The following is a 144,179-nucleotide window of genomic DNA, read 5'->3' as shown; positions in this document are numbered from 1 at the left end:
AAGCCCACACAGAGCAGTATCTACTCTTAAAAGTGAGGTTGAGATGAACATTTCACTTTGCGTTTATGAACTGAGATCGCTAATGGAGCAGCCTGAATGTTAGATTAGCATCATCCGAAAGGGATGGTTCAGGGAGGTGTGCAGCTTTGAAGAAAGAGGGGCAAGAAGCAAAGACCAGTGAGGACAGGAATCATTGAATAAGGAAGACAGTGACAAATTGATCTTTGAATAAACACATAAACAAAGGGTTTCCAGTGTACCAGTTCCTCTCAGGTTGACAGTTAAATGTCTACCTATTAGTAGAAAAATATCCACTTGACAGTAAAGGGACCAGTAATGTTTGAGAAAATGAGAAGCTATTAAAAAGGAATAATTGTATCAGACAGGCAGTGAGAGGTTCAGAGAACCTCATCAACAGAAGGAAACTAAGCTACTTGCTCTAGAAAACCCATTCTAAATGTAGTTTTGTATCTGGGGCAAGGGGGGAATTGAGAACAAATTCTCCAGCAATTGAATTTGCGGTAATGGAGTGTATGCACATTGGCCCGCCAGGACAAAGTACTCAACAAATAGGAAAGTAGGAAAAAAAAAAAGAACTTTGTCTTTCAGAAGTGTATTTTTGAACTTCAGATAGCAGGAGCTGAGAGATTTCTTGATGAAAATGCCTCAAGTCCTACTGTTGCATTAGCCTTTACGGTTGGAAGCTGAAGGATTCACTAAAAGCACCCCGAGATCAAAGGAGAAGGTGCATGCCCTCAGCCCTGATGGAGTGCAGAAACACGAGAAGCAGAGGCAAGGCTTCCGTGAATGCCAAGTGCGTGCTCCCCTGGGTAGAAGGGAGGACAGCTGTTCAGTTGCTCCCTGATGGGGTTAATCTTGACAAGTTTTTTTGCAGTTGTTTCATCTTTGTGATACTGCAGGATAAAAATAGTAATGTCTGTTAGGGCTTTATGGTTTTTTAAATGCTTCAAGTTACATGACTTTTAATAACCTATGGTCACAAGCATCCTGTGAGTTAATGCATTTTTATTGCCTGAGATGATCAGAGGCAAGGTGCAGTCCCTTCCAGTCTGTCCCCTGCCATGAGCCTTCCAAGTGGTCCTGACCCTCTTTTCCCTGCCAGCCCCTCTTAAGGCCTGACTTGGTCTCCAGCCCTTTGCACTGGCTCCCATTTTCTGATCTGCCTGCTTTTGAACTTTTTAAAATGTTCATGGGTGCACTCCAAGCCCTGAAAGCTCATGAGTGTATCTCCAAGCCCCGCAAACGTTGAAGTCACTCATTCAGTAGCTGTTCATCACCAGCCCTTCACCCAAGCCCCACCCCCACCCATTTAATTCTCTCCCTAACCTATCAAGTAAGTCAGTGGGAAATGAGCCCTCAGTTCAGTCGCTCAGTCATGTCTGACTCTGCGACTCCATGGACTGCAGCACGCCAGGCTTCCCTGTCCATCACCAACTCCCAGAGCTTGCTCAGACTCATGTCCATCAAATCGGCGATGCCATTGGAGATGACATCTCATCCTCTATCATCCCCTTCTCCTCCTGCCTTCCATCTTTCCCAGCATCAGGGTCTTTTCCAATGGGTCAGTTCCTCATGTCAGGTGGCTAAAGTGTTGGAGTTTCAGCTTCAACATCAGTCCTTCCAATAACTATTCAGGGTTGATTTCCTTTAGGATGGACTGGTTTGATCTCCTTGCAGTCCAAGGGACTATCAAGAGTCTTCTCCAACACCACAGCACAGAAATGAACCCTAGTACATCCCTAATTGCTCAGTATTCCAGCTGGGTCCATTTGTAGGCAATGAAATTGAAGCTGAGAGAAGTTACTCTGGCCAAGATCATACACTTCACAAATGCCTGAGATACAACCCAAATTCAAGCTACCACTAGTCATCAATAGATCATACACTAAATGTCCATATTTTATTCTACCATCCCAAATCACTCAATAGCAAATTCTATTTAAATGTAAATTAATTGTTCTTTAAGGATTTCAATACTGGAGCTGCCTCATACTTGTTGAATTTTCAGGCTTAGAGGCAGTACCTCGGGCAGGTTGCTTTGACCTGGTGTAAGTAACACAGTGACCCAGATAGAATGATGTACTAAAACTATAGCTATAGTTAGGGGTGTGTGTGTGCTCACATATGTGCATATACATATAATTTGGAGAGAAGTTAGAAGGGATGATTAGTGATAAAGTTAAGAAACTGATCAAGGATCTTGTTATGAAGGGTAATATTTCATATTAAATTTTGCCTTGAAGGAATTTAGATTTTGCCTTGAGGATTTGAATGAGTCTCACAATGATCTTAAGCAAGAGAGTAATAGAATGACATTTATATTGTTCATATTACATTTTACGGCCTCACCCTTCTGTGTACCACATATATACTCCCAGTAGAGACTTATTGATGTGAATAAAAAGAGATCAGAGTCCTAAGGGGCTTCTCATATCATAGGCAAAGCCAAAGGATCATCTTTCATCAAACAAATTAATTCCAGCATCTATGTTTATTTCTTCTTGATAATTTATAAATTTCATATATGACAAATATTAAATTAGATGCAGAAAAATATTTTAAATCAGATACCAGTTACAGAATTATTGAACTATTTTCCATCTCATTTTAGAATATAATTGAAAAAACATTCTGTGTTGTACACCATTTAATTTCTATTATTACTAATACCCTTTTGGAGATGTCTTTGGCTGACCTAGTATTGTTTCCCAAAAGCAGAAAGATAAATAACAAGTTGATTGTTCATAAAGTGACATTGCTTTTGTCTGGAAATATATCCCATTGCTGTTGGAGGTTTTAAAAAAATTTAAAAGTCCTGAATTGCCTGAATTGCTGTTTTCTCACATGAATATATAATAAATCATCCTCAAAGCTTGACTGTATAAACAAATAGTTTCTGCTCTAAAAAGGGCTTGCTCTGAGGCCCAGAGAATCAAAACAATTTCAGGGAAACTAAAATAATATTGTCAGCCTTTATAAATTATCCCTTGGTTTATAATAATAAAATAGCAATGCTTAGACCCAAATAGTGGCATTCACTGTGGTCTATACTTCTACCTACAAATATCAGGGGTGTTCCATAAGGAAAATAATCAGCATCCCAGGCAATCAATCCCTGAGAAGTACAAGATGAGTGACTCCTGCTAGCTAGCCAGGTCTGCAAGCATGGACACTTGGCCCTGGCACAGAGGGGCTGCAGAACACTACATTAATGATGAATAAAGCAGGAAACAATCACTGGATATTTCAAGAGCTGTAACTTCATAAGAAACTTAAAGCAGAATTCAATCAGTGTACTCGAAGCTGAACCAGAGATCTAAGTTAGAATAATGCCAGGGGATGGAGGATTTAGAGAGCTTAACCCTGAAGAGTCTTGGCCCTCTTTTGCTGCAGTTCCCATGTTACTACATAGTTTGAATATTATCCTGATGAAGATCTGACATCTTATGCATGTCCCAGGCAGGATGTTAATGGGACATCCCTTAAAACTGATCTTTTTTTTTTTTTTTTTAAAAGAAATCAGGGTTCAACATTTACTTATAAGAATAGCTCAGAATAAAAAAAAAAGAATAACTCAGGTGTATAAAGGAAGGAAAGGGGAGGAGGGCTCCATTGGCAGCCCCAATTCTGTACTCCACTTGGCAAAACAGAAGGCTGGAATTAGCTTGCTTGATCCTCCTTAGAAAGCAGTTTAGGTAACCATCTGTTGATACATATCCCTTGAGGGTTTACTCCTTCTCACTAAGTGGCTTATCAACATATTCATTCCAGACACAACAGACCCACTCCCCATGTTTGCCCCCGCCAGGAGTTCTGGTAAATAAACATTTCTCCCTCTTATTACAGTCCATGTAGCATTTTAACACTCAAGTCAACTACCTGGTTGACCTGGCTTTGATGATATTTGGATGTCATCCATCTGAAGAGCAACCACACACAGTCAATGCAGTTTATACATGCTTTGTAGCACATGTATAGTTTATCAAGCTTATTCAAATACACTTCTTCATGTATACACCCGTCTGAGCAAAAGAGAAAGAGTAAATGGCAAGCCCAGAGTCAAACAGATCATAAATGGCAGTGCAAGTACCTCAAATTCATTTCCTCTGACTCTAAATTTGGTACTCTGTCCATAATCATGCTTCTATCATTGGGCCTTAGGGTACTTCTCTGTGCCTAGTAATCATTGCAAAAGAAAAAAAAAATTAGCCCTTGACTTAGATTATTATGGTAGAAGTGAAGGAGGACTTCCAATCTAGGTCAATAGGTATGGTATCATTGGTGATATCACAGAATGTTTATGATGGTATAAAATAGATTTTCCAATATTGTCATCATGACTCTGAGAAGCAAAGATATTGAGAGATAAAATTAATAATCCTTGAAACAAACTGTATAATTTGGAGGCTCCATTAACTCCCATGTGTCTCAACAATAGTGGAAATTTTATAACTGTTTACTGATGTGAATAAACTGAATGTTTCACCACATATATTGTGACCAATTTGATAGGATGAGCTAAAGAAAACTTTATTTGTAGCTAACAATAGCATAATTTCCATGTCTTTTAAAATTCCCATTTGTTTATGTCAGGTTTTCTCTTTTAAAAAATAGACAATTTCAACTAGAGTAAAATTTGTGCAGGTTAACAAAGTCTGAATTATAGATGTATTTTTTACATGTAAGTAAGTTTTATCACTTTTATATAATTGTAGTATCCAGAACCAGGATAACATAAAGTTCATAGTTAACATATTAAAGTAAAAACCAAGGACAGCTTCCCTTTGCTTTTATTCAGTTCTAAATCAAAACGTGTTCACTGGGCACTTGTTCAATAAAGAGCCCTGGATATGAATCCCTTCTCTCAAGGTACTTAAGGTGTGGATTCATTGTGCAAATACAGAAGTTTCTATGGTAGCAGGCTTGAACTGTTCATGACAGCTCTCCCAAGTTCTCATTAAAATATCCATGAAAATACAAAAAAAAGTTAAAAGTAAACATTGGCAACATCACTGTAAACCCTAGATAAGAGAAGACCATGTGCAAAATACAGGTGGAATTTCAACTAATTGCATCGGCAACAAGGACCCAGCTCAGCCAAAAATAAATAAATAAGTCTTTTTAAAAAGTAATTTTCTCTTTTCCACCCTTAGACATAACATAAAACTCAAAGGAAGCGGGTAATAAGGGCACTATCTCCCTTACCATAGCTGTGATGTACTACACAGGAGACAGTTATAACTTACTAAAATTTCTGAGAAAAAGTTACTAAATATATTCAAGGTCTATTGGCTTCATGGAAGAAATCTAGAAGATAGATCATATCTGTAAATGTCAGACAAAGTTATCAGAGCACAGATCTTCAAAGTAATTGGCACGCCTAACCAGTGAACTCTGATTTGGAGTGATGAGAATAGGAACACTGTCTTGTGAAAGTGAAAAGTGTGAGTCACTTAGTCATGTCCAACTCTTTGAGACACCATGGACTGCAGCCCGCCAAGCTCCTCTGTCCATGGGATTCTCCCGGCAAGAGTACTGGAGTGGGCAGTCATCCCTTCTGCAGGGGATCTTCCTGACTCAGGGATGGAAGCTGGGACTCCTGCATTGTAGGCAGTTTCTTTACCATCTGAGCCACCTTTTATGACTTATTTTGCTGCACTGTCTCAAGCAACAAAGAAATCAAAGTTAAGTAAGAAATCACAGAGAGGCCCTATCTGTTGGTAAAGCAGGGGATGAGAGCCTTTGTGCATGGTAAGCCATCCTGATAGATTAATTCTAGTGAGTTAGGAGAAATAAAGGCAAAAAGAAGCCACACATGCACACTTTTGTGTGTATTTCTACAAGCTTGAAATATAGAATTGGTCTTTAAACCAGAAGAAGCTTCAAACCGAGTATCAGGTCCAGGAATTACATGAATAGTAATAAAGTCAAGCATCATTATATAGATTTACAAAGAAACAGAGGAAAGGAATATGGAAGAACTTACAGGTAAAACTGACTCATTCAAAAAATTTTTGATGGAACAGATCATAATTGTGTATATTCTGTAAAATTAAAAACCAGAATCTTTATCATCTCTTAATTGTCCTTAAAGAATTTCTCTAAAATAAATGAGGAGATGTGAGAAGGCAAGAGAAGGAACTAATATCTGAGCTTTCACTAGGCAAGAAGTAACAAAACACATTTTAAAGAAGTATTTAAAGCCCTAACAGAAATAAAGGACACACTAGAAACAAAATATTACAAATTGCTGAAAACACAGTAAAAAGGACAATGATGGGCTTCAGGAAAAGGAGTAAAATGAAATAAAAAACCAAGTGAGATGAAAACTACCAGACTATCTTTACGGAAAACAGACAAGGGAAATCCTACGTAAGTACAATCTGTTATCTCCTCTGTGCCACTCTAACATCATAAAAGAGATCTGAAATAATAAGACAGAAATTATTTAAAGATATTTATAACCCTGTCCCTTCCAGAACTGCATCTTTAGTCTATAAGGGCATATCGTATCATGGGAAAAGTATTTACACATCTGTCACCACTAAGAAATATATTCTCATAAAATTATCAGCTTTAAAGATAAGAAAATAAGACATTGGCCACTGAAAGCTAGTTATCTGTTATGGGAAAATATAAGATTTATTTCAGATGTTTCCAAGCCAACTTTAAAATCTAAGTGCTATAAAATCCTCAAGGGAAGAAATTGTGATCCAAACTAGGGCACAGTTGCACTCATCTCACATGCTAGTAAGGTCATGCTGGAAATTCTCCAAGTCAGGCTTCAACAGTGCATGAACTGAGAACTTCCAGAAGTTCAAACTGGATTTAGAAAAGGCAGAGGAGCCAGAGATCAAATTGCCAGCATCCATTGAATCATAGATAAAGCAAGAAAATTCCAGAAAAACATCTACTTCTGTTTCATTGACTTTGCTAAAGCCTTTGACTGTGTGGATCACAACAAACTGTGGTAAATTCTTCCAGAAATGGGAATACCAGACCACCTTACCTGCCTCCTGAGAAACCTTTATGCAGGTCAAGAGGCAACAGTTAAAACCAGATATGGAAGAACGGACTGGTTCCAAACTGGAAAAGGAGTACGTCAAGGCTGTGTATTTTCACCCTGGTTATTTAGCTTATATGCAAAGTACATCATGTGAAATGCTGGCTGGATGAATCACAAGCTGGAATCAAGAGTGCCAGTAGAAGTATCAATAATCTCAGATACGCAGATGACACCACCCTTATGGCAGAAACTTAAGAGGAAGTAAAGAGCCTCTTGATGAAAGTGAAAGAGAAGAGTGAAAAAGTTGGCTTAAAACTCAACATTCAGAAAACTGAGATCATGGCATCCAACCCCATCATTTTATGGCAAATAGGTGGGGAAACAATGAAAACAGTGTGAGACTTTATTTTCTTGGGCTCCAAAATCACTGCAGGTGGTGACTGTAGTCACAAATTTAAAAGATGCTTGCTCCTTGGAAGAATAACTATGAGAAACATAGCACATTAAAAAGCACAGACATTACTTTGCCAACAAAATTCTGTATAGTCAAAGCTATGGTTTCTCGAGTATTCATATATGAATATGAGAGTTGGACTGTAAAGAAGGCTGAATGCCAAAGAATTAATGCTTTCAAACTGTGGAGAAGACTCTTGAGAGTCCCTTGGACTGCAAGGAGATCAAACCAGTCCATCCTAGAGGAAATCAGTCCTGCATATTCACTAGAAGGACTGATGCTGAAGCTGAAGCTACAGTACTTTGGCCACCTGATGGGAAGAGCTGACTCCTTAGAAAAAGACCCTGATACTGGGAAAGATTAAAGGCAAGAGGAGAAGGGAGTGACAGAGGATGAGATGGTTGGATGGCATCACTGACTCAATGAACAAGGGTTTGAGCAAGCTCCAGGCAAAAGACAGGGAACCTGGCATGCTGCAGTCCATGGGATCACAAAGAGTTGGACATGACTGAGAAGCTGAACAAGAACAATCTGTCATTAAACTATAAGGGTAATGGATAAGTAGTTTTAAACATGCCAAGTTTTAAGATATCTTGAAGACACTTGAAACCACTAAGAAAATTTAAGCCAATCAGGGTATAAATGCATACCTTACAGAAAAAGATCTAGCTGTAAGTATTTGATTTCATTTAGCTTCAACCTGAAACTAATGCAAATGTGGAGATAGTGATTATAGAGTAGAATGTAGAGTTTAAGCCCAGACAGTGTAGAGATGAAGAATCTAGTAGGTGAATTAGAAAAATAATTGCAAAAAACAATAACCCCAAGTAAATGAATTAATAAGTTAGAATTTATTAATAAGTTAGAAATTAGAATTAATAAGTTAGAAATTAGAAACTGGCTGAATAAATCTAAGAGCTGATTCTTTGATAGTAGTGAAAGAGCAGTAATAAAATAGGTAAATTGATAGACAATTAAATTTTTAGAATTGGAGATAGCAAAAATTTACAAAATAATTATAATAACTTCAAGGAATTTTTTTGTAATCAACTTTAAGGGACTATATTTTAAGATTTGGATAAAATGGATAATTTTCTAGGAAATCATAATGCCCAGGCTTGACCTAAAATAGAAAAAACCTGAACAGATTGATTACCAAAGAGAAAACAGGGAAAGAGAGAAGTTGAAGAGCTAACCTTAAAAAAAGAAAATGTACCAGCTCCTAGATGGTTTCACAAGGTAGTTCCACTAAAGCTAAAAGAAAAGGATAATTTCAAATGCTGTTTAAAATGTTCACTAAGATAGAATAAAAAAGAAGCCAACTAAATTTTTTTCACAAAGTATGATAATGATACCTAAACCCCAGGCAGCAAAATGAAAATTAAAAAAAAAAAAAAATGTTGTTTACAAAGGAGAAGAACCAAGTGAACCTTAAACAGCTTGACACTGAACACCAGACAATCACAAAACAGTGAAAAACTTGTGACCCAAGAATTTGAGTCAGAAAATGTGGTCACTTAGGTGTGAAGGAAAGAGAAAACACTCTTTTAACATGCAGTGGCTCAGGAAAAACACCACCTATCTAAAGTGCTTGTGAAATCTGTCAATATCTCAAATATTTTAACTAATGAAGGTAAATGAAGTAAAGAATCAAAGAGTGGAGGAAATAATGGTATAAGAAGACTGTCATTAACACTGAAACCAGTTATAAGGTTTAGCTTCTATATATGAGATATATATGTGTTCACTTAAGTATATATCTATCTATGCATAGAGATGATAGGTGTTATGTTTAGAAAATTTAATGCCAAATATAAATGTGTGTGTGTGTGTGTGTGTACATAAAGTTTGATGCCAAATGGTCATCTGTGGATCTACTTAATAAAATGGCAATAAATGAAAATTTTAAATAAAGAAACACTTTCTACCACCTATAAAAGAAAAACAACTGGATTGAATTAAACCAAAGGGCTTCCCTCACATTCTCCAGGACAGACCATATCTTGGGTCACAAATCAAACCTCAGTAAATTTAAAAAAATTGAAATCATATCAAGCATCTCCTCCGACCACAATGCTATGAGACTAGATATCAATTACAAGAAAAAAAAAAAAAAAAAAAAAACTGTAAGAAACACAAACACATGGAGATTAAACAACATGTTTCTAAATAACCAACAGGTTACTGAAGAAATCAAAAGGGAAATCAAAAAATTTCTAGAAACAAACGGCAATGAGAATACGACAACTCAAACCCATGCGAGCAGCAAAAGCAGTCCTAAGAGGGAAGTGTATAGCAATACAATCCTACCACAGGAAACAAGAAAAACACCAAATAGACAATCCGACTCTACACCTGAAGCAATTGGAGAAAAAAAAGAAAAAACCCCAAAATTAGTAGAAGGAAAGAAATCATAAAGATCTGAGCAGGAGTAAATGAAAAAGAAATGAAGGAAACAATAGTAAAGATTAATAAAACTAAAAGCTGGTTCTTTGAGAAGATAAACAAAATTAACTAACCCTTAGCCAGACTCATCAAGAAAGAAGGAGAGAATAATCAAATCAACAAAATTAGAAATGAAAAAGGAGAGGTTACAACAGACAATGCAGAAATACAAAGGATTATGAGACTAGTATGAACAACAATATGGCAATATCCTGGAAAGAAATGGACAGATTCTTAGAAAAGTTCAATCTTTCAAGACTGAACCAGAAAGAAATAGAAATTATGAACAACCCAATTACAAGCACTGAAATTGGAGCTGTGATCAAAAATCTCCCAAAAGACAAAAGCCCAGGACCAGATGTCTTCACAGGAGAATTCTATCAAACATTTAGAGAAGAACTAATGCCTATCCTTCTAAAACTATTTCAAAAAATCACAGAAGAAGGAACACTTCCAAAACCAGACAAATTCAACATACAAAAAAAGAAAACTACAGGCCAATATCACTGATGAACATAGATGCAAAAATCCTCAGCAAAATTTTAGCAAACAGAATTCAGCAACACATCAAAAAGCACATACACCATGATCAAGTTGGCTTTATTCCAAGGAGGTGAGGATCCTTCAATATACAGAAATTAACTGATGTGATACACCATGTTAACAAATTGAAAGATAAAAACCATATGATCATCTCAATAGATGCAGAAAAAGCCTTTGACAAAACTCAACACCCATTTATGATTAAAACTCTTCAAACAATGGGCATAGAAGGAACCTATCTCAACATAGTAAAGGCCATATATGGTAAGTCTACAGCAAACACTGTTCTCAATGGTGAAAAACTGAAAGCATCCACCCTAAGATCAGAAATAAGGCAAAGGTATCCACTTTCACCACTATTATTCATCATAGCTCTGGAAATCCTCACTACAGCAATCAGAGAAGAAAAAGAAGTAAAAGGAATCCAGATCAGAAAAGAAGAAGTAAAGCTCTCACTGTTTGCAGATGACATGATACTGTACATAGAAAACCCTAAAGATAGTATCAGAAAATTACTAGAGCTAATCAGTGAACTTACCAAAGTTGCAGGATACAAAGTCAGTACACAGAAATCACTTGCATTTCTATATACTAACAATGAAAAATCAGAAAGAGCAATTAAGGAGTCAATCACATTCACCATTGCAACAAAAATAATTAGATATCTAGGAATAAACTTACCTAATGATATGAAAGAACTGTACACAGAAAATTATAAGATACTAATGAAAAAAATCAAAGATGACATAAACAGATGGAGAGATATTCCATGTTCCTGGGTAGGAAGAATCAATATTGTGAAAATGACTATACTACTAAATGCAGTCTACAGATTCAATGCAATCCCTATCAAATTACCAATGGCATTTTTCACAGAACTAGAACAAAAAATTTCACAATTCATATGGAAACACAAAAGACCCTGAATAGCCAAAGCAGTCTTGAGAAAGAAGAATGGAGCTGGAGGAATCAACCTTCCTGACTTCAGGTTATACTACAAAGCCTCAGTCATCAAGACAGTATGGTACTGGCACAAAAACAGAAATATAGACCAATGGAACAAGATAGAAAGCCCAGAAATAAACCCATGCAGCTGTGAATACCTTGTTTTTGACAAAGGAGGCAAGAATATACAATGGGGCAAAGACAGCCTCTTCAATAAATGGTGCTGGGGAAACTGGACAGCTACATGTAAAAGAATGAAATTAGAACACTTCCTAACATCATACACAAAGATAGACTCAAATAGATTAAAGACCTAAATGTAAGACCAGAAACTATAAAACTCTCAGAGGAAAACGTAGGCAGGACACTTGATGACATAAATCAAAGCAAGATCCTCTATGACCCACCTCCTAGAGCAATGGAAATAAAAACAAAAGTAAACAAGTGGAACCTGATTAAACTTAAAAGCTTTTGCACAGCAAAGGAAACTCTAAGCAAGGTGAAAAGACAACCCTCAGAATGGGCGAAAATAATAGCAAATGAAACAATTGACAAAGGATTAATTTCCAAAATATATAAGCAGCTCATACAACTCAATACCAGAAAAACAAACCAATCAAAAAGTGAGGAAAAGACCTAAAAAGACATTTCTTCAAAGAAGACATATAGATGGCTAACAAACACGTGAAAGGATGCTCAACATTGATCATTATCAGAGAAATGCAAATCAAAACTACAATGAGATATCACCTCACACCGGTCAGAATGGCCCTCATCAAAAAGTCTACAAACAATAAATGCTGGAAAGAGTGTGGAGAAAAGGGAAGGCCCTTGCACTGTTGGTGGGAATGTAAATTGTTACAGCCAATATGGAAGACGGTATGGAGATTCCTTTAAAAACTAGGAATAAAACCACCATATGACCCAGCAATCCCACTCCTAGGCATATACCCTGAGGAAACCAAAACTGAAAGAGACACATGTATCCCATTGTTCATTGTAGCACTGTTTACAATAGCTAGAACATGGAAGCAACCTAGATGTCCATCAACAGATGAATGGATAAAGAAGTTGCGGTACATATACACAATGGAATATTACTCAGTCATAAAAATGAATGCATTTGAGTCAGTTCTAATGAGGTGGATGAACCTAAAACCTATTATACAGAGTGAAGTGAGTAAGAAAGAGAAAGATAAATACCGTATTCTAACGCATATATACAGAATCTAGAAAAATGGTACTGAAGAATCCATTTACAGGGCAACAATGGAGAAACAGACATAGAGAATAGACTTGTAGACATAGGGGGAGGGGAGGAGAGGGTGAGCTGTATGGAAAGAGTAACATGGAAACTTACATTACCATGTGTAAGACAGATAGCCAGCAGGAAATTCTGTATGTCTCAGGAAACTCAAACAGGGGCTCTGTGTCAACCTAGAGTGGTGGGATGGGGAGGGAAATGGGAGGGAGATTCAAAAGGGAGGGGATATATGTACACCTATGGCTGATTCATGTTGAGGTTTGACAGAAAACAGCAAAATTCTGTAAAGCAATTATCCTTCAATAAAAAAATTAATTCACACACACACACACACACACACACACACACACACACACACACACAAAAAAAAGGCTTCCCTCATAGCTCAGTTGGTAAAGCACCTGCCTGCAATGCAGGAGACCCAGGTTCAATTCCAGGGTTGGGACGATCTGCTGGACAAGGACTAAGGTACCCATTCCAGTATTCTTGGGCTTCCCTTATGGCTCAGCTGGTAAGGAATCCACCTGTAATGCAGGAGACCTGGGTTCAATCCCTGGGTTGGGAAGATCCCCTGGAGAAGGGAAAGGCTACCCACTCCAGTATTCTGGCCTGGAGAATTCCATGGATTGTATAGTCCATGGGGTCACAAAGAGTCAGACACGACTGAGCGACTTTCACTCAGTTTTAAGCATTTGGGTTTCCGTATGTCAATTGCAACTTCCTAATCCAAATCTCTCCATACAATGTCAAAAAAGGATGCAGATCCACATAGAGAGTAAATAAAACCACCCACTACTCATTGTTTTAGCCAAACTAGAAGATTGAGTATAGTGCATCAAATTACATGTATTTATAGGGAGTTCAGTTCAGTTGCTCAGTTGTGTCCAATTCTGCGGCCCCATGAATCGCAGCATGTCGGGCCTCCCTGTCCATCACCAACTCCCGGAGTCCACCCAAACCCATATCCATTGAGTCGGTGATGCCATCCAGCCATCTCATCCTCTGTCGTCCCCTTCTCCTACTGTCCCCAATCCCTCCCAGCATCAGGGTCTTTTCAAATGAGTCACTCTTCACATCAGGTGGCCAAAGTATTGGAGTTTCAGCCTCAGCATCAGTCCTTCCAATGAACACCTAGGGCTGATCTCCTTTCAGATGGACTGGTTGGATCTCCTTGCAGTCCAAGGGACTCTCAAGAGTCTTCTCCAACACCACAGTTCAAAAGCATCAATTCTTTGGCACTCAGCTTTCTTCACAGTCCAACTCTCACATCCGTACATGACCACTGGAAAAACCATAGCCTTGACTAGACGGACCTTTGTTGGCAATAACCCCCAATACTCTAAAGTTAGCTCTAGAATCATGCCATAATAGAGAGTAAAGTAAAAAATATATAAATGAGAAACCACCATGACAGAACACAGATAAAATCACCCTCATGAAAGAAGTCCCCATGCTGAATGTGAAAACAGAACAGATCTAAGGCTAGATGGATCAGAGCACATGCTCCTGGAAGAGCAAAAGGAAATGACTTAAACAGTGAAGACTAAAATCTAGCAATCTGGGTAAGATATAATTTCTGGAGAAGAAGAGGTAACTTGGACAGGAGAGACCTTTCTTGGAGGCTTGGGGATAAAAGGAATGAAGGATACTGCAATACAAATTAAGACACAGAAACAAGAGAATCCCCAAATCAGAAAATGGATCAGCCCATCCTCTATCCCCAAAATGTGCCACTAATTTAAAACATTTTGAATCATTCCTTGGTGGATCAGCTGGTAGAGACTGCCTGCAATATGGGAGACCTGGGTTCGATTCCTGGGTTGGAAAGATCCTCTGGAGAAGGAAACAGCTACACACACCAGTATTCTCACCTGGAGAATTCCATGGACTGTGTCATAGGACCACAAAGTGCCTGACATGACTGAGTGACTTTCACTTTCACTTTACACCAACAAAAGAAGGTCCTGTTGAAGCAGGAAACCTAGTAAACCTCCCAAACACTTTACCCCTTCACATTAGGGCTGATTAGAAAAAATTAACACATTGAACAAAAATGTCTGATAGTATCCTATGAGACTGCTAAAAGGAAAAATGATAAGAAAAACTGATTAAAAACTTCCCCAAAAAGCTAACTACAAAGTGGAGGTATGTTTAACAGTTCCTGCCTTGAATTAAATATCCTTAAATAAGTTAGTAAGTTTCTTACAGAGAGGATTTTTTTGTTTTGTTTTTTGCTGCACCGTATGGTTTGTGGGGTCTTAGTTCTCTGACCAGGGACTGAATCCCAGGCCTGGCAATGAGAGCACAGAGTCCTAGCCACTGGACGGCCAGGGAATTCCTTTCTGTTTTGCGTGTGAGTGTGTGTCAGAAAAAATTTTAACCAGAAAAGCAACATTAATTGAACAAATAAAGTAAGATATGAGAACAATAAATAAAACCTAGGAGAGAAATGGGAGGGGGGCAGAGAAGAAGGAGAAATATCATCTTACATGGGAAGAATAATTTCAAAGTCCTCAAGAAAAAAAATGAATTTCCCTGAAAACTTAAGAATTGAGAAAATAAGTGGAGAATTTCAAGAAAACAAAAAAGATGATAAAAATATCGTAGAGAAAAATAACATAGAAGATACGTAAGAATATGAGACATATGTACATTGGGACTTCTGAAAAAGAAAAACAGAACAATGGACAAAAGAACTAATATTTAAACTATAATCCAAGAAAATTTTCTGTAACTGTTAGAAAACTTGGATCTATGATTCAAAGAGCCCTGTGTACGTGGTGGAAACAACCCAGAATGGTCAACTCTACAACACAGTCTATTAAACCTCTGAGAGTTAAATATATAGAGGCAGCCTTCTGCATACCCATGCAACAAGGCCAAGTCACTTACAAAGGAAATAAGATCATAAAGTGAGAAGACAGGGGAAGAACAATTTTAAGAGACTCAAATAAAAAGAAAACGTGAGCCAAGGGTTTTTATATATAAGCAAGCCATCTTTTACATATCAGTCTATATAAATGTAGTTTGATGTAGACAGAAACTCAGTAAATATTAATAACCTCTTCCTAACATTTTTTTAGATACAATTAAAGGAGTGATTAGAGGAAAATATCTACCTCTACACACTATGATTCTTAGATAAATAAATTAAAAGCTGAAAATAAATGAATAAAATCCCCAACTTAGAATGGGGAGAAGCAGAAAGAAAGATATAGAAGTAGAAATCAATGAAACAGATAGCTGAAAAATGGTAAAATTAATAAGTAAATAAAAATGCTAGTTCTTTGGAAAAAAATAGCAACATAAACAAACCACTAGTTAATCTAACTCAAAAAAAGGGGGTGCAGCATAGTTGCATAAAATAAGAAATGACACAGGGGAAATAACTTGAAACCGTAAATTTTCAGTCACGATAGAACCTGCTGCCTTGAGAATGGGAGCCTCATAGGAGGCAGGGGGTTGACAGAGAAAATCAACCCTGAATATTCATTGGAAGGAATGATGCTGAAGCTGAAGCTCCAATACTTTGGTCAGCCTAATGCAAAGAACCAACTCATTGGAAAAGACCCTCATGCTGGGAAAGATTGAGGGCAGGAGGGGAAGTGGGTGACAGAGGATGAGATGGTTGGATGGCATCACCAACATGATGAACATGAATTTGGGCAAGGTCTGGGAGACAGTGAAGCACAGGGAAGCCTGGCGTGCTGCAGTCCATGGGGCTGCAAAGAGTCGGACATGACTGAGTGACCAGAAAACAACAACAAATTATTACTCCCATTGTACAATGAGAAAAATGAGGTTTTGGGAATTTGGGGAACTTGCTCAAGATCAATGCCCAAGCCATTAAGTAGTGAAGTTGGGGTTCAAACCCAGGCCTCCTGATGTGGAAACCCATGTATAGCGAGGCTGCTGGTGCCGGGCTCTGGCCCTTTTTACCAGGCTGGCACAGCCACTGGCAGCTGCTTTGACAGTGGAGTGCTAACAGCTCACAGCTGCCCTCTTCTCCTGAGAATTGCCTTTGGCCTCCAGCAGCCATTTCATCAAGAATACCTGGAAGATGCCACTCCCACCCACGGAAGACTCTAGGAAATAACCGGTTGATTAAAAGCACACGGTGTTGACCGTTCCCAGAACAAAGTGCTGTCCCCAGGGAGGACGACTCTGTGGTGTCCTTCCTGCTCCAGAGCTCCCCATGGGCTCAGGCTGAGGCCAGTCTCTGGCTGAACCTATGTCTTCATTTAGCTTCTTCCCCGCCCCCATCCTATTTTATTCACTGCCAAGTTTCTCCTGGGAAAGGAGCAGGGACCCCATAAGAGACTGACCCAGACTTGCCGGGAGTGTCCAGCGGAGGTGTGGGTGGGTGATGCCTGCTGCAGGGTCGGGGGCAGTGAGTGTAGCAGTACATGCATGGGATCAAGACTGAATGTCGACATCCTAGGAATCAGCAAATTAAAATGGACTGGAATGGGTGAATTTAACTCAGATGACCATTATATCTACTACTGTGGGAAGGAATTCCTTAGAAGAAATGGAGTAGCCATCATGGTCAACAAAAAAGCCCAAAATGCAGTACTTGGATGCAATCTCAAAAATGACAGAATAACTTCTGTTTGTTTCCAAGGCAAACCATTCAATATCATGGTAATCCAAGCATATGCCCCAACCAGTAATGCTGAAGAAGCTGAAGTTGAATGGTTCTATGAAGACCTACAAGACCTTTTAGAACTAACACCCAAAAAAGATGTCCTTTTCATTATAAGGGACTGGAATGCAAAAGTAGGGAGTCAAGAAACACCTGGAGTAACAGGCAAATCTGGCCTTGGAGTACAGAATGAAGCAGGGCAAAGGCTAATAGAGTTTTGCCAAGAGAACGCACTGGTCATAGCAAACACGCTCTTCCAACAACACAGGAGAAGACTCTACACAAGGACATCATCAGATGGTCAATATTGAAATCCGGTTGATTATAATCTTTGAAGCCAAAGATGGAGAAGCTCTATACAGTCAGAGAGAAAAAAAAAAGACCAGGAGCTAACTGTGGCTCAGATCATGAACTCCTTATTGACAAATTCAGACTTAAGTTGAAGAAAGTAGGAAAAACCGCTAAACCATTCAGGTATGACCTAAATCAAATCCCTTACAATTATACCGTGGAAGTGAGAAATAGATTCAAGGGATTAGATGTGATAGAGTGCCTGATGAACTATGGATGGACGTTCGTGACATTGTACAGGAGACAGGGATCAAGATGATCCCCAAGAAAAAGAAATGCAAGAAAGCAAAATGGCAGTCTGAGGAGGCCTTACAAATAGCTATGAAAAGACGAGAAGTGAAAAGCAAAGGAGAAAAGGAAAGATATACCCATTTGAATGCAGAGGTCCAAAGAATAACAAGAAGAGATGAGAAAGCCTTCCTCAATGATCAGTGCAAAGAAACAGAGGAAAACAATAGAATGGGAAAGACTAGAGATCTCTTCAAGAAACTTAGATATACCAAGGGAAAATTTCATGCAAAGATGGGCTCGATAAAGGACAAAAATGTTATGGACATAATAGAAGCAGAAGATATTAAGAAGAGGTATCAAGAATACACAGAAGAACTATAAAAAAAGATCTTCATGACCCAGATAATCATGATGGTGTGATCACTCACACTCACCTAGAGCCAGACATCCTGGAATGCAAAGTCAAGTGGGCCTTAGGAAGCATCACTACGAACAAAGCTAGTGGAGGTGATGGAATTCCAGCTGAGCTATTTCAAATCCTGAAAGATGATGCTGTGAAAGTGCTGCACTCAGTATGCCAGCAAATATGGAAAACTCAGCAGTGGCCACAGGTCTGGAAAAGGTCAGTTTTCATTCCAAGCCCAAAGAAAGGCAATGCCAAAGAATGCTCAAACTACCGCACAATTGCACTCATCTCACACGCTAGTAAAGTAATGCTCAAAATTCTGCAAACCAGGCTTCAACAGTACATGAACCATGAACTTTCAGATGTTCAAGCTAGTTTTAGAAAAGGCAGAGGATCCAGAAATCAAATTGGCAACATCTGTTGGATTATCGAAAAAGCAAGAGAGTTCCAAAAAATATCTACTTCTGCTTTATTGACTAAGCCAAATCATTTGACTGGACCACAACAAAATGTGGAAAAATTTTAAAGATATGGGAACCAGACCACCTGACCTCCCTCCTGAGAAATCTGTATGCAGGTCAGGAAGCAACAGTTAGAACTGGACATGAAACAGCAAACTGGTTCCAAATAGGAAAAGGAGTACATCAAGGTTGTATATTGTCACCCTGCTTATTTAACTTATATGCAGAGTACATCATGAAAAACACTGGGCTGGAAGAAGCATAAGCTGGAATCAAGATTTCTGGGAGAAATATCAATAACCTCAGATATACAGATGACACCACCCTTATGGCAGAAAGTGAAGAACTAAAGAGCCTCTTGATAAAAGTGAAAGAGGAGAGTGAAAGAAAGTGAAAGAAAGAGGAATGTTGGCTTAAAGCTCAACATTCAGAAAACTAAGACCATGGCATCCAGTCCCATCATTTCATGGCAAATAGATGGGGAAACAGTGGAAACAGTAGCTGACTTTATTTTTCTGGGCTCCAAAATCACTGCAGATGGTGATTGCAGCCATGAAATTAAAAGACGCTTACTTATGACCAACCTAGACAGCATATTAAAAAGCAGAGACATTACTTTGTCAACAAAGGTCCATCCAGTCAAGGCTATTGTTTTTCCAGTAGTCATATATGGATGTGAGAGTTGGACTATAAAGAAAGCTGAATGCTGAAGAATTGATGCTTTTGAACTGTGGTGTTGGAGAAGACTCTTGAGAGTCCCTTGGACTGCACGGAGATCCACCCAGTCCATCCTGAAGGAGATCAGTCCTGGGTGTTCATTGGAAGGACGGATGCTGAAGCTGAAGCTCCAATCCTTTGGCCACCTGATGCGAAGAGCTGATTCATTTGAAAAGACGCTGATCCTGGGAGGGATTGAGGGCAGGAGGAGAAGGGGACGACAGAGGATGAGATGGTTGGATGGCATCACCGACTCGATGGACATGAGTTTGAGTAAACTCCAGGAGTTGGTGATGGACTGGGAGGCCTGGTGTGATGCAGCCCAGGGAATCACAAAGAGTCAGACCTGACTGAGCAGCTGAACTGAAGTGAGACTGTTTATATATTTATATGCAAACATATTTGAAAAATTAAATGAACAGGTTGTGACAGAAATATAATTTGCCAAAATTGACCTCAGTAAAATACAAGACTTAATAAGATACTTTTTCAACAGCAAAATCAGTGAGGTATGAGAAAACTGCCGCAGGAGAAGTACCAAGTCCAGACTTTCTCGAGGGTGTTCTAATATCCTTCTCCCGAGCACAGAAAATGCAAGGAAACTTCCAATTGTTTTGAAGAGAGCAAGTATAACACTGATGTCTAAATCACATAAAATATAAAAAGAAAGCTTAAGTAGTCTCATTTTTAAATATGGATGTCAAAATTCCAAGTAAAACATCAGTGAATAGAGTCCAATGGTATATTAATTAAAATATACTCTTTAATAGCCAAAGAGAAATAAATGATTATTTCTGTAGACACTAAAAAGTTCTTGACAAAATGTAGCATCCATTCCTGATTTTAAAATATACACTCAATAAGTATTGATTCTCCTTTAACACTAAATATATATAACTCACCTTTTAAGCCATAATTGTCTTAATAGGAAAACTTTACAGATAGTCCCAGTAGGGTCAGGAATAAGTTAAAGTTGCCCACGTATCTTTGCTATGTTTAGGAACATATTATATGATTTAGCCAATACAGTTAGGCGAAAGGAAATAATTCTACACATGAAAACTGGCAAAAGAAGAAGTAAAAACTATATCCTTTTAGAGAGACTATGTTTATAAAACTCAAAGGAATCAGTAATAAAACTGACACAAAGATAATGTAGGAAAATATGAAATTAATATATGCAAATAGATAGCCTTCATATGTATAAATAATAACCAACTAAAAATATCATATAATGAAAGCGAAAACCCATTTATATTAATATTTAAAAAATAAAATGCTTAAGAGTAAGCTTTAAGAGAAGTAAGCATACTGGCTCCAGTTCTGGCATGATGGCATAAGTCTGCTACAGTCTCCATTTCCAACTGATTACAATTAGAAACCCTGGGAAAAAATACAAAAATGAAACCACCTAAGGCTCTTATATTAAACAAAAGCAAGAAAATTGTGGGGGGAAATCAAAACAAAGTAGGTACCACATGAATGAGTTGCTCAACTTGCTTTTTTTTTTTTTTTTAAATTTTTTTAATAATCTTCCAACTGTTTTCCATTGTGGTTTTAACAACTTAAATATTCCCACCAACAGTGAGTAAGGGATAAAATTTTTCCACATCCTCACCAGCACATCTTTTTTTTTTTTTTTGCTTTTGAGTTTTAGGAGTCCCTTATATATCTTGGACTTCCCACTTGATGCTATTGGTAAAGAACCCGCCTGCAAATGCAGGAGAAAGAGACACGGATTAGATGTTAACCCTTTATTAGATATATGATTTGAAAATACTTTCTCCCATTTTGTAGGTCACCTTTTAACTTTACTGATTGTTTTTTTTTTTTTTTTAATTTTATTTTATTAGTTGGAGGCCAATTACTTCACAACATTTCAGTGGGTTTTGTCATACATTGACATGAATCAGCCATAGAGTGCACTCAGCACAGAGCCCCCTGGAAGGCACTGAAATGCCAGTAGAAACCCTATCTTTCTGGTTAGAGGAACCAGCAAGACGAGACCAGGGATCAGAAGCACAAGAAGGGAGGAGTCCCAGAGTAGGAAGGGATCCCTGATTATGCACATAAATCTGCAGAGCTGGGCTCACTCCTGAGTTACACATACACGGGGCAGACCCGGAGCAGCATAGCAGGCAGAGGCTTAGAGAACTCGGAGGAGACGTGAACCACAGCCAGGGAGAAGTGAAACAGTGCTTGGGGTCTGAGCCTCTGCGGGTCTTGCTCTTGCTCGGTCACGTAGTCCTGTCCGACCCTCGGCGACCCCGTGGGCGGCAGCACGCCAGGCCTCCCTGTCCTTCCCCAGCTCCCGAAGTGCATCTTAAAACCAATCATTAACGCTCAGGTCTTGGTGTCTACAAAGAATTTCTTCTGTGTTTTCTTTAAATTTTTGGCTGTGATTTCATGGATATGACACCAAAAACCATAGGCCACAAAAGCATAATTAAGCAAGTAGGGCTGTATCAAATTTAAAACCTTTTGCATAGCTAAGAAAACTGTCAAGAGAGTGAAAAGGAAACCTACGGAAAGGGAGAAAATATGTGCAAATCATGTATCTGATAATGAGTTAGTCTCCAAAATGTATAAGGAACTCCTCCATCTTGATAGCAGAAAACCTAATAACCTGATTTTAAAGTGAGGTTAAGACTAAAATACATAGTTTCCCGAGGAGACATACAAATGATGAACCGGCATATGAAAAAAAAAAATTCAGTGTCACTAATCATCAGGAAATTGCAAATCAAAAGCACAATGAGATGTCACCTCATTCTCGCTAGAATAGCTATCATCAAAAATACAAGAGGTAACAAGTATCGGCAAGTCTGTGATGAGAATCCTGTGCGCCAATGGTGGAAATGTGGAATGGTGCAGCTGCTATGGAAAGCAGTACAGCGGTTCCTCCAAAGATTAAAGTCAGAAATACCATGCGATCTAGCAATCCTGCTCCGGGATTCATCCACAGGAACTGAAATCAGGATCTCAAAGAGATGTTAGCGGCCCCATGTTCACCATTAGTCAGTCAGTCAGTTCAGTCGTTCAGTCGTGTCCGACTCTCTGTGACCCCATGGACCGCAGCACGCCAGGCCTCCCTGTCCATCACCAACTCCCGGAGCTTGCTCAAACTCATGTCCATCGAGTCAGCGATGCCATCCAGCCATCTCATCCTCTGTCGTCCCCTTCTCCTCCCGCCTTCAATATTTTCCAGCATCAGGGTCGTTCACTGTAGCACTATTCATAATGCTGCAGCCCTATTCCATATGCTGGAAGCAACCTAAGTTTCCATGGGCAAATAAATAGATAAAATGAGGGTTTACATATACAATGGCATCTTATTCAGTCTTTAAAAAAAAGGAACTTCTGCAATATGTGACAACATGAAATAATCTCGAGGATGTGGGGCCAAGTGAAAACCAGTCACAGAAAGACGAATACTGCATGGCTCCGTTTACTAGAAGTATCTAAAATGGTCAGATTCATAGAATTGAAGAGTAGGATGGTGATTGCCCAAGGCGGGGAGGAGAGGGCAAGAGGGAAGCTACTAATCTACAGGCTTGACATTTCAATTAAACGGATGAATATGTTCTAGGTCTGTCGTATAACATTGTACTTCCAGTTAACTACCATACTGTACAGTTATCATCTCTTAAGAGTGCAAGGCGTGCTCAGTAGATCTCGTGTTAGATTTTTCTTTCCACAATAAAAATAAAGCTCAGAGCACTATTCAATATAAAAAGAGTTTTTTTTCAGAGTTGAAAAATACTTTTTAAAACCACCCAGTTGTTTGACTTTCAGTATTAACCACTGCTCCCCTCTCCCAGTGACATTAGCAGGATTACATTAGGTAGATGTAAAAATTATTCCCACTACATCATCTTACGTCAGGGTGGGATAGAGAGAACGTTTGGCAGAAACTAGGCTGTTTATTGTTCAGAAGCTTTTTCCCCTTCAGATTCCGACCTTGCGCACTTTTACGTTAAGAAGAGGGACAGTGAGATGCTTCTACTCACATTGCTGTCACGTCTGCCGTCAGTGTCAGAAGGGAGGCTGTGGCTGGTACAGTAGCATCGCACCTCCAGCTTAGATCAGGTGGAAGAGAACGAGAGAATATCATGGTATGTAACCACCCTATAAGAGAAAACTGAAGTTAGCTCATCTTTCTCTCCCTGTGGTCCTGCTATAGTAGTCTTAACTTATCTGGGATTTACTTTGAGCTTCCTGTTAAAAACATTATATACTGTTTAGAGACTTCTCTATCTTCACCCAGGCTATGATTTCAATGCAGAAAAATCAAGCTATGGGTTTCTTGAAGGGAACCATGTTTTATTAATTTTTTTCTCTCCAGTCACTTAAGGATGATTAACACATGCCACTGCTGCTCTTTAGCGGCTAAGTCGTGTCTGACTCTGTGACCCCAGGGACTATAGCCCACCAGGCTCCTCTGTCCATAGGATTTCCCAGGCAAGAATACAGGGTTGAGTTGCTATTTCTTCCTCTAAGGGATATTCCCAATTACCATACAGAAGACCCCATAAATTCTTAAATTTGGATAAATAAATAAGAAAAAATATTATGAAAAATTATGCAGAGAAATCCTTGATTTTTACTTTTCACTAAGAAGAAATGTATGCCTAAAATCTAAATTAATAGTATTTATTCAGAGAAAGCTGAATTTGAGATGGAGTAAATTAAGGATAGATGAGGAATAAAGGGATTAGTAACTTTCATTTGCAGGAGGTGACATCACTCTGGAGAAGGTTAGTTTTTTCTGTTCTCTATTCTTTACTTTCAGTGACTATTATCAACAAGTTATCCTGCCGAGTCCCCGATGATACAGTCAGTTACAGCCTTGAGCTCTACTAAATAAAGGAGCAATTATAAATTTCACAGTGAAGGCCTCTCTGACACACCATTCTTTCGTGGGGAGGTAGATGAAAGAGGAAGGTGGAGGAAATATCTTTTTTTTTTTCTGATTGTGTCCTTTTTCCTCCTGCCCATTGTGTGTTTTACTGCCATCCATCAGAGTTGTGTCAAGAATAGACTTTACCTAAAATAGTTGGAGAGCACCATAGTCTGTCACTTACCCCGTCATCGAGTCAATTTGAAACCCACTGTCTTCTAGGTCAAAAGGAATTGCTGATATTTTTAGAGAACATGATGGATTACAGTGAGGATTCTTAAACAAAAGACTAAAATAAAATATCAACATTATTTTCATTTCTGAATTCAATGGAAGAAGAATGGGGAGAGTGTAGATGACATGTCTCACTCTGCCTTATTTGCCATTTATTTTGGAAGGGAGGAGGGTAATGGGGTAAATTCCAAGCCATCATTTAAAAATGTGGCCACAGGCACTTGCTATTGATGTGTCATTGCGTCACGCTACGTGATAAAATTTAAATGCACTTTTTTCCCTACATCTGATTTAAGGTTATCTGTATAGAACTCCTCCAGGGATGCTCCCCTCTTTGTGCCTTCATTTTTCAAGGAGTGTGAAGCTGACACAAAACTTCTATGAAATTTGGCCTTGAAGTCATAGAGGAAAGAAAATTAGTGCTTTGTGGACTCCGCACCCTCTGGTATAGGGCATCGCTCTGAAACGAATGTTCTTCCTAGCTGACTCCTTAACTAACCAGGACCACTGGTACCTCAGTCTTGTGTTGCATTCAAGATATAACTTTTAATTCATCACTTCAAGTACACTTAGTTAGTTTCTAAGGTTTTAGTTCCCTAGTACAAAGGTTCAGAAATTGGTGTCTATGGAACACTGGAAGGATCAATAAAAGGACAGAAGAGAATAGCAAGAACTTGTCAAATCTGCCTTCCACTCAAAGTTAAAGTTAGAAAGTGAAAGTTAAGTTGCTCAGTCGTGTCCGACTCTTTGCGACCCCGTGGACTGTAGCCCACCAGGCTCCTCTGTCCATGGGATTCTCCAGGCAAGAGTACTGGAGTGGGTTGCCATTTCCTTCTCCAGGGGATCTTCCCAACCCAGGGATTGAACCCAGGTCTCCTGCATTGCAGGCAGATGCTTTAACCTCTCAGCCACCAGCAAAGCCCACTCAAAATTCATTCACAAAACTTCTGCCTTTATTTGTTTATATCCCAGGTGGCGCTAGTGGTAAAGAACCTACCCACCAACGCAGGAGACATGAGATGTGAGTTCCATCCCTGGGTTGGGAAGATCCCCTATAGGAGGAAATGGCAACCTATTCCAGTATTCTTGCCTGGAGAATCCCGTGGAAAAAAGAGCCCGGTGGGCTACAGTCCTTGGGGGTTGCAGAGTTAGACACAACCGAAGCGACCTAGCATGCACACACACACATGTTAAGATTAATCTACATACTGTACGGATTAAGGACTACTTGTTTAAAAAGTTGGAAAACCATCCCAATTTAGAATAACAGAAGAAAAGCAGAATTATAAAACTTTAGCGCTAAAAGGGATTTAAGTGACAGTATAATCCACTTTTCTGATTATATGAATGAGAAAATTAAGCTGGGGAGAAATGAATAGACATGTCTTAGGGCTCATGATTATTTGCAGACATAGATCTGTTGATGTGTTATCCAGTATTTCATTTTTTTGCTCTATTATGTCATAGATACTTAAATGAAAAGTAAGGAAGTGTCCTCGTGATAGCTAACTAAACTCCATGATGTTGTTAACTACTCTGAAGATACAATGGAGTATTAAAACAAATTAGTCTCCATTCATTCTTCCTACCATCCTTTCTCCCATCCATCCATTTATTAATCTCTAGCCAAGCAAATGTAGGTTAACACTAGAATCCTGTTCCTGATTATATTTTAATAGGACAAGTAATATAGTAAATCCATCTAGTCCCCAAACACTTAAAGAGCTAAACACTAGAAGCAAGTCTTTAAGGATTTGTAGGTGGGCACATATTCCAGATCCTACATTTAGGAGAATCCTGAATCAGATTATGAACATACATATAACACAGGGCTTCTGATCACAGGTTGTTCCTGGGGACTTCCCAAAACAATTTACATTAAAAAGAGGAACTTCCTCCCTAGATTTTACTGTGAAAATCTGGACACCAGTACGTCAGGTTGAACTGCATACTGATGCCACTTTTTGTCATAACTACTCCGTGTGTCTTCAAGCCACTCATTCCCTCTCCTGGTCATGAGCTACCCTCTAGAGACCATAAAACAAGGGGATTACAGTGATGTTAGAAACCTGTGGTTTTCACCAGCTCTTGCTGCTCTCTGCTATGATCATATCACCAGCTCTCACACCAGGCCCCCAGCCCTCAAGTGGTAGCCCACATATGCTTCCAATAATTCTTTTAGTGACCAAAAGGCACATATCCTTTTTTTTGGTCTTCTGTTCCAGACTCACTCAGGGACATGAGTGAGTTTTCCAGGGCCTCTAGGGGATGCGGATCCGTGTGAAAGTGCTGTGCACCAGCTGGCAGAGCCCGCAGTGGTTCTCTCTCTTACAGGGCGCTCTCGGTCCTGGGTGTCAGCGTCAGCTCCACGGGCCCTGGTGCTGCCCCTGGGCGTGACCGCTGCCTTTCCCTGGCCCCCCTTCTTTCAGGGTGTGGCCAGGCGCTGCTGCCACGGCAATCTACTGTCATCCCAGCACTCCCCAGCCACTGTGGCTCCCGTCTCCTGCGTGGAGATGCTTTAGTCCAAAGGTACATGGAGCTCTGTGGAAAACCATAAAGATTTCTTCTCTCCACCTTGTCTTCTTCTCATTGAGAAGAGATCAAAAAGAGGCTGTTTCGGTCCTAAACTCTACTGAGTTTTTCTTGAAATGGGTTTGATGATGTGAAATTAACATGTAGCTATTCACAACTTTTTCCCTTTTTTTTCCTGCCTACTTTGCTTTTTTGCCTCCCTCCTCTCTGAAGAGCTAAAGGACAAAATCTAAACGGATTGTTTGAGAAAAGCAAAGAACCACATCCCCAGGCTGGGGAGGGGGAGTGTTTGGGAGAGGGATGTGCATGTTGTAAATGCTCTGTGCGGAGGAGAGAGGTGGCTGAGAGACCAGGATGGAGAAGACTGTGGATGGGAGTGAAGGTGGAAGTGCTCAGTTCTGTCCGCCTTTCGCGACCCCATGGACCGCCCATGGGACTCTCCAGGCCAGAACACTGGAGGGGGTAGCCTTTCCCTTCTCCAGGTGTCTTCCCAACCCAGGGGTGGAACCCAGGTCCCCTGCATTGGAGGCAGATTCTTTACCAGCTGAACCACAAGGGAAGCCCATGTGGATGGGGGAATTCTTCTTTTACCCTTTCTCTGAAAATTTATTTAATTGAAGGATAATTGCTTTATAGAACTTTATTGTTTTCTGTCAAACCTCAACGTGAATCAGCCATAGGTGTACATATATCCCCTCCCTCTGGGATCTCCCTTCCATCTCTGGATGGCAGAATTCTGTTAGGATGTAAGGACGAGAGGCTTCCAGGTATCTAAGGATGCTCAAGAATGTGGAAAAGGCAGGAGGTTTTCACTAGAATAGCTATGGACTGAGTTTCTTTGTTTACCTAATGCTTGAAAGACAAAAAAGTAAAACCTTAAATTTCAACCTAGACTTGTGAAGTTTTGTATACACTGTGTAGTTATACCCATATTTATGTCCTGCCCACCACCATATCCTCACTCTACTCCTCTCCCTTCTGTAGACTAGAGCATGAGTTCATAAAGACTAGGTCAGGAGACAAATGTGAAAGAAAGACACCAAGATATATCCAAGGTTCTGGCTGCCTCTTGAGGTTGAGTCTTCACTACACAGCCAAGCTTGACTGTCTCTCTTCTCCCCTGAGATGAATGCTCACCAAGAGTACTCTTACTCTCATACACTTCTGGTAGATCCACTCCTGAGTTGGCCAGAGTTGTCTTTCTAGCCTTGCCTGAGTCACAGCCCAAAAGGAATAGAGTTCAGGCTCAACTGGGAGCGCCACTAAAAAGCAGGATTGTGTCTTGGACCCTGGTAGGGAGCTCTTGCTCAAGTGCTTGAGTTCTCTGGGTGCCAGTGTAAGCAGACACTTTCATTGTTTCCTCATTCCTACATTCCAGTTTTATAAGTCTCCAAATTAATTCAGAGCAGCTGAAGATGAATCTGCTTCAGAAGACTGCACACTTCTCAAAGTATCCCAGTTGATTTAAGGGCTGATTTATTGTAGACTTCTGGGCTCACCAGCTTTTAACTCCACTTTGCTTCCCAGATCAGCATCTGTGTTTGTTTAACAGCCACTGGTTGACTGACTCTGAGAATCACGGATGCCCCATGACGGCTCAGGAGCCACATGGCTCATCTTCTGAAGTCACACTGTGGGTATTTCTGTCACTCATCAGACTAGGATTTGTCACGTGGAAACTGCAGTCAAGGATTGAGCCTAGCGGCTCCCTGGGAAAATCAATCTCAGGATTCACAATGCCATGAAGTGTTCTCCAAGCTGGTCAACATCCTTTCCTCCTAAAGCCAAAGCAGAGATGATGTCATTTCCTGATAGCAAGGGGGTTATTTTAATTCATGTTTTCAGTGCCTTTCCATCATGGACATGATAGCGGTCCCCAGGCTTTTTGGTACCAGGAACTAACTTCATGGAAGACAATTTTCCCACAAACCAGGGGTGGGGTGATGACGGTTTGGGGATCATTCAAGCGCATTGCATTTATTGTGTACTTTATTTCTATTGTGATTACACCCATTCCACCTCAGTTCATCGAGCATTCGATCCCGGGGTTGGGAACCTCTAAATCAGGCCCAAGATTAAGTACAGAGGTCATGGGAGGACACGCATAGTCTGCGTTCTCAGCTCAGTGGTGACACTGCCTGCTAAGGGGGCAGATGGGCGCCCGCCCCCACAAGGCGGAGTGTGATGCCAGGTCGAGAGAGGCACCCGAGGTGGGTGGGCAGCCAGCTGTGACTGTGGAGGAAGCAGTGGCCCCCGGTGGAGCAGGACAAGGTGAGCACACTTAGCTGTCATCTCTCACGGCGCCTCATATTTGCCGGGAAGAGAACACTTGCCTTAGAAGCCCCCACACTTGTCCTTCATGCGAGTCCCTTCCATCTCCCACCAACACCCCTCCCCTGAAGCACTGTGGTGGGTGCGTATGAAACAGTGGAGGCACTTTTGCAATCCAAGATGCCCAAGTCCCACCACAGACTGACTGAAAGTTGTCCATGCAAGGAGGCTGGGATCTCTGTTACTTAAGCTGTCTGACCAGAGCACCCCAGAACCCCCCAGAGTGCCGCAGCAGTGCGGCCGGCCACCCTGGCCCAAGTCTTCCCTGTGGTCTCTGCAAATCACTGCTCTGAAGGGTCTTCCCAGAATCCCATCAGAAGGGCTGGGTGAGCATTCCCTGAAGTGCATCACATGACAAAACCTGCTCTTAAAGATGTGGCTGTGGGTCAAACCTGAAGATGAGATGGCTGGGGGAAGGAAGCTCTGTGCTAAACTTGGAAGTCCGCCAAGTCTATGTTGATCCCATTCATCATGTCCAGACTCTCAATTGCCAACAAGTAGAGCTGTCTAAGACACAGTCAGTCAGTCAGACCACTGCGGGTCATGGCATGAGTGTATGAGGCCAGATCTAGGTGAACTTCAAGGTTAGCTCTCAGCCCCTCCATAGTTCCTGCAGCTATTTATTTGTTGGCTGGATCAAGGGCTTCTTTTTCTGTTGTGATTTAAGAGCATTCCAGGTTAGGCCATTTGCTTGGAGCAATGACTGAAAACTTGCAAGCATCCCTGGACCTTCAGGCTTTAGAGACACCCTGTCCATATGCATTTCTTATGTCCCTGGGATTCACTAGGTTCAGCGTGGTAGCAGGGGAGACTCTGGACTTGGGAGAGGAGCCCCGGTTTCAAATCTTGACTATGCTACCATGTCCCCGTGTGTCTCACTTAACCCCTCTGTGTCAATTTCCTTGTCTATAAAATGAGGGAATTGGATTAGAAGATTGCCAAGGTCACACGCCTTTTCACTGGGATAGTGTATGATTGATAGTACACTGGAAATTGTTAGAAAGTCATTTATATAGATTTTTGTCTCTGCCAATGCTAGAGATACCAAGAGAATATTTCATGCAAAGATAGTCACAACAAAGGACAGAAATGGTGTGGACCTAAAAGAAGCAGAAGATATTAAGAAGAGGTAGCAGGAATACAGAGAAGAACTATACAAAAAGATCTTCATAAAAAAAAGATCTTCATGACCCAGATAACCACGATGGTGTGATCACTAGACTAGAGCCAGATATCCTGGAATGTGAAGTCAAGGGGGCCTTAGGAAGCATCACTATGGACAAAGCTAGTGGAGGTGATGGAATTCCAGTTGAGCTATTTCAAATCCTGAAAGATGATGGTGTGAAAGTGCTGCACTGAATATGTCAGCAAATTTGGAAAACTCCACAGTAGCCCCAACACTAGAAAAGTTCAGTTTTCATTCCAAGCCCAAAGAAAGGCAATGCCAAAGAATGCTCAAACTACCCCACTGTTACAGTCATCTCACATGCTAACAAAGTAATGCTCAAAATTCTCCAAGCCAGGCTTCAATGGTACATGGACCATGAACTTCCAGATGTTCAAGCTGGATTTAGAAAAGGCAGAGGAACCAGAGATCAAATTGCCAACATCTGTTGGATCATCAAAAAAGCAAGAGAGTTCCAGAAAAACATCTGCTTTATTGACTGTGCCAAAGCCTTTGACTGTGTTCAGTTCAATCACTCAGTCATGTCCGGCTCTTTGTGACCATGAATTGCAGCACTCCAGGCCTCCCTGTCCATCACCAACTCCCAGAGCCCACCCAAATCCATGTCCATCGAGTCGGTGATGCCCTCCAGCCATCTCATCCTCTGTCGTCCCCTTCTCCTCCTGCCCTCAGTCTTTCCCAGCATCAGGGTCTTTTCCAGTGAGTCAGCTCTTCGCATCAGGTGGCCAAAGTTTTGGAGTTTCAGCTTCAGCATCAGTCCTTCCAGTGAACACCCAGGACTGATCTCCTTCAGGATGGACTGGTTGGATCTCCTTGCAGTCCAAGGGACTCAAAAGAGTCTTCTCCAACACCACAGTTCAAAAGCATCAATTCTTCTGTGCTCAGCTTTCTTTATAGTTCAACTCTCACATCCAAACATGGCTACTGGAAAAACCATAGCCTTGACTAGATGGACCTTTGTTAGCAAAGTAATGCCTCTGCTTTCTAATATGCTGTCTAGGTTGGTCATAACTTTCCTTCCAAGGAATAAGCGTGTTTTAATTTCATGGGTTCAGTCACCATCTGCAGTGATTTTGGAGCCCTGATCTGCCTCCTGAGAAATCTGTGTGCAGGTCAGGAAGCAACAGTTAGAACTGGACATGGAACAACAGACTGGTTCCAAATAGGAAAAGGAGTATGTCAAGGCTGTATATTGTCACCCTGCTTATTTAACTTATATGCAGAGTACATCATGAGAAACGCTGGGCTGGAAGAAGCACAAGCTGGAATCAAGATTGCCGGGAGAAATATTGATAACCTCAGATATACAGATGATACTACCCTTATGGCAGAAAGCAAAGAACTAAAAAGCCTCTTGATGGAACTGAAAGAGGAGAGTGAAAAAGTTGGCTTAAAGCTCAACATTCAGAAAATTAAGATCATGGCATCCGGTCCCATCACTTCATGGCAAAAAGATGGAGAAACAATGGAAACAGTGACAGGCTTTATTTTCTTGGGCTCTGAAATCACTACAGGATGACTGCAGCCATGAAATTAAAAGCCACTTGCTCCTTGGAAGAAAAGCTATTACCAAGCTAGACAGCATATTAAGAAGCAGAGACATTACTTTGCCAACCAAGATCCATCTAGTCAAGGCTATGGTTTTTCCAGTGGTCATCTGTGGATGTGAGAGTTAGACTATAAAGAAAGCTGAGCACAGAAGAATTGATGCTTTTGAACTGTAGTGTTGGAGAAGACTCTTTTGAGTCCCTTGGACTGCAAGGAGATCCAACCAGTCCATCCTAAAGGAAATCAGTCTTGAATATTCATTGGAAGGACTGATGCGGAAGCTGAAACTCCAATACTTTGGCCACCTAATGGGAAGAACTGACTCATCTGAAAAGACCCTACAGCTGGGCAAGATAGAAGGCAGGAGGAGTAGGGGACAACAGAGGATGAAAAGGTTAGATGGCATCACTGACTCGATGGGCATGAGTTTGAGCAAGCTCTGGGAGTTGGTGATGGACAGGGAAGCGTGGTGTGCTGTGGTTCATGGGGTCGCAAAGAGTCTGACACAACTAAGTGACTAAACTGACTGAATGATATATGTATTTAGAAGTGTGACTTATAGAAAAAATTTTCAAAGTTATATTTTGTTAATTAAAATGTAAAAGAAGATAATAGCCTAATATTTTTTTATGTCTGTCACACATCACATATCATTTGGAGTGTTTCTTCTTTCTTGATTTCAATCTAATGTCTCCTAAAGTCCAGGAAAATTCTTGTTCCAGTCAGAAAACCCTGGAAAATTCTCATTTCGGACAAGAAAGCAGACTCAGAAGTGAAAGAGCTTGTCTAAGTTTATAGCGCTCGTAAATGACAGAACTAGGGTTCAGGTTCAGGCTCTGTGATTCTAAATCCAGTGCTGCTGATAGCTCAAATTCTGCTATAACCCTGCAAATAAGAGCACGCCTTCCCGTCAGCTAGCTGGCTGGTCCGCCTCAGTGGGCAGCGGCCGTGGGTAGCACCGCGTGAGTCGGGCGCTGTGTGCCCTCCCTTCAGCTCTCCTTCAGAGCACATCACGGGAAATGGACGAGCTTTGGTTAGCAACTCAGTCTGACAACAACCAAATGAATGCCTCTGTCTCCTTTCTGCTCTCGCTAACTCCTCTTTCTTTAAGAGGAAAAATAAAAACAATAAAGCATAGCTAAGTGTTATGGCAAAAATCCATGCTGTGGTTTTAGTCAAGAAAATGTCAGCAAAAAATCCCAAGTTTAAAATCCCAAGGAAAACATAGCCAAGCCCATGGTAGTGGCAGAGGAAGAAATTATGCCACAAATACTAATGAAAAGGTTTAAGTGTTTGCCAGGACTCTGCATTGTGGTCACATAGGGCATCATGACTTATTATTTTCTGCCTTTCTGTGTGATTAAAATACCAATTTTGAGGCTGTAAGAATTTTAACCATAATTCTCTCCCATTTTAGTAGACATTCTTTTAAAAATGCAACATCATTATAAAGACCTGAAATAGTAAAGGGGAATACATAAAGGTGTTATTGTTTCAACTAACATTCAACTGGATGGATATGAGTTTGAGCAAGCTCCGGGAATTGGTGACGGACAGGGAAGCCTGGCATGCTGCAGTCCACAGGGTCGCGGAGAGTTGGACACAGCTGAGCGACTGAACTGAACTGAACATTCGCAAAAGATGAGGAAGCAGCTTGAAATGACTCTGAGGTCACGCAGTAGGGCCTTTAGGTGGACAAACCTCCATTCACACTTGGCACCTGGCAAACCTTAAATATTTAAACAACATGCCTGTGAGCAGCTGGCTGGGCAGATGCACCATTCATTGCCCCGAGGTCGGGCGTTTTCCTGTGGTAGGTGTGGAAGAGGCACCAGAAGTGCTTTCTAGGCTTGACTGTCTCCTTGGCCTCCAGCATCCTGTCAGTTACCTAATGTCCAATTTCCCCTCATCTCCCACCATTACCACCGTCATTTCCATGTCCTCTCACAAAGCGTTTTTGTTTTTTTATTAATATTCACAGTTAGATTGGTCAACTCCAGAAGTGAATTGTCCTTGCCAGTTTTGCTGTCAGATAAACACACCTTTCTTTCTGTCTGTCTATAGTCATGTCTGACTCTCTGTGACCCCGTGGACTGTAGCCCGCCAGGCTCCTCTGTCCATGGGATTCTCCAGGCAGTAATACTGGATAAGGTTGCCATTCTCTTCTCCAGGGGTTCTTCCCGACCCAGGGATCAAACCTGGGTCTCCTGCATTGCAGGAAGAATCTTTACGGTCTGACCCAGTCCATCCATTTATCAATAGATTGTACACAGAGTTCTTTTGGTCTAGCACTGTGAAACTTTCCAGGTATTTTACTTCCTATTTTACTTCTCAACAGATTTCTCTGTTGGGTTTCAATATAGACTCAGGCTTGACCACTAGATGAACTAGACACAGCTCTCATGGGCTTGCAAGAGTAATTGCTTTAATGAGGGGTCTGATGCGCTTCTGTTGGTCTCCCAGGAAGCATGGCAGAAGGGACTGGGTTTATAATTGACTCTAATCCTCTCTAATCTTCCACCTTAACCTCCCTAAGAATTAAGTAATTGATTTTTGGTCTCTTGAAAGAAAACAAAGACCTCCTGGGATGAAACTTGGCAGCTGCTCAAAAACAAAGAGGCGATCCAGGGCTGGCACCATTTGTATTTGGATGTGGAGAACTTTCTGGACCTAATCAGGTGGTTTCACTGCCACGTTCCCTTAGAGTCCCAGCGTTTGGCTCCTAATCGAGCACCAGCGTGATCCTGGGTCAGAGCTCAGACAGAACTTCATAACCATGTCTTTAGCCTCAGTGCCAGACACCACTGAGACAAACGTGGCAGAGACAGTGGAGGCCAAGGTTGTTCTTTAGCATCCGCTGCCTCTAAGAGTCACCGCTCCCTCCCTGGCCCCCACGTCCAGGGCCTGTGGTTCCGATCTGCTCCCCTCAGGCTGCAGGCCCCACGCCTTTTCTCCTCCGCCCCTCAGGAAGGCCAGAGCTCTGTCTTTTCCTTCTCACAAAGTCTTTTCTCTGTGTAGGCATCAGCTGCTACAACAGTGCACTGTGGAGATAAGGAGAAGCAAATTTTAAATTGGACATTATTCACACAGTTCTTATTCTTTTAAAATCTACTAGTGAAAATGGGACCACAGTTATAAACCATTGTAAGTGGAGAATGACCCATACGCTTTGAGAGAAAGTTTACCTTCTACTCTCTGACCTCTCTTCCCTCCCGCCCTCCTCTTCTCCCCATTCCGCAGCCACCTTTAGAGTTTCCTTGCTCCTTGTGGAGCCCAGAGTCAGCCAATGTCATCACCTTCTCTCCTTCCTCTGTGCCCCGACCTCTCGACCTCCTGGTTTGACCACCTTGCAGAGCTGCAGGCTCCTGTCATGCCGACACCGAGGACTGTGGATTCCCGTCCAAGGTCACCCTGTCATTTTCTGCCACATCCTCACCTCTGCTCACTTTCCTTATGTCTTGGCATCATCCTCCCCAGCCCGCAATCCAAACTCCTTTCTTCCCCTTTCTCCCGGCTTCTCCCTCACTGATTTTCACCAAATGATCCAGCTTCTCCTCTGTTTTTATATCATGTTGAGGGCTCAGATCTGAATGTCTTCAACTTTCTTACTCTCCACATTCCAATTTTACTGTAATATTTTTTATTCTCCCTCCCAAAGCAGAAGCAATTCCCACCCCCAACCCCTTTTTTCTTTGCAGTCTGATCACTCCATCTGTGCTCTGGATTGCAGCCCTCTTCATCTTTTCCCAGACATTTTTCTGTAAATTTTTTACTCTTTCTTGAATTATTAGTGTCTTCTTCATCATCTGCTTCCCCTCAGCGTAGAATGAATGCTATATTACCCTAAATCCTATCCTAAACATACTTAACTGTTTCACCTTCCTGCTACCAAACTCTTTTTTTTTCCCTGGGGGCAAAAAAAAATCCTCTATTCAGTCTGCCTCTCAAATTCAAGTTCGGCCTCTGTGCACACTCTCCTGCCGGTGCCTATTTAAGCTTTCTAGGGAGAAACAGAGGAGGGAGGAAGTATAGCGAGAGGAGGAAAGCAGAAAGGAAGCAGAACTTCAGGAAGACTAATATGGCACGGAAGGTTGCATGGCCTTTGGAGAAGAAGGCCAAGGGTCAGCCACACAGGCATGTGGCATAGGGGACGGGAGCAGAAGAGCTCCACTACGGACTTGCCCACAGAGGCTGGAATGCATTTCACAGGGGCCCCACCCTCTGAGCAAGGGGAGTCAGGGTAGGAAGGAACCCATGTTCCAGTCCAGCCAAGCGAACCCTTAACCCAGTCAGCTGATGGGCAAGTGTCTGGGTCCGAGCAGCTGAGTCCTCACGCAGCAAGTCTGGGCTGACCTTGACCTTCTGCCAGACACTAGTGGGTGGAGGAATCAGTCAGCTGCTGATGCTCAGTCCTGGATGGAGCTGCTGAATGATGAAGGCATCTCCTACCTAGGTGATGCGCCCCCCTCAACCTCCCACCCACAAATCCACCGCCGTCTCTATCCCCAGGAACATCAGTTTAAAAAAAGCGTTTATTCATTTCTAGGCTTCCGTGGTGGCTCAAACAGTAAAGAATCTGCCTGCAATGCAGGAGACTCTGTGTCAGGAAGATGCCCTGGAGAAGGCAGCAGCTACCCACTCTAACAGTCTTGCCTGGCAAATCCTACGGGCAGGGAGACCGGTGGGCTCCGGGGTCCAACAGAGTCGGGGTCACAAAGGTCGGGGTGACTTTTGTGCTACGGGGTCACAAAGAGTCGGACACAACTGAGTAACTAACACCCGTTTTTACTAATTTCCAGGTTGTGTTCTAAGTTTGTTTAGCCTTAGTGTCTGTGTCAGATGATGTCTTTTTTATTTAAATTAATGAAAAAACTTTTTGGTCTTCAACCTAACCAGCAAACTTAAAGACCTGTCATCAAGCGTACATGTACAAGAAGAAAAGCCAGACCAAGACTTGACTATAATCTAAAGGGAAGAGAGTGTTTTACTGTTTTGTCACACTGAGGCCTTGATCCAGACAGAGCTAGTTCATGTCAGAAAATATTAAAGGACCAGCTCTGCAGCATGTGGATTTGGGGGCACAAGGCGCATTTGATGCGGTAAAGAGAGGCCTAGCTCATGATGGGTGTAAGGGAGGTGTCAGAGGCATGTGTACCCAATAGCGACCGAAGAGGAAATGAGAGGAGAAACCAGTGCAGAAGGAACCCTTGGAAAAAAAAAAAAAGAAAGAACCCTTGATCCTTTCTCAGACAAAAGGGAAAAAAAAAGCTCCCTGCTTAAATAGGCAATACTGCACTGAGTAAGAATATTCATCTTTATGTTCCCGCTCTCTTCTATGGTGTCATTTTTCTAGGCGAGGATCATTCCTGTCTGGTTTCCACGAAGCCCCCAAAGTCACTGACACTAAAACTAGCTCGCTTAGGGAAGCCCACTGGCAGCAGAGCCCCGGGAAATTGTGTCATCCGTTTAAGACGTCTCACATCCCAGACACACTGTTATCCCGGGCCGGCACTGGCTCCCTTGAAAGCAATAAGCAGACAATATAGGAAGCTGTCAGAAAATCCAATATCTAAACCTGATATGAGACGGTGGCCCCAATCTAATAAGAATAGATTCATTTTGCTTTATTCCTATTTTGTCACCTGCTTTGTGCAGAAAGTGAAACATGATAAATCAGATCATTATGGTCACCTCTGAGTACATATTGACTCATCATTCCCTAAACTTTTATGCTAAATATTTACAACCATGTGAATTCATGGAGACTGAGTTTCTTAATGCTCCCCTCCTTTCCGTGACAGTATTACAACTGTCCTCTGCTAAGGAAACTAAAAGACTCCCTCAGGTTAGCTTAAACAACTTGATTGTTGGATGATCTGCGGCTAATTTAAATTCACAAATGAAGTGAATAGAAATGTAGATACTCATCTGGTCTAGAGTAAGTCGCCTTCAACCAACACCACTCCAGGAGGCAACTTTATTCGCTAAGTTGCCTATGATTTCCGTGAATCCATACTTTTTATTAAAACTATAATGTGATTTGAGAAAAATTGCTAAGGAGATAAGGAGACCTCAAACTCTTCCAATTTATTATTTTTTTAAGTAGATAGATTTATTAATTCAATTTAAATATCTTTTATGGTGGCTGTATGCCCTAACCAGTACAATCTGTATATTGGGTGACTGTTTACTTTAGCCTTTAATTAAGACCTAGCAAAATCTTCCTATTAATCCAGTCACTACATCGAGCTGTGACTGATCTACTGTAGCACTGATTTTTTAAGGATCACAGGAAAAGCCTCCTTTGGGCATGGGGCTGTGGGGAGGGGTATTAAGGGATTACAGGCTGCATCTGCCAGAAGAAGATATTCATCCATACCAGTTTATTGTAATTTTTGTGATTTATATAACCTATCATCTGTATATTTCATGGAAATCTTTTATTTTATAACTTAATGGCAAGCCATGCAGATTACTCGACTGGCTCTCTAAAAGTCATTTAGTGATGACCATTAAACTCGTCTTGAATCAATGAACTAGAAAGCAACTTTCATCTGTTTAATTTTTAGCAGTTTACTGTTTTACTAAAGAGGAAAAGTTAAATGACCTGTCTGTCCTACCACACTGATTTGGAGAGAGTTATATCCAAAAACTGTCTTCCTTCTCTTGACTTCTCTCCTTTGGGTCTTATTTTTATTAATAATATTCTGTAGGTAAAATAGGGGCCAGGCTTTGTACCTTTCATGTATGTGGTCTCACTGAATTCTCACAGCGACCCTGGAGTTTGAGTACTGTCATTTTCTTTATTTTGTATGTAAAAAAACTGAGGCTCAAAGAAGTTCAGTGACTTCACAAGGGCATTTGACTAATAGCTAGTGAATCCTAGATGTTAAACTGCAGTTTGTTTCAAACCAAACCCTCGGTTGCTAACCATACCCTGTACTTAACCTTGCTTAGAAAGATGGCATTGCAAGGCTCTCACGGGCTTGCCTCCCTTCCCCAAGGCCTCTCACATGACTGTCTAAATTCCCATGGTCAGAGTCAAATCCTTGGATCACCTTTTGCTCCATACGTCACTGTCTGTTAGGGATTCAGAACTTGCTGGGAACTTGAGTTAACAATGATGGCACCAACCCAAGCATCAGTCACCTGTCTCCAGGTCTTTTGAATCTACAGTTGATACAAGGAGAGAAAAATAAATACAAATGGTTTTCAGCGAGGAAAGAATTAGGCAATAAGTGCAAACTAACATTTTGGCAAAACGCTATTGCTATCATTAGAAAAACAAAATGTAACAGGCACTGTGCACTTTGTGTTAGTGATAGCTAATCTTGCAGTGGTTTTGCTTTGGCTCAGGTGTTTTACATGTCATCACACTTTACACCCGCCCTGCTTCACAGACATGGCAGCTCAGAGAGGCTAAGCATCTTGTTTCAGGTCACAGATGGGAAATGGCAGAGCCAAGAGCTGAAGCAGATCTAACTATAGAGCCCACATTCAACACTCATTATTCCAAATTGATGACGGTGTTTATCTTTATATCTATATGCAGGTTTTGGTGTGATAATTCTTATGATTAGAAACATGAGGTAGGGTGTTAAATACACAAAGTTGGAAAGAATGAAAAAAATTTAATAGATATAATGCCTTTCAAACATTAGAAGGCTAAACGGATGATTAGCAGTACTGAGTTTGAGTAAGAGGAATTATCGTAAAGATTAAAGAATATGGACATGATTTTTTTTTTAATTTAGCACATCTTTAGTGGTTTGAATGGTATCCCCCCCACCTGGCAAAATACACGCAAGTCTTCATCCCCAGTACCTATAAACACGACCTAATTGGAAAAGGGTCTTTGCAGATGTCATTAAGTTAAAGATCTTGGGATGAGATCATCCTGGATTAACAGGGTGGGCCCTAGATTCAGTGACTAATCCCTTACTAGAAACAGAAGAGGATAGCACACTGCCGTGATGCTGAAGACCCCTGAGGCCCAGGAGCCAAGGAACTGATTGTCCCCCAGAGCTGGTGGTGGTGGGGAGGCCCTGCCGACACATGGTTTGGACTTCCTGTCTCCAGAGCTGCTGCGGAATAAACTTCTGTTGTTTGAGGCCACCACGTTGCTGGTAATTTGTGATAGCAGCCCCAGAAAACTAATACAACACGGTATACCTTTAATCTCTACATAAGAAATTATATTTTTAAAACCCTAGTCTCCAAAACCTCTACCCAGTGAATTTAGCGACCATGACGACACATAAGGACCCAGGGCTGCATGACTTCAGACGGTGGTGTAGAGTGTCTTGGTAGATGCCCATGAAAGAGGAGTCTTAGTCCACAGTTTGTGACTGGTCCTGCCTCCCACCTTAAAACCAGTCAAATTCTAGTTATTTTGCCCATTCTCAAGCATTCACTTCCACCATGACCTCCTATTAGATCATGGGAGTATTGTCCTGCCCCCATTCAGGCTTCATTTCCATGTTATAAGGGTAAAGAATCCATTGGGAAAATCCAAAGGTTTTCCCAAACAAGAATTTCGTATTGATGCCGATGCTCACTCTCAAGCTCTCCGGGGAACTTGATCCTACCCAGAATGTTAGACCTAATGGGAAAAGAAGCCTTTTAAATGGTAACACTTGGTGTCCCCAAGGCATGCTCTTGAGGTACATGGAGGTGACAGGAGTGATGGCTCTGAAGGCTGCTGATTCCTCACTTGCCCTTAAAAACAAGAACTAAGCGATATTCTATCATGGTTAGAGCCTCAAAAGCCTGTCTCAGTCACTCTGTACACAGAGCACAATGACGCTCTCCTGATTTCCACTGTTTTCTTCCGTGAAATCTGGGATCCTCTTGAAGGCACCGTCAGTGCGGTGGGGCTCCTCCCTGTGAGAGGACACGCCTCATCACTCAAGACTCCGGTAAGTGGCGCTTGTTAGGCCCTTCTCAAGGGAGGAAAAACATCCTTTCCTGACTTCCCTCCATCACGCTGTGGGTGGTTCTGAGGTGCCTCCTTGCCGGTAGGCTGGGCGCTCCCCAGAAAGCCCTGTCCTCGACCAGATGGACCAGTAAAGAAAGCCTGCGGCTTTTCCCGCTACAATACCTGAGCGTGCCCTGGATGTTGTCTGTTTGACCCCTGGATCCATCACACTCATCGGCCTGGGAACCTGAGCCACGTGGGTATGTAAATGAGCTCCCTTGACCTCCGGTCCGGCCAGTGGGTACAGATAAATATCTCTTCTTCACTCTCCTCCTTCCCTCTATCTGATGAAATAGAAATTAGCTATTTGTGAAAACTACCTGACAAAATGCACGCAGTTGCTCAGTCGTGTCTGACTCTGTGTGACTCAGGCACTGCAGCCCGCCAGGCCCCTCTGCCCGTGGGATTCTCCAGGCAGGAATTCCGGGGTGGGTTGCCATTCCCTTCTCCAGGGGGTCTTCCCGACTCCTGCGCTGCAGGCAGATTCTTCACTGGCTAGGCCACCAGCGCAGCCTCACTTGACAGGACAGAGTGAGGGAAGGAGTCAGGCTGGCACGTCTGTCCCGGGGCCCTGCCCGAGGGCGAGCCCCGCTTCCCCGCCGAGGACACCCTCCTGCCCGGAGCCCCTCTGCCTGCAGACGCCCGCTGGTGGCGCCCGCTCGCCTTCAGCCCTGAGAGAGAAGGCTGCTTCTCAGCGCTGCTGTTCTGAGAACTCGGCCACCCCGTCTCCCCGTACCCTGGCACACCTCTAGTAAGCTCTAGGCTAGGCCCCGCTCAGTTACCGCGTGGGGTAAGCTATCACTCGTGTTTTCTGCGGGGAGCGGCCGGCTGGCCAGCCCGGGGCGGCGCGCGCCCAGCGAGCTGTGGCCTCAGTGAGCCGCCGAGCCGCCGGTGGCAGCAGAAGTCACTCACCGCTCTCCTGCCGCTTCTGAATACCACGTGCCTCTACGCCAGAGACCCAGATTTCACCACAGCGACCTCCTCACGGTACAGCTGCAGGCCACTTAACTCTGACGTCGGAGGAGCCACGGGCACGGCCTAGGCCAAGCTGCGGGGAGATGGGCGGGACAGGGACGCCGGTGCCGCAGCCCGCGGGGTGTGAGGTCGGGCGGACTTGGTGACTGAGCAGCAGCGGAGTTGGAGAAAGGCTTCTGTCGGAGGCAGAGGTAAGCTTCTGACCCTTATTTTAATCGTATATGCTGCTGCTGAATTCCATGACGCGCGTGACAAGGATTTATGGGTTTTCTATAGTTGATCTGAGCTTTTGGCAAGTCAGCCATGAAGTGTTTTTACATTTATATTCACTTCATCAAGGCACATAGTCAGCTGTTTCATGAACTGCTAATTTCTTAGTCTAACAGACTTCACGGGGAACTTAAAGGTCATAACTGGTGGCAGCGCTGGCGGGGTCCTCACAGCAGTCACCGCTCTCCTCGGTGATGCTGAAGGCACACGAGGGAGGAGACAGGTTCCGTGTCTTTGCTCTGTAGGTCGCCCCTCGCGCCGGACGGAGCTGGAGCCCGATGTCTGGTGAGATGCTCATCAGACTGACGGCTCCATCTTAGTTTAGGACCCCTTTACTGGCTTATTTCAGCTTTGTGCGCATGGTGAGATGAGTATGCGATACTGTCCTCATCGATGGGAAATGGCGTTTGTTAGTCGAGAGTTTCAGCTCCCCACAAGCATTCATAGTTTCCATGGGGCTGCAGAAAGAGCAGCGAGCGGGAGACAGACTTGGTCTCCAAAAGCACAGCCTGAGGATGATACTCCCCGGAACAGGAACTGGGGACTGAAAACTGTTGTAAAGAAGGACAGGGCGGTTCACGGGCGTGTGATTAAACAAGTGACATGGTGGACAAATGTCTGTGGCCCTCTCGGTGCCTTCTGAAGAGCCAGGCAGGACATTCTCACGTGAGGATCACCCACATGAGCGTCAGGACAGGAGGGCTTTATGCAGCAGCTCCTGCGCCCCCGCCGTGTCCCCCCGCCCCTGCCGTGGGCGCTGACTCCTTTACTTTCAACATGTGCATGTGTCAGAGGGGACGAGGCCGTGTCTCTTCGCCAGAGATGCCCACGTCGGAAGGGAAGAGGTGTTCAGCTGGGGAAGGGTGCCTCCAGGCTGCAGGCGGTGGCTGCCGATCGCCTGCACAAGAGCTGGAGGTCACAGGTGGAGAGAAGGGCTGCCCGACAAGGCAGAGCCCGGCACCCGGGGGACGCACAGAGCTCGCCCATACTCTGCATCAGTACTGCAGTGTGCCACACCAACGGAAAGTCAGAAACTTAGCTTCCAGCGAGGAGCGTGACGGAGCAGATACGGCTCTCAGAGTGGCCGGGACCCACGGTGGGACGAGGCGGGGGGCCGAGTCACAGAGGTCAGGAGGGGCCTCCAGGGAAAGGAGGACATAGCAACATCTGTGATATGATTCATCCTTCCTTCTGTGGAGAAAGGAAAGTAGCCCAAGGTAAAGCCAAACTCTTGAGTTCAATATTTACAGTATAAATAACTCTTGTGACTTCGGGTTCATCATTTCCCTTCCCTGGACACCAGAGTCCTCGTTTTTAAAATAAAGGAGCGGATTCTTCTGAGGTTTCTTGGTTCTATAACGGTGCTTAGAGTGTGAAATTGATACAAATAACTTCTAATTCCAAGTAGACTCTATCTTTCTCAGAAGCAATGACCCATGATTCTCTTTTAGGGGGAAAGAAGCTTTTGTAACATTCTCAAAAGTGACAAAACATGACTTTGTTTTAGGGGGAAAAAAAAGCCTTGAGGATTTTCAGCTTGCTTCAGAGGACTCTCCACACACAGCGTTTTCTTTGTGGTTTTGTTTCCACCAGCATCTCACGCTCCCAGAGATATGCCTTCCCAGGCAGGTGCTGGGTTCCCCACTCAGCTCTAATTGTGGGCACTGGGGATAAACAGGAGACTGAAAAGAGATAAAGAATTGCTCAGAGTTGTAAATAAGAGACCTATGATGCCTTCTCTGAGCAAAACCAGATGGAAAAAAGATACATGACTAAAGAACAATGAAAATAGGATAAAACTGATGCTGAATTATAAACACCAGGGTGAGGTTAATTCAATAACTTTCATTAAAATATAGCATGCCTGGTTTCACCCAAAGAAAGAGTCAGAATTCCTCCAGGAAACTAACTTGAAAAGCAAGCAAGCAAATGCACAAACAGAAACTTTTCAACAAGTATACATGTATGTGTTTACATATCCTGAGTATGACTATATAAATATACAGGTACATATACAAATATAAATCACTCACTGCTGTTTCCTCTGTAACATACAGGTTCAGGTTAATAGAGAAAAATGTCATCAGTTCAGTTCAGTTCAGTTCAGTTGCTCAGTTGTGTCTGACTCCTTGTGACCCCATGAACCACAGCATGCCAGGTCTCCCTGTCCATCACCAACTCCCAGAGTTTAGCCAAACCCATGTCCATCGAGTTGGTGATGCCATCCAGCCATCTCATCCTCTCTTGTCCCCTTCTCCTCCTGCCCCCAATCCCTCCCAACATCAGGGTCTTTTCCAATGAGTCAACTCTTCACATGAGGTGGCCAAAGTATTGGAGTTTCAGCTTCAGCATCAGTCCTTCCAATGAACACCCAGGACTGATCTCCTTTAGGAAGGACTGGTTGGATCTTCTTGCAGTCCAAGGGACTCTCAAGAATCTTCTCCAACACCACAGTTCAAAAGCATCAATTTTTCAGTGCTCAGCTTTCTTTATAGTCCAACTCTCACATCTGTACATGACTACTGGAAAAACCATAGCCTTGACTACACGGATATTTGTTGGCAAAGTAATGTCTCTGATTTTAATATGCTGTCTAGGTTGGTGATAACTTTCCTTCCAAGGAGTAAGCGTCTTTTAATTTCATGGCTGCAATCACCATCTGTAGTGATTTTGGAGCCCAAAAAATTAAAGTCTGACACTGTTTTCACTGTTTCCCCATCTATTTGCCATGAAGTGATGGGACCAGATGTCATGATCTTAGCTTTCTGAATGTTGAGCTTTAAGCCAACTTTTTCACTTTCCTCTTTCACTTTCATCAAGAGGCTCTTTAGTTCTTCTTCACTTTCTGCCATAAGGGTGGTGTCATCTGCATATCTGAGGTTACTGATATTTCTCCCGGCAATCTTGATTCCAGCTTGTGCTTCATCCAGCCCAGCGTTTCTCATGATGTACTCTGCATATAAGTTAAATAATCAGGGTAACAATATACAGCCTTGACGTACTCCTTTTCCTATTTGGAACCAGTCTATTGTTCTGTGTCCAGTTCTAACTGGTGCTTCCTGACCTGCATATTGGTTTCTCAGAGGCAGGTCAGGTGATCTGGTATTCCCATCTCTTTCAGAATTTTCCAGTTTATTGTGATTCACACAGTCAAAGGCTTTGGCATAGTCAAAAAAGCAGAAATGGATGTTTTTCTGGAACCCTCTTGCTTTTTTGATGATCCAGTGGATTTTGGCAATTTGATCTTTGGTTCCTCTGCCTTTTCTAAAACCAGCTTGAACATCTGGAAGTTCACGGTTCACGTATTGCTGAAGCCTGGCTTGGAGAATTTTGAGCATTACTTTACTAGCGTGTGAGATGAGTGCAACTGTGCCGTAGTTTGAGCATTCTTTGGCATTGCCTTGCATTGGGATTGGAATGAAAACAAACCTTTTCCAGTCCTGTGGCCACTGCTGAGTTTTCCAAATTTGTTGGCATATTGAGTGCAGTACTTTCACAGCATCATCTTTCAGGATTTGAAATAGCTCCATTGGAATTCCATCACCTCCACTGGCTTTGTTAGTAGTGATGCTTCCTAAGGCCCAGTTGACTTCACATTCCAGGATATCTGGCTCTAGGTGAGTGATCACACCATCATGATTATCTGGGTCATGAAGATCTTTTTTGTACAGTTCTTCTGTGTATTCTTGCCACCTCTTCTTAATATCTTCTGCTTCTGTTACGTCCATGCCATTTCTGTCCTTTATCGAGCCCATCTTTGCATGAAATGTTCCCTTGGTATCTCTAATTTTCTTGAAGAGATCTGTAGTCTTTCCCATTCTGTTGTTTTCCTCTATTTCTTTGCATTTGTCACCGAGGAAGGCTTTCTTATCTATCCTTGCTATTCTTTGGGAAAATGCCATAGGAATTTTTTTAAAAAACCTATGTTTTCTAGATTGTTGCTTCATTGTCAAGATATTGAAGGCAATTTGCATATTAACTTGAAGAATGGTTGTTTTCAACTGCTGAGAACACAAAACTGAGTTTTTTAATAGTGTTGAGATAAGGCCCGGTGGCACCAACGGTAAAGAACCCGCCTGCCAATGCCCCAGACCTAGGAGATGCAGGTGCGACCCCTGGTCGGGAAGAGCCCCTGGAGGAGTAAATGCCAGGAATTCTCCAGGACTCTTGCCTGGAGAATCCCATGGACAGAGGGGGCTGGCGGGCTACAGTCCATAGGGTCACAAAGACTCAGACACAACTGAAGCAGCTCAGTATAGCAAGTAGTATAGAATTCTTTATAAAAAATCTTTGACCTTGGGCAAGACAATTTTATCTTTTGTGCCTCAATTTTTTTATCTGTAAGATGAAGTGTTCTATCTATAGTAGATAATCATACAACTGCTTCTAGCTCCAACATTCTCTAGATCTTGGCAGAAAATATTCACGTTTGTGTGCAAACACATTTGTGCCTCTGTTTTTGACCCTTCCACAAAAGACAAATGTTTGAAAAGTTAAACTATTCTGGAGGTGGGGAGTATGTTTTTATTCACAACTATCCTCTATGTTCTTTAGTTCCACTCTGAGGTCTGAGGTTTAGAACATATCCCTGGTCTTTATAAGAACCTAAGTCACCAAATAAAATGAAATAATGTTCATTTCAAGGTTTTTATTGATCCAGAATGAGAAGCAATACCTTTTTAAAAGATGTTCAGCAATGAGGACTTTCTCTCTGACCATTTCCTCTCCTCCTTACAATCCTTCCTCCTCCAGGAAAAAAAAATTGGTTTAGCTCTCAGTTACCATAGAAATCTATTAATCACATCTCGCATTTCCTGATAGCATTATTTAATTAACATTGCATTAGGTTCACTACAAGAAAGAGAAAAGGAAGGAAGAAAGAAGAAAAAAAAACTGACATGGTCTCTCTTTCTCTCTTTACCTTTCTCACTTATTCTCAAACTTAGAGCTTCATTTAAAGCAAATTATTGGGAAAAAAGAAAAGGGGAATACTGACAAAGGTCAGACCCAGTGCTTGGCCGACTTTCCCTAGCCTGTTGTTTTCACAGAGTGTAGGAGCACAGTATCTCTACGTGAATCTGTAATTTGTAAAAAGGTAATGTGGCTGAGAGTATGTTTGTAGCAGTCTACAAGAGCTGACTCATTGAATAAGACCCTGATGCTGGAAAGACTGAAGGCAGGAGGAGAAGGGGACGACAGAGGATGAGATGGTCGGATGGCATCACCAGCTCAATGGACATGAGTTTGAGCAAGCTCCAAGAGATGGTGCAGGACGGGGAAGCCTAGTGTGCTGCGGTCCACGGGGTTGCAGAGTCGGACGTGACTGAGCAACTGAAGAACAAGATGATCAGGGTGTGTGACTTTGTTCCATGCTTTTATTTTTTAAGCTCTAAGATCAATTGAACACGTCTCAATTTTTCAAGGTGTTTTTAAATTTCTCCATTGAATGTGAAGAGATATTTGAAATAAATTTCATTTCCTTGAAACCAGATAGAAATGTAGAATTTAAAATATTTCTTCTAATTCTGTTTATCCCAACTCAACCCTAGAAATGTTAATGGTTTTTCAAGTGTATTTCTGCAAAAGTCGAATTTATTGAGTTATTGAATCATTAGCTTCCCAGGGCTTTGGAAAAATCAGGAACCATCTCTCTCTCTCTCTCCCTCTCTTTATTTCAACTTGCCACTAAAAAGAAATATCCAAAGATTGCTTACTATAATTATTCAACTGAATTTTGTAATTCTGTTTCTCAAAATGAAAAATGTTTTAAAATTTACTTAAAAACAGTTTTCTGGACTTCTGTAGAAAACATATTATGAAACTATTTTAAAAGGAATAAGTTTATTTTTTTTGTGTAATATATATATATATATATATGTCTGCAATATAGTATGATGCCAAAAAAGCACAGGTTAGAGGACATGTGATAAAGTGCATAGAGAGCATCCATTTTCTCCATATATACACATTTATGTGAATGTCTAGAACAATATAAGACAAAATATAAGCACTTCAGCTGTCTTTGGGTGCTTAGAATGCCAATGATTTTTATTTATTTATTTTTATCCTTTTAACGTGTTTTCTTGTAAGGAGCAGTTGTCATTAGAAAAATGGATTACATTAAAACCAGTCCTCAATAGATGGACTGGGCATGATGGAAATGATGGTGATGAAAAAGATTGTTGTGTGAAAAGTCTCATGAAATTCTTTCTCTTCAATTAGATGATAATTCTCAAGATTAAAAAAATTTGAGTGAAAACCAGAAGGAGGACTTCACCCTCCTGGAGGCAGGGCCACTGCCTGTACCTAACTGGCTCACTTCCAGCTGGAAGCCCCGTGATCCCTTGGTGATCACTCCTGGGGAAGGCAAGGGAGTAGGACCCATTCTTCCAGCAGGAATCCAGCTGTAGGTGGCTTTTCTTTCCTTGTATCCGGGTGCCAGAGGAGATTTGATTCCATGTGCAGTTGGATACCAAGCCTCACCCCCTCTTTCTTTGTAATGCCCACACCCCTGTCACACTGTACTCAGGCAACTGCGAGGAAAGCGCTCGTCCTCAGGTGCCTAAGGGAGCGCAAAATCCCCAAGAGATCTCCTGCCTCTTTTATTCCCTTCTTTTTTTCAGTCTACACATGTCTACCTACTAATTCACCTAATTTATCCTACGAAAATGTTACTTTTAAGTACAATACTATTTTGTTGAAACCCCAGTAACTCTCTCTGACATGAAGAAACAAATCTATAACCTAGAATTCAAAGCTCTCCAGAACTTAAACTCATGCTAGCATGACTTTGCCTCAACACCCCCAGGAAAGCCTTTGCTTCATGATAACAGCTAACTCACTGAATTGACCTTGAAATTCAATACTTCCAAGTGTTGGCTTTTCCTGTTTTCTCTCTCTGGAATGGCTTACCTCACGGCTTCCCCCAGATTCACGTCTACATTATAAAGCCAGGTTAAGATCCACACTTGACATGGCCCTAGCCCACTGACCTCTAAGAGATCGCCCCCTTTCCTGAAGACCTGTGCCGCCCACTCATTCCCTTCTGTGCTTCACGTTAGTTGACTTCTTTGGTGCATGCGGGAGTTTTCTCCCCAGCAAAATGATTCGTTGTCTTAAGGACACGGGCTGTGTTTTATCATCTGTATTTTAAAATCACCTAGAACTATGCCTCTTCAGTAATCCCTTAAGAGTTGGCACTAAATATGTGGGGTTTTGTGGGGTTTTTTTTTTTATGAACTGAAGCATTAACTAGAATGTTTTCTAAGCATTTTGGTAGAGAAACATGCACAACAGTAGAATACTCCACATTCCTGCTTTTTTTTTATGTAAGTAGTTAAAGGATGAAACCTAAGACTAATCAGTCATATTTTGAGTTAACCTCAGTGAAAACCACAAGAGTAAGATTACCTTTTGCTCAGCTTCCTATTTTTGAAAATGTCCTTATCTCGTTGAGGGTTAGTGTTTCAATGAAGCATTTAAAAAGTTTGTCCAAAACACACAATTATGGCTTGCCTCTAGCAGAAATAATGCATGCCCCCACTTCTCTCTGTCAATAATTGAATTTGCCTCTGAAGTTCAAGAAGTTCAAGATTTCCTTTTGTGTGTGAAACTGGCTGCTTCTGTTGTCTCTGTATACGCAGCAGACCCAAATCTAAGGCAGAAGAAACGCCGTGCAGTGGGGATTTGTGAGCAGGGACCATAATAGAAGAGATTGACATGACTTCACAGAAGAGTTATTTTTAAGTGGAGAGAATGCCTCTCCTTATGCTGAAAGGGCCTTTAGAAGCTATTCCTGGGATTGAAAGGCAGGGTGGGGGCAATTCCCATCGCTGGCCAGCAGCGCTGGTCTGCGGGGCGCTGCTGCCACCTGCTGCATGCAAACAGCCGTGGAGGGGCCGGCGCGGGGCTGGCAGCGGCAGGATGCCAGGCGTGCAGTTAACGTTCTGTGGGCACCCCCAATTTTTCTTCTCTTAGAGCCTGGTTGAGTCGCAAAGGAAAATCTGTCCAAGCTGTTGACTCTGGGCTGCAGAAGTATAAAGCCACACCCCGGAGGGAGCTTTGCCGGCAGCCACTACATGGGCACCCTGGGCATCCCAGCCCCCACGAGAGGCAAAGATTCCATTAAAAGTGAGTCTGTAGGTCTGAAAAATAAGTGAGAATTCCCCTTTTCCTGAGTCTGAGGGAGGTTTTTATTTTTTTGAAGAGTTGCTTCACTTTACAACATTAAGAGATAGGAGACCTCTAGAAACTTTAAGGGGAGGGTATTTTTCTTAGAGAATTCAATAAATTTAGATTCTTATTGGCATCCAGTTAGGTAGATTTTTCTTAATATGAAAAGTAGAGTAGGTAGCTGAAATCCCTGCCCAGGCTTGTAATGTGTCTCAGTTTAATAGGGACACTAACCTACGAAGATCAGGGTCTTCGTACTGTATCTTCTGGCCTGTTTTTGCTACTATACTCCATCACTGTGATTTACTGGAATTTCTAGGAGAAAAGGGGCAGAGATGAAGGCACCAAGATCAGTGATATTTCTTCCTGCCTTTCATTCAAAGACTTTGAATTCCCTATTCCTCCCTGAAAATACCCGTCAGCCCCACCTGACCCAGTACCTCCAGGGACCTGAGACTTACTGAGGAGTTAGGAGTGGGGATTAAGAATAAAAGTCTGGGAGTCCTGGACTAGGAGATCAGTAACTCTACTGTCTGGCCTTTGCGGGAAACATCATTAGCTGAGTAGTAACGAGTAAGTATGACAGTTGTCATAGCAAATGTTTGTAGTGGTGCTGTAGAGGGCAGCCTGGACATCCAGGAAGACAGTAGCCCTATTTCATCATGTGAATCTCTTCTCCCAGGTAATTCTAAAATCTCTTGAATTGCAGGAGTGATTCTTTATATCTTAGCATCATCCATATCTCCCTAAATCCTTGTGTGGGACAGATCAGTACATGCATAATAACGTGATACTTGATGACAACCTGGTCAAAATTATCTCCGCCTGACCTCAAAAGAGAAACCATCTTAGGAACACAACTCAGCCTCCTCATTTGTCTTTAGGCTTGCTGGGTGTTTCCTCTATTTCAGTAATCAGATTAGGGTCACAGAATATTTCACCAATTGTTCATAAGATGCTATATATATTTTTTTATTCTAGGTTCATTAAACTTATTCTGTAGTTCCAGCCTAGCATTTCTTAATGTTGGGAGGTAAAGGCATCCATATTTTACCCCAAACTGGAAACCCAGTACAGTTGTATCTGGCAGGGAACGGTCATGTCCTTCTGGGAATAACCGGACTTCTTTACCAAGGAGTCGCTTCCCTGAGATCTAGTCTCCGTCCTCCGTAAATGGAAGTTAGTGGGTGGATGTTAACAGGCCTGGGAACCAGCTGAGGTGGGAGATACTCGGCCTTTGGATTCTGATTGCTTTCTCCGTTTCTGCATGGTGTTTGCTGAAGCACAGACATGCTTTTCTGTCATCATCAAAGCAGACCTCCTGCCCTCATGGTGGGAGACATTCCTCCCTGACCACCAACCTATCCTGGATGGAGTGGAAAAGGAGCCTTCACCTCTACACCTTCAGGGAGTGTGGGTTTCCCTGAAAGAAAGGCGATGTTAAAATCCCATTTCCTAGCAGGAGCTGACCTCTGTTACTTTTCAGATTTTATTAAAATTAAATGTGTTAATTCTTTGTCCTTTCACCCTGGAGTAATTCTGGAAAGAAAACATATTTTAAAATTGAACAGAAAGGCTATAATGAAAGATGGTGAGCTCACATTTGTTAAATGACTTTGTGCTCTTGCAAAGAAATGTATGAAAAGCACATTATGAACTGCTCTGCGTGATTTCCTTTGTTTGGATTTTAGAAGCAGTTTGACTGACACAGATCCTGAAGGGGAGAATCTTTGGATACTGGAAATGCTTTTAACGAAGGTGATGCAGAAGACTGCAGAGAACAATTTCAACATTGTTCTGTTGAAGGTTATACTTAGCTCTGAACCACATTACTTTCCTGTCGACGTTTCATTTCCTGGGGTCTTGCCAAGTGATAAACAGATACAGGCGTGTGGTGGGTGTGGGGCTTTTCAGCACGAAGAGGGAGGCTGGAGTTTTCTTAGTTAAAAGCATCTGTTGACTTCTGTGATCATTATGAAAATGCTGGTGTGAGGCCTTCAGGAGACAATGGGGGAAAAATGGACATACTGTGCTGTCTATTCCATCATCCAGATGCACCTGGTCAGGGGTAAGGCTTCGGGTTGTCCATTCTTGTCACACTGGCTGCTTCAGGGAGGGAACGGGGCCTCTGTTCATTGAAAATGCCTTGTGACTACTGCTGGAATTGATCACCAAAGGCAGATTGTCACTAAAATTTTCAGTTATGTATTTAAGTGGCAGCTCTCAGAGAGATGCAAGGATCTAGAAATGATTGCAAATGAGCACTAAAAACAAGAAAGGAATGGGTGGCTTGTGCCACTGCTCTGAGACATTTACACCCATTTCCTTCCTAAGAGGGTCTCTGGAGTAACTGAAAAACTATGCTTCTTGAAAATGAAATGCTCTGCAAATGGTTGTCAGAACAACTCTGGAACACTAAAAAAAAAGATTCATAAGCCATCAAGGCTCAGAGTTCCTTGCTCAACTTTTTCTCTCTCTCAAATAATTTCTCTTTTGGATTTAACAAGCATTTCTCCTCCAAATACTCAGATCTTTGGGAGTTGAACATATACTGAATTTTAATGAGGCATGTATAGGTGTGGACCTGGAAGACAAAGCAGACGCCTTGTGACAGTGGGGACCGGTGCCTAAAGGGCCTATTTAAAATAGCAGGAAGGAAGATTCATTCTGCCTTCCATAGCATGAGGGTATTACCGTGAGCCTGAGTGTCTTAAGAATTAACTGTGCTTTTCAGATGTAGCTACGAAGATTTTAAAGAGGATTTCTAAATCAAAGGAGACATTGGAATATAATGCTTTAGATAGGATAAGAGGTGTATTATCAGCAAAGCTGAGCTCACAGGCAGCTACATGAAGCTGCACTAACCCTGCCTACCCAAACTTCTGCATCCATAAAAGTACAGTAATTCCCCTTTGTCCAGTGCCTTTGGGAGCCTGTCTTTTTCTCAGTTGCTTGTCGTGTTTTTATCTTTTTCCTTTGTGAACTTCAGTGGTACTTGTCACAATAATATATCATTCCTGAAACAGTATTCCATGTTAATTCTAAAGCTGAGACCTACACTATGGAAGGCATGTCAAAGGCTTAACATATCTGAAGAGTCTTGTACCATTTGGTCAAAGAACTGATGAGAGTTGAATCTTCTCTCATGTGTAGTATCTCAGTGTTGATTATAGATGATGCTGCTCAATGGTTTATTTTTAGTGGAAACCTCTACCACTCTTTCCCCTTTTTATCTCAGGAATCCTAACTATAGGGAAAGGATGGCCCTTTTGACTCTCTTATGTTGAATGTTAAATTTCTTACTCTTCTCAACCAATTTGGAAGGCAGTTTGGCGGTCCTGAAGGTCATAGAAAGAGCACAGACTCTACACAACTGAATTCGTGTTCTCTCACTGAAGGATGACTTTAAGCAAACCACGCAGTCTCTCTGTGCCTTGGTTTCCCCTTTGATGACTAGTGTTAACAGCATTACTCTTTGATGTGTGTGGAGGATTAAACAAGATAACCTATATGTAAAGCCACCTGTAAACGTGTATTTTTTAAATTGTTATATTCTCATTGGTTACTTTTCAGCTTCAGAAAATAATACTTGGCGTTATTACATGTTATGTGCTGTTAACTCATAAACAAAAAAGCCAATTATATTCATTGTAGGAATAGCTGTCATAATAAATTTACTGGTGGGCGCAAGTTCCCCCCAAAGGCTAGGGCAGCCAGGGGAGACAGTTCCAGCTGCCCGCTCAGTTCCCCAGAGCAAGCAGATCGTTCACCAAGGAGTCCCCCTCTGCGAATCACGCGGACTGATGGCCTCACCCTTCCTTTTCAGGAGCAGTGGAAACCTTCAGCGCAGAAGAACACATTTACGCTCTGCCTGGCTCTGATGTCAACCTGACCTGCCACGCGCGGAAGAAAGGCTTCTTGGTGCAGACGCAGTGGTCCGAGGTCACTGGCAAGGCGGACCTGCTTGCGGTTTATCACCCCGAGCATGGCTTCTCCTGTGCCAGCCGGGGTCCCTGCGGGTCACTGGTGGCTTTCCGGGAGGCGCCTGGGAACGTGTTTGAGTGGACTCTGCACTTGAGGAACGTTTCCTCCTCGACGGCCGGGAAGTACGAGTGTAGCTTCACCCTGTATCCAGAGGGCATTCAGACAAAAGTCTACAGCCTGAAGATCCAGACAGATGGTGAGTAACTGTGACTGCGAGTGGGGAGGAAGCATGTACCGAAAGCATTCGGCTCTCAGCAAGCATGTATTCTGAGCCAGCCGTGTGCCAGGCACAGTGCGAAGTACAGGAAGGTTGCGTGGAAAGAGGTATTGCCTGGAAATGAAGACAGAAATGGACCAAATAATGCCATGAATTAGTGTTAAACCGAAGCAGTGATAAGTGATAAAGGCTGCAGTGGTTTTGTAAGAGGACATGATAGAAGCAGGGAAATGGACTCTGAGAAAGTGGCACCTGATCCGAGGTCTGAAGACTGCGTAGATATTAACGCTATTTGGGAGGTGGGAGATTTGTGACGGATCCAGAGACAGGAAACTACTCTTGTGAAGGACTGTGCAGTATTTGAGGACGTGGGGAAATGCCAGTGGAACTGCGGGGCAGAATCAAAGGATGAAGTGGGAGATACAGTAAGGACCAGATCATACTGAACCTCGTCAACCATGTTCAAGGCTTTGATATTCGTCTAAGCGCCTTGGGAAGACATCGAAAGATTTTCATCCCAAGGATGGCATGACATTATAGCCTGATTGAATTTGTTACGAAAAGATGGTGCAGGCTTCAGCAGAAGCAGTATGAGAATGAAGTGAGAGGGGATGAGAAGGAAAGGTGGAGAGAACTTAGGGGACATCCCCAGTAACGCAGAGGAGACAGAGGGGTTGTTTGGGGAGATATAGAAAGAAGATGACAGATTTGATGCTTTGGGCATTAAACAGGTAGGACTTGGGAACAGAATGGATCTAGGACAACGGCAGTGTGAGCAAAGGAGAGAGAAAACGTGCGTGTGTCTGGCAAGTACACCTGAATGGTGGTGCCATTCCCTGAGATGGGAGACTAAGGAATCAGAGCAGATTTGGGGGGGAATTTATCAAAGTGGCTTTGGGTATATCTCATATAAGGCAGGGAAAAGTACCAAGGAGGCTGCTGAATGTGTAGCATTCACTCATACGTGCTTTATAGGGCCACCCTTGGAGGCAGGACTCCTAGGTTGAAGTTCTAATTCCTTTCTGGCTAGAACTGAATTTCACCTGGGGATTGGCATGTACCTTCTCTGAGCCCATCTGGAAAATGATGATAATAATGGCTACCCTAAATTAGTTGGTCCTAAAGTAAATGATCTCTATACTCCCTGGAGAAGGAAATGGCAACCCACTCCAATATTCTTACCTGGAAAATCCCATGGACGGAGGATCCTGTTAGGCTACAGTCCATGGGGTCGCAAAGAGTCGGACACGACTGGGTGACTTCACTTCACTTCACTTCACTTCACTTCAAAGTAAGTGATCTCTATACTAGTGGAAAAAATGAAAATGAAAGTCAACAAATGGAAAATGCACACGAAATGGAATGATTTTAACTTAGGGGCAAAGTGACCTGGTGGTATAAGGAAAATAACAAAAACTAACTCACAAAGGCCATGCTTAGAGAAGGCAAGGAGCTGCCCAGGGCAAACACCACACGTGGATTTATTATCTCCTCTCCACTTCTCATCAAGAGATAAGACCACGGTGTTGGCAGCCCGGCTACAGAGCAGGACCTCCTCTACCTCTGCCACAGTGCCCCAGTTCCCAGTGCTGATTTCCAGGAAAAATGCTTCATTTGGGGATGGATCGGGGTGGTAAGGTAGAATGAAGAGAAACGAGAAGACCTGTATAGAGTTTACCTGCGTAATATATATTTTGGTGTCAGGTAGCCTGCATTTGAATGTGGGCTCTGCCATCCATTACATACTTCATCTTTACCATCTTATTCTATGTCCCTAAGTCTCTGTTTCCTAATGTAGCAAATACAGGTAATTATAGGACCTCCTTCATAGGTACCATGATTTTGATGATTAGGTGAGGTAATTGCTGCAAGGCACTTAGCAGAGTTCCTGCCAAAGAGCAAGAGTTTGGAAAGTGGTGGTTTCATTATGAATAGTAAACATAATCATAATGAGTGAGTGCTATTTCTCAGATCTTATTAGAAAATGAATCCACCCCCCTCTCTTTTTGCATTTGCCTAATATGGGTGGCTCAGATGGTAAAACGTCTGCCTACCATGCAGGAGACCTGGGTTCAATCCCTGGGTTGGGAAGATCCCATGGAGAAGGAAATGGCAACCCACTCCAGTACTCTTGCCTGGAGAATCCCATGGACGGAGGAGCCTGGCAGGCTACAGTCCATGGGGTCGCGGAGAGTCGGACAGGACCAAATGACTTCACTTTCTTTCTTTCTTTCCTTTAATATGGAGCCCAACAGACATTTGCCACACTTTAGCACAAGTACATGTTGAACTTCACTTAGACAAAGATTTTTTATCTTCTTCTTAAAACTGTAAACTATGCTGCTACAGATCTGCGAACCTAATGTTTATTCCATGGAGGATGGACAACATGGATAGGAAATAGGAGGTGGGAATGGCTCGACATGAAGACAGCCAATGGAAAGGAGATACTGTGTCATTCAGAAAGGAGAGTGGTGTTGCCTTTGGGGGAAAATGTATTTCTTAAAAGGCCAGACTTCTAGCTGCTGAAAACAGCAAAGCACTGGGGAGAGAGAAGTCACGTGTACATGCTCTGTGCTTGTCAGTTCCCAGCCATCTGGCTATAACTCTGCTGTCCATCAGCTGGACCAGCGGGGAGAAAAACGGCGTCAGTGTCAAAGAAATGTTCCGGCGCTGTGCATTTGGGTATAAAGGGAGCAAAATAGAAAAGAGAAGAAGAGAGAAAGGGAGAAAGCTCTCAGCAAGCAGTGATCAAAGACGTGCGTGCTCAGTCCCGCCGTTGTGTCCGACTCTTTGCAACTCCATGGACTGCAGCCCACCAGGCTCCTCCGTCGATGGGATTTCCCAGGCAAGAGGACTGGAGTGGGGTGCCGTTGCCTCCTCCAGGGGATCTCCCCACCCAGGGGCTGAATCAGTTGTCTCTTACATCTCCCGCGTTGGCGAGGAGGCTTTTTACCACAGGTGCCACCTGATCAAAGACGCGAGCCTGGTATAAACCCAGGGGCAGATACTTAGATGGGGCTCTTGAGTTGTCACTCAAAAGCCCTGTCCAATTCCCCCAATGATATCTTTTTCCCCTTAATTCTTTTGATCTTCGCTCACTTCTCCTCCTCTCACTTGGACCACTTCCCTGGGAGATCTTCAACAGGCTGGCTGGGTCGGCGAAGCACACGAGTGCAAGAATGTGCAGTAGGTGAACAAGTACCAGCTGAAGTGGCGCGTACAAATCTAAATGGAAAATGCGAGGGACCAGAGGTGGCTGCGGCCTCTTTCTGCTTCCTCTCTGCTGTCTGCGGGTCTGTTCACAAAACAATGTGTCTAAAGCCCGCCCGCCCACGTTCCTGGAGCCCTTGAGGGAAAACGCTTTGAGCCAAAAGCTGAGAAGGGGCTCTTCTTCCTGCGCCTTGTTCGTTTGTATGGACCAGAGCTCCGAGGCTGTGGCCGAGGGCAGAAATGTCACACACTGTTTGGCATTTGCTTATTTTTTCATTCTCGTGTGACAGAGTTTCCTTTTTGATTTATTCCAAGAAACATAATTCTTTGAGTCAAGCCTTGGGTGACTGTAATCCAGGTTCCCTTCATTTGATGCTACTGGATCACACAGTGCTTCAGACTATTAAGACTTTAAAGGTTTAAAATATGTAGTTCTTAGAACTGGCTATAACACATACAATGTGGCTTTAATTGTGGGGAGGGGTGTTCACGTCTTTAGAAGCATTAGCAGGAGAAGAAGGAGGAAGGGTAGTAGAAGGAGGAGGAGGCGTAGGAATAAAGTAGTGTGGACTGTAAAACAGAGGGCTGGTGCTGGTAACAGAAAGGAATAATCCTGGTAACATAATCTTGAAAATCTCAGTCTAACTGCATGCTGTTACCCTGCCTAAAGGCATAATTTGTTCTTCAGCCTTTTCCCCCCAGTGTTATTGAGATATAACTGACATGTAACATCGCGTTCACTTTAGGTATACAACATGATGATCTTATATGTGTATGTGTGTGTGTGAAGTAATCATCACAGTAAGTTCAGTTAATATCCATCACCTCACACAGTTACAATTTTTTTTTATGATGGACCTTTAAGATGTACTTCCTTTAGCAACTTTTAAACATGAAGTATAGTGTTTTTCACTTTAATCACTATGCTCTACATAACATCTGCAGAATTTATCTATCTTATAACTGGAACTTTATACCTTTTTATCATCCTCATTCATTTTACCTGCCTCCCACCCCCTGCCTCTGACCAGTCTATTTTCTTTTAATCTGAAGGCTGTCTGACATTTCTTATTTTTCTTTGCCAATGCACCTGTTGAGCAAATTTGATTATTTGTCTTGTATAATTACCCACAGCCTGGATTTTGCTTTTATATCTCATGGCATCTCCATGTTCTTCTTTCACCTTTTAGTTAGGTATACATATTTGATCACATTTATTTTTATCTTCTGGTAAGAATATTTCATACATGATGTTGTGTAGTTACATCATCACCACATAATGTCTGGTTTTGTGATGTTAACAGCCATTGATGGGTATTGCCTTAGATCCATTCATTCATTATTGGCTGCCAAATAGTGATGTTCTAATCTTTCTTTCCTTCATTTATCAGCTGAAATGTTCTTATAAAGAGGAACTTACTCTCATGAACCAGTTGTTTACTAGATATACAATTTGTTTAAAAAAAAAAAAACAGAATAGACACTTGATTCTTTCCCTTCACTTACCAGTTTTAAAAATGAGTTTGTTCACTAGCATTCTTAGGTGACAAATAAGTATTTGTGTTCAGTATCAAGAATCTGTATGAACTTAAGCATATTAGTGAGTTTTAATTCATTACAGTTATTTTTATTAGGCTGAAAATATCCTATATATAAAATCTATTAACCCTTTGTGATATAAACTGCAAATATTTTCTCCATTTTTCATCTATCCATACTTTCTTATGGTATTGTTTCCACTGCAGCATAATTCTTACTTTTTGATTCAAAATCTATCATTTTTTTCTTAATGGTTTCTTAATTTTTTTTTAATTAGAAAATTTTTTTTCTAAATTTGAGTCATACTTAAGAAAAATTTTCCCCACTCCTAGATTATACAGAAATTCACTCTCTATTTCTAACATTTCCATGTTTTAAAATTAGTATTTAAGCTAATGTTAGGTTTCTAGTGTTATATATTATATCAAAATATACTTTTATTCTTTCTAGTACTTTTTTTGTATTTCCTACTTTTTTCCCTCTCTGTGGTTCAGTTTGGAAATTCTCTATTGACCTATTTTCCAATTAACAAATAGTGTTTTTCTTGATATACAGTAATTTTTTGATCTCATCAAATTCATTCTTAATTTCTGATATTATATTTTAAAGTTATTGTTTTTGATAGAGTTTTAATTCTTTGATGAACTTGTTAATCTTTTCATCTATTCCCTTCATCTTTTTCTCTATTCTTGAATATGTTAAAAAGTTATTTTAATATCCTTATTGTTAACTCCAATGTTTCTATTTTTCTATGTATGCAGTTTGTTATATGTATTGCATATATAAAGAAGGCATATTGTGTTGTTAATGACAATAATACCAAAAGGAAGGGATGTGCTGGAGTAAGTAGTGGAAAAAGGAGAAAAAGCAGACACGAAGCAGACTGATCGCATATAATAGACCCAGCAGAGCAGTGTTATAGTTAAGGATTCGAAGAATTTCATGTTCTTAAGAAAAGCTGAGAAGAAAAAGAAAATATATATAAAACCTTATATTGACCCATATATTTACCATTTTATATGCTCCTCATTTCATCCCATGGAGAGAAGTTACTATTTGGTGTCATTTCCTTTCAGCCTGAAGGACAGAGTTTAGAATTTCATATAAGAAAAATCTACTTGCCATGAATTGTTTTGTCTTTCTTTCTCATTTTTTATTTTGGAACGTTAGTTTCAATGAGGGTAAAATTCTTAGTGGACTGCTTTTTCTTTCAGTATTTTGAACATGTCTCTGATCTTCATTGTTTCCAGTGAGACGTGAGCCAGTGATTCTGTTATTGGTCCCTGCATGTGATAAGTTTGATTTTTTTTCCTTACTGATTGCTTTCATAATTTTCTCTTTGTTTTGGCTTTTGGAAGTTTGATTATAATATGCTTAGGTGGGTATTTGGTTATATTTATGCTACTTAGGTTTTAAAGTTCTTGAATGTGTAGATTAATTTGGAGAAATTTTTTAAAAATCAAATATAAAGTTTTGACTTTTGTTTCTTCAAATATTTGTTCTGTCCTCCTCTGTTTCATCTCTCCTCTATGACTCTAATTACATATATGTTAGAACATTTGATATTGTCCTATATGGTTCTGAAACTCTTTATTTTCCTTCAATCTTCTTTCTCTCTGCTCTTCAGATTAGGTAATTTATATTGATCATTATTTAGTTATGCTGATTTTTTTTTCTTCTGCCATCTCAAATTGGCTGTTGAGAATCTCCAGGGAATTTTTAAATTTTTATTATTGACTTTTAACTCTAGAATAATCATCTGTTTCTTTTTATCTTCACTAAAATTCCCTATGTATTGAATCATTGTCACCATATTTTGCTTTAATCCTTTGAACATACTTTTAATAGCTGCTTTGAAGTCTGTTAAATCTAATGTAGGGTCTACTCAAAGTGAATTTCAATGAACCACTTTTTTCTTGAGTATGGGTCACCTTTCTTGTTTCCTTCATACATCATCATTTTGTTGTTGTTGAAAGCTAAACATTAAAAAAAGAAATGTAACGTGACAACTCTACAGTCTGTGGGTTTTTAAAATTTTCAATAACTTACTCATATTTAAATTGCAGAGTCTCTCTCTTTTGCAGCGTATGGCCATTGATACCTCTGCTTAGCTCTTTACTATAATTCTTATATCTTTAGTTTTGCTTCCAAGGAATTGCTCGTACATTGTCAAATTCCCTTTGTTGGTCCACAAATGAATTTGGCAAAAATCGTGCTCAAATACCTCAAGCCCAATAGGCTTCCACCCTCTACACCTGGACGTCCATATGGGAGGGAGTTAGAGACTGCATTCAGCGTCGGGACAGTGATAGCTCCCTTGACTTTCACTTTTCACTGAGCTCCCGCAGACTGCCTTACTCATGTATATTTTGCCAGTCAGCCTGGGGTGTGTAAAGAATTTATGTCAGCTCTTTTAAGACTCTTTGATTTCTAGAATCTCTGTTCACTGTCTGGTCTGCCGCTCACCCCACTGGGACTGCACACCCAGGCTGACCAAGCCTCAGTTTTTTTTCTGTTTCCTACCAAGTTTATCCCTGCTAGCTGACAAAGTGGAGGATTTTCATGCTCACACCTAGCTTAAGTCTGTCCCTTTGGGAAGTGAAGCTGCTGGATTTTGTAGCCAGCTCTAAGAGACCTTTCTTTCCGACCTAGTTGAGAAAGGTGATGGCAGGATCCCAAGCAGGCAGGCTGAAGACGCCTACTGTTCTTCCTGAAGCTATGGTGGCTTGTCAATTAAATGTTTGTCTTTGGTCAATTTCCAGGGCCCTGAAAATGGTGATTTTTAACACACTTGCTCAGTTTTATATGTATTTCATTGTTTTTTTTTTCACTGACCTCTTCATGCTTCCGAAACAAGGAGTCCCTCAATACCTACGCAACCCTGTTTTTGATACTTATATTGTGTCATCATTTAAAAATATATATTCATTACTACTCACTTATAACAATTATTTATTCTTAGTGCTAAAGGTAAATACATACTCAATACTCACCCTCAGCCTTTATGTAAATGTCTCTTCAGTTTGAACGGGCTTCCCTGGTGGCTCAGAGGGTAAAGCTTCTGCCCGCAATGTGGGAGACCCGGGTTCGATCCCTGGGTTGGGAAGATCCCGTGGAGAAGGCAATGGCACCCCACTCCAGTACTCTTGCCTGGAAAACCCCACAGACGGAGGAGCCTGGTAGGTTGCAATCCACGGGGCTGCAAAGAGTCGGACACAACTGAGCCACTTCACTTCACTTCTTCAGTTTGAAGCATGTTCTGTTGGAGAATATTCAGGAAATGTTCATGGGGCAATATTCCCTGAGCTCTTGCATGACTTTTAATAAGTTTTCTTTTCATAATCTTCATGTTAAAGATTGAATATCATATCCTTAACTCATATTTTTTCCCTTGAGTATATTAAATATGTTGTGTGTTATTGTTGCTTAGTCACGTCCACTCTTCGCAAGCCCATGGACTACAGCCCGCCAGGCCCCTCTGTCTGTTGACTTCTCCAGGCAAGAATTCTGGAGTGGGTTGCCCTTCCCTTCTCCAGGGGGTCTTCCTGACCCAGGGATTGAACCTGGGTCTCCAGCATTGCAGGGAGATTCTTTACCATCTGAGCCACCAGGGAAGCCCATTAAATATTACTGTATTATTTTCTGGCACAAAGAATTGCTGTCCAAAAATTAGTAACAATTTGATTTTCTTTCCCCAGAACTGATTTTGTTTAACATTTTTATTAAAATATGCTTAATATCCATTCTGAGAGTATTTTCCTACTTTTGCAGTATAATCTTTTAATATATATTTTCTAGTCATTTTATTTTAAGAAATTGTACTAGAATTATAATTTCCAGTGTTTTTCTATTGCTTATTTCCTTGAGTATCTTTTATTAAACATATTCTCTATCTTCTTGCCCATCTCTTTCTTTGAATCTCTTTTACCTCTTTTTGCTTATAACATTATCTATTAACATTTCACTTAAAAATTTCCCTCATTCTATTTTTAAACTTTTGTATTAATACATTCTTGGTTTTTTTGCTAGTTTGCTCTTAATTTCTGAAATGATTTTAAAACCATATTATTTCCAACCCTTTCCTGAATTTTCTCACTTTTCTATAGAATTTCTTCTCTCCAAATGACTCATTTATCAGTCTTTCTAAAATTTGTCATAGCTTATATCATTTTCTTTATTTCTTTTAGCTCATTTTGAATAATTGGGCAAAAGTTTTTATTTATTTTGAAGTCATATCTTTCTAATATGCTATTATTATTGTAGGAATGTTACTTTGCTCTCTATTCTCTTTTTTTCTTATGGTATCTTTATATGTGATTCCAACCCACTTTTTTTCTATTGCTCTAAATATGTTTGTTAAATAGATTTTGACTTTTATCATGGAAGAGTACACCAGTCTATCTTTTCAAGAGTCTTCAGTGTCTCTAGAGCTCTGTCTTCTATTATTTTCAAAATAAGTTATATGCCATTGTGCTTTGTAAGACGCACTTCCTTTCCTCCTATCCCTCACTTTTATCTAAATTGCCTCTTTGCTTTCTCCTGTTGGGCCTGTCTGATGTAATTTGGATTCTACTCCCAGGGGTTTCGTCTCAGAGTGGGATTTCTCTGAAAAGTCCCCTCTGCTCTATCACTGACAAGCCTTTTCATTTTTCCCTTGAAGGCTCTGGTAATTTGGTGCCTACAAACCTCTTTCCCTATTTCTGCTGCTATTCTCAGATTAGTCTGCCTTTCTTTCCAGTGATTGTCTGTTGACTTTTTTTTGGAAGGTAGGAGGGGTAAGTTCTTAGTTCTAAGGCCCATGGATTTTCCTGTTTCTTTTTGCACAATTGCTTACACCACAGTGGTTTGTTGATTTGTCCCCAACTATTAATGATGTTATATTGTTATTTAGTGTTCCCATAGATATTGCCTATAGTTTTACTACTCTAGTTAGTCTTTTTATTAGGAATCTCAGGGATATTAGAGTTATGCCACTTGTATTGCCAACTTCTCAGAATCTGGACTAACTTTACAAAAATCTACTACTTATGTGTTTGGGTAATGCACATTAGAATAGAACTCACGTACCAAGTAGATTTCTTCATAAACTACACAAATATGTGCTTTGGTCAGCCTCTGCTTAAAATAAAGTGATGCAAGTAGAACAATTATAATCTCAAGAATAAAACTAAATAGTATGAATGGTGGTATGCAAATATGGTGAAAAAGTTTGGTGGTGATATACGTGTAACTCCATTTGGGAGTGCTGTTATAGGAAATGCTTTTAACCATACAAGACAGGAATTTTTGTTATTGTTGTTTTGTTCTGGTTTTTAAATTCTGAGGTTGGAGTAATATATGGAAGCAGCAAGGAAGGCCCTGATCCAGTCCTCCTGATCTTGAGGGAATAAGGATATAAGAAAATAAACAACCACTATCTGAGAATGATGCAGGGAAGATGGGCCCCAATAGGAAGGCCTGGCTTCAATTAAGAAAGCAGGAGGAGAGAGTTATCATTAAAGAGGACGACTGATATTGACAAGAGCTTGAAATGCAGCAAAGCTTTAAAGGCAAAATACAACATTTGAAATATTCCCATGTTTTTTAAAAAATGTGCTGTTGATAATAAGGAGAATGTTCATACCTCATGACCTATTAATTATACTTCTGGGAATGTACCTTAAGTAGCTAAATGGTCAGAAGAAAGCTATTAGTTTAAGGATTAACCTTGCTATAAAGATTGTAATAGTTTAAGTTAGAAACTGAAAAAGCATATGATTCAATACTTGAAAATTGCTAAACAAGTTATGATGCATGTATGTGATGTAATAGAAATATCAACCACAGGTAGCTTAAGAATCATGCAAAACCTTTTAAGTAAAGCTATAGGTAACATTTGCTGGTAAATAAAATTGCAAAGTATGAAAAAAAATACATGCATACAAACAAGACTTGTATAGATATAGGAAAAAAGAATAAGATTTTCAGGATATTAAGATGATAGAATTGTCATTTATAAATTATTTTTTGATATTACAGTTTACTCACAAATGTATATATGTGTGTATATAACTTTCCCCAAAAGAGAGACTATAAAGCTATTTATCTCATATCACTTTTAAAATGAAAATGATTCATTAAACATGCTTCCTTGGAGTTTCCTGATGTGTTTTTCTGTGTGATTTCTTCTTTGGAGAAATATCTGTAAGCACTAAAAAGACAATCAGGTATAAAAGCAGTGAAAAGATCAGCGTATGTCAGAGGTTTGGTGAAAGGAAGGGATGAGAAGGCAGAGCAGAAAGGATTTTTAGGTCAGTGAAACTATTCTATATGATATTACAAGAGTGGATATATATCAGACTTTGGTCAAAATGCATGGAATGTACAACACCAAAAGTGAGCCTTATGTAAATAAAACATGGGCTTTGGGTGATGATGTGTTTGATGTCGTTTCATTGATTGTAATGAAGGCGTCACTGTGGTTAGGGACGTTAACAATGGGGGAGATTGTGCATGCATGAGGGCAGGGTGCATAAGCAAACTCTGTACCTCCCACTCGATTTTGCTATGCACCTAAAACTTCTCTAAAAAATTGTCTATTAAAAATTTTAAAAGACAACCGAGGCCAGATTATAATGTTTTATATTCTGCCTGGCCCAGGAAATATGATCTAAAGACTAACGCACCAACTTGAGGTCAAAGCAGAAGAATGTACTGAACTGTGAGCTGGATTCTGTTAGGGGAGTTTCCCTGTAGTTTCTCAGTGACCCTGGTAAGCCGTTTATACAAGGAGGACTGTAGGTGGTGGGGCCCTCTTCATAGGTGTCCCCTGAAGACAGTTGCATCTCTATACTAAAGCTGTTCTCGTTTCTTGGATTAAAAATACTTTACAGACCAGTCATAGATCCATGTCTTTCCCTCCTTATGTTTTGTTACAGTTGCACAAGAAGAATGGAGAAGCAACCATACAATAGAAATAGAGATAAACGGGACTCTGGAAATACCATGCTTTCAAAACACCTCCTTAGACATTTCATCTGCGCTCACCTTTGCATGGCTGGTGGTAAGTGGTGCCCTTTTCAGTGAACAATGGCCATGATCTTTAAATATTAATGAAGTGAAGATGAATAACAAGTAATAATAGGGAAGGAAGCACCCTGGACAAGAGACAAGCATTATGTGAAGGTTGAGTTAATGTCTGGAGGAGGGAAGGGAGGACACTAGGATTCCTTCCAACTCAGCAAGCCCCCCGGGTCTTTGAATGCAGGGACTTAGAAAGTAGTTCCTAAAGGTTAGTTTATATTTCAAGCTGTATACTCAACAATGACAACAGAGAGAAGAAAGTGTGATGGCGCCCTGGGGAGGAGCCACATCCAGCAGAAGCCCCACTCACACTTATTTGTTGACGCACAACACGGGCAGGGCATAGACTCCCTTTCTTCCCAGAACCCTACTACCACATCCTGGGAAATGCACAGCATCGCTTGGACTGGGAAACACAAACTCTTAACGCATATCAGACACAAACAGAAAATGTCCATGAGAGCAGCAGTGTGTCTATACGAAACAGCCACTGCCCAGCTCCATCACTGCCACAGGTAATGACAGGCCCATGGTAGCTATGTTTTCTGACTTACAAGAATGAAACAAAACAGAAATATGGATTTTTATGTGAAATTTTCCAAGGCAACTCAACCAAATGGCATCCAGCTATTAACCAATATATAGAGTGGACTTCTACTATTACTGTTAAATCAGTTGATAACACAAGCCTTACACAATTATAAAGATTACCATAAACACAATTTTGAGGATCATGAAATGGGTGGCATTATTTAGATGATCCAGAATATGACTATATTAATTTTTCAGGTCTTCATCAAAATGAAAACACAAGATTTAAAAATTCTTATGTAACTAATAGATGTCCATGAGTATAGCAGCTGATACCATCTGCAAAATACTGCACTTGCATGCTTGATCATTTATGTTACAAGTTAGTAGATTTTTGTGGACTGACTTCGAAACTGACCCTTCATGTAAAATGATTTCTCTGAGGATGTGCCAAATCCAAAATAACTGACTTTCAAGGAGACTTTAAAATATAACCTACTAATAATTTTTTATTGTCTAGATATTTTTTGGATAGTATGATCAAAAGACATTATAAAATGCCTTTCTCAAATTGTTCTAAAAGCTACAGTGTCTGTTTATCATGTCGAAAAACGTATGCTCCCCCTTTTTATGGTTTGGTTGCTAAAATGTAAGACTTACTGCCTGACATTATGCCCATCATTAATAAAAGTCAGTTTTTCTTAACTAATGTGATACAAGGTGGTCCTTAGAAAAAAAAATTAAGAATAGAGATCTTCTCAAGAAGACAGAAACTTGTTGTACTAAACATCACTGTAATGGAAATACAGTATCTATACCTAGCTTACATTATTAATATTTCCACCAATGGACAAAAATTCTCCACCCTAATTATCACTAATTCACTATCAATAGGGGTGGTAATATTTAGTAGTAATCAAAAAGACTAACATTTAATAAAGCTTTACTTAGAGATTTTTGCGGGCTATGAAGTTGAACTGTAGTATCCTTGTCTTATCTGAAGAGAGTCTAATCTGTTTTTCCAAGAAACTGTTGAAGTTTTCAGTCAGCTTGTATCTTTTCTGTGACGCTGAACTTCTCCAGGGCAAAAAGCTGCATCACTCGTTTAAAAAATCCCTGGATCTAGTATATTGCCTTGACATAGGCACTCGGTAAACAGCTAATAAATAACTGAATGGATTTGCTTCATTTCTCTTTGTCGTCTCCCTTCATAGTCCCATTTCTTGGCTTCCTCTCAAACGGGTGATCCCTAAACCTCGTGCTGGCTGTGTGATTAATTAGTGAGACGCTCATTAGGTATCAGTGAGTGGATAACTGATAAGACATCCTCTAACAGTTGTCCTCAAAGAAACTAAGAAGGCTCTGTAAACATTGTCTTTGAATCCTGCCAAGACATTTGAGATAAATAAGGGATGGAGAGATTGCATCTGAGGTCACAGTGAGAGAGTGAGTCATAAACTTCTACTGAAACCTCAGGCCCTGCTCTCTCTTTAAAGAATGCATCATAATTAAGACAACTTGAGGAATCTTTCTGAAAGAAACTTCCTTTCAAAGGGAACATTGTATTGGCAAGTATGCTGATTAAATTCCAACTGTGCATTCCCCTTTTAAATGTCAAAATCTTTTTGCTCCTTTGATTTACATTTGTCCTCCACCCTGCCAGCGCTGTGGGATTCAGCAAGTCTGAGATGAAATCATCTAATCTCCCATTATTAAGGAATAAACTACAGCTCTTTATGTCTTTATGTCACGACTGTTATAAGTCTGCAGAGGATATAAATATCCCCTCAATCCATATTTTAGTACTTTAGTCCCTTGTTAAGCCAGCAGTAATAATCATAATGATAACCAATTGTTCTTACAGATATGATATAATGTGACTTTTAGAAAAGGTTACAAAGAGATGATGAAGATGAGCTCAGGAGGGTAGAAAACCCCGTATATCGGTACATCGAACTCAGTAACTCTGGGGAGCTGCAGAATGTCCCCCACTTCACGAGCTGCGTTAAACCCTGGAAACAATTTGACAAACTAAAATTAGCTTAATCTGGGTCACTGGAAAACAAAAGCCACTTTCTGTATGTGGAATTTTCTAAAATCTAATTCAGTTAATGACCCTCATGGGAAAGGTAATTATTGGGATTTTCAATTATCATAAAAATATTATTGACTGTGTATCCCTGATCCTATGCTGAGACTGTGTTAAATGTGTCCATGGAGCAGATCCATCGCACTCTGGAATTTTACATTCCAGGATCACAGCTACACTGAAGTAGAAAGGCATCTGGTGCAAACTGTGCATACATTTCTAGAGCACAAGAGGTAGCTAAGTAAGCACAGAGGATGTCAGCTGAGGGTCGGTGTGCATGACGTGAGGATGAAAAAGTCATGGAATGTGTTTATTTAGATGGAATGCACTTTGTAAAGGACAAATGATATTCTTCCCAGTTTATGTCCTGGGGCATGAGCTTGCAGTCATCAGGGAAATTCTGCGGGGTTATTCTGGGAGCTTCTCAATTCACTCTAATGTTCTATATTCATTCCAAAGTATCATCCTGATTTCCCACAGTATAAATTTCAGTTCAGTCTAACAAACATATGTGAATCTGTTTTAAGCGCTAGGTCCTACAGGGATAGAAACCTGTATTGGACATGTTTCCGACCATGAAATGCAACTTTAATAAAAATGTAAAACAGCAACATGGAGGGAAAATAGTTTGATTCTGACTAAATGGACCTGGAAAAACCTCTTAGGTTATGTTTGAGCTGGATAATTAAAGCCAACGAACAGCAGACATGCGTTTCACCAAGACCCTGGGACCTGTGAGCACACGTTGGCAGCAGCCCGTTTGTCAGGGTGGGAGAGATGCTGAGGGGTGGTTGCTCCCAAACTTGGTGGATAAAGAGAAACCCATGACTTTTCTCTTTAAAATCAGGAAAAGAAAGTGAGAAACATATCACACAGTTCAATACTAATGATAAAGGCATACAACTAGAATCTAGATGCTTGTTTCTTTAAATTTTTCTCTATAAATGCATCTTTTCTGTACTCTCTTCTTTACTATTTGTAATATTTTACATGTAAATGAAAATCAAAATGGGCTTCCAGGTGGCACTGTAGTGAAGAACCCGCCTGCCAATGCAGGAAACGTAAGAGGTGTGGGCTCCATCCCTGGGTCAGGAAGATCCCCTGGAGGAGGTCATGGCCACCTTCAGTATTCTTGGTGGAGAATCCCTTGGACAAAGGAGCCTGGCGGGCTACAGTCCATGAGGTACAAGAGTTGGAAGTGACTGGAGCGACAGCACGCACACACAGTAAACAATATTGGTTTTTCCACGCCTGTGGGGAGCCTAGCTATTCAGAAAAGAAAGCTGTCACCTTCTATCTGATGGCAGCTGACTCTATCTTCACCATAATCAAAAATGAAGTGTTAGCCAACCTACAAAATGTTGACAACCAATTGTGTTGATTGGAAAAAATATTGTTGTGGATTTCTATAAAATGGACATGGGGAGCTTTGCAAGCAGTCTGCTCTGATAGTACTGACTGGATGGGGAATAAATAGTGCAAAGTGAAGACAAGAAGCAGTTAGGAGATAAAGAAGCATCAATCGATGCAGTTAACAGAATTTATTGAATGGGCTCTGTACCCTGGGCACCTGCCTTGTGCTGTAGCAACCACTGCCTGCGCTGACATGGGGCTCAGGGCAGCCCAGAGATGAGGTGGCCTCACTAAATCAAATAGCACCATGGTCTCTTTTCTGCACTGAAAATTCTGATTCCAGTACCAAAGTAGGAACCCTTCTGCAAATTATCTTAGGATTTATCAGGTCATTAAGAGAATGCAAGAGTTTTCCATGATTCAGTATGACCCCCACCCCCAGCCCTCATCATGCTAATTATTTTCTCCAACTCCTGTTTATTATTTACTTATGCATTTATTTTCCTTCTATGGGTCCTGATTTTCTGTTTGTTTTTCTTGTGAGTTTGTTCTTCTCCTCAACAGACTCTCAGCAGAAATGTCAAGGACTGGCTGTTATACTGTTTTTTTGAGGCTGCATGAAGCAAAGTGTGGCTTTTAGAGGGAGATTGCTGTTTTCAAGTCCTGGCTCTACATTTACTAGCAGTGTGACCCAGGAGCTAGGATTAGGGTGAAGTGAGTAGGGCCTTCACCTTGGCTGCAAAATTTAAGGAAGTTCCCAAAGAAATCAGTAATCATGATACTTTCAAGTATCAAAATTTGCGGAAAATCCATGAGAAACAAAATGCCAAATTTTTAAATAAAGGCACGGTGTCTTCTGTTTGTTATGAGACCCTGCTATGCTCTTCAAGGAACAGAATTTTCACAATCAGCCTGTGGTTCCTGGATCTTTGTGGCATGGTGCCCGCCTAGGGCCAGAAGCATGAAGGTTGACAAGGACAGGAGAAAAGACTGAACAGTGCCTGACTTTATGAAGCCATTTTTCAAAATGTTAAATTGTAGAGTTTTTATTAACTTTTTCCACTGTTAACTATGTCAAAATATGGGAGGATATTTTGCTAAGTGTGTATAAGGACACACATTTTTCTTTTTGTCTCAGAATTCTATACAGCCTTGGATATGTTGCCCAGCCTGATTTTAGTTCTGTCATCCACAAAAAAGGATAATTATATAATATAATTATAAATTTATTATAATTACATAATTATAGTACCAGCCCCATGGTGGTGTTGTGAGGTGGTGATTAACTTAATACAATACCTATGCTCAATACATATTAAAAAGTAATTTTCAAAGAGTTCATTTTAATACTCTTCATAATTCTATAATTTAACCATGCAAAGAGCAAATACTCATGAATTCACAGCAAGCTGATCCAGTTCAGGTTGTAAGACAGTGATTTAGTATTAACTGAACATTTGCTGAGTGTTAGGACTCATGTAGGTGTATTCTACACACTAGCTAATTCCATCTACATTCCTCATTTGATTGTAAGGGTCCAGCAAGTTGTACATTTCATGAAGTTTTAGAAATATTTAATAATATTTTAGGGATTCCCAGGTAACTCAGTGGTAAACAATCCACCTGCCAATGAAGCAGACAGGAGTTTGAACCCTGGATCAGGAAGGTCCCCTAGAGGAGAAAATGGCAACCCATTCCAGTTGCCTGGAAAATCACATGGACAGAGGAGCCTGGTGGGCTATAGACCATGGGGCTGCAAAAAGGCAGACGTGACTGAGCGCTCACACACATTAGTATTTTTAAAATTATGAAAAGAAGAAAAGAAAAACAGCCAAGAAAAAAGATTCTGTGCAAGATCCCCTACCAGTCTTTCTTGCAGAACAAATGCCCTAGAATCATTCTTATCAGGTGAGAGTTGAGGTGTATTTGGTGGTGCCTGTCACCAAAGTTAGGTCAGTTCAGTTCAGTTTTGTGTCGACTCTTTGTGACCCCATGAACTGCAGCACACCAGGCTTCCCTGTCCATCACCAACTTCTGGAGCTTACTCAAACTCATGTCCATTGAGTTGGTGATGCCATCCAGCCATCTCATCTTCTGTCGTCCCCTTCTCCTACTACCTTCAATCTTTCCCAGCATCAGGGTCTTTTCAAATGAGTTAGTTCTTTGCATCAGGTGGCCAAAGTATTGGAGTTTCAGCTTCAACATCAGTCCTTCCAATGAATATTCAGGACTTATTTCCTTTAGGATGGACTGGTTGGATCTCTTTGCTGTCCAAGGGACTCTTAAGAGTCTTCTCCAATACCACAGTTCAAAAGCATCAATTCTTTGGTGCTCAGCTCTCTTTATAGTCCAACTCTCACATCCATACATGACTACTGGTAAAACCATAGCCTTGACTAGATGGACCTTTGTTGGCAAAGGAATGTATGCTGTCTAGGTTGGTCATAGCTTTTCTTCCAAGGAGCAAGTCTCTTTTAATTTCATGGCTGCAGTCACCATCTGCAGTGATTTTGGAGCCCCCCAAAATAAAGTCTGTCACTGTTTCCATTGTTTCCCCATCTATTTGCCATGAAGTGATGGGACCAGATGCCATGATCTTAGGTTTCTGAATGTTGAGTTTTTCACTCTTCTCTTTCCCTTTCATCAAGAGGCTCTTTAGTTCTTTACTTTCTGCCATAAATGTGGTGTCATCTGCATATCTAAGGTTATTGATATTTCTCGGCAATCTTGATTCCAGCTTGTGCTTCCTCCAGCCCAGCGTTTCTCATGATGTACTCTGCATATAAGTTAAATAAGCAGGGGGACAATATACAACCTTAACATACTCCTTTCTTGATTTGGAACCAGTCTATTGTTCCATGTTCAGTTCTAACTATTGCTTCCTGACCTGCATACAGGTTTCTCAGGAGGCAGGTCAGGTGGTCTGGTATTCCCATCTCTTTCAGAATTTTCCACAGTTTATTGTGATCCACACAAAGGCTTTGGCATAGTCAGTAAAGCAGAAATTGGTGTTTCTCTGGAACTCTCTTGCTTTTTTGATGATCCAGTGGATGTTGGCAATTTGATCTCTGATTCCTCTGCCTTTTCTAAAACCAGCTTGAACATCTGGAAGTTCACAGTTCATGTACTGTTGAAGCCTGGCTTGGAGAATTTTGAGCATCACTTTGCTAGCATGTGAGATGAGTGCAATTGTACAGTAGTTTGAGCATTCTTTGGCATTGCCTTTCTTTGGGATTGGAATGAAAACTGACCTTTTCCAGTCCTGTGGCCACTGCTGAGTTTTCCAATTTTGCTGGCATATTGAGTGCAGCACTTTCACAGCATCATCTTTGAAATAACTAAAGGTAGGTCAATATATCATAAAAGGCTCCTTTCAATCAGCAAACTGTCCACACCTCCAAGATCTCCCATTTATATAAAAACTTCTGGCTTCCTGGAGTTTTTTGTTTTGTTTTGTTTTGTTTCAGTTTCATTTATTTATTTTCTTTACAATATTGTATTGATTTTGCTATACATTGACATGAATCCACCATGAAATTTTTTCATTCTAGATAATCCACAAAATTTATTTGTTTTGTGATGGTTTGGTTTTATTAAGACATAATGTCTCAGAGACTTATTTGTCCCTTTCTTGGTGCTGTGACCTAAGTACCTTCTCTCTATGACCTTTGAGCAAGTTACCTAACCTTGGTTTATTCCAGCTTGTTTTAAGGATCAAATAAGACCTGTAAGAACTTGGCAAAGCACCTAAAAGTCGGTGCTAAATAAACGTAAGCTGTGACTATTAATGTAAAAACTTAGCTATGGTCCTAGCAAAATAATACTGTCGTCTCTCCCTCTCCCGGCACTAGACATTTCATTGTTTGCCTGAGTTTTGTCACCCTCTTCCCATTCGCTCCGTGAAAGCGGGTGCTCACATGTGGGTTCTTGCCCCATCCCCTTTGTATCTGCGGCCTCTACAATCTCTCAGGATCTCCCGATGTTATAGGTTACAGCGACACTTTGCAACCAAATCCATCTTTCCCAATGAAGGGACAAATCCCTCCTCTATGAGTGTTGAACTCCCAGAAGTAAAAAAAGTAAATAAAACCTAAGCACGATTTCTTTAAAAAATATCTTTTCTCTATCAGTTAAACTACTCTGGCCAGTCACTCCCAGATACACAATAAGGAAAAAGCCATATTCTTACCAGTCTCCAACCTCAGCCTCTGACTGCCTATCTTCCCACAACAAAGTGACAGATGGAAATATTCTGAATGGCAAGGTGTTTACTAAAAGATCAAGCATCTCAAACTTCTGGATTCTCACAAAAACAGTCCCTTGCATAAAACAAGAACAGTGAAACATAGCTTGTGTGGAAGCGCCTGCAGGGTGAGCCTGCTTCCTTAATTAGAGTAAGTTCCCTACATGTGAATGAGTTCCATTCCGAGAGCATGTTCATGAGTCCAATTTGTGAGTCCAACAAAGTTAACCTAGGTACCCCACTGACACAATCAGCTACACAGTACCGTACTGTAATAGGGTTATAATAACTTTGCACACAAATACATTAAAACAACCATTTTCAGTCTTACAGTACAGTGCCTTGAAAAGCGCAGTAGTACCGTCCAACAGCTGGCACGCAGAGGCTGGCATCGAGTGAGCAGGCAAGAAGAGTTACTGACTGGCGAAGGGAGTGGAGGTGGGAGATGATAGACCTGAAGGATTGTCAGCAATAGGAGATGGAGAGAAAGCTGCAATTTCACTCATGCCTGATGATGGCACAGGTTCTCATTCTTGGCTGGATTCAATTCTGTCTACCCTCTTATTTTAAAAAATGACCCAGTGACGTCTGGGTAGCAGCTCTTTTTTTCCTGATCATAGATGACACGCTAGCCCTGGATTGCATTCTAAATGACTGCTGCAGCCTTTGTGTACTGTTCTACATTTGGGTCCTGTGCCTCAAAAGCTAACAGTGCCGCCTCAAATAAAGAACGTCCCCTTGCTGTGTCCCACGTCATGAATCTCTTTGGTTCTTTGGTTTCTCCTTCCTCTGGCCTCTCTTGTTCTCTCTGGGCCTCCAGTTCCATCAGGTCTTCATTAGTAAGTTACACGAAGTAAGTGCAGCAAAGCACAGCCCCCTGTAGAGGATGCATGCCCGTGAGAGTGTGCACGAAACACGTGGGCTAATTTACATGGTTAGACATGCAGACACATGTTCCCCTCGTTGAAAGTTCACAGCATGAACGGTCATGTATCGGGCCTCCACAGAGGCTGAGTGAAATGCCTTCCTGTCTCTTCTGCTGTCGCCACCCAATACTCAGGGCCCTTTTAGGACCCCTTCTCCAGAACATAATCCAAGGCCCCTGTCTCCCTTTAATTTTCTGTACTCTTTCTTGTTAGGAATACAGCAACCCCGAGTATTAGGTCCATCTTTATGTGGGCATGCACTTTGCCTCAGGAGTAAGTCTGTGATTCTCTGCAGGCAGCAGTATCTGTCTATTTGCAGGGAAAGCTGTTACCAATACAAATGGTGTCTTCTGTAAGAGATTCTCCTAAGTGTATTCTGGAAATGCCTATATAAACCATGAAAGAAGTCTGTCTTCCTGTTTACACTTCCTGTTCTGCTCCCAGCTCATGCTTCAATTCTCTCCCTCACCTAGCTGCCTTTCTTCTATGCAGAATCTAATTTTTTGAACTAGAGATTCCAAGCCACAGACCTTTGTTTTCATTGTTTTGTGACTTCTTTCCCATCTAATGCATCCCAGTTCAGCCTTCTCCTTTTCAGTTCCTTCCATTTCCCCCAGCCTGTACAAATAATGATTCATCTACTGTTTGGCATTGGACCAGTGGTTCTCAGCCCTGGCTTCTCCGAGGACCTTTTTAAAAAAGTGCCCTGGGATGAGGCTTATCCCAAAACAACTGCACTAGAATGTCCAGAGAAGAAGCTGTGTACCAGAATGTGTTCCAAGCACTCAGCTGAAAATGCCGAGTCAGAACGGAGTATAAATATAAGGTCATAAGCTTCCTCTCCATTTGTGCGCCTCGAGTCCCCTCCTCACCAGACCCTTAGTCAGCAGTGTCCCGACAGTGACCAACGCTGCGACACCTTGTCCATGAAGTTCAGGACAAGGCAAGAACGACGGGAGCATTTCTCACAGACCTAAAAAGGACATGGACCCAAGTCCTCCAGTTAAACGCTGATCTCCAAATTCAGATTAGCGTTTGCAGCCTACTCCTTGCGTGTCCTCCTTGAAGGTGACAGACACAGACACAGCTAGGCCAGGTAAGCAGATGCCAAAGGGCTCAGTGTCTAAGGAGGCACCCACTCTCGGGGCCCTTCCTGCACTTACAAGACCCGGAGAGTGAGTGCCTCCTTAACCTCTGCATTCTAGGAGTCTCCCTTTACCTCATCCTGGTCCTCATTCCAAGTGGAGCTAAAATGAGAGCTTTTCTAAAGGAATGCTGGGAAGAAAGGATGATTGTAATCATCCAGTTCAGTGAAAATTTAATGAGTAAAACTGATACAACCCCCTGAACATATCCTAGCGTTATGATTTCAGAACTTGAAATGAGAATTATGACCTGACATTAATTCCCAGGGCTGTACCCTCCCCCAAATCCCACTGTCAATATGCAGCTCATGGAAGGTGATGAAGGAGAAGTTTTAATCAGAAGAGCAGCAATTTCTATTCGTGTTAGGAGAAAATGACAGTATATTTTAAGTTGAAAGTTGAGTGTGATGATACTTTCTCTAGTAACACACTCAGTATCTCTTAATTTCAATTCTTCGTTCATCATCTCCCCTGTCACAAGATACAGATGGATTACTGCATGTGGAATGCCTAGTCCAGAGCTGGCACGATTGAGCGCTCAACGCTGGTAACCATTTTGTCTCATCAGGAGGATCATGGAACTCAGGAGACACTTACGGCTCGCGGCCAGCCCACCAGCAATTCCACGTTGTTTAAGGACAGAGTCCGGACGGGCGCAGACTACAGGCTCTACCTCTCCCCAGTCCAAGTCCACGATGACGGCCGGACGTTCTCCTGCCGCATCGTGCTCGGGTCTGGCAGAGTCCTGAGGAGCTCCACCACCGTCAAGGTGTTTGGTAAGAGTTTCTGCTCTCCGGAGTCCCTGCCTACTCCTGTTGCAGTCTCCAGATTCTTCCCTGCCGGAGATGAAGCACTGTTAGCCAGAGAGCCGCCACTCAAGGGTCGCTATGCTGGAGTTCGGGTTGTCTTGACACTTGTCATCCATGCTGCGGGTGGAGATGAGGGAAGGAAGCCAAAGAACGATGGTTCAGCAGCCGTAGGTCACCAGTTTCCTGGTGACCACCAACCACCACCTTACGTGCATTACTACATGGCTTTCCATGTGACCACCACTTCATGGTTTTAACGTCTCCTGAGAAGGCTGGAGGTCTCTTTCGCTATAACTGCCAGGCTCTACTCGCTTAGTTGTCTGGTGTATTAGTTGCTTCCTGGAGCAAGGTGGAATTAGGCCAGTGTGAGGAAAGGGAGACGACAGACAGCTCCGAGAAACTGCAGGAGCCCTCTTGCCCCCGCCAAGGCCAGCTGGGGTGAGAGGCTGCCCGGCTCCTCCAGCAGAAGACCTGCAGGGCCGGCCCTCTGACCCTGCACTTGCAGGAGAGTGGGGCTTAGCTGAGATACCCGCTGTGGCCTCAGTCAGACTGCAGAGGCTCTGCAGGTTGCAAATTTAAGGGAAATGGGAAAGTGAGGCAAGGAAATATTAATGAACAGAAACTTGTTGGCTTTAGATATTTTTCATTTTTGTGACCAAGAACTGTGCTTTTCAAAACATCATTTTTCTGTTATTTTTATTTTTTTAATTTAATTTTTATCAAAACATCATTTTTAAATGAAGGCCAAGAGGAAAGCAGTGATGTAGATGAGCAACTCATTGTTTTTGAAAATGAGGTAAAAGAGAAAATAATTCACAAAACCTAAGAGCATGGACTGGAAAAAAAAACCAAAAACAAAAAAAAAGAGCATGGACTGGTAGATTTTTTCTCAGTTAACTGAACGATAGGATAAGTGAAAAAATCTTTGCTTTTATCTAGAATCTTATTGAATTATTACTAGCGATCACACAATTCAGTATTTTAAAGGAATTGCAAACCCTTTAGTTCATAAATAAGGAAATAGCTGCAGCCAGAATGTATTCAGTTTGAAGTCTCTTGCCGATAGCACCTCCTGTATGTCTTTCTTTGACTCACACCGTCTCCCTCTTGCCTTCCTTCCCTCGCTCCTTCCTTACCTCCATCTTTCTCTGGGATGTGTTAGGGAAGAATCAATCGCCCCCGTGATCAGGTTCCTTATGGGGCCTAGACAGTGTCGTGTGATGAGTTGGAAAGACTGTTCATCTCTTTGATTGATACCACCATTCTCTCATTTATGGGGTGTGACTGTCTTAGCCCAAACATAAGACCAATTCATCTGGCCTCCCTATTGGCAAATCGATGTAGGCAGTCATCTAGGATGTGAAAAGAAATAATTCTGTTAGGCAAACTGTGTCCCATTTGACCAAGGGTTTTTGTACCTCAACTTGATCTAATTGCCTTGTCAACATTTAAACCATGTCCCATATCTCTTTGCTGCATTGAAGTATCTTCATCTTGGTCTAGAGTGCTTTCCACTCTTTTCCATCTCATATCTCGGCCTCTATATTTTTGTTTGCTTCTGCTTTGAACTCCTTTCAGTGGATGCTTAAAAATACAAGACACTGCCTACTTGTTCAAGTAACTAGACTTTTCTGCTTTCTGATTTTCTCCTTTAGCAAATAGGCCAGATTGTATTTGGACGGTCTTATCCAATCTTTAATCTATTTGGGGTGTCACCCGAGTGTATATCATAGTGATCCTGGCACAGACTTATACTGCATATCTTATTCAGGACCCACTCTGCATCCCCAGGTGATTCTTCAAATAGAATAAGCCAAAACTAAAAATATGAAAACCTTGAAATAAATGCTCATATGTGTCACTGAGCCATTCTACATGCCCTTCATCCAGTTTATTTCTTCTTCCTGAACACCTTTGTCCTCTGCCAGACCATAAACCAGAAGCTTCACCCTGCCACTTCCTGGATCCCCCTCGCTAGTCTCCTATGACTTGACTTTCCTTATGGGGGGTCCCCTGCCATCACAAGTTCGTTCTCTGTGATTCCCCCCAAATAATCTGTCTGTATCTATCACCCTTGCAACCTTTGGTATACTCGTTCCTGCTTTCAGGCCCTTCATTCTACCAGCATTTATTGCTAATAGAGGTCAGAAAAAGGCCTCCTCCCGTTACTATTGTGTCTTGGTTTGGGTTCTCCTGAAAGAAAACTCTGAGACAAGAATTTGCATTAATTTATTTGAGAGATAATCCTAGGAAATATAGGAGTGGGAAAAATATGTCAAGGAAGAGAAGGAAGATAATAAAATGTACATGATCAAGCCAGTTAGCGATGTGGGCTTAGAGCTCACTCCCACTGGGAAACCGTGGGCGAACACGCATCAGAGTTACCCGTGACAAAGGTGAGGAAGCTGGGGCATTATACACAGCTCCCCACCTGTTACCACCATCAACCCTCTGGACTTTCCGTCTGCCCTGTTTGTGGACTGAGCGTGTGTCCATGACCCCAGTGAATCTTCAGGAGGGAGTCACAGGTGTGCCAGCAAGAGGCCGCGTGGAGGCAGCCGAGGCTGCGTGGGTGCAGCAGACACTGACGGTACCTGTGACAAGGGCCTTAATACTTTATCCCCTGGGTCGTAGAGGGCTTTGTCTGTTATACTCAACTTAGCTTGAGGCTACTTCAGTTCAGCATGATGTTCTCAATGTCTGTTTTATGCTGGGCATTATCAATGCTATAGATGGAGAGATGAATAAAGCATTCTGGCTTTAAGAATTTACAGTTTAGCGGGACAATAAAATCACTGAAATAGTCCCTGATCTTTTCTGATGCCAAGTAACTAAGTAAGAACCAGGTGTTTTTCCAGCTCCCTTCAGGGGCCTTAACTCATGCTTTACTTCTAGACCTGTGGGCACACAGACTATTCCTCTCTTCTCTCCGCCCACTGCCTGTCCCCTCCGTCCCTCACATTGCTACTTTCGCCTGCTCCTCCTGTCGCTGTTTAGTTGCTAAGTTGGGCCCAACCGTTTTGCAACCCCATGGACTGTAGCCTGCCAGGTTCCTCTGTCTGTGGGATTTCCCAGGCAAGAATACTGGAGTGCATGCCATTTCCTTCTCCAGGAAGTCTTCCTGACTCAGGGATCAAACCCTCATCTCCTGCATCCGCAGGCGGATTCTTTACCACTAAGCCACCCGGGAAGGCCCTTTTCAACTGACTCACCTGTAATCATCTTTGAAGCATCAGCTGTCCCCACTTCCAAAAGCCTCCTCTTATTCCCCAAGGTTGACTTAGAAAGCTTCTCCTAAAAGCTTTCTTCAAATCCTACGTGTCCCTAATAACAGTTCTTACATCAATTCTAATTTCTAGTTTTTGTATGTGTATTTTCCATGTAAATGTAAATTTCTCAAGGATGATGAATATGATGTGTCCACCTTTGTTTCCTTGGCATCTAATATACTGCTGGAACACAGTGGGAGTTTAATAAATATCTGATGAGTTATGAATTTTTCACACATGCATGTGCACGTGCGCGCGCGCGCGCGCACACACACACACACACACACTAGTGACCAGGCAGGGTATCATTCAGGACCACTAACTAACTGTTTTATTTGTCTTTAAGCTAAGCTGGAAATCCCCATGATTGTGGAAAATAATTCCATGGATGTCATTGGAGAGGTGAGTCACATTAAAGCCTTTGAAAATTGACAGTATAATATGTCAAGGTGTGTTCACTTGCCTCATTGCTCAGAATTTTTTCTCAAAGGACCTTAATCCAATTAATTTCTGATAGGAATAAAGGTAAGCTGATTCGTCAAGGCTGTATATTGTCACCCTGCTTATTTAACTTATATGGAGAGTATCATGAGAAATGTTGGGCTGGAAGAAGCACAAGCTGGAATCAAGCTTGCCAGGAGAAATATCTGTCACCTCAGATATGCATATGATACCACCCTTATGGCAGAAAGTGAAGAACTAAAGAGCCTCTTGATGAAAGTGAAAGAGGAGAGTGAAAAAGTTGGCTTAAAGCTCAACATTCAGAAAACTAAGATCATGGCATCTGGTCCCATCACTTCATGGCAAATAAATGGGGAAACAGTGGAAACAGTGTCAGACTTTATTTTGGGGGGCTCCAAAATCACTGCAGATGGTGACTGAACCCATGAAATTAAAAGATGTTTACTCCTTGGAAGGAAAGTTACGACCAACCTAGACAGCATATTAAAAAGCAGAGACATTACTTTGTCAACAAAGGTCCGTCTAGTCAAGGCTATGGTCTTTCCAGTGGTCATGTACGGATGTGAGAGTTGGACTATAAAGAAAGCTGAATGCTGAAGAATTGATGGTTTTGAACTGTGGCGTTGGAGAAGACTCCTAAGAGTCCCTTGGACTGCAAGGAGATCCAACCATTCCATCCTAAAGGAAATCAGTCCTGAATATTCTTTGGAAGGACTGGTGCTGAAACTGAAACTCCAGTACTTTGGCCACCTTATATGAAGAACTGACTCATTTGAAAAGACCCTGATGCTGGGAAAGATTGAGGGCAGGAAGAGAAGGGGACAACAGAGGATGGGATAGGTGGATGGCATCACTGACTCAATGGACATGAGTTTGGGTAAACTCCAGTAGTTGGTGATGGACTGAATCAACTGAAGTTGATTCTAGAAGCCAAAGTTCAATTCAGTTCAGTCGCACAGTCGTGTCCGACTCTTTGCGACCCCATGAATCACAGCACACCAGGCCTCCCTGTCCATCACCAACTCCCGGAGTAATCTTTTCCAATGAGTCAGCTCTTCACATCAGGTGGCCAAAGTATTGGAGTTTCAGCTTCAACATCAGTCCTTCCAATGAACACCCAGGACTTATCTCCTTCAGGATGGACTGGTTGGATCTCCTTGCAGTCCAAATAACTCTAGAAAGAATGAAGGGATGGAGCCAAAGCAAAAACAACACCCAGTTGTGGATGTGACTGGTGACTGAAGCAAGGTCCGATGCTGTAAAGAGCAATATTGCATAGGAACCTCGAATGTTAGGTCCATGAATCAAGGCAAATTGGAAGTGGTCAAACAGGAGATGGCAAGAGTGAATGTTGACATTCTAGGAATCAGCGAACTAAGATGGACTGGAATGGGTGAATTTAACTCAGATGACCATTATATCTACTACTGTGGGCAGGAATCCCTTAGAAGAAATGGAGTAGCCATCATGGTCAACAAAAGAGTGTGAAATGCAGTACTTGGATGCAATCTCAAAAACGACAGAATGATCTCTTCATTTCCAAGGCAAACCATTCAATATCATGATAATCCAAGCCTGTGCCCCAACCAGTAACGCCGAAGAAACCAAAAGGGAATCCTTATTGTCTGCCTTCAGGCTGTCAGAACGTGTGATCTTGTGATCCTTAGTCCTTAAATTTCCTGGAAAAGTTGTATCAGTTCTTTAAATTTCTGTTGACTAAAAATCGAAGTAGATAGTGAAGGAAAAGTAGGGTGGAAAACAGTGTGAATGCTGGTGTAAGAAGGAGGTTTTGCTCGGCTGACATTTAATTTGTTCTGATTCGTTTCCTATGCCAGCTTTCCAGTGTTTTATTTTTAAGTGACAAGTGGAAATGTGCCCATCTGAACTTTTTCAGAATTCTGACTATTTCTTAGGCAATATAGGAAAGGCAGGAGGAAACGGAAATTGGAATCTGACTTTAATTTCTTGTAGGTAGTTCCCAGCCTCTAGTCTTTGGGATCTGCTCTCACTTCTCAGCTCTTCCTCCGGTTGGCTGTGACCTTGTGCTAATTATTACACCTTTGTAGTCAGGTTTCCCGTCTATATGAAGGGGATGAGGAGAGTTTATGCATATTGCTGTTTTTAAGATGGCTTCCCAGGTGGCATTAGTGGTGAAGGACCTCAGTGTTAATGCAGGAGATGCGGGAGACGTGGGTTTGATCCCTGGGTCAGGAAGGTCCCCTGGAGAAGGGAATGGCAACCCACTTCAGCATCCTGCCTGGAGAATCCCATGGAGAGAAGAACCTGGCGGGCTACAGTCCATAGGGTCACAATGAGTTGGACACGACTGAAGTGTCTTAGCAGCATGTTGTTTTTAAGAATTGAACAAAATAATGTGTGGAAAGTTCTTAGTTCATTGTTTGATATAAAGTGCTTAGTAAGCATTTTCATTGACTATTATGTTTTGTTACTCAGCTGTCTTGTGACATTATGATTTCATTCAAACTTTTCAAAACCCCAAGTAAAATGAATATTCTCCATGAATTTTCAAACATGTCCTATTAAATGGGATTAGAGAAAATTATACTGCTGGTTTCTTCTAGCCCCAAGAACATTAAACAACTTATGATATCTTGTCATATTTTCACTAATATCAATCATGTAATTTGACACTGCATACAAATCATAACTCAGGCTCTGTGGTATGATTTTAGATGAGAGTATTATCCAAGCCTTTGTATCTTTTGTTGATTTTATGGATGGATCTCTTAGATTGTTATTGTAATCTTGAGTACATAGAAAAGGTTTCCATATTTTTGGTTCTGCCACAATTAATTTTCAAGTACTTCACTTCAGTAGTTTAAATAAAAGACATAATCTCATGATATAATGTTTTGTAGGTGTTTTTGTTTCTTATGAGGATTTTTCTGTAGTTTCTTGGGCCAGTGTTTACAGGTAATGTGGACTCAGTCCTTGTATTGTTCTAATTCATTCCCTACACCAACCTTCGCAACTTTCCAATCACAAGATTGGATCCAAGAATTTCAGTTTTTAAGAAAAGGACTTTGTCTTATGTGTCATCAGATTTTCTCTTCTGTACCCATAGTTCTCTGGGTACTAACTAGAAAAACCAGAGAATGTTCCTTCCTGGGGAATTAGTGAATAATCTCTCACAACTCCACGTAATCAGCTGCAGGACACAGCTTGTCTATGGATCTTTTAAGACTTTGCCAAACATTAGTAATTTCTCACTCTGATATTCTTATAATCCCCATTGTATTTTAAATAGCATATTAACTCTTCAAAGTCCTTTCACATACTTTTACCATGTGATACTCCCAATAAGCCTCTGAAATAGGTAGAGATCTGTCAAATCACAGACGAGAAACTGGGACCTGGAGAGTCTAAACCACTGGCTGAGCCACTAACAAAAGGCAGAACTAGGATGAGAATTTAGCATGTCCATACCCAGGCAGGACGGCATGGCAAGGGGATCATGCTCCAGGGGCCAATAGAAAGGAGGTCAAATCCTGATTCGACCACTTACCAGCAAGAGCGCCTCATCAAGTAGTTAAGCTCTATGCATCTCAACTAACTCATTTCTAAAGCCAGGATCATAATAAATATTATGCTGGGTTCTTAGGTACATTAGATTTATCCACAGTAACGAGTAAACAGCACAGAGTCAATGTCTCAGAAATGTCTTTTTTTCTTGTCACTATTTATCATGTACTCACTCTCTTTCACTTATTCTTTCCTCTGCATGTATATTCATAAATCTGCTGTGTGACTGATTCTCAGAGACAGTGGGGAATAATGAAATGGCAGAATATAGATTGTGGAATTTGATAGATCTTGGTCTCAATTCTCCTTCGTCAGTATTAATTCCAGGCCTTAGACCTCAGATTCTGAGGCTCCTCATCAGTGAACAGGGACAATGATCCCAACCTGACAATGGTGACCTGAGAACCAAATGAGAGAACCACATGCAAAGTGTCTGCCACCTGGCAACCACGAGCACTCAGCAATGGTAACTTCTATCCCCATTCCTTCATCTCTTAGAGATTAGCATGCACCTGTGCAATGCCTTACTAGGTACTGCACATTCACGACACCAGCAGCCCTGTGTTAGAGCAACCGGGATTTGAACTGCGTCTTCCAGTGTCACCAGTTAAAGTTACGAAGTGTATGGTTAATTTAGTGTTCCTGTAGAAGAGAAAGGCCCCCTGATTAGTCTAACACTGAAGCCTTTCAGGCTGAGACATGCTAGAGAGGGACAGTGAGATTGTCACATCCCCTACGGATGTCGTGTTTCCAAGGGCTCGGCTTCGCCAGGGTCCCCAACACAGCACACAGCCTTGCCGCCACAGCTCCATGGAAAGAAAGGGAGTCTTTAGCCTAAACTTCAACACCTCCCCCCACCCACCCCCACCCATGTAAGCAGAGCTTTGCTCTGGAGCAAAAGGTACTGGGCCGAAGAGCCTGTCAACACAGCCCACAGCCCTCCATATCCACTCTGATAATGCAGCAAAAGAAGACACAGGAGAGAGAAAGGAAAACTCTAGTTTACTCAATAGGGCAGTCTTTCCACGACGTTTCTTTCCACATGAGTGTCTTTTTTCTGCCTGTGCTTTTACTTGATCAGCTCCATGGGGTCCTCTCCTTCTCATTCTCTAACTATTATGTTTTATAAAATTTAGGGAAAAAACTAGAAAACAAACAAAAACTACTTCACATGAAACAGGAAGCAAAAGCAAATGGGATTAAAATGCCTAAAAAGGAAAGAGAGGTTAAAATAATAAGACTCATGGAGAAAAGACACTGTAATCTTAAAACCAAACATCGGAGTTTAGCAGGAGAGCTCTATTAGCTATTTACAGAATTTGACAGTTCGTGTTAATTTAACTTTGGTTTTACAAAATTTGAGTTTCTGTGGATTTCTTGACCTTCTTAAACTCCATTCCTCGTGTATGTGTGTTTTAGATATTGCAGCCTCATCTTTCCTCCTAGCATGTTTGTGGCATTATAAGGCTCCTGAGTCTATATCTCCAGCCGGGTGATGACCAGCAGAGCTGCCACCATCATTTGCAGCAGTGAGCCCTGAGCTTTTACCACAGGTGGAGAGGGTCCTCAAAGGGGCAACACATTTTTGGGGGGGAAACCACAAGGGAAGTGAAAGCCCCGTTTAAACAAAATGGAAGGGGTGAGCGGCCCCGGCCTGGCCTTTCTCCCTCTGGCAGGCCTCCTTCTCGGCCCGCACCTTCCGCCTCACCTCCAGGATGGCCCTTTCCACCTCCTCCAGGGCGCGCCCCCGCCTCTCCACCGCGCGCCCCCGCCTCTCCACCGCGCGCTCCCCCTCTCCACCGCGCGCCCCCGCCTCTCCACCGCGCGCCCCCGCCTCTCCACCGCGCGCTCCCCCTCTCCACCGCGCGCCCCCGCCTCTCCACCGCGCGCTCCCGCCTCAGAAGCGCCTTTTCCCTCCGGCTGGCCCACAGGGCCAGCGCCCCCACCTGCTGCAGCAGCCGGGCCCAGTCGCCCTCCATGCCCGCGGGGAGCTGCGGCCCCGGCGGCCGGGGGTCCGGACGCCGCCCGGCCTGGCCGCGGCCACCCTTCTGCAGCTCGTCCTTGTGCATGCTCTTCGGATGCTTCCAGAGGGCCGTGGTGCCCACGTTGACCCCGGGCCCCGGCTCACCTGCCTGCCTCACAGGCGGCAGGCGGCGTGCTGGGTGGGGCGGCGCCCGGCGCGGGCAGGGGCCGGGTGGAAGTACCCCCAGGCCTCGGCGCACCGCGCGCCCTCGTGGTGGGGCAGCGGGCGCGCGTGGCGCCGGCCGGCTCTCGCGTCTCACTGGTCTCCGCCTCCTCCCTCTCCTCCCAGGGCCCTCTGGCCTCCACCCTGTGTCCGCCCTCGTCCTCCTCCTCCCGCCGCATCCTGCCCCTCTCTCCAGCGTTCCAGGGGCCAGAGTCCCTAGCGCTGTCCGCGCTCGGGGAGGGCCTGGGGGCTCGGGGTCTGCAGGAGCGGCCGCAGGCGGCCACGCCCGGTGCTGAGACGCCCTCCTTCCCGCTCCCCTGGGGTCAGGCTGAGTCAGAGCCAAGCACCCCTGGAGGCGCCCCCGGGCCTCCCCGCCACGGCCCGCACGCCTGCCGACCCCTCCGGGCTGGGCCGGGAGGCGGGGCAGCTCAGTGGAGCGACTGTGATTGCGAGGCTTCGGTGAGTCCGGGACCTCAACCAGCAGCCCAGGCGCTTCGGACGCAGAGTTCCAGGTGCTCTCTCGACTCCTCCTGGCTGCTCCCGCTGCCGCGGTGCCCCCGGAGACCTGTCTGAGGCACTTCGGAGGCAGGAGGAGCAGCCCCGGGGTCCAGGCTGTGCAGGATGCCAGGGCGAGGGCCTCACTGGGACGCGCTCGGCGTGGGTAGAAGCGAACGGAGACTGATGCCAACTGGGAGAGACTCGCCGTCGCTCTGAGCAGATGCAGAAGCCAGCCCAGAAGCTACAAAGCCTGCCAGGCTCTGGGAAACGCGGTTCCCAGTGTAGTCAGCTTGCCGCTAGCAAGGTTCCTCGGGGCTGGGATTCTGAGAGCGCCGGACTGCAGGCTTAGCAGGAGAGCTGGCATACCTGGAGGACCGGGCTGGGGAGCGCACACAGCCTGGTTGCGGCGGGGTGACCTCAGCAAGCAGCTCACCACGCTCCGCCTTCCCCGGCACCACCACCTGCAAAGCCAACGGTGGATGAGATCTTCCTGCCGGCAGCTTCCTCCAGATGTCTGGTGCAGGGACCCCATTTCAAGGATAAATTAACACATGGAAGGTTATGGTACATTTTACAAAGAGCCTGACTTCTCTCTCTTAGATCACTGTTTAAATGATTGAGAACCTCATCCATCAAGCTTTGCCACCCTGAGCAATTCGGAAGTACCACCCAGCCCCACGCGGGTACTTACCGGCAAGCAAGGCTTGGGACTGGTCTCTGAGGGTCCGATGCAGGGAGGGCTCCTACCCCATGGGAGGGTCAGCTGCCTGCTGCGCGGGGAGGAGGGCGCCTCCACCCCTGTTCCCTCCCACTTCCAGGGAAGCCTTGTTTCTGCATGAGTGTGACCCTACCTGTAGGGTTTTTCTGCAATAAATGCAGGCCTTTTCTCCTCCTCCTTCCACCACCAAAAAAAGTTGTCCCTGGCAAATGTTGTGAAGTAAAACAATAAATCAAGCACCTACAAGTCTTAGTTGTTTCCAGAAGACTAGATCATCTGGCCTCTCAAGCAAAGAAGATTTAAGACGGAGGAGCGTGAACCATGGGCAAAGAAGCCACATGCCCGGAGGACACCCGTGGTTTCAAATCCTTTGTCCGGTTGTCAGGCCGGGAAGTCTCCATTGCTGGTTGGAAAGTCTTGGGATTATAAATAAAGTCAGTAGAAAAGTCAGAGAACTTGCAGAAAGGGAAGATTAAATTAAAGGACCCATCTCCTGCAATTTAGAGAAATACAGCAAATCTGGGGTTGATTTCTATTATATTATGTAACTAGAATTGGAAAAGCTGAAATCTGTTGGCTTCTACTTTCAGTTGAAGTGAAATAAAGGGATAATCACAACTTAAGCAAAAAATATAAATTTACAGATAGATTTTAGAAGGAAAAACGACTAAGAGGAGACAAGCCCATTTTACAGATATCCATGGGAGGAAAACCTTGAGTTACAGGAAGAAAATACAGAAATGGTAGAGTAGAAAACATGGAGAGACTAAAAGTTAAATCTCAAGTGAAAAGTAAATGTGTGGGGCCTAGAGAGACTCCAAATAGAAATGAAGAGTTGGTAAACAAATAGGGGAATTTTTTTAAAGGATTTTTCTTTCCAGACTAATAAGCTAAATATTTTCAAACTGATTCTGTGAAAAATCCTTTGGAAAAGGTCCTGTCCAAACTTAACTAAACTGAATGTGGGATCATTTACAAATCGTCACCATTTCAGTATTTCATCTGTGGAAATAAGGGAATGATCAGTGTTACAGCCAGATTTGGATTCATTTTTCCTGACTCATCAATCTCATCTTGCTCCAGTCTCTGCTTCCAACATCCCCAGCTCACACCCAGTCCATGAACCAATTCATCAACCATCTTTTGTGAATTTCCCACTACTTTCCACCTGTAGGTTCCAGGCCTGACTCTTCCCTGTCCACAAAATATAAATGTGCCAAGCTGTTCCCAGATTTTTATCCTTCTCTGTACTCCCACAGAACTCTCCAAATGCTTTTTTGGCACTTTCTACAGAATTCTTTGTGGTATTACTCACTTATACCATATGTGCTTAGAATAATGTGCTAGAGAAACCAATAATTTGCTTGTTTGGTGAATACATCATAAAGAGGCTCACACTGAGGGAGTGAACGATCTTGACTTCTCAGCAGAGAAAGGTGTGTGTGTGTGTGTGTGTGTGTGTGTGTGTGTGTGTGTGCGCGCGCGCACGTGTTTGAATGCATGTGCACATAAACTCTTTTACACATTATTTCCTATTTTTTTTTCAAATCTGACATGTTTTTCTTCTTAATCCTTTGAAAGTTAACAAAGAAATACAACTTGGCTTGCTCAGCAAAATCACATATGCTTGACATTTCATAACATGTTTGACTTCAGTGTGAACTAGTTTAGCCTGAAGTTTTTCAATTTTAGAGACCAGAGAAGTTTCAGGACAAGAACCATATTCCTAAACAAAATCTTAGAACACTGTCTGGAGATAGTATAGAATATTTGAAACCTGAATCGTTCCATAAAACCTGAATTTAGAAAATTTACAGGTGTTATATCTTCTTAATATTTTTATTGAGTTAACAAGAGATTTCTTCAGTGAGCCAGTTGCCTTTATAAAATAATGGAACTCCTACTCATTCCTGATATTACCATATCGTCATCTTTTGGTAGATTAGATGAGCATAGAGAAAATGAATCATGAGAGGGGCTAAAGGTATTGACATTAATACAAACCTTTACACATTTTTAAAACATTTTTTTTCATTATAGATCCTACACAAATCACCTAGATAAAGTCAGTCTTTGGCATTTTGTTGGATTAAATAAACAGAAATCTCTTTCCTTTACTTAATAAAAATATATTTCAGGAGACCTGCTTTTGCTTTTAAGACAGAAAGAGACAGAATTTCATGGATCTGCCTTCCTGTCATGTGCCTGCATCCCCATTAAGAACTGAATGGGTGAGAAATCTGGGGCTTCAGCGTTTGCTATCTACCATTTTGGGTACAACAAATAACCTCCTCTGAAAGTCTCAGTATTTCCTTGGGGGTTTTACAGTGTTGTTCTGAGGGATGTTCATCTGCACCTTGGTGGGATCTCACCAGAAAGATGGGGCTTAGTATTAATCTTAGATTTGGTTTCTCAGCTCTGCTCAAAATCAGACTCTTCAGGCATAACTAGTCTGCAGGGGAGTTAGCACACCAAGCATTACATATAGGCAACAGTTCTTTACTAATTAACTAGCATATTCATCAATTGTGAGAAGTATCTGAGAACTAAAAACTTAGGGCTGGCCACATGTAAAATACACATACCTCTTGACGAGAAAACAAAACTATAAAAAGAATTATAATTTTCTAGTGTCTCAGATGAAATAATGAAGATCAGATAATATTTTCACCAGGCTCTTGAAGAAACTACCATCTCACAAAAACAAACACAGTGTTGGGAGAAAAAAAAAAATAATACACTAACCCTCCTGCTAAGCTCCCTGGTTCTGTAACATAAGCTACCTGCTCTTCTACTTGCTTCTTACTTTAATGCAAGGTGTTTTACCAGGAAATATGTTTTACTGAGATTAAGGTAACACCTCCAGTTTTACCATCAACTACATTCCACTCCCTTTAACCATTCAGTGATTCTGTGCCCTGACTTCCCCATCTGTCAAATGGCAGTAATAAAGTGGGTCCTTCTTAGCCTATAGGATTGTTAAGATGATAAAAAGTTAATTAGGTAAACTCTTTACAAGTCAAAAGTGAAACGTTTATATTAAATGGTTTCTGTAGTTGTTGCTGCTAACAGTACTTTACATTATTGGGGGAACAAAAACAACAAAAGTCTGGGTGTCTTTTAGCTTTTGGTCTGACAGAATATTCTTCCCTGGCCTCTGCCTGTTATAACTTCTTCCAATTCTTTGGTTTCCATTTTGCCTATGTAGAGATGTAATCTTCCTTTTCCAGAACTGAGAATCCAGATTTGCAACATTAACTTAGTTCTAGATTCTTCTTAAATTGACCTTGAATTCTAGCTGTTAATTTGTAGCATATCTATAGGCGATTGCCTATTTATAGTTCACATTTTAAGCAGCCTCTTAAAGATGAACACTGCCTTGTTAAAAGTGTAAAGGACTTCCCTGATGGTCCAGTGGTTAAGACTTTACAGTTTCACTGCAGGGGGTGCAGGTTCAACCCCTGGTCCAGGGAGTTCCACCAAAAAATAAAGAAAGAAAGTAATAAAAATGGAAAAAGCGATTCTGTGCCAATTTGCCTCATCTGAGGCCCGGTGGAGATGTGTGGGGCACCAGTTTCTTCTGAACTGGCAAGTAATTCTTCTCATGTTCTGTCTCTAACCCCAGAGAATTTTTACCTGCTCACTGAGGAATGTATTTCCCACAGCAAACCTCAGCTGGTTTATACAGAGGAGCTTCCCTCAAGCTGAAAGAGAAGGTAAGGAAATCAGTCAATGGAAGTGGGTTTGGCAAGAAAGAAAACAAAGAACAGTAGAAGTTGCCACTGCCCAAGTTGATCCTGGCATTTAAGAACGATTCTCATTCCAAGAAAACATCATCTTGCCTACCAAATGCCATTTTCTGACACCTCATCTGGCTCCTCCAAGGAGCAGGGAGGTATTTCCCAGAATACAAGAAATACAGTTGACTTGCTCCATTCACATATGAACAGTACTGTTATTATTTAACTGTTGGTAAATGCAGATCTCTCCTATGAGAGCAAGCAAATTTAATTCAACGTACATGTATTAATCATGTCATTTAGTTCCCATTAGCTTAACATCACTACCTTAAATCAACAAGCAAATAATTTCTATTTTTTCTTGCAAGGATCTGGGTAGGGTGGGGGTGGAGGATTGAAGGAAGTGTATGTAAGCAACTTGGCTCCATGACAAGGAACATGTTCATCAGGAGGATTAAACGTTCCTGGAGCAGGACACACAGGGAGGCAAGTTCAGGTGAGAATGGACAGAGCCGTGTTTTCATAGCAAACACGATAGATGCTGCCGGAACAATCTGGGCCATCTCCTGCCTGGGACAATGGCCCTTCTCCTTTCTCCAGAGTCAGTTTTCCTCAAAGCTCAATATATTTTCAGCAGTAGCAGTCACATATTTCTTGCTGTATTATCTTTAATTGATAAAGTTTTAAGTCTTTGTTGATGAATGATTTTATTGATCCACTTGACTCATGTTGAATTACTGGTTTTGTTACTGGATTACTTTAAAAACAGTTCACCAACAGACCACCGGCCCAGGCTGGATGCATGAGACAAGTGCTCGGGCCTGCTGCACTGGGAGGACCCAGGGGAATCGGGAGGGGGGGGAGGTGGGAGGGGGGATCGGGATGGGGAATACATGTAACTCCATGGCTGATTCATGTCAATGTATGACAAAACCCACTGAAATGTTGTGAAGTAATTAGCCTCCAACTAATAAAAATAATTGAATAAATAAATAAATAAAAACAGTTCACCCACAATAATGACAGGATGCAATCCTGCAAATATCCGTTCAGGGTCATAATAGACTTGTTCATCATAGATATGTTAGAAGGGTCATTATCCTCACATCCATGAGGCCAGGCACTGTGGCCAGAGTTTTACCAGCACACAACTGCACGTAGTTATTGCTTTGGCAAGCGCTGACTTTAGAATTAGCATTTAGAACCTTCAGTGTCAAGAAGCTGTGAAACAAAGCTCTGACCCACAGGGACAGAGTTCTGCATTCAAGTCCCGCCGCCACGCATGCTATTTGGAGGTGGAACCAACAGTGGCAGTTAGACAGGATTCTATTTCTAAAGAAGACTCACAGGACCCCAGAAGACAGTGTTATAAATAACATACAGTGTTATAAATAATAACAGCTTATTTCGGGAAAAGGGTATAATCTAGCAACCATATCCTTGAGGTAGGGGTACGGATCCCATGTACACATGTGGAGGCGAAGTGAGGGTGTCAGTCGCTTGGTCACGTCTGACTCTCCGGGACACTATGGACGGCCGCTGGCCAGGTTCCGCTGTCCGCGGAATTCTCCAGGCAGGAATACCGGAATGGGGGCCATTCCCTTCTCCAGGGACCTTCCAAACCCAGGGATGGAACCCGGGTCTCCTGCACTGCCGGCTCATTCCTTACCACTGGGCCCCCACGCAGCCCGTGTACCCATTCACAGCACCTACAGTGGAGGACCCAGAATGGAGTCTCAGCTGAGGCTGGTTTACAGTTTTCTGGTCACTTAGGTGTATTCTTGCTGCTACTCACTCTCCACAGAAGAGACCTCCCAGGATCTCACTCAGGCCAGGGACAAATCATCAATCTCGCTGTTACCAGCAATGCTGATGAGCTGGGGAAACTTGCCCCAAACCTACTAGACCCTTGGTTATAAATAAAGGAACACCTTTAACCAATATATTCCATACCTTGACCATGGATCAATGCCATGTAGGAGCTTGAACAAAACAGTTCAGTATAATTCCAGGCCTGCCAGACAAATGGACAGAGCTTCAGTTTGACCACCTTTAGACCACACCGCTGTAAGCTGAACTGTCTCCAGCCATGCCTTGGCATCATTTTACGGCTCATATGGGAAATGTTGGTGACGAACCTTGTTCTTATCTGTCTTGTAGAAATGTATACTGCTAGTGAAAAAAGAAAAGACAAAGATGGATTTTGGGAACTGAAGTCTGTTTTGACAAGTGTATATGATAATAAACCAGCCCACTCAAACAACCTGACCATCTGGTGTATGGCTCTGTCTCCAGCCCCTGGACACAAAGTGTGGAATAGCTCATCTGAAAAGATCACATTTTCCTTGGGTGAGTTATCTATGTAATGAGGTCAACAAGGGGTGGCCAAGACTGCCATAAGTTCAGAACATTTCTAACTAAAACAAATAGAATACTGATTGTTTCCATGATATTTTAATCTCTGAAAACTCTACACTATTCAGAATTATTCAATTTCAAAATATCAAACATTTTTTGACTAAAGGGACTCTAGTGAAAAGAATTTCTTCAAATAAAAAGTAGCTAATTCCTGTTTCCAGGAATTTCTGGTGAATACAGTGAACTTTTTGTTCAGATTCAATTAATAATAACTCAATTAACTAGCATTTTTGTTGATCTACCATATGATGAAATTTAATACTAATATATTGATAATCAAGAGAGTTTTTAAAATCCTAAAATTACTTCTGAGTCTATAAAAGCATTCATTTATATACAGCGTATTTAATTCTAATACTTAGGAATGGATAAGCCATGTTGTATATGTGTGTTTGCTCAGTCGTGTCCGACTCTTTGCTACCCCACGGACTGTAGCCCACCAGGCTCCTCTGTCCATGGGATTTCCCAGGCAAGAATACTGGAGTGGGTTGCCATTTCCTTCTCCATGGGATCTTCCTGATCCAGGGATTGAACCCACATCTTCTGCATTGGCAGGCAGATTCTTTACCACTGAGCCACCAGGGAAGCATCACATTTGAAAAATATTTTATGATGTTAAGACTGTTTCTTGGTTTTTTGTTATTGCTTAAAGACTATTTTTAGAGCAGTTTTAACGTCACAGCAAAATTCAGAGGCAGGTACAGAGATTCCTCATATACCCCTTCCCCACACGTGCATCTTCTCCCTAATCATCCACATCACCCACCAGATTGGTGCCTTTGTCACCACTGATGAAGCTGCACCAGCACAAAACACGTGCCCAACGGCCTTAGTTTACTCTGGGGCTTCCTCTTGGTGTTGTGCATCCCATGGCTTTGGACAAATGATGTACTCATCATTATAGTGTCACAGAGCCCTAAGTTTTCACTGTCCTAATATAGACTTCTTTCACTTAATAATATGCATGTAGGATTCCTCCATGTCTTTTCGTGGCTTGACAGTTTTTTAGCACTGAACAGTATTCTTTTTGATGAGTATATCACAGTTTATATGTCCATTCATCTACTGAAGGACATCTTGTTTGCTTCTGAGTTTGGGCAATTAAAAATAAAGCCTTTATATTCTTTTCCCATATAGTCCATTCACTTTACTATACACCTGAAACTAACTAAACATTATAAATCAGTTATACACCAATAAAAATTTTTAAAAAGTGAAGCTTCAATAAACATTCATGTGCAGGTTTGTGTGGGTCATGTGTTTGCAACTCCTTTGAGTAAATACCAAGGAGCACAATTGCTAGATGGTATTTTAAGAGTATGTTTAGATTTATAAGAAATCAACAAATTGCCTCTGAAACTGACTATATCATTTTGCAAACCCACCAACCAGTGATGAAGGAGAGTTCCTGTTGCTCCACATCCCTGCCAGCATTTTGTATTGTCAGTATTCTAGATTTCAGCCATTCTAACAGGTGTAACAATATTTCATTGTTGTTTCAATTTGCATTTTCTGATGATATATGATGTGGAGCACGTTTTCATATGCTTATTTGCCAAATGTATATTTTCTGTGGTGAGATGTCTATCTCTGGCCAATTTTTAAATCAAGTTATCTGTTTTCTTAATGTTGAGATTTAAGAATTTCTTTGAATATTTTGATAACGGCAGTTTATCAGATGTGTCTTTTGCAAATATTTTCTTCCAAGCTTGCCTTCTCGTTCTCTTGAACTGTATTTGACTTTAATATCAGAAAATAGTGAGTATTTTAAGGCAATAAGGAAGAGCACTGATTCTGGTCCTCAAAGCACACCATAATTTCAGTTTTACAGGATAGCCCGGCTCTAGTATAATTTTAAGCTCTAAGCGGATGGTTAATTTTAAATTGTCAAATGAGTTTTCACCCTTTACAATAAAATATTAAAGACAATAAATCTTAAACAGCTCAGTTTCCCAAAATTATGCTTGCATTCCGCTCGTATTCTGACATCTGTCGTCATGAATGATTTAGAAGATACAGTTGAGGCTCCACAGAGCACTGTCACTGCAATGTCGTATTTTCCCATTTGCTATAAGCTCTTAAACATTTACTTGCAAACACGCGTTCTGCCTGCAGTGGCTCTGCTGGACGCTGCACAAAGTCTGGAGCAAAGTTCTGATGCCTCGCGCAGGGGTCATTGCCTTGCGGAAGAGTCAGACTAACTGCAGGCAAATATTGAGATAAGTCTGTCTCTCAGGGCTAAAACAGAGAAATTCTGAGACTGTTAGAGAACAGAAAGGAGATTTAGAGAGACGGGGGGAGGAGTCTTTGCTCTTTTGTTCCCAGAAAAGAGTAATAATGTTAGAAGGCTAAAAGGTAACAGCCCCCTGAGGTGCTTCCTTCCCCACCTACCCCTGTCTTCCAGGACATTCACCTGCTCAGCGGTTCTTACTCTAGAAAACTCAGGAAGGGGAAGGGATCAAGGTGCAGGTGGCTTGTCAGGCAGCTATTGGAGTCCCAGGGCCTAAAGAATTGTCATGATTCAACAGTAGTTTAAAAAAAAAAGAAGAAGACTCTAAAAATATTCTAACATGTCAACCTAGTCTATGAGAATGTCTGATATTGTAGTGCTGCAGAATCAATGTTTTGGCAAATGCAAGGAGTTATTTTGTTTTGGGGGCAGTAGAGGGACTATCTTATATTGTTTCAATTCAAAAGTTAAGTGCAGATACCTCCCCAGGGTGGATAATATTCCGGCTATCATCAGCCTCAACAGAGATTTGTTGATTAAATTGATTTCCAACTGTAACAGCCGAGATCCAGACCTTTGGGACACAAGAGGATTAATGAGTGGTTCACTGTGTGTAAGAGAGTGTCCATATGTGTTTGAGGGTGAGGAAAGAAGATTGAAAAGGGATAGCTCAATAGCGGGATGAGAGGACTAGTGAGTATGAAGGTGACATATGCCAGCCAAATTCTCCTGGTTTCATGGTTTCCCTCAGACCTGTGACTGATCCCAGGAATGTTGAAAATATCAAGAAAGGATTTTACTATACATACGGATCACCTGATGATCTTCTTAAAAAGCAGATTCTGATTCAGTGAGTTGAGGGGTTGGGAGGAGCCTGCATTTCTAATAAGATCCTAAAAGTTACTGTGGACCACATTTTGAGAAGCAAGGACATCCCCAAACCCTGAGGTTCAGTCCTTTCCTGAGTGAACCAGCTAATGGCTGAGTCACACTCTGAGGAAGCTCCAGAATTGACCCCGCTGCCCTTGTGGGACTGACACGTGGACACTGCTGCCCATGAGGGTGGTCCTAAGCGCCCTGCCAGGCCAGTGCAGAGTGGCCACACTCAGAAACGGATGACGTGTCCAGCAGCCCAGCCCTTTACAACATTATGGTAAACGTAATGGTCTGAAAGCTGGCTGACATGTTCCTGTTAAATTCTGCATTTGATTTTGGGAAATAAATTGTCTTTGTTAGGTTTTAGCCCCTCCTTTTTATACCCACTTAGTTTTGTTTTTACCAGGACAGAATTTCTACTTCACAGGCCAGTCTGAAACTAGAAACTGTTGATAGCCTTAGCAAAGCTGTGCATCATCTTTATCATAGAGCAAATGCAAATCATCTCAAAATGCAAATCTTGCAATAATAACATCATAATGTACTGTGAAGCTAAGGACCCTGCAGCTTACAAAGATATTTAGTGATGAAACCTGGCAAAATAATATCTTAAAAAAGAAATAGTCAACAAATAAAAATTAAATGCTTCTTTCCCAATTTGGAAATCTAGGATTGAGCATAACCTATCAACAGCTTTTGTTCCAGTTGGCAAACATTTTCTGCTTTTAACCCACCAGATAGTAACTATGTTGTTTTGTGGACCATGTGGTCTCTATCCCAATTGTTCAGCTCTGCTATTGTAGTACAAAGGCAGTCACAGACAACACATAAACAAATGGGCATGGCTGTATTTCAATAAAACTTTATTTGCAAATATAGACAGTGGAATTTCACCTTAGCCATAATTTGCCAGTCTCTATTCTAATCAATCTACAGACAAAAACACCTTTGCATCATTTTTCCATACCCATGCTCCATCTCATTAAGGTTGCTATTTCTGTAAGGTGTTACCAAAAGCACCCAAACGAATTTTTGGCCAGCCCAACAGTTTGGAAAATGAGGCGTATGGCACAACAGCAGACAGATACATATTTAAAATTGATCTTCTTTCATTCAGGGGTAAGAGGGAACATTCATCCACTTGCATGTGCCAGGAACCAGGAACACAGTGAGAAACAAAACAATTACTTCTCTTGAGAGACACAGCAATGAAGTAATGAGGCCTTTGCTAGGGTAAACATTAAGTACGATGAGCACATCACAAAGGACCCTAGGATTCTTCAAGTTTGAGAGGTACGAAGTAGAAAGTTTGGAATGGGAAAGCCTTAGGAAACAGCAAGCACAAAGATCAAGAAGTCATGGAGAGCATATTATGTTTGGTAAATTGAGCTGGATTGAGGGTATGATTTTAAAGAGATGCAAAAGGTAAAGATTCCCTGGTGGTTCAGTCAGTAAAGAATTTGCCTGCAATGCAGGAGACCCAAGTTCAGTCCCTGGGTCAGGAAAATCCCCTGGAGAAGGGAATGACTACCTACTTCAATATTCTCACCTGGAGAAATCTATGAACAGAGGAGCCTGCCGGGCTACAGTGCATGCAGTTGCAAAGAGTCAGATATGACTGAGCCGCTAACACTTTCAAAAGATAATGGGTCTTCCCAGTGCACCAGCCCCGAGCACTTGTCTCATGCATCCAACCTGGGCTGGTGATCTGTTTCACCCTTGATAATATACATGTTTCGATGCTGTTCTCTCGAAACATCCCACCCTCGCCTTCTCCCACAGAGTCCAAAAGTCTGTTTTGTACATCTGTGTCTCATTTTCTGTTTTGCATATAGGGTTATCATTACCGTCTTTCTAAATTCCATATATATGCAGTAGTATACTGTATTGGTCTTTATCTTTCTGGCTTACTTCACTCTGTATAATGGGCTCCAGTTTCATCCATCTCATTAGAACTGATTCAAATGAATTCTTTTTAATGGCTGAGTAATATTCCATGGTGTATATGTACCACAGCTTTCTTATCCATTCATCTGCTGATGGACAGACCCAAAGGGATCAGGTGGAGAGGGAGGTGGGAGGGGGGATCGGGACGGGGAATACATATAAATCCATGGCTGATTCATGTCAATGTATGGCAAAAACCACTACAATATTGTAAAGTAATTAGCCTCCAACTAATAAAAATAAATGGAAAAAAAATAATAATAACACTAAAAAAAAAATTAAAAAAAAAGATAATGGGCAGCATCAGGAAATGAACATGGAAATTTAACGTGGGATTAACTGAGAGTCAGGTTTGCGTGTCACACTGAGGGGCTCAGACTTGCTCCTGATAGCATGGGAGGAAGAGGACGGTCCCTCTGCTGACACATCCACATGCTCTTCATACAACCACCCCTCAGGATGCTTAATAGCAAGTGGTCGCTTATGATAGCAAATCACAGCCAGCTGTGAGCACAACCTATAGTCAACAGCAATAACAAATTACCAATAAAAATAAAGCACAGATGCTTTTAGATTACAAAAACAAATTCCTTCCAATGTGACATGTGCTATCAAGTGGCATAAATTATATATACTCCTTCCTTAAAGTGTAGAAACAATGATATCATTTCTAATTAAATGTCCAAATAATTGATTCAGATCATCAGATATGAAATACTATATTCAATGCCATTCTATATAGAACAATCACAAAACCCCCTAGCCTTAAATAAAAATAGCATTATTTAAATAAAATCAAATATAATTAAATAATTATATTTAATAATTAAATATTAATTATATTAATCCACATATTCCTAAAGTCAATAGGTCCTTCTGACATTTGTAAGTTGTTTTAAACTGCTACTAGAATTATTTTACAGTTCAACGGTGAACTTTAAGGAACTGACATGAATATATAATGATAAGTGAAGCAACATATATCAGCCTCTCTTTCATCCCAGAAACTCCCCCCCCAACCCACACACACAAGAGAAAGAGAGAGGAAAAAAAAAAAGGTGTAGCCAAATAAAAATCTTATGAAAAAAAATAGAAATTTTAGTAAGAGCACAATAATACCATCAATCTTATGTCCACTGACGTCTTGTCCTTTTGGAGAGCTGTATCATTGTTTCTACTCTTAGTGATAAAAAATACTTCTGTGGGTCTATGGATTTGTAAACTGTGTGGTTACTTGCCAAATGCCTAAAACACTGCTGCCACATTGTTTCACCAGGTCCTGGGTAAACGTGGACGGTTCCCTGACCTCCCCGTGCTGGCTGATGCCCCCTCTTGCGTTCTCCTGGCATCCTGCCCTTCTGTTATCGTAGCACTCCGCACGCTGCCTGGCTGCCTACCTAGATGCTAGGCTGTATGCTCTCTAAAGACAGTCCTATGTCCTTAGCTTTCTCCACTTTAGTCCACTGCCTTGCCTGTAGCAAGCAATAACGATGACTTTTAATCAATAATAATTTGTTAGATAAATAAATAAAGGTTTGGAGGGAACTAAGTTAGTATCTTATCTTCCTATCACAGTATTTTGTTCATTAGCAATGTCTGTTTCATCCTTCCAGGCTCAGTGAAGCCTCCAACAGATTCTCCACTCAATGCTACAGAATCTACCCTTGGCACGCAACCTTCTCCAGCCAACAGCGTATCTCCTGCAGGTAAGAATGTTTTCATACTGTTTTACTTCCCATGAACTATTAATCCTTTAAATAAATTGATAAAGAAAAAAAATTTCAGAAAATTTGTATGATTCACGCCCCATTCTTATCTATGGAGATTTTAAATAAATATATTAAGTACTATTTTCATGGATTAAAAGAATTAGCACAACTTCTAAAGTCTTTCACTTTAAGACCTGGCAAGACCAGGGTCAATAAATATTCAATGAGAAATTTAAATTCTGTATTTATTACTAAAGAAGTTAATAAATTGACAGGGCTCCTCTCCAACTGTGCTCCCAGTGGGGTGTTTAAGAAATTGTTGTAAATAGGGATCCTGCGGGTCATAGGTAGGTAGATAGTTTTAAATTTAAATTTGTTCTGGTTCAAATTAATTTTGACAGAGTTGACTGGGGTGAGGACTTGAATTCAGCCTCCCAATGGCGTTATTAACAATGGAGTTCAGGCTGGGTCAGTGTTACTATGGCAAAAGGATAGCAGTGACTTTCTGAAGTTGGCATTGATGCAGACAAATCATAAATGTCCATGTCTGTGGCCTTTATGTTTAATAAAGAACCAAGGTGACACTCTCTAGCACAGAAAAGTATGTTCTACATAGAGTAGAAGTATGCTTTTTATTTCTCCTTTAATTAAAACTATCAATTTTAGCTCAAAACAAGAACTGAAAATGGAATAAAACAAAGCAGTCACTAGAAATGAACAACTCGTTTAGCCTGTAGCCTTTGACAGATAGCCTGCCGTCACGTCACAGGCTGACGGCTCTCACAATGAAGCATGTGGCAGGGTGAGAAATGCCTGCAAATCACCCAGTAGAAGTTTTGCATCCATCTATTTTTCCCTAGTTCTTAAGACTGTAATTTTCTCTTATATGCTTCTTTTTCTTCCATTTCTAACTCGTCATTCAGCAATAAACGATAGTAAATTATGATACTCTTCATTCAACAAACGGCATATTCAACAGTAACACCTTAAATCTCTCTAGTACTCTATGTATTAGCTATCCATCGCTGTATAACAAATTACCCAAACAAAAATAAACTAGGTATAACATATATATCGTCTCACGTAGTTGTGCACAGACAGGAGCAGCTTAGCTGAGTGTGTGGCTCAGGTTCTTTCCTGAGGGTGGAGTCAGGCTGCGGGGCTCCCGTCATCTGAAGGCTTGACTGAGGCTGAGGGCTCTGCTTCCAAACTGGAACACGTTGGCTGGAGGTCTCAGCCACTCACCACATGGACCTCTCTACAGCGCTGCCTCTCTCTATGGCAGCTGTAATCCCCCAGACCAAGTAATTCAAGAAATAGAGTCACCAAGATAAAACCCCCACCTCCTTATGACACAGTCTACAAAATTGTACACCATTATTATTGCTATATTCTATCTGTTAAAAGCAAGTCACTACATCCAGCTTATATTCAAGAGGAAGAGAATTGAGCTACACCTCTTGAAGGAAAGAGTGTCAAATAATTTGTGTACAAAGTAAAACAACCACATTTTATCACTTAGAAAATATTTGCACCTAAAATTCAATGTGATTTGATCTTTCTTAAAATGAGAGGATCTCGTAGACAGAGGAGCCTGGCAGGTTGCTGTCCATGGGGTCGCAAAGAGTCAGACAAGACTGAAGTGACTGCAATGCACACGCTCATCATGAGAGGCTGACGGAGTAAGCACTCCCATCCCATTCCCATTTTCCAGATGGGGAAATTGCGATACTGAGAGCCTAGGTGACCACATGACTAACAAGTGGCAAAGTTAGTATTCACAGCAAAGTCTTCTGAATATAAATCTAGTTCTCAATGCATTAGGTGCCGCGCTTTTTCCAGTTGGTCTAAAAACTTCATGAGCACAGGGATCATATTTGTTTTGCTTCCTCACACATGCCCAGCACAGTATTGGCATGCAAAAATATTAGTTGAATAAGTGAACGAAAAAGAATAAATGAGAATAATGTTCCTTCACTAAGTAGATATCATGTAATATACTCTGTGCTGTCAAAAAAGATGGTAGTTTGTTTCAGCCTTCAGAAAGATTGCTGTGTGTTTGGAGAGAGATGACATGCGCATATGAAAATAGTAAGTCCGAATAGTAAGGTGAAAAGTGCCGTGTTTTATAGAACTACAGTTACAGAATTACAATACTGGGGAGAGGCCGCGTCTTCATTGTCGTGCTCGGGCACTCGGTTCTGTCCAACTCTTTGAGACCCTTTGGACTGTAGCCAGCCAGGCCCCTCTGTTCATGGAATTTTTCAGGCAAGAATACTGGAGTGGGTTGCCTTTATCTTTGAGTATGGAAGGGTGTCTATGAGTTCATGAATTCAGGAAATGTTACAAAGAGAGATGAAATAAGCTGACCTGAAGTAGATATTATATTTATTTGACAAGTTAAGAGTATGGGAAAATACTTTAAGCAAAAAATTGGGGTCACCAAGAGTCAGACAGGACTTTGCAACTGAACAACAAACGAAAAGAACAAAGTGAGCAGTTGTGTGCTGGTGACGATATTCATGGGGATTTGAGACGATATTGGTAGGTAAGTTCTGGTTAAAGGAGTGGGATTGTGTAGCATCCTTGAGAAGCAAGGATGAAGATTGGAAAATGCAGAATAAAGAGAGCCTTAAGACCAATCTAAGAATTCTAGTTATTATACTTAAGAAATGGGAGGGACCTCATGAAACATGTTTAGAAAGGAATTGACATAATTCATTCACCAAATGTCTATTGAGCACTTACTATGTACCAGATACTCTTCTAGGTGCTAGAAATTCAACAGTGACTTTTTCTTTTTCAAAAGAAAAAGAATCCTGATGGTATATTGTGGTACATACAGTCTGCCAATTGAAAGCATAAGTGAGTTTCTTCTGGCTCACTTTTCTATGCAGTTAATTGACATGCACTACTAAACTGTTCCATCAGGTCAAATATCATTCTTTTTTTTTAAAATTTTTATTAGTTGGAGGCTAATTACTTCACAACATTGCACTGGGTTTGTAATACATTGACATGAATCAGCCATAGAGTTACACGTATTCCCCATCCCGATCCCCCCTCCCACCTCCCTCTCCACCCGATTCCTCTGGGTCTTCCCAGCCCACCAGGCCCGAGCACTTGACTCATGCATCCCACCTGGGCCGGTGATCTGTTTCACTATAGATAATATACATGCTGTTCTCTCGAAACATCCCACCCTCACCTTCTCCCACAGAGTCCAAAAGTCTGTTCTGTACCTCTGTGTCTCTTTTTCTGTTTTGCATATAGGGTTATCATTACCATCTTTCTAAATTCCATATATATGCGTTAGTATACTGTATTGGTCTTTATCTTTCTGGCTTACTTCACTCTGTATAATGGGCTCCAGTTTCATCCATCTCATTAGAACTGATTCAAATGAATTCTTTTTAACGGCTGAGTAATATTCCATGGTGTATATGTACCACAGCTTCCTTATCCATTCGTCTGCTGATGGGCATCTAGGCTGCTTCCATGTCCTGGCTATTATAAACAGTGCTGCGATGAACATTGGGGTGCACGTGTCTCTTTCAGATCTGGTTTCCTCGGTGTGTATGCCCAGAAGTGGTATTGCTGGGTCATATGGCAGTTCTATTTCCAGTTTTTTAAGAAATCTCCACACTGTTCTGCATAGCAGCTGTACTAGTTTGCATTCCCACCAACAGTGTAAGAGGGTTCCCTTTTCTCCACACCCTCTCCAGCATTTATTGCTGGTAGACTTTTGGATAGCAGCCATCCTGACTGGCGTGTAATGGTACCTCATTGAGGTTTTGATTTGCATTTCTCTGATAATGAGTGATGTGGAGCATCTTTTCATGTGTTTGTTAGCCATCTGTATGTCTTCTTTGTAGAAATGTCTGTTTAGTTCTTTGGCCCATTTTCTGATTGGGTCATTTATTTTTCTGGAATTGAGCTTCAGGAGTTGCTTGTATATTTTTGAGATTAATCCTTTGTCTGTTTCCTCATTTGTTATTATTTTCTCCCAATCTGAGGGCTGTCTTTTCACCTTACTTATAGTTTCCTTTGTAGTGCAGAAGCTTTTAATTTTCATTAGGTCCCATTTGTTTATTTTTGCTTTTATTTCCAATATTCTGGGAGGTGGGTCATAGAGGATCCTGCTGTGATTTATGTCGGAGAGTATTTTGCCTATGTTCTCCTCTAAGAGTTTTATAGTTTCTGGTCTTACATTTAGATCTTTAATCCATTTTGAATTTATTTTTGTGTATGGTGTTAGAAAGTGTTCTAGTTTCATTCTTTTACAAGTGGTTGACCAGTTCTCCCAGCTTATTTCTGTGAAGAAATTCAAGGAAAAGAAAAGGATATTTGCTATCCTTAAGGAGCCTACACTCTAATATAGCTCTAGTATTACAGAAGTTGAAAGAGCACAAAGAAACATATTTGTTTAAAGCAGAAAAAGTGCTACCTCATCTACAATCATACTAAGATTTTGTAGTTGGGAAATTCCTGGAAAATCAAAAAACCTCCTTAAAAATAAGGTTCCACCACGATGGACTCAGGACTCTTTCAGATCAGTGGTTCTCACCAGGGTGATTTTGTTCTCTGTGCCCCGTGCCAGGGACAAATTCAGCATCTGGGGACAGTTTTGGCTGCTACAATGAGGGAAGAAATGGTGCTCCTATCATCTCTTATGTAGAGGCCAAGGATTCTACAACACAGGACAAAGAATTAATAGGTCCAAAATGTCAATAGTGCCGAGATTGAGAAACCCTGTTTTACTTCCAGACTCAAGTAGCTCAAGTGTAATAAGAGTAGCTATTTCTCACTTTACAAAATCTAGACCTCTGTCAAGATAGTAACAAGGTTATGTTTGATTTATTTTCAAACATAAGCAATTTTTATATGTCAAAAAAAATGATTTAACATGGCTGCTTATATCTAAATGAAATTCACTTGCTTAGAATAAACATTGAATTATAACTGAAAAATCTAAACTTCATTTTGGTTATCCAGAGGTTAATTATGAAATCACATGATGACTGGCTGCCTCAGAAGCTGGTAAGGCTTACCTTTGTGTTCTTTTAAGAAATGAAACGGGATGGAACATGTCATGAAAACCAACTTCAAAAGGCTATGGTTTCATTCCAAATTCTAAGATCTAATGAACTATATAATCAGTCATAATTATTAAGCTACAGATCTTGCTGCAAACATCCAATTCATATTCCTTTTCTTACTAATGAAATTATATTCTTTAAGCAAATGTAGAAAGCAATGAAAACAATGGAACTTCATAGCCAATGGCAAGAGTGACTCAGGAAAGCCCAGCTCAATTCAACCTGAATCAACGTGTTTTCTGAGTCCCAGCTGCTTTCTCAGTACTATCCTAGGAAAAGACAAGGGGCTGACAAGCTGAGTGGTAACATAGGCACACGCCTGTGTGGAACCATAGGAGACCCCAGACAAATTTAGGATGAGACAGTGCCGGTGTAAATCCAGGTCTTCCAGACATGAATACTGGAGTGCGTTGCCATTCCCTTCTTTAGGGGGCCTTCCCAACCCAGGGATTGAACTCGGCTCTCCTACAATGCAGGCAGATAATGGTAAAGAAACTGCCTGCCAATGTAGGAGACATAAGAGATGTGATTTTGATCTCTGGATTGGGAAGGAGGAAGGAGGAGGAGGAAATGGCAACCCACTCCAGTCTTCATGCCTGGAGAATCCCATGGATAGAGGAGCCAGGTGGGCTATCATCCACAGGGTCACAAAGAGTCAGACATGGCTGAAGCAACTTAGCACGCACATACATAGCCTCAGAGAGCAGACCTCAGAAATGCCACCCCTGATGCTAAAAATCATCCAAGACCTTCCTTCACTCAACAAGAAAACACTGAGTGCTGACAATGAGCCAGGAATTTTTGAGGTGCTGGGATCCAGATGTTCAAGCTGGATTTAGAAAAGGCAGAGGAGCCAGAGATCAAATTGCCAACATTTATTGGACCATTGAAAAAGCAAGAGTGTTCCAGAAACATATCTACTTCTGCTTTATTGACTATGCCAAAGCCTTTGACTGTGTGGATCATGACAAACTGTGGAAAATTCTTCAAAAGATGGGAAAACCAAGCCACCTGACCTGCCTCTTGAGAAATCTGTATGCAGGTCAGAAAGCAACAGTTAGAACTGGACATGGAACAACAGACTGGTTCCAAATAGGAAAATGAGTACGTTAAGGCTGTATATTGTCACCCTGCTTATTTAACTTATATGCAGAGTACATCATGAGAAACGCTGGACTGGATGAAGCACAAGCTGGAATCAAGATTGCTGGGAGAAATATCAATAACCTCAGATATGCATATATATATATATATATATATATATATGCAGATATACACCACCCTTATGGCAGAAAGTGAAGAACTAAAGAGCCTCTTGATGAAAGTAAAAGAGGACGGTGAAAAAGTTGGTTTAAAACTCAGCATTCAGAAACCTAAGATCATGGCATCCAGTCCCATCACTTCATGGCAAATAGATGAGGAAACAGTGGAAACAGTGACAGACTTTATTTTGGGGGGCTCCAAAATCACTGCAGATGGTGACTGCAGCCATGAAATTAAAAGCCACTTGCTCCTTGGAAGAAAAGTTATGACCAACCTAAACAGCATATTAAGAAGAAGAGGCATTACTATGCCAACAAAGGTCCGTCCATTCAAGGCTATGGTTTTTCCAGTGGTCATGTATGGATGTGAGAGTTGGACTGTGAAGAAAGCTGAGCACTGAAGAATTGATGCTTTTGAACTGTGGTGTTGGAGGAGGCTCTTGAGAGTCCCTTGGACTACAAGGAGATACAACCAGTCCAAACTGAAGGAAATCAGTCCTGAATATTCTTTGGAAGGACTGTTGCTGAAGCTGAAACTCTAATACTTTGGCCACCTCATGCGAAGTGTTGACTCGATGGAAAAGACCCTGATGCTGAGAAAAATTGAAGGCGGGAGGAGAAGGGGACAACAAAGGGTGAGACCGTTGGATGGTATCACCGACTTGATGGACATGAGATTGAGTAAGCTCCGAGAGTTGCTGATGGACAGGGAAGCCTGGCATGCTGCAATTCATGGGGTCGCAAAGAGTCAGACGTGACCGAAAGACTGAACTGGACTGAACTGGATATAATGAGTGAGACAGGCAGCCCCCAGCTCCACAGAATTTACAGTCTAGCCAGACCATTGCTTAGCCTTCCATTTCACTGACCACTAGGTCATAGACCTTTTGCCTCTGCCCCCCATTTTTATGTTTGTGCACAACACTTAATCTGATGGCATTAATTTTTGGTATTAAGCCCTCTCTAAAAATTTAGCTAATTTTTACAGTCTGGATCTTTCTACCCTAACTTTTAGAAGTTTTGAGGGAAATATCAAATCCAGTCTGTTTCTAACCATTGACCAAGCTCTGCAGGTGAGTACACCTGATCCTTGGTGAGTGGAGAGTCAGATATGAAGGGTACAGACTGAGGGAAGCATCACCCAGGGACGCAATGAAACTACAGATTTATGAGAAAACATGTCAGAAATGGATGGGGTCAAACTGGAATTAGATAAGATTCAGTTCAGTTCAGTCACTCAGTCGTGTCTGACTCTTTGCGACCCCATGAATCGCAGCACGCCTGGCCTCCCTGTCCATCACCAACTCTCGGAGTTTACTCAAACTCATGCCCATCGAGTCGGTGATGCCATCCAGCCCTAACACAAACACAGGGGAAGCAGATCAGATCAGCTGTGGTCTGGATATTGGATTCTAAAGTTAAGAGAGGAGGATCCCGGAGAGTCCCTCAAGGCAGTGAGAAGCCTCTGTGATTTGTTTGTGAGAGCGACTTCTGACACCTTCTGCGGCCACGACGCACCTGGCTTCAAGGGTCAGGACAGCTCTGTTGCTGTCTGAGAGTTTTATCGTATGTATCCAGGCACCGAAAATGAAGAAAAAGAAATGAGCTCTGGCAGCAGAGCTCGTATGTATCCAAGCACCAAAAATTAAGAAAAAGAAATGAGCTCTGGCAGCAGGAAGAGTAGAATCAGGAAAATTGCCCAGGGGATCTGGAAAGAAATATAGACGCACGTGGAAGAAAGATGAGAGACAGACCTTCAAACAACAGTCTTGAGCAAAGACCTAAAATGCGTGTAGGGCGTGGGAAGACAAGCAGGATGAGTGCTGACGACTCTTGCTAGGGAGGGGCTGCAAGTTGCTCAGGTGAGGTGGAACCAGGTGGGAGTGAACTTAGGTTTTTTAGCTGCTAAGTCGTGTCCAACTCTTTTGCGATCCCATGGATCTAGCCCACCATCCTCCTCTATCCATGGAATTCTCCAGGCCAGAATACTGGAGTAGGTTTCCACTTTCCTCCTCCAGGGCAGCTTAGGTTAATGGGATATGTATCCGGGCTGTGATCTGATCATCAACAAACAGCCACTATGGCTTTTTGAGTATACCAAAAATGTAAGTAAAGCAGAAAACCAAATGATGTAGATTGAAAGTGATAATGGTCTAAACTAGAACGGACGTATGTAGAAATGGAGAATAATGCGTGTGACAGCTGTCTCAGCAGGGTTTTCTGCCTAAATGTGGGAGAATAAATTAAACACTTTTAGTAAAACTATTGTACAAGTCTTCCAGGCTTTTTTCTACTAATTTTCCCCAAATTTTTACCAACAGCTATGATTGTATTGCACTGCTAAGCAATAATTTTAATAATGTTTGTTAATATTTGAGTGCCTCTGATATGCCTGGCACTATTCTAGACTAGTTATTGCATTATTTCATTTGTTGTTGTTATTGTTGTTTAGTAGCTGAGTCATGTCCAACTTTTTTGTGACGCCATGAACTGTAGCCCCCCAGGCTCCACTGTCCACGGGATTTCCCAGGCAAGGATACTGGGGTGGGTCGCCATGTCCTCCTCCAGGGCTCGAACCCATTGCAGACAGATTCTTTACTGTCTGACCCGCTCCTCCAGTGGTATAGGTACTAGCAATGGTATAGGTACTATCATTATCCCCATTTTACAGATGGAGATACCAAGGCACAGAGAGGTTAATTAACTTACCCAAAATTGTGCAGAAAGTGAAACAGCCAAGATGGAACCTAGACAGTTAGCTTGAAAGCCTGAGTCTTACTTCCTCTGAGAGTACATGGTGGGTGCTCAATAAATGTCACTGGATGTTGAATAAGTCCCTTCTACTGTGGTGTTGGTATTGCTGCTATGAAAAGGTCAGCATGACAGCTATGCCTATACTAATCTTTCCCTTGTCTAGACCAGCGCTTTCTGAGAAATGCAGCCTCCTGAAGTGGGGCTAACATTTCCTCAGTTGAAAATAAATTGGAGAAAAATCTCCTCCTCCATTCATTTTCCATTTTCCTCTTGACATCATTTTACTATAATTCTTACTGCCCAGAGATATGTACAGAATCCAAATAAAACTTCAACGCTCTCCATTGTATTCTAGGAAATTCTGGACATTGCCTCTTTGTCACCACCATTCACCTGGGACACACATTACAGTTTGTTAAATAATTTCTCAATTCTTTCCATAGCTGTTGCACATAAGTCAAGGGTAGCCTCCTTGATGACTGATTTACCTTGGGTATTTGTTTATTCAGTTTTCCCCCTTGGGGTGAGTTACCTCTGGGGAAAAACTATTGGAAATTCTTCAGTTCATTTACTGATTATTGAGTGTCTGTGAATGCACCACATGATGTGTGATGAGCTCGGTCCTGCCTTCGGTCATCTTCCCCCATAGGAGTCTTGAAAATTTTTTCTGGACCAGTAATCCAGCAACACACACTGCCTTTAGTCCTTCAGTGAGCACATGTTCCACCTAACTATCTGCCTTCCTTGGAAAACAGTTGTATGTAAAAATTAAGATTTCACACCTCACATCTTTTTTTGTTGACCTGAGGCTCAATATCCACCTTATCCTGATATCAGGGGTTGATGAGACTGACTCAGATGTGTTTAGATGTATTTGCTGACCTATATTCTTTTAAGTGAAATTGTCCAGCTAATGCCATTGTGGGTTTAAAAGCTTTATTTTTATGCTGCAGGTGAATTGATGGAATATAAAATTACACATTTGTCAAGGAGACTGGGTAACTATGTCAATAAATGCTATGTCAATAGAGTAGAAGGTCAGGTGAAAATATTACTGTTTGAGAAAATAAGTTAGATTTTTAGGTTTAACTCTACATAAAATTAGACAAAGTCATGGACAATTGAGTTTGATGAACCAGATCACTATGACAGTAGCAGCCTAAACTTACAAATAAATTTTGCCTTTGTTTTTAGTTGAATAAATAAGGTAAACTGAGTAGCTTAGCAAAAAGAATAATTTTCTTTTTTCCTATCATTCCCTGTTTGAATGAGCACGGTAGAGTTTTGGCCTAGCTTCTGAAAGAAATTTTAGGTAATGTTTTTCCTTGGCTTTTTTGGTGATTTTTGTATAATAGTTATCTGGTCCCTTTCAGTCACAAGAGCAGATTTGTGTCCATAATTTAAAAAGCAGGTCAGTGTAATGCCAGAATTTGAAGAAGTTAATTCAGAACTTCTATCCCTGCTCTGCACCAAGCTTGGGTCTGCTTCAGCTGTGGAATCCTAGAATGTCAGGTTGCATCCTTTACATGTGCGGTGGGGAGCGGAGAGATGTAGGAGGTATGGTTGAAAGTTTCTGGCTCCATCCTCTTCTCCACTCTTACTTTTTGGCTTGACTCTCTCTCTGGAGATTTGGAGAAATGCAGAAAAATGAGGAGGGGTAGATAAGGAAAGATCTTCCTTGTCAGCCTTACTGTAATGTAATTTAGGTGCCGTAAGGATGAGGAAAATAAAAACTGCTACCGCGATTCCGTGGGAGCGCCCCGTCAGCCTCTCGCGGGCCCGTGGCCGCCCTGTGCACCTGCCCCCGTGCGGGCCGCGCGCATCCTTCGGGCCCTGCTCCCTGCCCCCAGCACCGCCTGCCCGCCTGCCCGCAGCCAGCTAGCTTCCACTTGGGGACTTCTGCGTTCCTCTCGTATTTCTCTTGGGTGAGATTTCTTTTTGTTTGGGGAAACACGTGCCTCAGCTTCTGTCTGGGGGACCTGCTCCTCGTCCCCAGTACGGCTGTCTCTCTCCTCTCGATGCCCATTTAGCTCCAACACCAAGCAGGGGCTCTGAATGCAGCCTCCTTAGCCTGGCGGCAGGCTTCTTTGTCCCACACTCCAGCACACACAGGTCAAGAACTCTGGGTGGCCTCTTGAACCCACACTTCACTTGGCTAAGGCAAGGAAGCGTATTCTTCTTTCCTTCCTCCGTGAAGAGGGACTTGATTCACAGCTCCCTGACAGCTCTCTCCAAAGAAATGCCCCCGGGACCGCTTCCACGTGCTCGCGTGACCTTGAGGTGCCTGCTGGAGCTGACGGAGCCGCTCTGCTCACGAATCCTTCATAGGTGGTCTAGAACTGCCTTAGAAGTGGAGATGACTTGCCATATAATACCATTCTTAGCCTTTGGGACCTCTCCTCAAACAGGGGTACAAAGAGTTCCATTTGAAAATTCTGCTCTGCGTTATACATTAATATTAAAAGAAATTCAGCGACACCACCAACAACAACAAAAAGAAAGAAATCAAGAAAAACAGTCCTATTGACAATAGCATCAAAATAGAGTAAAATACTTAGGAAAAAGTTTGAGCAAGAAAGTGAAATACCTGTACACTGATAATTATAAAACACTGATGAAATATGCGAGCACATGAAAGGGCATCTACTGTTCATGGGTTGGAATAGTTGATACTGTTAAATTGTCCACACTACTCAAAGCAACATACAGATTCAAAACTTTATTCAGTCTCTATCAAAATTCCAATGGTATTTTTCACAGAAATAGAAAAAACAGCCCTAAAATTCATACTCACCAAAGACACCAAATAGCCAGAGCAATCTTGAGAGAGAAGAACAGAGTTGGAGGCACAGCTGAGTTTCGTTGCTGAGAACACAGTTCTCGAGTGATCGAGAAATCACATCCTGGTTTCTCAACATACTACGAAGGTGCAGTAACCAAAACAGCATGCCGTATGTATGAACGGACATGTAGGCCCGTGGAACAGAATAGAGAGCCCAGAAATAAACCCAAACTAAATTTCAACAAAAGTACCAAGAGCACACACTGAAAAAGGGTAGTCTCATCATTAAATGGTGCCTAGGAAACTGGAAATCCACACGCAGAAGAATTAACTTGGACCCTCTTCTTATACTATATACCAAAATCATCTCAAAATAGATTAAAATGTAAATATAAGTCCTGAAACTATAAAAATCCTAGAAGAAAACTTAGGGGAAAAGCTCCTTGACATCAGTTGGCCTCATCTATGACTTCTTTGATATGACACCAAAAGTTCAAGCAACAAAAGCAAAAATAAACAAGTGTCCTACATCAAACTTAGAGAAAAAGAAAAACAAACTATAAACCGCTTGCACAGTAAAGGAAGCAACAACATGCAAAAGCAATCTGTGGGTTGGGAGGAAATATTTGTGAATCATATATCTAATAAGGGGTTAATATCCAAAATATATTAGGAACTTCTTCAATTCAATAGCAAAACAAGAAACAAGCTGGTAAAAAATAAACAAAAGACCTGAATGGACATTTTCCTAAAGGAGATACACAAATGGCCAAGAGGTATATGAAAAGCTTCTCAGCATTGCTAATCACTAGAGAAATTAAAATCAATACCACAATGAAATATCACCTCTTACCTGTTATCCAAAAAATTAAAGGCACCCTTGTGTTGGCAAGGATATAGAGAAAAGGAAACCCTGTACACTGTTAATGGGAGTGGTATGAGACACAGACTTTAACTGAAAATAGTATAAAAAACATGGAAAATGGTTTCTGAAGTTCCTCAAAAATTTTAAAGTAGAACTACTGTTTGATCCAGGAATCTCTCTTTTTAATATATACAGAGAGGAAATGAAATAAGCCACCTTTAAGGGATATTTGTGCTCCCATATTCACTGCAAAGTGAATTAAGCAAAATTAATCTTAAAATAAATCAACACCTTTACTTGTACTTTTTAATTCCTTGAAGAAGAAAGCATTGACCAAATCAATATTCCTTTTTGTTGTGATCATTGCCATTTTATCCATTATCCTGCACTTGCCTCACATCACAACTGCTCACCTGTCTTTTATATGGCACATAGTCATCCATGTTAAATAATTAATTTAAATTGTTTGGAAAATATTTCAGACTTTTCCCAAATTAATTCACCATCGGGCCTCTAGCATTTCCCTTCCCTTCCTTCTCTGGCAGTGAGAGGGATGGTCACTGGGAAGATGGCTAGGGTCCAGGTTAAGCGGCTGGGTTTCGCTTTTTAATGTCACTAAGAGCCAACCAAACTGGCTCTTACAGAAGATGTTCTGTCTCCTCCATTCAACTCAGAACTGACTAGAGCTGACTTCTGGCTTAATTGAATTTCTAGTGATAACAGAAAGGATGATTTTTAACCTCAGTGAAAAAACATTTTAAGTTTTAATAGGAATGGGCTTCAAAAAGTTTCAAATCTCATCTAACCTCATGGCAGTTCATGAATTAATGTAGCAAGACATTTTCTATAAAGCGATGTTTTCTTCTAAACCCCTTCTTCTTTCCTAGAAACCAAGGATCATGGTTATGTATCTCTGGACATGTACAAGGTTAAATTACAGTAAATATTCAAACTGAAGAAGAAATAAACAACCAGCAAACAACATCTAGCTATCTAAACAAAGCAATTAACTGTCTATCATGGGGTAATAATTGCTGTATCACTTGTCTACAAAGTATGGCATAATATAAGGCCAACTATTGAATGCTGAGGAGGATTTGCCGTGTTGTGAATGCAAACATAAACCTTGAAACAAGACAAAACGCAAGGATGACTTATTCACACGCCAAACTATATAATGCGAATCTTTTATAAAGACTTGACTGAAAGGAGCATAAGGACAAGTCTTTTAAAATGCCATACTAGATGTCAAGAGATTGTCAGATACACACGTCCCCTTAAAGTTACGGAATCTCCAGGTCAGGCCCTAGGAAGCGATTGCTTTCAGAAACAGGAGTAAAATAAACTAGGAGAAACAAGCAGTGCTGGCCACCGCCCGCGCTGCAGTTTGGTCGCGGTCCCCCCGACGCCGAGGCGGTGAGTGCACGCTGACAGCACTCAGCTCAGCCCCACGCGGGCCAGACCCGGAGGGCTTGCAGGGGCCCGGCCCCGGGGGGACGGGCTGCGTGCGAGGCCCCGCCGGCCTCTGCGCTCGCTGTGTCCTGGGCCGGGAAGCTCCCACAGCCCTTCCCGGCGTCCTCGCCTTCCTGAGCCTCGGAAGCCTTCCCTCCTCCGGTGCGCTCACATGCGGATCGACTTATGTGAGTCTCTGGTTAAGAGCCGTACCCTCTGTAAAGCCAGACTCCAGAGAAACTGATCACTGCGTCCCCAGTGCTGGGCAAAATGTCTGCAAGACAGAGGCTCCCAAATTCTGGGTGAATGAATGAAAGAAGGTGGACAGGGAAGAGGAAGGCACACCAATGCTGATTGCTGAAGTTGGGACATGTGACGCCCAGGGGCCTGAACCTTGGGCCTTGTGTGAAGCCATCTCTGGATGGCTTCAGCTCTGACTTCTGCAGGGTAGACAAAGTCCCAGGGTAAAGGGGTCACTCTTTCCAGAGCCTGTGCAATTTGATGCAGACCCTTAGGCCAAGAGCAGAACAAAATTCAGCTGGAGATGAGTAAGACTGAAATGAACTTGGGCCCCTTCAAGAAAGTGATAGGTGCCATGGATCCTTTTGTTCCCAGAAGCTTATTGGCATGTATTCAGCCCTCAACAAACTCCACAGGCCTGCTCGTGAGAGGACGCACAGAGCTGTTCTCTAAGCCAGGCAAGAGACACGGGGAAGCGGGGATCAGGGCAGCATGCGAGCCTCGGCAGTGATCCTCCCTGCAGCGGTCCACGAACGGCACTTGTGAGATGGAGTCGAGTGAACCCTTGCCCTGCGGTAAATCTGCAGTAAGCAAGGATTTATGTCACATTATTTTTTGACCTCCAGAAAAGAACATTTAATCAGTCTTTTTAATACAAATGAAATTCCCAGTTATCATACTTCATCACAATTCCAGTGAATCCTGCCAGAATTAAATCATATGTTACCAATCGGTGCCAGCACCCAGTGTGGGCAATCAGAAAATGTCTGTTCATTGTAAGTAAAAAGTATGTTCAGAGAAGGCTGGCAGTTGCTTATTAGCCTGAGATTTCTAGATGATGGTGGTGAAAAAGAAGCGACAGTCGCTCAGTCGTGTCGGACTCTTTGCAACCCCATGGACTATGCAGTCCATGGAATTCTCCAGGCCAGAGTACTGGAGTGGGTAGCCTTTCCCTTCTCCAGGGGATCCTCCCAACCCAGAGATCAAACCCAGGTCTCCCACATTGCAGGTGGATTCTTTACCAGCCAAACCACAAGGGAAACTCTCACAAAAAAATACCAAGGTCTCTGATTATTGCTTCCTCCTTCCTTTTATTCATCATCATTACCACTGTTATGATCATATCACCAATGTTAAAGCCATTTCTTTCTGCCTTCACTTACTAAGTCACCTGCTGAATACTGTGAAGGTCAGCTCCCAGAATGAGAGGGAGAGAATGAAGGAGGGAGGAAGAGTGAATAAATGAATGAATAAAAGATGCTGGTCCATGGGAGGGGAGATAGGAGACTACTGACTGACAATGAAAGCCATGTGTTCTCCCAAACAAGGAACAGAGTCCCAGAGTAAAGGGGCCATTCTTTTCTTATCCTTCTGAGAATAGTCTAAAACATGGATAGTCTTTCTCATTTTTCCTTTCCCCTCCCCATTTCCTCCTTCACCCTTTCTTCCTACAGTAATTAGGAGGAGCAGAAGCACATCGTATCTTTCAGAATCCCACAGTATCCAATGATTACTTATAGCTAGTTATTTACTTCTCTGTATTTTTTACCTTGTCTTGTATGGTTATGAGAAAAAAAAAAGTCTGTTGCTAAGTTGCATCTGACTCTTTGCGACCCTGTGGACTATAGCGCGCCAGGCTCCTCTACCGCGGGACTTCCCAGGCAAGAATACTGGAGTGGGCTGTCATTTCCTTCTCTAGTGGCTCTTCCCTAAGCCTGGTCTCCTGCATTGGCAGGCAGATTCTTCATCACTGAGCCACCAAGGAAAACACATAATCACACACAATTTTAAAAAGTAGATAACTGAAGAAATTACTGCAAAGAGGGACAAAGATAAAGCCATCTTGATGAGAGAGAAATGCACGTTCACTCTTTGATCCGTAGGTTCATAAAATTGTAAGGAACAAGTTGTGGAGCCATGAAATTAGAAGACGCTTGCTCCTTGGAAGAAAAGCTGTGACAAACCTAGACAGCGTATTAAAAAGTAGAGACATCACTTTGCCAGCAAAGTTCTGCATAGTCACCGCTATGGTTTTACGGTAGTCATGTATGAATATGAGACTTGGACCATAAAGAAAGCTGAGTGCTGAGGAATTGATGCTTTTGAACTGTGTTGTTGGAGAAACTCTTGAGAGTCCCATGGGATGCAAGGGGATCCAACCAGTCAGTCCTAAAGGAGATCAACCCTGACTATTCATTGGAAGGACTGATGCTGAAGCTGAAACTCTAATACTTTGGCCACCTGATGCAAAGAACTGACTCATTTGAAAAGACCCTGATGCTGGGAAAGATTGAAGGCGGGAGGAGAAGGGGACGACAGAGGATGAGATGGCTGGATGGCATCGCCGAGTCGATGGACGTGAGTCTGAGTAAGCTCTGGGAGTCGGTGATGGACAGGAGCGCCTTGCGTGCTGCCATCCATGAGGTTACAGGTTCGCACGCGACTGAACGAGCTGCGGAGGAAAGGCAGAGCCGCCCTCCGCGCAGAGGCTTCCTGAGGCGTCCACTAGAGGGCGCGGCGGAGCGCAGGCCGCAGAAAGTCCGCGGGGAGTGCGGCGGGACCCCCGGGATGGCCGGTGGTGAGCGCGGGCGCAGCTCCCTCTGTGTCCTGGAGCGTGGTCCCAGCGCGCGGCCGGAGGCAGCGGAGCTTGCTCTGCACGCTGTAAGCAGTCTCTGGTGTGCTTCTGCCCCGCCGTGAGCGGCGGGAGGCAGTGAGGCGGAAGGTACGGGGCCGCGGGTCTCTGACCCGCCAGGGCCCAGGGAGGAGAAAGAGCCGAGTTGCCGCTGGTCCGCCGCAGAAACGACTGCGCCCGGCGGGCTGCCGTCTCTGCACCCCGACCGGTACCCGCCTTCTGCTGCAGCCTTGGAACGTGCTTCTCCACTCGGGCCAGCCTAGGGAAGGAAGGGTTGGTCACCCCGCATCGGCCCCTTCTGGCAGGACGGGGGATGGGGCAGCGGCAGAGCGCGCCGGGAGATCCAAGCCGTGCATTGCTACGGTCGCTGCGGTCCTCGCCTGAGCTGGACTGCAGACGGGCTGTGGTACAGCCTCCAAGATTGCTCCTTAGCCCTTGCCTCGTGCCAGGCACACTCCTAAGCACTTTGTACACTCACCCTTAGAAGAGTACTGTTATTTTACACGTGAGGGATTTGAGAAAGAAAGGTCAATAGATTCCACCAAGATCACACATCTAACTTCGAACTAAGGCAGGCTTCAGTTCATGGCATCTGGTTCTGGAATTGATGCTTTTAATAGCTAAGCTGCGCTACTTTTGCAGATCTCCAAGCGATTTGCAAAACTGTCTTGTAGACTCTGGATGCAGTATGATGTGTCTAATGCAATGGCTTCCTAGCAGTTAAGAGCCAGATGGAAATCGGTTTTCTTGCCAGCATTTGACTGCACTGACCCCGCATCTGGCGCAGTCTTCCCGCACGAATATTTGCTGCTTTGGGCTGACTGGCCCTGCTGCTGGAAACCCTCCGTCACCTTGGCTTCTCTAATAACGTAGCCCCTGGCTTTCTTGCTGCCTTCCTGGCTCCTCCTTCTCAATCTCCTTTTCTCCTGCCAGTATGTTACATGAACGTTTTCTTCATCATTCCATCCTAGACACTGTCTTCTCCCAGGACCCATCCTCCCTGGAGCTCTCAGTTACTCCAATTACTGTCTACACACTGATGTCTCACAAATATTCATTTGCAACCTAATTTCACTCCTACGATTCAGACTCACATGAGCAGCCCTCTGCTGCAAGTTGATATCTTGTATGCAATCAAAATCAATCTGTCCAAAATTTATTTCATTTTTGTACCTCTGGGCCTTCCAAGGATATTTTTTCTGTTTCTCAGATAACGACAACTTGATCCAAACAGCTGCCCAAACTGGAAAACTGGGAGTTATTCTGACTTCTCTCTTCTCTTTATTTCCTACATTCAGCTATGTACCAAGCGCTGTCGGGCCCACACTTGAAACCTTCCCACTTCTTTCCTTCCCTACAGCCTTCAACCTGTAGTCCGGGCCACCTGTCACTTACCCTGGAGCATAGCACCTTGTAAGGACCAGCTGGATAGTATTCCTCTGTGGAATTTTAAGGATGTAACTTCTTCTTATTTCATCCTCATCTCTTTACTTCTCACAGAGTGCCTTTAACATTCTGACCAGACTTCAGTTCTCTCCATTTTCTGTCCACACTGCTTGGAACATTCTGCTTCTTGATTGCTTTCTTTCTCTGATGTGTCTTGCTAATTCTTGTCATTCTTCAAGCCTAGTTGTTAAGTCACTTCCTCCAGAAAACCTCCCCTGAGCTTCCACGCCTTGGCTACGAGTTCCCCTCTGGAATCTCACAGCGCCGTGTATTTTCTCTGCCATATACTTACCATCTTATACTGCAGTTCTGCTTTCACTCTTTAGGAGGGAAAGGAAACAACCTGCAATAACAACAAAGTCCAAAACTTCATTTTTTTCATTTATACTTGATATAAATTTATTTATCCTAACAGAGTCAATGTAAGGCCAAGCTAGTAGCTGAGTGCTCTGCTCCATAGTTATTTGACAACCGAGGCTTCCAGCTCTTTCACATATAATGCTGACTTCCAAATCACTCTGCATCATGTTTGGATAGTACATAAGGAAAGATCATGGAGGATCACATGTGGGATGTTTTTGTACGACAGCCCTTGAAGCAGCAGCCATCACTCCTACTCACAGTCCATTGCCTGGGACTGGGCACGTGGCCCCCACACCTAACTGCACAGGAGGCTGGGAAGTGCAGTTTCTCTGTTCCAGAAAGAAGAGGGCTGGGTTCGGTGATCAGCCAGTAATCTGCCACAGTGACCTTTATTCTCACTAAATTATATACTCCATAAGGGCAGGGGCGAAAGTTCTCCTTTTCTGCACTTTATCCTCAATGCTAATACACAGTGGGAACTCGCTAAGTATTTGTCGAATAAATGAAATTGTGTGTGTCCTGTCTTTAAAAGACTTTTTCTGTCCATCCTGATGCTGCATGCACATTTTTTTCCTCAAAGAGCATCTGAAGCAGCGTCTAACATGCCTGCCTGATTCAAGGACCTGGGGTGTAGTTTGTCTTTGGTGTTCTAGTAGGCTGCCTTGAAAAATGATGCTTGTTGATCATCTCTTATGTGACGTACAACTGGTGGTAATGGTAAAGAAATCACCTGCCAATGTAGGAGACATAGGAGACACGGGTTCAGTTCCTGGGTCAGGAAGATCCCCTGGAGAAGGATATAGCAACCCACTCCAGGATTCTTACTTGGAGACTCCCATAGAAAGAGGAGCCTGGAGGGCTACAGTCCATGGGTCGCATAGAGTCAGACACGACTGAAGTGACTTCACACACGCACACACATGAGCCATGATGCCAATTTATTTGCTTATATTATATATACAATTACCCTTGTTTTCTATTTAAGGCATGCCCTTTCCAGCAACTGAAATCCCTGGGAAGTTGCCAGACTATTCACTACTAATTAAAGCGTGAGGGTGAAAGAATGTATTGGCTGCCATACTGTAAAGATGTTGTCGAGAATATTGTGCACATTTTACAGCACCCTTTTTATAGAACCTGGGGAGAAAATTCTTTCTAATCACAATAAAAAGAATAGCGGTATTTTTCTTAAAAATTGACTGTTTTTATCTTATAATGTTCATCAGTGGTCTAACAAATGCTCTTTATTTCTTAACATTGTTACTAGAACATTCTGACCAAATGTGCAGTCCGTATCTACTAAGAGAATATTACATCGAGAAACACGTTATGTAATATCCCCAGCTAGGTTTCAACAACACTCAGCATTCTTTATCTAACTTCATTTTTTCCTACCCTTGTTTTCCCTTTCTATCCATTTCTTTTATCTCCTTGTGTTTGCCTATTTATGTAAGCCACCATGAACATGTTTTGAAGCAAAGGAGAAATAAATAGAAATAAAATCTATTAAACATTTGTCTTCCCAAGAGGCATAACGTGTTTCAGTGGCTGTAGTTGAGTTATTTTGTATTTCAGTCTACCTTGCTTTATCTCTAGAGGTATTTTCAAATGAATATGAATTAGTGTTTCATTTTGGGGGGAAGGGAGGAAGGAGGAGAATGGGAAATTATGGCTTATGAAGATGAAGATGATTTAAAAAGCTAAGAGTTGAAGTAAATGTGAAACTATATTTCATATGTGAAAATATTATATATAATTGTGAAAATTCACTACAAGATAAGTTCCATGAGGGTGAAGATCTTGTCTTCATTGTTCAAAATGCATGTTGACTCATCTTGTACATAATAGACACTAAAATAATATATTTTGAAAGTGTGAATGTAATACACTTGCACTTAGGAGAACTGGGTTAATATAAAATAAATAATATTGAGCATTGGGTGTGCAACCACAAGCATAGAACTTTTGGACTCTGTTTTATAACTTATAAAGTGAAGCCATCAGACTATGTATGCACTAAGATTCTTTCCAAATCCAATACTCCATGTTCTGCATGCCGCTTTTGTTAGTATAGTGGCACATTTAAAGATATGAAGGTAAATTCCTATGACAGTTTGGAAATTTTGTTTTCAAAATAGGTTATCGAACCCCATCATCAACAGCCCTTGTAGATGTGAGCACATCAAATTCAAACATCACCCCTCCAAGTGCTCAAAGTGAGTAGCAAGACTCCTCATGTGACTCCAAAGAGACAATACAACCACAAGTTTTATTGCAACTATAACAATATCGAGGTTCGGGGAAAAGCTATATTTTTCATTTGATGTTGATATTTTGGTTTTGAGTTACTCTGTGGCAAGTTGTAATCCAGTGACTATATATTGATATGACAACTACTATAATCTTAAAAATATGAATTCTGTTCAGTTCAATTCAGTCGCTCAGTCATGTCCGACTCTTTGCAACCCCATGAATCGCAGCACTCCAGGTCTCCCTGTCCATCACCAACTCCCAGAGTTTACTCAAACTCATGTCCATCGGGTCGGGGATGCCATCCAGCCATCTCATCCTCTGTCATCCCCTTCTCCTCCTGCCCTCAATCCCTCCCAGCATCAGGGCCTTTTCCAATGAATCAGCTCTTCACATCAGGTGGCCAAAGTATTGGAGTTTCAGCTTCAGCATCAGTCCTTCCAATGAACACCCAGGACTGATCTCCTTTAGGATGGACTGGTTGGATCCCCTTGCAGTCCAAGGGACTCTCAAGAGTCTTCTCCAACACCACAGTTCAAAAGCATCAATTTTTTGGCACTCAGCTTTCTTCACAGTCCAACTCTCACATCCATACATGACCACTGGAAAAACCACAGCCTTGACCAGGCAGAACTTTGTTGGCAAACTAATGTCTCTGCTTTTTAATATACTATCTATGTTGGTCATAACTTTCCTTCCAAGGAGTAAGCGTCTTTTAATTTCATGGCTGCCATCACCATCCGGAGTGATTTTGGAGCCCAAAAAAATGAAGTCTGACACTGTTTCCACTGTCTCCCCATCTATTTGCCATGAAGTGATGGGACCAGATGCCATGATCTTAGTTTTCTGAATGTTAAACTTTAAACCAACTTTTTCACTCTCCTCTTTCACTTTCAATATGTGGATTGAAAATATGGCCACTCAAAAATATGGATTAGTGATTTGTTAGCCTGTTGTACCTGTCATGTGTCATGGGATTTTTAAAGTAATATTGAAGTAGTCTTGAGAGTACTCCCAGTGCTCTGAGTTGGTGACAAGAAGAGAAATAAAAGCAAACCATGACGAGCTGGCTTTAAACATAAACCACAGACTTTAGCTTAACTCGAGCCAGCCAGTATTCTCTGTGTCGGGAAGCATATTTTCAATTTCAGATTTCCCCAAAGTCATACAGACTAAAAATTCAGCACTTCAAAATAAAATTAAATTACAACTTTATCAGAAAATAGAATTCTGAAATTTTTGTCTTTCAGCCAGTAATTCCGATGTGCCTACCCGAGGCTTCAGCTACTCCTGGACCTCCAGTGGGAAAGACGCCAAGCTCTGTAAGTGAAATATGAGTCCTGGAGTCCCCCGGGCCTCACTCGTTTATCCAACGCATATACTGCACAACTACTGTGAGCCTTGTTTGTGACCGTATTAGCAAATATTGACAAGGCATCAGCCGTGTTTGAAGCACTGTTGTGGCTCTGGGGATACCTGTAAGCAGAGCAGGTCTAGGTCCCACAGTCTGGTGGATGAGAGACAGATGAATAATGATAGGTGACATGGGGAACCCAGGCAGAGGGGGGCGGTGAGGACCAGGACTGAGGGGCCGCGCCCTTCTACAGAGGGTGGCCTTGGAAGGCCTTCCTGAGGAACGTGACACCTGAGTAAAGGGGAGGTGAAGCAGGCCTGGGGGGAGGGAACCAGCTGGAACGTGTGCATCACTCAAAAAGGAAGGAAGAAGCTCAAGCGAGGCACAGAAGTAGCTTGTCACCTGCCGTGTGACCGCGCAGCCGCAGGGTCTGCTGACGCCGCTGGAGCAGGTATCGACAGGGTCTCAGAAGGAAATGCACTGCCTCTCAGTGGTCAAGACAAAGACGGCCGTGGTCCTCAGTGGCAAAGGATGCGGCTGAAGCAGAGACGTGAAGCCCCTGGGTACCACGGGTTCAGGACTCTGAATTTAACTCCTGGGCCCTTTGCCATGGAGTAAATGTGCATGGGCCTTTTAAAAAGCATTTAGATTGTCCACTGAAAACCTCTAAGCATCTTTTACACCCACGGACTCAGTCATCTCACTGATGGGAGCTTGTCCTTAGGAAATAAATCAAAGAGGGAAAAGGAACCTTGAGCATTATTTATTTATCTTTTTTATGGACTTCAGGCTTCCCGGGTGGCTCAGTGGTAAAGAATCTGCCTGCTGATATAGGAGATGAAAGAGAAACAGGTTCAATCCCTGTGTTGGGAAGATCCCCTGGAGTAGGAAATGGCAACCCACTCCAATCTTCTTGCCTGGAAAATTCCGTGGACAGAGGAGCCTGGCAGGTCCGTGGGATCACAAAGCATCGGACACAACTGAGTGACTGAGCTTGAGCTCGAAGCTCAGGTTCACAAGTTTAGGTTAGCCATGATCTTTAGTTCAGGAGACTCTCATCGTGAGTCTAGGCATGGCCCTCTGTGACTTAATGTAATACATACCTCTCAACAAATATGTTGATAATATAACAGACACCTGTGCATGTAGCACCCAAATACAAAAAATACAAAAATGAAGGGGAGAGAGCGCCCGCATGGGGAGAGGACAGAGGCCAGGCAGAGAGATCACCGCGCAGCGTGACCGTGGCATCTGTCGCAGGCGGCGTCCGAGAGCTGTGGGGACGCCCTTCAGCAAGCGGACCCAGGAACGCTGGTCTTCTTAATGAGAAACCCGCGTTAAATGCACCCCCGCCATGTGCATTACACAAAAATAAACCCCATGGAGTTTAAAATATGTATGTCACAAAGCTGAATATTAAAACATCTAATAAATCAGGGTGAATTCCTTCCTGGCTTCGGGGTAGGGAAGGGCAGAGGAAAGAGGAGACACTAGACGTGAAAATGACTGAAAAATTAAATTAAGAAAATTCTTTTATTACGACTCCTTAAAGTTTTAAAAAAGGCAAGCTATAATCTGGGAGAAGATATTTGCCACATGTTTGAAAAAGGATCAAGAATATATAGTTGACAAAGGGTCAAAACTTTAAATCGAGAATATATAAAGAATGTCTACAAACAGGTTTTTTAAAAGACAAAAAGCAGTAGGAAATGAGCAAAGAGGCGCATCACAGAAGACAGCATCCAAGTAGCCGGAAAACACTTGGAGATGCAAGCTCCTCGAATGACCAGGACATGCCAGTGAAGACTAAAGTCAGGAAGTTATGTTATACACAACAATTTGCAAAAACGAACAAGTCTGAAACTGCCGAGAGTTGCATAGGATGCAGATCAATACAATTTGTTATATGTTGCTGGTGAGAGCATCTCTTTCCACCACTTAGGCATTATATTTTATAGCTAAAGAGCTTTATACCAGACAATCCAATGCTTCTGCTTCAAGTATTAGTCACTCAGTCATGTTTCAGCCCCATGAACCATAGCCCACCCGGCTCCTGTGTCCATGGATTCTCCAGGCAAGAATACTAGAGTGGGTAGCCATTCGCTTCTCCAGGGAATCTTCCTGACCTAGGGGTCGAACCCACGTCTGCTGCCCTGCAGAAAGATTCTTAACCGTCTGAGCCACCGGGAAGCCCACTTCTATATAAATACCCCCCCAAAAATGAATTATTTCATGTGTCCAGGGGGTTTATATACAAATACTGGGGAGGGGAACACTACTCATAACAACACCACCACCAACAACTGTAAATAATCTAAATGGTCGTCGTTAGGAGTGTAGATAAATAAGTTTTAATGTAATCATAAAATACTATGGAATGGTGAAAAATGAGTGAATGTCAGCCACATATGGCAACATGAATGAATTCTAAGCACTATGTTGGATCAAAAAAGTAAATGTCAAGTGACAATATATGGAATGATAATTTCAAGTAAAATTTGTTTTTTAAGTTTAAAGAGATTTTTTTCAATTTGTATTGGAATATAGCTGATTCACAACGTTGTGTTAGCCTCAGGCGTACAGCAAAGCAATTCAGTTAAACATTTACATTAATATACATTCTTTTTTACATTCTTTCCTGTTACAGGTTATTACAAAACATTGAGTATAGTTCCCTCTGCTATGCAGTAGGTCCTCTGTTGATTATCTGTTTTATATATAGTAATGCGTATTTTAATCCCAGACTCTTAATTTATCCCTCCCCTCTCCTCCCCTTTGGTAACCATAAATTTCTATGTCTATGAGTCTGTTTTGTAAATAAGTTCATTTGTATCCTTCTTTTAATCCCACATATAAGGAATATAATATGATGTTTGTCTTTCTCTGTCTGGCTTACTTCACTTAGTGTGATACTATTTAGGATTAAAACAAGCATTAATATAACCAAATAGTATATGGCTTAGATTTAATATTCGATAAAAATTTAAAATATGTAGACAATATTCAGATAATGTTTGCTTTTGAATGGACATACAAAGGACAGGAGAGGGAGTAAACATTTACAATGTTATTTATATAATTCCAAAATCTGTGTATGAGTTGGGGAATTACTAAGGAAAAATATGTTCAATAATAAGAGAAAGTGGAATAGGATGAGATAATAACTTAATGAATACTATGAAGCCAAACAAAACAATAGCCAGTATGTACTGCAGTGAGAAGAAATGATCTGCTTGATTGAAGGTTTTGAACTTTTCACTTACTTCCTTTATTCAAATTATTACAGCAGCATCTGTGCCCATACTAAAATCCTTTTCATCCAGGGCATCACAACAGTATAAAGTATAGAGATCACCCAAGGTACACTTTGCCCCAGCAACTAGAAAATTGAAAGGGTCTTACTTGAAAGTGCTCCCTTATTTACACAGGAATATTTTTGTTCCTTTTAATAGATTTCATAATGAAATAAACTATTGTAATCCTTCACAGTTTCTGTCCTTCCCCCCTTGAAAGCTTCGTTTATCCTCAGACATCTCTTTATCATTCTTACCATAAAAATAGCCTTAGAAATTGTGAAATCTAGGAAGGGGCTCTAAAACCCAGCAAACAATTTTTTCCTGGCAATGAAAACCCCTTTCTTACTTATGCAAGAAGATCTTGTTAACCGGTTGCCATTTTTCATCTATAAGCTTAGAGAAAAAATTCCCTGCAGTGAGTTGCTCTATTTATAATCATTCACAAAAACACATTAAGATCCAACAAGTTAATATTGATTGCTCACTCCCAAACTGTTTTTGAAACATGTTTCTACTCGTTGGATTGGACTATAATATGACATCCAATATTATATGATGCATTTGGCAAGATTCGTGACAGGCATTGGTAATGGGAATTTTTTCTTCCAATACGTTTATTTCAATAGATTTATGAAATGTTCAGAGGCAGAAAAAGAATGATAATGGATCGATTTCTAGTGAAATAAACCCACTAGCAGTGTTTCTAGGGCCCTTGCCCTTTGTGAACACATTCTATGAGATATTTGCTTATGCATACACTTTGTGTGGTTCATATATATTAAATGTCACCAGGAGATTCTGAGCACATTGCATTCACACTAAACTCATACGTATATGTTTTAATATATTCTTGTTGTTTATTAACTTGAAGAGGTCTAGACTGGAATTCAAGAATATTAGAATCTTAATCCCAGTTCCTGAAGTCTAGAAGAGGAATGCATATTTTAGTGTAACCATCTATGAAATGGGGATACCAAAACCGACCTTCTAAACACCCAAAGTGTATGACTTTAATGACGTCCTGGGACACATTTTCATCCTGACACTCAGGTGACCAGGCCATGGAGCAGAAAATTGAAGCTTAATTACTTTTTTTTTCCCCCTGGGTTTTCCAGTCATCCATCTGGTCCACTAGAGCCTGAAGCCACATTGAAATCAGTCAGTCTGTCTCACACAAGCAGAAAAATGATATGAGTCTCCATGGGTCCCTAAACCCTCCAATTTACTCATTACCAAATTCATCAAGTTTACCTATGCATGCACGCACACACACATACACACACACACACACAAGCCTCAGGATACCTCTTATTGATCTCACATGAGGTCTTCATTCTGTTCTTTGACCTTGCATCCCTTATTCTTCAAATTTTACATACTCTTCTTAATTCCTTTTTATTTTAAATTTATTTGCAAGTTGAAAGGTAATTGTTTTACAGAATTGTGTTAGTTCTGCCAAGCATCAGCGTGAATCAGCCATAGCTCTTCTTAACTCTTACCAGTGTACTGCTTATCCTGCCCCTGATACCGGCGACTTCTCCTCAGACTCCTGGTAATAATTTCATGAGAACCCCTCTACTTTTCATAGGCAGAGGGTGACGGAAAAGCTGGAGCTAAGGAGCTGAGGATCAGTGGAAGGACCCAGCAATGCCAGGACCTACAGCAGTGGTGGGCCCTATCACAGCTGACCAGGATCTCCTCAGCCGCTCTGTTCCTATTGGTCACGATGCTGACTCTTTGAGTGATAAACTCACCTTGAGTAACAAGCTCATTCTTACCCTCAAATTCTAAAATCTCTTCTCAAAAACACTGTTCTGCTCCCGTTCTGTCACCTAATTCCTTATTAGGTCAGCCTCAAATTATAGATTTATTCCTCTGATTTAAAATTCTCTCCTTCCTTAAAATACCAGGGGGATTCCATGGATTTCTACACTGTTAGTACACAAGCCCCACACTTCCAAAGCTTGTGAGTATCGTCTTTGTTTTGTGGTCAGGAAGAGCATAAGTGTCTCATTTATAGATTAAGTGATCATGGAAAGAGTGGACAATAAGTAGCTGGTGCCAGTTGCTTCTGATGGAAGGGGTGATGCTGACCCAGTACCTTGAAGAAAAAGATAGGGCAGAAAACCAAGATCAATGAGGTCTCTGTGTCACAGCCTTGCATTTGTGGCTGTTGCTTGCCACCCTATGCTTTTGCTCTAAGGACAAAAGTAAGGACAGAACTCAGAATGTCTTAAGGAAGATTGGTTACCCAATAGAAAGTCTATACATGTAAAAATTATGCCAGAATTTTAGAGAAGTTCACGTTGCCTCAAGAACCCTAAAAGAGTAACAGAAATTATCTGTGATGTTGTCAAAAGAGGATCTGCCAAAGCAGATAATCTTGGGCTTTGATATGACACTAAATAGATCTTCCTTCAAAGGGAGAAGTGCCTCACAGGTCATAATATTATTGAGAACTGTAAGCTGGTTACAGATGGATGTCAGAAAATGTTATTACAGCTCAAGCAAAAAGACCGTACTATCAAAGTTGATCTTGTTCTTACTATAGAAGAAAAGTACCCTTTTATGGTAGAATGGTATGCTAAGTCACATAGTCTCCTTGTCAAATAATGTTTATTTTATCAAAAGCTAAATTTAAAAGAATTGTGGAAGAAACTGATGCTATACTAAAGGAAGGATATAAAAATTTATTTGAGAAACTCTAACCACACAGTGTCCCTATGTTCATATTTTTGGTTGATAATGGTGATGTTACAGAGGATGTTATCCATCAAGCTCAAGTTTATCATCTAAATGTCAAAGTAGCGTTCATTCTTAGATTTAGATGAAAATGTTCTCAAAGGACTTAAAGGAGAATTAACCAAAGAAGATGATACCTTGAGAACACAGAATATTTCAATCAGTTAGAAAACAACAGTAGTTTAACTCTGCTGAGAGACACCAAGGAGACTTAAGAATGGCAGAGGAGTAGCCAGTGTTTAACACATCCTAAAAATTGGATATCTAAATGATGGGCTAGTTGAGCTTTTAGAAAAAGTATTCTTTAGTGAAAGATAAACCACTGGAGATGGGCAGCTCTGTCTTACTGAGGATTCTGTAAACAGGCATTCTGCAGGAAGACCTCTCTCCTGTGGAAGCAGCTGATACACGATCTGCTCTCTCTTCATCTTGCTCAGAGACTCAACTACAAGGTATTCTTGCTCCTGAAATCTTCCCTTTACATTACTTAAGTATTTTCAGACATGTTGAATCTATCAACTGGAAACTCCTTTTCTTCACCTCTTTCAATAGTTTTCACTTTTTTTTTAAAGATTTTGAAAAATCTCAAAGATAACTCCCTAGTTTTCCAAAGTGGATTTTTTATAGTTCAATTTTTTACTTATTATTTTTAATTGAAAGATAATTGCTTTGCAGTGTTACATTCATTTCTACTAAACATCAACATGAATCAGCCATAGGTTTGCCCAGGCCCCTTCCCACTTAAACATCCTGCAGTTCAATTTTATTGCACATTTTTTGAGATCTCTTTATGCTTGCAAAGTTTTCAGAAGGCCAAAATGGTCAAATAATTTACATCATTTTAAATATTGCCATTTTTGCAAGTTGGATGTATCATACTGATGATATTAACATCTCCTGAAATTGTATTATGCTTGGTTCTTTTGTTTGGAGAAAATCAATATTGACCAGAAAGGATGGGCACTCTGTATTTGATGAAAAAAGCTATTGTTGTCCACATGTCACTGATCATTACAAGCATTCTATATTGACTTACTGATAATAAACAAAAAATAGAAAATCTTCTCTTAAATACCCATTTCTCTCAACGTGACAGATCTTGTTAAACCATTTGTATCTTATCATAATTGAATTTATCACATCTTTTCTTGATAGCAGATTTTGAAGAGAAAAGAAATAGAGGCATTGGGGCTTCCTTGGTGGTCCAGTGGTTAAGACTGCAATTCCAATGCAGGGGCGTGGGTTCATTCCCTTACTGGGGAGCTGAGATCCCACATACCATGCAGCAAAAAGTTAAAGAAAGGAAGAAATAGAGGCATCAAGCCCTAAAAGTAGGAAGTAAAAGAGATACCATATTGAACAACAACAACAACAACAAAAAAAAAACTCTAAGGTTATTCAGAACAAACTGCCTTCTTCATAATTTTACCTAAGCCCAGGCTTGGTTCCAGTTTCTTTTTAGTTGGTTTTTGGTATTGTCAATAAACTCCTAGCTTAATGGCTTAAACATTAAAACTCAGTGTGAAAAAGTACCCAGTCTGTGGTCATCTATAGATCTTAGCATCTTGTCTAGAACAAAAAGTCATCAAGATCACATGCACAGGGTCACAGAACTATATTGGAGACAAGAGCATCTCCTTGACCTAAACAAACTCAAAATAGCTATATCCAAAACCCGCCGAACCTTGGGGGAAATCCCAAGTGGAGTAGCTGTGACGCTGTCCTGGGAGCAGTCCCCAGAAAGCCCTGACTTCCCGCTCTACTGAAAGGCCGGGTAACACGCCTCTGTCTGCACCTGCAGCTGCCATTGGCAACTAGAGAGAGATCAAGGAAGGGTCAGGCCACGGCGGCTTTCAATGCTTGTTTTATTTTGTTTTGGCTTTTCCTGCTTGTTTGGGTCTTGACATGTAAGAAAGCATTCAGCTGGGAGAATCACATATGCCAATGTTCTAAATAAACGAGTATAATGTCTTTTTACCGATTATAACCATATACTACTGTAGCTATTTTACTTTACATTATAGGCATGCTATCAAATACAGACATGGAGAGACCGCCAAGAAGTGGAACTCTTCTGCCGAAGATGGAAAACTAAACAAAAAGAATTGATAGGTCTATTTCAGAAGCCATATGTGCTTCTGGAATTGCTACCACCCACTTAAAGGGGTAGGTTTGCCTCTGAGTGGATCAAAAGGATTCACCCAGCAGCCAGCAAGGCCTAACCACAGGGGTCTGATAATTCACTGTAGACGTGGTTCAGTTTTCGTACTCAAACCAGAACACCATCTTACCCACAAGCACAAATTACTTGGCTCACTCTCGCAAGTTCCACCGAGGTCTTCAGAGTCCTGTCGGCATCTCCCCTTGACTGAGGCCTCCATAACACACCCAGGCTTTCCTTCTCTCCCATCCTTTCAGCTTATCTGTGGGGCAGACATGAGAACAGTCACACCACACTTTCTGTGGCTGGAGGAACTGCTCCTGGCGTTTGCCTTCCCTTTGTCCTGCTTTAACTGGCTCTAATCATAGCACTTCCCTGTTGAGTCTGTCTGCAAGGCAGGAATGGACATGCAGACATAGGGAATGGATGTGCGGACACGGGGGTGAATAGGGGGATTGAGATTAGCGGATGCTCACTGCTATGTGTAAAGCAGATAGCCGGTGGGAACCTGCCCTGCCGAGCCGAGAGGTCGGCTTGGCGCTCGTGGTGACCGAGACAGCCGGGATGAGGAGTGGAGTGGGAGGGAGGACCAAGAGGGAGGAAATACGTGTGCACATGTCGCTGATTCACTTCGCCGCACAACAGAAATACAATAATACAGCATTGTAGAGCAACTATATTCCGATTTAAAACAAAGAGCAAAACCTTCCCTGTTAGACACATCTTCAGCTCTCACTTCATTTTGGACAATCTGAGGTGTGCTGCAGAGTACTTTGATGATATTACTTGAAATGTTCATTAATATCCCTTTTTCATAATAATTAGACTCAATTGAAAGGCAAGAAGAGACAGTAAATTTTCCAATATCTTCTTCCTTTGACAGCTCCGCGGATGCCCAGCGAAACAAACAGCTCACCCTCCCCAGAGGCAGGTTCAGCACTTCCTGGTGAGACTTAGGGTCAGGGAAGGTGTTAGTCGGCTTTATTGGGAGGAGGTGGAAAAGAACTGATACAAAGCCAACCTCAGGTTCTAAAAGCACATCTTGATGGAAATGACAGTGAAACTGAAAATGACAATGAATGAAGGCAAAGTTCTTCTTAGGCACTCAAAAAAGTTAGAGACCAAGTCATAGATTTGCCTCTGTTTTATTTCAAGATGCATTTTGGGGCCAAACAAATCCATTAAAATGTATTTTAAGCTTTAATTTTCCATTGTAAAATGGAATGATTTGTCGACATGGATTTGCCTACTCAAATGTTGCACAGGAATTTTTAATAACCTTATCAAACACATTAGAATGGGGAGACCTCTAATAACCTGGGACACTAGAAATAAACTTCTCTCCATGACCCCAGCCTCAGACCCTTTCCCATAATCATTTTCTCCTGGAGATTCTTTAGCAGATATTATTTTACTGTATGTACTGTATGTTTCTCTTTCTTTCTTTAAATCCAAAGGAAGCTTCACTCCTTTGGTAACTATTAGATCCTAGGATACTAATCTTGCATAAATTGGTCCTTAATAAACTCTGCATATAATACTAGTATTTTAGGAGCATTTGAGCCATTCAGATGAGTTCTTTCTAATAGCAAGTGAAGTCCAATCATCATTTTACACCTCTTGGCCAGATGGAAATGGCCCTTAGGATTAGTTCAGATATTCCCTCTGTATCCCTAGGTGACATCTTTACCAGCACAACCAGAGCATCTTCAGAAGTTCCCACAACTGCCAATGTATCTACTAAAAATAATCACGTTCATATCACTGGTGAGTCATTTACCTTTTTTCTTTTAATTTTATGTTTTATTTGCTCTACAAATATTTATTGTATGCCTATCATTTGTCAGGCACTCTGATAGCTGTTGAGTATTGAAAACACTGGCTTCCTGAGGAGTATAATCTATTATAGATGATACATAGTAAATAAATAATTATGCAGTTAAATTTATTTGTGACAAATCCTATGATATAGTGCAAGATGTCGTCAGAGTCTAACAGAAAGATCTGATTGTAATTGGGGAACTAGAAAGGATTCTCTGGGGATACATTTAAAATAAAATCTGGAATGAGTAAGAATTAGCCAGGTGAAAAGTACTGAGAAATATTTCAACTTTATGAAAGTATAGTCTGATGGTTGGAACAAAGAGTATTCCTATAATTAAACTAATAAAAGTTTGTCAATGCTAAATATAATCCTTGTTTTTTATCATAAGAGGTCAAGGTTTTCAATAAAGTTAGGACCCTCCCAGTGCAGATCTGGATTGTAAATTCAAGGCATAATCAACTCTTGAACTTCAGAAGGTATTCACTTACCTGGTGAACTCTACGTGGGGCTTCAGTTTATTCCATACTGAGGCCCATCTAGCCCCCAGTCACTGGTGCATCCTCCGTCCTGCACTCATCCTGGCCGTGGAGCTGCAGTCTGGCACCCCACCGACCTCTGCAGCCGTCGGTGCCTCAAAGGACTGCCCGGGGCTTCCCCGGTGCCTCAGTGGTGAAGAGGCCAGCTGCCTATGCAGGAGGCAGGCTCCGTTCCTAGCCCAGTATCCCACATGCCACGGGGCAGCACGGCCGTGACCACAGTTACTTCGGCCTGTGCTCCAGAGCTGGGGACTCGCAGCTACTGCCTCCCCGCGGTGGAGTCACCCCCGGGCTGCGGGTGCTGCGGGTGCTGCGGGTGCAGGGGCAGGGGCAGGGGCTGCAGGCCCCAGGGTCTGCGCTGGAGAAGCCCCTGCAGCGAGCAGCCTGCCCGCCGCGCGAGCAGCCCGCGCTTGGCGACCGGAGGAAGAGCCTGCAGCAACGAAGACCCAGCGCAGCCGAAGTAAAGAGAGAAAGTCGCTTAAAAAGGAAAAGAACTGCATGCCTGGGGAACTGGGGAGATTGGAGCTCTACTTTCCCACCAGGACACTGCTGAGGCGAATGGCCTCGTTTTCTGTATTTGGTTGGGATAAAATCAGTAAGCACTGATAGCAGATCTATCTAAAACCTGCTGTTCTTCCATTTCTCAAAAGCCTCGGGGGTAGAATGTCACAGTCCACCACGTTGCCGGTGGGGAGTGAGCCCTGACCCCACGGAGACGGAGCCGCGTGCAGTCTACACCGGCTCCCTGGGCAAGCGCTGCTTTTGTGAGCCTGGCGCCCTGGTACCTTGAACGGCTGTGAACCCCGGCCGCGTGCACCAGAGGCCGCGGGCTCCCCTCGTGTAGGGCCATGTGGGCTCCCGGGGCGCCGTCAGCATCGCCCGACAAAGCTGAGCCGACCCAGCACCAGGAAGACCTCCCACCCCGGGCGTGTGTTGCGAGGGGAAGCATCTTCAGCACCGATGATCAGTGTGAAGACAGAACCACGCGGCTGCCGTCCAAACTGTGTAAAATATAAAAGGCAATCAAATAAATTTTAAAAGTCTACACACAGTTTATAATCTAGTTAAAATAATGAAAATGCTCTTTTATAAATAATAAGAAAGAAAAATGCACTTTCGCCCAAATGATTTCTGTAATCTGAAGAGGTAAAGATCTATCTATAATGTATAAGGAATTTCACTGTGGTGTTATTAGAAATAAGAAAAGCCTGGAAGCAATTTAACCATCCAACATTCAGTTCAGTTCAGTCGCTCGGTCGTGTCTGACTCTTTGCAACCCCACGAACCGCAGCACGCCAGGCCTCCCTGTCCATCACCAACTCCCGGAGTTTACTCAAACTCGTGCCCATCGAGTTGGTGATGCCATCCACCATCTCATCCTCTGTCGTCCCCTTCTCCTCCTGCCCCCAATCCCTCCCAGCATATATTGCACTCATCTCACATGCTAGTAAAGTAATGCTCAAAATTCTCCAAGCCAGGCTTCAGTAATATGTGAACCGTGAACTTCCAGATGTTCAAGGTGGTTTTAGAAAAGGCAGAGGAACCAGAGATCAAATTGCCAACATCCGCTGGATCATTGAAAAAGGAAGAGAGTTCCAGAAAAACATCCAACATTAAGGCCAATTAAATAAACTACAGGAGATCCATATATTGGGGAACCATTCAGTCATTTAATCAAATGAGGTAAACTTCTATGCACTTCTGTGAAAAATATTCCAAGAATTTTTTTAAAAGAAAGAAGCCAAGAACAGAACAGTACGTGCAGCATGCCCCCATTTGTAATATGAAGGGATATATATTCATGGTGCTTATATTTGCTTATATTTGCATTAATAATTTCTGATGGGAATTAACTCTTAAATAGTTAATGTAATTGACTATTAAAAGTTATAACCTCTAGTGTGGGTAGCTGGCATCTGAAGAAGTAAGGATATTTCCCTTTTATTGTAGTTTATATTTCTGTACTGTTTGAATTTTTAACATGAGCATAAAACACTTTTTAAAATGAAAAAATTAAGTAACTATACAATTATAAACATTCCCTTTTATTCTCTGCCAGGAAGAACCAGACAATATGATTTCCTAAGAGAGTTCATTTACTTAATTTTTCCTTCATGTTACAGAAAAAGTAAAACAGTCCAGAAAATTGTATTTATATTACTTCTGGCCTTCTCAGCTTTGTACTTTCAGACCTTTAGAATGTTATAATGCCTTTTACTTTTTCTTCCTCCTCCTAACACGCTAATATTTCACAAAGCATTTTAATGACTCCTTAAAGAATAAGAATTTAAAGATAGACCAGTATTTCACACATAAAACTTTTACTTTACTGGAGTGAATTTGGAAAACAAATTTACAGATTATCAGTTTTATGTGTTCATTCTTTTTTTAATTTTTTATTTTATATCAGAGTATAGCCAGTTAACAATGTGATAATTTCAGGTGGACTGCAAAGGGATTCAGCCACACATACACAGGTGTCCACTCTCCCCCAAACTCCTCTCTCTTATAAATCACATTTCATTGGCCACCCTGTGCCAGGAATTGTCCAGGGCCTTGAGAAAGTGAAGGAAAAGAAAAGATTAGGTCTGGAACTTTGTAACACGAAAGGCATTCATGTGAAAAAGAAATGCAATTGTATAAACGCAAAAACGATATGAGAACAAGTCATAGAAATGATCTGAGCATGATTGCGATCATTGAACACCCCATGGTTCTTGGAATTGCATGTTGCAGGTAAGCAAACTAATCAATTCATCCTGCTCCCCAGTTGCCAAACTTTGGTGTTACAGTTCATCTGTCTTTATGCCCTTTTCAGGTATTGTGACCAGTAAGCCCAAAGATGGAATGTCCTGGCCGGTGATTGTGGCAGCTTTGCTGTCCCCCTGTCTCGTGTTGTTCGGTCTTGGAGTGAGAAAGTGGTGTCAGTACCAAAAAGAAATGTGAGTACAGTCCTGATACGTGCAGGAGCAGTTACTTTTCCCAGCAGAAAGTATCCACTCCACACTTTAAATATCATTCCTAGACAGCAGTGTTTCTCCCCTGCGTAACTGAGGAAACAGGGCGTGGAGAAGCTCAGCGAGGCTGCCCAGCTCCCCAGCACCGCTCCTGCCGCGGCGCCCCTCTACCTGCTCAGGCTGGCGCACTCACTGGGTGGAACGAGTCAGCAGGCGTGAAATGAGAACGGGGGCTCACATCAGCTCAAGACCGAAACTGATCTTTCTTTTTAATCTTCATTACTCTTTTCATTTTCATGCATCTCTGAACTGCCTGGGCCCAGGTGGGCCTAGATACTCAAGTGTGAAATTGCGTAAGAAAGGTAATTTTAAGAAATTTCCAGCTGCTTTTCAGCAAAATGGGTTTTTACTGCCCTTATCCTTTCTCCCCAAGGGGAAAAGAGAGCAGTGGATTACCTCCTTTTTGTCTTATTGAAATAGTTTCCAGAACTCTCCTCCCTCCACTGAGAAGTCTGAAATGGCGTGGGAGGTCAAACCTCACTTTTCTGACTTGGCTGTTTTGGGTCGGTCTGGTTCAGGCCATGCTTAGAGGAGATCTTCAGAATACACAGAGCTGATCCTCCACATAGCTTACTTCTGCTGTCTCAGATGATACTGACTGTGTGGCCTGCCTTCTACTTACTGTATCCTTGAAGACTCTATAGCCACGTGCAGGGGATGTTTCGTGGTGAATAAAACACCAAACCATGAGTCAGAAACTCTGGACTTTTGTTCACGTACTACACTTTGGCCACCATGTGACCTTAAGAAATTCCTAATTCCCCAGAAAAAGCAGAATTGCAAACTTCTTAGAATGCTATCCACCTTTTGATATATATTGCCACCACTACAGCACCAGAAAATCAGGCAATAGGTGTTAGGGATTTTTATATTAAAATGAGAAAACAGGAATCTGAAAATCTGAATTGATTTTTTTTTTGTTGTTCTATGTTCAAATGTCTGTGTTATACAGAGATGGAAGACAATCCCCCTCCGTTTTTCTCAGTATCTCTCCTTCTCTCTCCCCCTCAGGAGAAATTAAGGTATTGTGGGTTGATAGACAAGGGGTAGAGGTTTTTGAGTCTGCCCACAGATATGCCTCTATTTCCTGATAACGAGAGCTGGAGCGTTTGTACAGCTAAATCCCACACTCGCCTTACGCTTATGCACTGCAGACAAAGAGGTCAATTGTGCAAACACAGACCAGCACTTTCTTTGCCCAGAGATGACTCTAAGGATGCTCACTGCTACAAACAGAAAGGATGCGGCTGCCATCCATCAGCTCAGGGACTCAGGCGAGTTCACGTCCCACCCCAGCCGCCCCCGGTTCACGCACAATGAGTGCGTGGTGAGGCCTGGGGTCAGGTCAGCAAAGGACTCAGAAAAGCTGCCGGCTTTGGTCCCAGAATTTGAAATTCTTTTCTCTGGAGGAATGCATTAACCCACATGAGAGAAACACTGCCCCTATTAGGAGGCGTTGCCATGGAGAATGCAAGTTCTGTTTAACAGGCCTGACTTGCTGGTCTGCTCCTCTTAAACAAGTTGCTTAAAACCTCTGAGCCTCACTTTCATCCGTGGAATGGTGGCAATAATATTCAATTCCTAAATGCAGATTATATAACTCTATGATAAAAATGGTTTACAAATTATATATCACAAAAATATTAACTAATGATACTAACAGGACTAGCAAGCAGGTTATGCCAGGAAAAAAACTGAGAGAGCCAGGGAAGCATGCCTCTTTCACTTTCTCTTTTTGCTTCTAAAAATATATCATGCATACATGCATCACCCCTGACATTCTCAGCCTTGAATGAGCAATGTTTTGTCCCTAGCATGGAAAGACCTCCGCCTTTCAAGCCGCCCCCACCGCCCATCAAGTACACTTGCATTCAGGAGTCCATCGGAAGTGATGTGCCTTGTCATGAGCTGGAGACGCTCTAGTCCTCTGAGGCTTTGACACCCAACAAAATTCTGCTAGAATCCTGTCGAACAAGTAGATGTCATGCTTTATTAATATAATCGCCCTCTAGCCAAGCCTCTTCTGCAGCTGAAATGGATATCAGAAGTGTATGACCTGTTTTCCCCAAAGCTCACCCTCTTTCATCTGCATATGCTGGAAATTTAAACAAGACTGACAGGCGATGTGAAGTGTTCACCCACTGCAGTCTACAAGGATTTTCTTACCTGTGTAAGAAGTGCAAAGTAGGCTGCTGCATTAAAAAAAAAAAAAAAAAAGCTTGCAGTGTTTTATTTTTCACTTTTAATTCCCTGAGGTTATGACAAGGGTTTTAAACTTATGTCCATACCAGATCTGCTCTTTGGGGCATCTGCCAACATTCTAAACTATTAGCCAAAATTATGTTCATCTCTGAGGGAGGGCTTCCCAGGTGACTCAGAGACAAAGAATCCGCCTGCCAATGCAGGATACACAGGAGACGTGGGTTCAGTCCTTGGGTCAGGAAGTACCCTGGAGAAGACAATGGTAACCAACTCCAGTAATCTTGCCTGGGAAGTCCAGATAATGCACAGAGGAGCCTGGCAGGTCACATGGGGTCACAAAGAGCCAGACACGACAGAGCGCCTGGGGTATATTGCATTCCCCCGGAAAATTAGAAGATGAAAATGTGCAAGTCTCAATGAGAGTTCCATATAATGGGAAAGTACAATTAGTCTTTGTACTGAAATCCAGTTGTTTATTTTCACTGGAGGAAAACCGAATACCTTGCATAAGCACCCCAGTTCCAATCTTCCTTCACTCTTCCTCCCATCATGCTCAGCCCAGGCTCCTGCCTCTAGGATGAGGAAAGAGCATAGGGATAACAAGCCAACAACCAGATATCTGGCAGCTAAGACAGTCAGGGTATAAAATTTAAGGAGCTTTTCACACTCAGAGTCATAGACTTGCACTATCTTGTGAGTGAGTACCAGTCGCAGGCCTGCTATAACCAGGAAGATATCTGCAGAAATGACCAGAGTATGCCTTCTGAGGTTAGGTCATAAACTACTTTGTAGCTTCCGCCTTGATCTCTCCTTGATCACTTGCTCTGGAAGAAGCCAGATGCCATGCTCTGAGGACACTCAAGCAGCCCTACCAAGAGGTCCACCTGTCAAGGAACGCAGACCTCCTGCAGCAAGTAGCAGGCAGCCAGACTTGGTTGAGCGAGATCGTTAAGCCCATCCTCCAGCCCCCACTCAAGTCTTTGGGTAACTGCAACCTCACTTGATGTTTTGGCAGGGACTTCACGAGAGTCAGAGCTACCCAATTAAACCTCATCTGAATTTCTGACCTGCAGACACTGTGAGATAATAAATACGCATTGTTTAATAAGTTTGGGTTCCCAGGTAGCTCAGTGGTAAAGCATCTGCCTGCCAAGCAGGAGACCCAGTTTCAATCTCTAGGTTGGGAAGACCCCCTGGAGGGGAAAATGGCAACTCACTCCAGTATTCTTGCCTGGGAAATCCCATGGACAGAGTAGCCTAGCGGGCTACAGTCTATGGGGTTGCAAAAGAGTCAGATACAACTTGTCAACTAAACAACAACATAATGTATCACAGAATAATAGATAACTAATACAGTCCAGTAAATGGAGAAACAAACTAATGTTTGCCTGCCTTAATTACCCTCAATTTCTCATTAGATCTCAAGAAAGAAGACTAACTTCATACATACATATGTGACTATTGCTTCATGAGTAGTTATTTTTAATACAACTTAATCACCGGTGATTTGAGTAAAAGTCATTATGGTTTTATTTTTACTATTCAATTAGGAGACATGAATACAAGCAGTAGAAATATTGGGGTAAAAAGTGTCAGAGTTGGAGGATGTTTAGATCGTTTTGGAAAAGGGATAGACAGTTGGACAGTACAAGATAAGTCACGCGGTTTTTAGTCTATCATATAGCAAGTGTCTTATGCTGTTTCTGTCTTAGTCACCTCTTTGAAATCTTCTCTTCTGGTTTTATTATAAATAAGTTCTAGTCAAGATTTGTAAATTCATCTCCAACTTGAATAGAGCTAACAGTTGCTTATTCATGGAGGGATACCCATTCTGTGATTTAGAGGAATTTTTCTGCAAAACAGAAGGACTCTTGATGTTTTTCAGGCAGTGTTACAATCTTGACCTCCCTCACCTGACTAAAAGGACACTTTCACCTGCACCTTAACCTTTTAAGTTCAGAGAGCCTGTCTTAAACCAGCAACTCCTCTCTCTACAAGTGGGTTTCGTTCTGTCTCACTGGAGAAGTAACAGCTTCGCACCCTAATCCCTAAGATTTCTGAATGCCTTCATTATTGGCTTAATTTTCACTAAGAAGAAGCCATACATAAGCCTTTTAATCACTCATTTCCAAAGCATGGTGTGTGAGATAGCATTGCTGTTCAGAAATATTCATCTCTTTACTCACCTGCATCATGAGCACATCTTGACCTTGGGCTTGGCCATACGACTTGCTTTGGACTATGGAATATCACGGACCTGACTAACCCAAGACTTGAAAGGTGCTTGTGTGGTTGGACTCACTGCCTTGTTCTCTGCCACAATCATAAAAAGAAGATTTTCAGGGTAGACTGTTAGCTCCAAGAAGATAAGAGGTTCACAGATTAGAGCAGAAACACTCAAACCAGGCCCAGTTGAGATCAGCCAATCTCCAACCTAACTCAAACGTGCATTATTAAAGAGTGTGATGGTTACACATCATTATTATAGCAAAAGTTAATCTATACACATAAGTCCAGAATGCTGGGAAGGATTGGGGGCAGGAGGAGAAGGGGATGACAGAGGATGAGATGGCTGGATGGCATCACTGACTCGATGGACATGGGTTTGGGTAGACTCTGGGAGTTGGTGATGGACAGGGAGGCCTGTTATGCTGCGATTCATGGGGTTGCAAAGAGCCGGACACAACTGAGTGACTGAACTGAACTGAGGCATATTTTAGGTCTTACTCAAGTACTGGAGTGAGAGATAAAGTCAAACTTAATTCAATCAAAGTAATCATTTCCCTTGATTCAGCGTAAGCTTTGTTTTAGCTAATGAACATATGGTTGGCTTGACCAAGTTACCTTTGCAGTGTAGATTTTTAAAATCATAAAATATATGATCATGTTGGGCATTAGAGGTCATACTATAAAGAGTTATGGAGTATGTGAAATCGACTTCCCAAGGTCACATAATTAAAAGTGATAAAGCCAAAATGATGAGCCAGCTCTTTGAATTCCAGTCCAGAATGTGATCAGTCTCCATTATATCATGATACTTAATTTCTTTGGTATCTCCTTTTACTATAGACAAGAACTATTTTCCGTGCACTTAAGTAAATATTGATTTTTTTTCTAATGCCCAGGTAGTATATTCTGAACATTGTTGACAGAAAAAAAAGAAAGTAGAAATAATTGGACCCTGGGGTAAGATGGCCAGGAAAGTATGCAAAAAAAAAGAAAAAGAAATGTGTAGGAAATGAAAAGAGGTCTACGGCCATACCACCCCGAACACGCCCGATCTCATCTGATCTCGGAAGCTAAGCAGGGTCGGGCCTGGTTAGTACTTAGATGGGAAATGAAAAGAGAAAGGAAAGTAATCAAGATCAGAAGCTGGAGAGAAGTTTAACAAACTAACCAAGGCTGGAGATCATGGAAAGACTTTGTTTCAGAGGCTCTGAGCAGGGAGAGAGGTTCTCAAGGCAGCCTTCTCGGCACGCTGATTTAGGAGAATGATCTGGGCTTGAATCTGAAGCTTGAATCTGCAGAAACACGGAAACTTTGTTCTTTGAGAGTCAACAGACATAGCCTGAGTTTTTGATGACAGCAGCCATGGCTGTGTCCACCAGCTGAAGCTTGAGTGTCCGGCAGAGACATCTGAAATGGTGAGTAGAAGTTACCACGATGGGAGGAAAAGGCATTAACTGGCAGAAATGAGCTGAGGGTCCAGCCAGAACCACATGGTAAAATGATGGGAACAGAACACTTTATTTCTCAACTTTTTTTTCTGGATTCTCTGATTGCTAACAAGGCTGAATGCTACAGCCAGGAAGATGCAACTAGACAGCAAAAGGACATGACTTTAGGTCAGGACCGGGAACACTTTTGAAATTACCCTTAAACACCGCCCAGTGCTTCTCTTATGGGTCTAGGCATCGGCTGGGTGCAAATCAACAAAGGCATGAGAACAATATAATCTAAGTTTTTCTTCTCAACCAGCATCTTTAGACTCTCTTAACCTGAATGAGCAGGGAGGTCTGGCGTGCTGCGATTCATGGGGTCGCAAAGAGCTGGATACGACTGAGCAACCGAACTGAACTGAGCCTGAATGAGCAAACTGACAAAGAGCGTAACCAAAGTTATTGTGGTTCCGGCGCTCAGTCGCGTCCGACGCCTTGTGACCCCACGGGAGCCTGGCATGCTGCAGTCCATGGGGCTGCAGAGAGTCAGACGCGACTGAGCGACTGCTGGTTTGCTCACTCAGACCCCTCATGTTAGCCCAAAGGCTCTGTGGGATTGTGACTGTAAGGAGCAACACTGAGGGGAATAAAGGGGAGAGTAACAAACCCAAGGTGAGCACACAGAGAAGAGAACACAGATCAGGCCTCCTCTAGCTACCCTTGGTAAACACCCGGGATGTGTCTGCCAGAGTTCTGTCGGACGACTCCCATTTACCGTCCAAAAAAGCCATACCCCCAAACGAAGCTGATCGTAGTGTTAAAGCCATTCACCTATCACCAGAAAATACTCAGAGGCACTGGGAAGGCAGAGTGAAGTGGACGGAACAACAGTCATATGAGAGAAAGGAAATTTGATGGTGGA

General features: G+C 42.0%; 2 protein-coding genes and 1 pseudogene across 2 annotated transcripts; 2 read left to right on the top strand and 1 right to left on the bottom strand.

Moving 5' to 3' along the window:
• The first annotated feature begins 52,569 nt into the window (after positions 1-52,569).
• Positions 52,570-139,412, top strand: CD96 (CD96 molecule). The gene is made up of 13 exons (XM_065913659.1): positions 52,570-52,682; positions 54,441-54,794; positions 66,485-66,609; positions 77,485-77,692; positions 81,341-81,396; positions 92,026-92,116; positions 94,301-94,489; positions 101,225-101,317; positions 123,716-123,787; positions 132,902-132,964; positions 133,696-133,785; positions 137,198-137,321; positions 139,211-139,412. The coding sequence occupies exons 1-13, from the start codon at positions 52,622-52,624 to the stop codon at positions 139,317-139,319; spliced, it is 1,635 nt and encodes a 544-aa protein (XP_065769731.1). The 5' UTR covers positions 52,570-52,621; the 3' UTR covers positions 139,320-139,412.
• Positions 86,621-87,363, bottom strand: ZBED2 (zinc finger BED-type containing 2). The gene is given in 4 exon segments (XM_065913517.1): positions 86,621-86,771; positions 86,875-87,109; positions 87,112-87,255; positions 87,258-87,363. Coding segments are annotated over 4 exon segments (636 nt in total).
• LOC136152377 (cytosolic 5'-nucleotidase 3A pseudogene) lies at positions 129,369-130,218 on the top strand (annotated as a pseudogene).
• Positions 139,413-144,179: the final 4,767 nt, after the last annotated feature.

This window comes from Muntiacus reevesi, chromosome 21 (assembly GCF_963930625.1).
Source record: "Muntiacus reevesi chromosome 21, mMunRee1.1, whole genome shotgun sequence".
Lineage (NCBI taxonomy): Eukaryota > Metazoa > Chordata > Mammalia > Artiodactyla > Cervidae > Muntiacus > Muntiacus reevesi.
Note: the sequence above shows the minus strand (reverse complement) of the source record. Positions and strands in the feature narration are given on the sequence as shown.

Coding starts and splice junctions, on each gene's coding strand:
- CD96 (XM_065913659.1), top strand. CDS start 52,622: ATGGGGGAAAAATGGACATACTGTGCTGTCTATTCCATCATCCAGATG. Junction 66,610..77,484: donor TCACCTTTGCATGGCTGGTG/GTAAGTGGTGCC, acceptor TTGTCTCATCAG/GAGGATCATGGAACTCAGGA. Junction 81,397..92,025: donor CCATGGATGTCATTGGAGAG/GTGAGTCACATT, acceptor CTCTAACCCCAG/AGAATTTTTACCTGCTCACT.